Source organism: Camponotus floridanus, unplaced genomic scaffold, assembly GCF_003227725.1.
Source record: "Camponotus floridanus strain SB8 unplaced genomic scaffold, Cflo_v7.5 scaffold7, whole genome shotgun sequence".
Lineage (NCBI taxonomy): Eukaryota > Metazoa > Arthropoda > Insecta > Hymenoptera > Formicidae > Camponotus > Camponotus floridanus.
In genome coordinates this window covers 3,502,101-3,621,199 of record NW_020229838.1, presented here as the reverse complement: position 1 = coordinate 3,621,199, position 119,099 = coordinate 3,502,101, and the positions used below count along the sequence as shown (strand labels likewise).

Here is a 119,099-nt window from a genome sequence, read left to right as displayed (position 1 = left end):
TAGATTTGGTTACTTACAAAAAGCAGAGTGGATGAAAGATTTTTTGACGCTGAAAATGAATCTGGCTGCAAAATTTCTCCAGCTCATCAGGTTTTTGAGTAATTTGTGGTTAAATAGTCCGAAAATGGCTAATTCGGCAAATTTCATGAATTTATTAAAATGAATTTGAAAATGGATTTAAAAGGTGAAGACTAATATTATATGATACTATTGGTAGAAATATTTCAAAAATTAGGTTCTTCCGTAATAAATTCATAAAATTTACCGAAATTGTCATTTTTGGACTATTTAACTATAAATTGAAAACCTGATGTGCTGGGGAAATTCTGTGGCCAGATTCATTTTCAATGTCAAAAAATATATCAGATTTACCTACTCTGTTTTTCGTAACTTTCGCAGACCTGTGTTATAATTGTTTGTAAGTGTATCGACAGCTTTCCCTTTTCTTATTAATTTTATACTCGAATTCTACTATCAGATTATGCCAAATTTCCGAATGATGGAATTATTTATAGTTCAAGTTCAACATGAATTATTGGATTTCAATACTTATATGGATATAAATTCTGAGATAGAAAAGGAAAACTATTTTGAAAATTATACAAATATACACATTTTTCTTTCCTATAATAAAGGTATGTACATATACATTGATTATAAACAAATTTATTCGTAATTCGCAATTTATTTATTTATTATTATTTTGTTATAATATTTTAATTAATTTTAATTTATTCTTGCTATGATAAAAAAAATGTTTAAACTTAAAACTAATTTCTGTATACTGTTTTTAATTATAACTGCATGTTTAATTACAACTACAAAAAATATATAAAGAAATGAATATTATTGATTTCATATAATGATAAAATTTTTATTAAATTTAAATATATTTATTCAAGAGTAGATTTATCCTTTGATAGATATTAAAATAATTGTAAGTATTGGGTTCTCACAGAAACTAGGCTTTATTTTTCAAATATGTAAATAGTTCATTAATGTCAATACTATTGAATTGTTTTATTAAACGTTAGTTGTCCTCATTTGAAGTTCGCTTCCATTATATAGTCTCTTTATATCAGAGTAGTTGTAGCATTTTGATTGATAAGAATAGATTCAACATTGTTTCTCGAGCGATGAAAATAAGATTCTCTTGTTATGATCATGATATTTACATGACACGTATATTACATACGTCAGGTATGTCGACGGCACCATCAGTCTATAATAATCTGCTGAAGCGGTAAGATCTCGATTGAATATTACATTTGTAATTAAATCTGTGGCTGGTTCAACAAATAAGGTAAAAAACATTAACTAAATACAATATAAAATACTCATCTTTTTTTCTTTTTTGAACATATGCATACATGAATGTGTGAATAGAAAAACAGTCAACTATATTGTTTTTTAAAAAAGACATTTCTCTTCAATTTTCAAATAAATATAATTCTTTATTGCAATATTTTTCATCTTCTGCATATATTGTGATTAAACGAAGAGACTTAGACATGTATTGTAATAGCATAATTTTATTTCCTTGACATATAAAAAATATAAAATCCAGACAATTTTGTTGGCGTTACAAAATTCCTAAGACATTTTTTTTATAATAAATGCTTAAAATCAATATTTTCGAACGTTAGATAAATAGAATATACATTAAGTTGAATATATAACTCGAACATATAAGAAAAACATGCAATATATATAAGTTAATATTTTGCCCGAATACATTTGCATGCCATAGAAAGTGCTAACAAAGTTTATATTATTATTTCCATGTTTAATCCGAATAGTTATGTCAATAAAACTTTTAATAAATTTAATTCCGGCTGGACATTTATTGTTCGTTTATCCTTTGTTCAATTTTAATACATCACTCTCTTAAGGATGAAAAGACAAAACATTTTGAAAATAACATGTTAGTAAACATACAAACATATTACGTATAGAACTTAATTATTATGAAATGCAAAACAAAAATATGTAAGATAAAACCCTAAAAATAATTGAACTTGAGAGAAATAAAAATTATGTTTATTGTTTTCCTTTTTTCCGACTTCTCATTACATAAGAATATATAAAATATATTCTTTGAGCTTGAACATAAGGATACATGTTTTTCATATATCCTTATGTTTAAGCTCAAAGAATATATTTTATATATCGTTTTAATAAATTTTCTATTTTTAAATTTTATTACATTGATATTTTTATTTAGCATTATGTTTGCACATGTTATGTTACTAATAATGAAAACGTTTTTATGTAGGAATCCAAAAGAAACTTAACATGACATTATTAAAATTATTATTAAGTATTAGTATAATATACATTGCTACAATGGCAACAGAGAATTCCGATGAAAAATCGAATGTTGTGAGGCATAATGTATCAACTACATATACAAACTACATTTTATCAGACAATAATATACTACCGTTGCATTATGACATAAAGCTAGAATTCCTCTACTTTAATTTCTACGGTACATGTGTAATAACTATTTATATTCTTTATGCAACACAATACATAAATGTTCATGTACCGGATTCGATAAAAATATTAAGATCGGAATTAATTAGAAATGACAATGGAATGCATTATACAATAATATCAACAAATTATGATAAAGACAATATTATCGTGTTCAATTTCAAGAATGTCCTATTGCCTGGAATGTACAATCTATCTATAATTTATACCATTAAAATGAGTATAATAGGAAAGTCTTTCGGAACTTTGTACATAAACGAAGATGGATATAAAGAGTAAGTAGAAGAATAAATTAAAATATCAGTAACTCTCTGTATTTGTGTATTTTACGCTTACAATTGCCCAAAATTAGTCATTATTTAAAGCATATTGTTAAATTATGGCAGGTGGTTGTTCATAATAGATACCCAATCAAGAAAACAGCAAATAATTCCGTTTTTGAACGAGCCAAAATTAAAAATTATTTTTGATATTACCACAGTGCATCATTCATTATGGAAAGTTTTGTCGAATATGCCAATACAAGAAACTGAATTTAATCCATACAATGATGAATGGATACATTTATACAAGAATGTTTTGATTTCTATAGATAATATAATATTTGTGGTGACTGATTTTTATCAGCTCAATTCGACTGAAACCATTAGCATGTGGTGTAGACCGCAATTAATACCGCATGCAAAATTTGCGCTAAATGTTATTAAAAATGTTACTATGTACTTGAAAAATTACTGGATTAATTCGAAAAGATTAATTGAGTGGACCCTTGTTTCATCTGAGAGCAAAGTGGATCATGTCGCAATCCCAAATGTACAAGATGAAAGCAAACAGACTTTAGGATTCATCTTTCATAGGTAATACTTATAACTAAAAATAGATATATATTCTATAATAAGTTAGCATTTAATTCAAAAATTATATTAATATTTTTCAAATATTTATACAATATACATATTAATATAATGATTTTTAGAGAAGCAGATATCATTTACAATGAAGAATTAGATTATATCGGACGCAAAACGATAATAGCACCCTTAGTTGCACGTAATATAATACAAAAATATATTGGCAATCTGTTGAATTCATTTTATTGGTTTGAACTATGGTTAAATGAAGGCTTTATTATATTTCTCCAAACATATATCATCGATGAGGTAATTTTATCTTTAATTCTATTTAAATATGTAGTTAAATTAATTAATAGTACAACAACGTGTACAGAAAATTCTTAAATATTTGTAAATTCCTTTTTGATATTTTTTCAATCAAAAATCTTGTTAACGCGAGTCTTATTTCAGTTTTTTAAATTCTTATCTATTTTTCAAATCCATTTAGAAAAATTTAATAAAAATATGACATGCACTTTAAATTTAAAATTATTGACATAAATTTGAATTTCACGATAAAAGGACCACGAATGATAGTGCATCACACGCCTGGATAAAACATGACGTTAATAGTTATTAGTAATTGATAAAGTCTTTTAATCCTTAATTGATAAAATTATTAAAGAAAAATTTGCGTTAATAATTTAATTAACTTAAAATCATTCTACAAAATCTTATAAATATATTTTTTATGTAATTATAACAACATTAAATTTTTTAAACCATGACACATATTAAATATAGAAACACATTTGCTTAGTTTCAAACTTTATGTCTGTATTTTATGTATGTACTTTATGAATGTACAAAATATTACAAATTATGTTTAACAGCAGCAATTAGATTATAATTGTTTATATATATATATATATATATATATATATATATATATATATATATATGTCAACAGCTTTCTTTTTCTCGATTAATTTTATACTCAAATTTTATTTTTAGATTGTGCCAGATTTCCGAATGATGGATTTATTTATAGTTCAAATTCAACATGAATTACTTGATCTCAACACTTATGTCGATATAAATTCTGTTGTAGAATATGATAACTATCCTGAAAATTATATGTGCACTTTTCTTTCCCATATCAAAGGTATGTATCAATTGTAATATATAACATTATGTAAATAAATAAATAAGCTATAATTCTCCCAAAAATCAATATTATAGAGGAACCAAAAAAATTATAGATATAAACAAATTTATTTGTATTTCGCAGTTCATTTGTTTATTATTATTTTGTTATAATATTTTATAACAAATTAATTCTTGCTGTGTAAGAAAAAGATATCAAAAACCTAAGACTAATACATATTGTTTCTGTATATTGTTTCTAATTATAACTGCACATGTTTAATTACAACTACAAAAAATATGAAAAGACATAAATGTGATTTTTTATAAAGATCTAATTTATTAAATTTAAATATATTTAAGAAAAATATATTTTCGTTCTAGGTTCCATCATATGGCGTATGTTAGAACGAACATTGTCACCTAGTATATTTTTAAAAGGTATCAACGTATATTTCAACATTCAGTAAGTAGAATATATTATAATATTATAATGATATATGTATACACATATATACATCGTATATACATCGTAACAAAAGAGAAAATCAAAGTATATTATAGTACGTTTCCTTTCTTTTATTATTTAAAGGATATATGTATTTGAAGAGTCTCAGATTTACGCAGTTATTTTTATTTATGAGTGTTTTTCGAGTGAATTTCAACTCGAGTTGTTCTTAAGAAATATATATATATATGTATGTATATTTAAGTTATATTAAATATTTTATTTTAAGTTTATACATTAAATTATAAAAATATGTATTAAAATTAAAAATTTCTATATATCTCTATGTGAAATTTATATTATAACATTAAAATACGTAAATAAATTATGTAAATTGTGATTTTTTTTATAATGCTGATCAATTATAGACAATGTTTAATATTATTCACAATGTTAAATCTTATAGACTTGCTGAGCCCATGGAAACAACTTCCGATAATTTATGGAAGGCTATGCAAAGTGTTATAAATGAATTAGATTCCGAGTATCAGTTAAATGTAAAAAGCATGGTACATTCGTGGGCTATGCAGAGATGTTTTTCCGTATTGCAAGCGATGCGAAATAATTCAAGCAATTTTGTAACTATATCGGTACAATTTCCTAACAAATTGGACGAAAAACAATATTACATGTTCCCCGTGACTTATACTACGGAATCGAAGTCCAATTTTACCATAACTTGGTCAAATATTTGGTTAACACCATCGAATTCAGAAATTGAACTCTTTGTTGAGAAAGATCAATGGATCATTTTAAACTTACAACAAATTGGTAAAAATTGAATAATAACTTATATTTTTATTTACTATTTATTATACTACATATATAATTTTAATATTGTGATTACAGTCAAACCAATTTAAGTTTAAACAAAATTTCTTGCACACTAAAGTATTTCAAAATTATTGAATTATTATATATAAGATTTTAATTATAAATAATAAAGAAACATACTCAAATATATAAATAACACAAGTTACTTCTACATATACTATACAAATATTGAAATGTCATCTATTGTATATTTAATCTCGAAATATTTTTAACATTTCAAAATATATTTTATCATAAATAAAAAATTATAATAACCGACAAAAACAATTTGTTTTATAATAGGATACTATCGTGTCAATTATGATACCGAAAATTGGCAAAAAATTGCGCGATACTTAAATTCTGAAAAATATAAAAATATACATGTTCTCAATCGAGCGCAAATTATCGATGATGCATTCCATTTTGTGATAGAGAGGAAACTTAAATCCTCCGTGTTTTGGGAACTCGCTACTTATTTACAAAAAGAGACAGATTATATAGCATGGTATCCTATGCTCAAAGCTTTTGAATTTATGTCGAATATTTTCATACTCTTAAAATCTCATCCTCGATTAAAGGTAAAAAATAATAAATGTTATTAAAAAAATTTCTATTTATGCCAATGTATAATATATATTATAATCGTGATTTTATGTATATCATAATATTAAAAAATAATTCTTTAACATTAAAATAATTCTTTAAAAATTAGGTTCATACAGAGAAGTAAAAAAATAAACTTAATTATATATTTCTTCATTGTCAAAAGTAAAAAATTTTATGTTAAAAGACGATTTTTTACGACAATTATGTTTTTAAATTTAATAACTACATTTTTTAGATTTTGAACTTTTCGAATTACTATTTTCTTGTAATATTAGTACTATAGAATTTACATTATAAATGAAATAATTTATATTTAATTTTAGAAAATTATAGAATGCAATATTACAATTATTTTTTATTATATTAGTTTTATTCCGTTATAAAATTTGCAGCGATATTAAAATCTTTATAAAATATTTTGTAGAAATTTACTGTTTTAAATTTTATTACATTATATACAGTACATATTAAGTTTGTAAATATCTGTTTTATAAAAAATAAAAATTTACAAATTTGAAATTTTTTAAATCGATATTGTGTAATATGCAATATTTAAATTCAAGCAATTCAAAAAAACGAATCTTATAGCCAATTTATCAATCGTCAAATCAATGTATACAGAGCGATATATACATATTAATAATGCATACAAATTGCATTAAATGATATAAAGTGATATAAAATGATATGAAATATATATTATTCAAATACATGAAATATTTGGATATTGTAGTAGTTCATGCTAAAATTTTATGTATTTATATTAAAATAAAATTTTATGTATTTATATTAAAATAAAATTTTCTGCAAAAATACATACATATACACTTGCACATACATTATATATAGCCGTTCTTGTAAATTATATAGCCGTTCTTGTAAATTATATGAAAGAGTTAAATAAAAAAATGCTTTTTATCGAACTATAGGTAATGCTAAAATCGCTCGAATTAACGTGGAATCTGTTCATCGAAAAGAGCAATGATGATCACATTAAATATTTAAAACAAGAGCTCACAAAGTGGAAATGTATTATAGATGATATCCCATGCAGAACAAAAGCAAATCAACAATTGCAGTGGCATCTGACAAATAAAAAAAACAAGTATTTTTCTTATAATACAACTGACAAATAAAAAAACAAGTATTTTTCTTATAAAACAATAATTCTTCTTATAATACTTGATTATTTATCGAGATATTTTTTATATTGTACAAACATTTGAGAAATTAATTATCACTTACATCAAAAATATTTATATAACACTAGAACAGTTAGCACAATTTCGTTAGGTAATTTTTACTTCTTTTTTTTGTCATCTATAGACTTTTGCCTGGATGGAAGAGGTGGACATATTGTAATGGTTTGAAAACGGCAGATACTGATACATGGAATAAAGCTTTTAATGATAGCATAAAAGAAATTGATCATACAATTTCAGAATGTCTGGTTTACAAGGAAAATTATGAAACCATAATGGATTATATAAAGATAAAAGCACCAAATCTACGTAATCTACCTCAATCCAAATCGATAAAGCAAACTGAAACTTTAATTGCTAATATTTTTCTTTTCACTCTTGCCAAAAATACTAAGTATATGCTTAAGAACATATTAAATGACTTCAGACCAATTATATATTCTTACAAGTAATACGATATTATTTTATAAAAATATCTAAAAGTTTATTGTTCATGTTAATTATGAGTATACTGTTTTATTTTTAGGCGTATCGTAAGTAAGATTGTGGCATTAACTGTTATGATTAACAATATATATTCTCAAAGACAGTTGGGCGAGGTAATTTTACTATATCAAAGTTACATATTTATTTGTTAAATTTTTATTAGAAAATTTATTTTTTACTATGCATGTATATGTGTTTTAAGGTTGATAATATAAACTCATATGATAAGTAAAGGCAGCAAAAATGATCATTTTTTGACAATTAACTTATGTTTACGAATTCATAATTTCAACACAAGTCCAAAAATAATACTTTCACACAATCTAGCGCCTTGATAGAGATGATAAATCTCTGATAGAATCAATAAAAACATGATTGCCATGCATGCAACGGCAAATTAACTCTTTTTCAGCAACTGTTGTCATATTTATTGAAATAAAATAAAACAATAATTATAATAAAAATATAAGAAAAACATCTCTCTTGCACAAATCCTCTGCTGCTCAACCATCGTATAGGGAAAATAGCGAGCTAGCCCACGCAGTAGCGTTGAATAGGTTGTCTTCAACAAAGCTTTGGACTGAAAATATCATTTAGTTGCTATCGAGTTGAAACTATCAATTTGCAAACATGAATTTATTGTCAAAAAATATTCAATTTTAGTTCCTATACTTTAGAAATTAGTAACAATGACCACAAAAACACTTTGTATATACATATTATATATTTTATATACAGTCTATTATGTATTTTGTTCTATAATTCTGTTAATAAGATTTTAGCTATGTGATAATGCGACAATTACGAAATCATTTATTGATGACCATTGTTAAAATAATCTCTTTTAGGTAAAAACATTCACTAAAACAGAGATTGAAGAACCAATTCTTTCCGATGTTGAACGCAAGATAGAAAAACGTCAATTGGAGATCAAGAGACAGACAGAATTTCTGCATTCTTTGTACAACGATTAAAAATATAAAGATGTTTAACGCATCGTTTGACTATTGTCATCATAATAACAATGAGTCATCATAATAACATGCACTCCCCCCTTACTGCATTTATCAGTTACCCCTCTCAAAAGGCTCCGTCTATCTATTCAGATGTCAATGGTCGTCAGTTTATAATAGTCTTTTGAAGCGGTAAGATCGCTATTGAACGTTTATGTATTTAGAATTAAACTTATGTCTGGCTCAACAAATAGGGTAAGCCTTTAAATAAATCTACATAAACTACTTATATATATATCTCCTTTTTTTTGAACGTCTCCATATAAAGATATATTGAATACCAGTCAGCTATTTTGTTTCTTAAAAAAGACATTCCTGTTCAATTTTCAAAAGACATACTTTTATATTGCAATTATTACCTTTATTTTCTGTAAATAATGCAGCTAATAAGAAAATAGGAATATATTATAATAACATAATTTGGTCATATTTTGATATAGAAAAAATATAAAATCTAAGTATTTGTTCACGTTATAATATTATTATATGTGTTCACTTTTACGCCACAGCTGTAAAACTATCTGAAAAATATTTAACATTATCCTTATTATGTTTGTACAACATTTTTTTATAATGAATCAATATCCAGAATCAATATTCTCCTCCAACATTACGTTAAATAATAATCTTAAATTAAATATGTAACGAATGCGAATAAGGTACGAACAGTAGATTAATATTTTGTTCGAAAAAGTGCGTATGCCATGATATATTAATATCGTTTCTTTTAATATTTTTTCACCGAATTATTATATCAATTAATTTTTTGATACAAATTATTATATCAATTAAGTTTTAAATAAATTTGATACATGTTTATTATTCGTTCGTTTCTAATATCTCTCACTTAATTTCAATATCTCTCATTTAAGGTCAGGAGGGGCATATAAGCTTTGAAAGTAACACAATAGTAAACATACAACGTGTTAGTAAATATAAAATCCAGCTATTGAGAATATTCTCATACATTTTAATACTTTTATAAATTTAACATGTATATATAAGAAAAAAATTAAGAGATATAGAAATTAAAGGAAAGAAAGGAATTTTTAAAACTTGTTATTTATATAGAATGTCATAATATGAAAAGCACAGAAATATGTAATTGCATTAAAAGAAATCTTGTATTAGAAGATGAAACTGAATATAAGATAAATAAATAAAAATTATGTTTATTTTATTTGTCCTTTTCGAAATTATCTAAATATGTTCTTTATGTCTTCTGATATTCATTTTCAAGAAAAATATCTAATATAACATTTCGATAAGATTTTATAGTTACTTTTTATCAATGATTTCCTTCATTTATTAATAAATTGTATTGTTTAATCATTCTTTAAATTAATCATATTTTCTTATGAAAATTAAATTCTTTTAAGGCCTTTTTACACAAAAGTCGATTGAATTGCATATTCTTTATAAATACCTTGTTTCTAATAAAGAAATTGATTTTATAGATATTCAAATGAAATTTAACATGGCATTCTTAAAATTATTATTAAGTAGTAGTCTGATATACATTGCCATAATGGCAACAGCAATTTCTATTGATAAAATAACAGAAAACGTACAGCGCAACGCATTAATCAACAAACTATCAGATTATATACTGCCGTTACATTATAACATGAAGTTAGAATTGCTCGAGGAATATTTCATTGGCGAATACGTAATTACTATTTATATTATTCATGCAACACAAGAAATAAGTTTCCACATATTGCATCCAATCAGTATAACAAAGTATGAGTATATCAGATTGGAATTAAAGCAAAATGACAATAGAGTGCATTATGAAACAATGTCATCATGTTATACAGACAATATTGTTCAATCTTGTATCAAATATAAATTCGAAAATGTCTTGTTGCCTGGAATGTATAATCTAAATATAAATGTTAAAATTCCAATTAATATTATAAGAGACTCTTTCGGAACTTCGTATATAAACGATGATGGAAATAAAGAGTAAGTAGAAGAATATCTGAAATAACAAATTATATATTTATAAATTCTACGTTTACAATTTTAAAATTAATCATTATTTAAAGTAATATCATTAATATCATCAAAATATGGCAGGTGGTTAATTACAATAATAGATGCCCAAACGAAAAACTGGAAAATATTTCGGTTTTGGAATAAGCCAGAATTAAGAACTACTTTTGATATTTCCATAAAGCATCATCGAAGATACAAAGTTTTGTCGAATATGCAATATATAATGCAAGAATCTGAAACACTGGTAGACAATGCTATGGTATGGACATATTTTAACAATATTGATTCGATTTCCATAGATAATATAGCATTTGTGAAATCCGATTTCCATGAGACCGTATTGACTGAAACCGTTAGCATGTGGTGCAGACCAAACATGATATCGCATATGACATTTGCACTATATGTTGCTGAAAATATTACTATGTATTTGAAAAATTATTGGAATATTTCGGAGAGATTCCTTGTTTCATCCAAGAGCAAAGAATATTATTTCGTAATCCCTAATTTACAAAATGAAGTCAAACAGACTTTGGGATTCGTCTTTTATAGGTAATATATATAATTAAAGATAAATATATATTTTATAACATGTTAGTGTATTTAATTAAAAAATTATATTAATATTTTTCAAACACTTATATGTACATATTAATATAATGATTTTAGAGAAGCAGATATCACGTACAGTGATGAATTGGATACTACTGGACGCAAAATGATAATTGCATCCTTAATAGCGCGAGGGATAATACAAAAATATATTGACAATCTGTTGAATCCATCTTATTGGTTTCAACTATGGTTAAATGAAAGCTTTAATATATTTCTCCAAGCATATATTGTCGATAAGGTTGTTTTATTTCTAAGACATGAATACACAGATAAAACAATTAATAGTTTGCAATATAAAAAATTTTTGAATATTTATATAAATTTACCGTTTTTATACATATAAATATAGAAAAAAATGATTGTTTAAGTTCTTTATGTAATGATAATCCTATACAACTTTAATAAAAAGTAAAAAATGTACGTTTTTATATTTAAATTATTAAGAAAAAACTTACAAAGATTATATACATATATATATTTTTTTAACAAGCACATAAAGCCAATTTGTATACATAATTTGTTTTAATTTTTAATGAATTATAGATTAATTATGTTGAATTGCATTTAGGTTTTGCCTTATTCCGGGATGATGGATTTATTTGCAGTTCAAGTTCAACACGAATTATTCGATTTAAACACTCATATCGTAATAAATTCTGCTGTAGGATATAGTAGCTATCCGGAAAATTATTTATTTTCTTCTGTTTCGCATTTCAAAGGTATGTAAATAACACAGAATTAATAAATAATTAAATAAACTTTAAATATTACAATGTTAATTTCATGAAAAGTTAAAAATGTAAATTGTAAACATGTAATTTAATTGTAATTTAATTTTATCATTATTTTATTTTTATTACTACTATATTTTATTATATTCTTTATAATGACAGTATCAAAAAATACATAAAACTGAAAACTAACTTCTCTTTTTGTATAATTTTTGTACAATTACATAATAAAATAATTTTTTAAATTATAATTATAAATATATTTATCTACTACTGCAAAAAACTTAAAACTTTCAATTTTTTATGATGGCGTAATTTTTTTGTTATTTTTACATATACTTAATCATTCATTATATATTTGTTATAATTAGTTTTTTCATTGGAACCCCCATTTAACATTCTTTTAGCTTTTGTCATCTAAATTTGACTACAAAAACTTTGTTGTTCAATTGTAATTAGATATATTTACAAATATTTATTGTAAAAAATTAATTATAAATTTACAAAAAGTGATTTATTATATTTAAAATGCTTTTATCGGGCAATAAAAACATTTTAAATATATATAATTAAGTTTTTATTTCAATAATCATAGGCTCCATTATATGGCGGATGTTAGAACGAACCATGTCACCTGATAAATTTTCGAAAATAATCAACATATATTTAAACATTCGGTGAGTATAATATATTCTAATATAATAATAATATATATATATATATATATATATATATATATATATCACATACCTCAGCATGCGCATAGTATAAAACTAATAATAATAAAAAAAAGCTTTAATCTATGTAAATTAAAATCACTGTTTATATATATTAAAATTATATGGTGAAACTTAAATATCTCTATGTCTACGTTAGTTGTAACTTAAATTAAAATACAATGATAAATTAATTGTGATTTTTTTATAATGCTGATCAATTACATACAGTGTTTGATATTATTGCCACACTGTTAAATCTTATAGATATGCTAAGCCTGTGGAAAGAACTTCCGATAATTTATGGAAGGCTATGCAAAAGGTCATAGATGAATTAGATTCCGAGTATCAGTTTCACATAAAAAGCACGGTGCATTCATGGGCTATGCAAAGATGTTTCCCAGTGTTGGAGGTGATGCGAAATTATTCTAGGGATGTTGTAACTATATCGGTATTTTTTCACGATAAGTTGGATGAAAAACAATATTACATACCCGTGACTTATACTACGGAATCAAAGCCCAATTTTACCATAACTTGGTCAAATATTTCGTTAACACCATCGAATTCAAAATTTGAACTCTTTCTTGAGAAAGATCAATGGATAATTTTAAATTTACAACAAGCTGGTAAAAATTGAATAATACTTATACTACTTATATTATGAAACTTATATTTTTATTAATCTATTTATATTGTGTGTATAATTTCAATATCATGATTAAATGAATCAAAATTAATTTAACTTTAATCAAAATTTTTCGCACATTAAAGTTTTTTATAAATAATTATTGAATTATTACATATAAAGTTTTATTATTAAAAATGATAGAGAATTGTAACAAATTTATATATATATATATATATATATATATATATATATGTATATATATATATATATAAGTTACATGTAAATTGTTTTACATATATGTAATACAAATTACTTCAAAATATACTACGAAAATATTGTAATTTCATCAATTGTAATATAGTTGAGATTACTATTCCTTATTATTATACATATAACATATGTTATATTTTTGATACAGCTTTTGTGTTAAATAACAAAAATAGAAAATACACAATTCTCTAAATATATTTAATCTCGAGATATTTTTACATTTCGTAATATATTTTATCAATATAAATAAAAGATTATACTAACCGACAAAAACAATTTGTTTTATAATAGGATACTATCGTGTCAATTATGATACCGAGAATTGGCGAAAAATTGCGCGATACTTAAATTCTAAAGAATATAAAAATATACATGTTCTCAATCGAGCGCAAATCATCGATGATGCATTCCATTTTGCGATAGAGAAGAAACTTGAATCTCCCGTATTTTGGGAACTCGCTACTTATTTGCACAAAGAAAAAGATTATATAGCATGGTATCCTATGCTGAAAGCTTTGGAATTTATATCAAATACTTTCAGATTTTACGATTGTCTTTTTTCATGTCAGGTAAACACAATAATAAATTTTATCGAGGAATTTTCTATTAACCCAATACATAATACATACCATAATCGTGATTTCATATATTATAATAATAATTCTTGAATTAATTCGTGAAATAATTCTTTACTTAGGTTCATGTAGAAAATTAAACAAATAAATTTAATATAGTTCCTCCTGTGCCAAAAATCAAAAATTTAATTTCAAAAGATGCTTATGTATGTTTATAAATTTAATAACTAATTTTATAGATTTTACATGTTTGATTCTATGTTTCTGTAATATTAATATTGCAGAATACTATATATGTATCGTGTACATAATATAAATATTGTAGAATTTATATCATATAATAAATGATATAATTTATATTAAATTTTAAAAAATTATAGAATACAATTATAGAATAAATACCAATTATTTTCATTATTTTAATTTTCTTCTGTTATAAATTTTTGCAGCGAATATTAAAAACTTGAAAATATTTTGCATAAGCTATATTTTTAGTTATATTTTTAACTTTTTTTAAATTAAATAAAACACATTTTAATCCATTTAAGTGTCTATTTAAACATTTTGTTAATACTTGTTTATAAATAAAATTTATAAATTTGAAATTTTTAACTTCGGTATAATTTAAATATACATATAATGACATACAACATATTTAAAATAAAATAATTGAAAAAGAGATCGCGATTAAGCAATTTAATTGATTAAAATCAATGTATACAGAACGATATATACATGTAAATAATGCATCTATTTAGATGATGTAAACGTATAGAATTATTCAAATAAGAAATTGGTAAAATTAGATATTGTAATAATTCATGCTATAAAATTATATATATTTATTAAAATAAAATTATCTACTAAAAATATTTCTGCATATATATTATATCTATTCCTGTAAATATTATAAAAGAATTAAATAAAAAGATACCTTTTTTATCCAATTTTAGGAACTGTTATACCTGCTTGATTTAACATGGGATCTATTCCGCAAAGATATCAATGATGATCGTATTAAATGTTTAAAGGAAGAACTCGCAAAGTGGAAATGTATTATAGATGATGATATGTCGTGCAAAACATGGGCTAATAATCAGTTGCAATTGCATTTGAAAAATCCTCAAAAAAACAAGTAATTCTTCTTATAATATTTCCTTATAGGAATGTTATTAGTATATTATAGGAATTAAGTACATTATAGAAATATTTTATATACGTTTGAGAAATCAATTATTATTTATGTCAAAAATTATTTATGTAACTAAAGCAATTTATTTATTTCTGGATTGTCTTATGTAGAATTTTACCTGGATGGAAGAGGTGGACATATTGTAATGGTTTAAAAACGATAGATCGTGATCAATTTAATAAAATTAATCTTTTTAATGAAAATAAGAAAAAAATAGACCATACAATTTTAGAATGTCTTGCATACGTTGAAAATTCTGAAATTATAATCGATTATATATTGATAACATTACCAGGTATTTTGCAATTTTATCGGAACAATCCATCTTATCATAATCAATCGACAGAGCAAGTTGAAAGTTTAACTACTAACATTTTTCTTTTTACTGTTGCCAAAAATACTAAGCCTTTGCTTGAAGGTATATTAAAGAATTTCCAAAATATTAGATATTATTTCAGGTAATGACATTATTTAATAAAGGCATATTAGACATGGACATATGAAAATTTATTATGTTATGATAAACGTATATTGTTTTTGTTTTCATAGACAAGTTGATGATGTTGTGGCATTAATTGTTATAGTTAACAATGTGTATTCCGAGAAAGAGTTAGACCAGGTAAATTTTAATGAACCAAATCTCCATACACTTATGTTTTATTAAAATTTATTTTTCATTATAATTGCGGCATATTTTATATAATCTTCTATGATTCTATTTATAATGATACTCAGAATGTGTGAGAATGCGACAATTATTAAATACGAAATCTTTTATAATGGATTATGGATGATAATTATTAAAATAACTTTTAGATAAACAAAGTTATAAGCGAGAAAATCGAAACATCAATCAAAATTTCCGATGTTAAACGCAAGATAGATATACGAAGGTCACAGATCAAGAGACAAAACAAATACTTTCAGTTTTTATTCAGCCATTGAAAAACTAAATTTATAAAGCATCCAACTATTTAGAAATCAAAAATATAACATCTTTGTGATGCCGTTTAAAGTAATATTTACAAATTTATATATATATAATAAATCATTAATAAATATGAAATTACTAATAAATTGTTATATATAATTGTTAATAATTTTTTAATTGTTTTTAATATCATATTGGCCTTTTGTAATGATTTAATATTTATATAAATGTTAATTATGTTTAAATAATGCTGCGTACTAAGCGTATTTTTTTCAGATCCCCTTAAATTTTTTACTCTTAACGGAGATATATTTTTATATTTTAAAGAATAATTCAATATTAATAATAATTTAGAATAAAAATATACTGTCATATATTTTAATATGTTTTACGAAAGCGCGTTATTAATTTAAAATTTAAATTATATTATTCATAAATTATAAACATAACAACGTCTGATAGTTTCAAATACAAAAAAATTAAAACAATAAAGAATAAAAGCTATGTAATAAGCGATAATGACCACACATTAATTTTAAAACATTATATGTATTACCAAAATTATATTATTATTGTAATTTCTCTACTGAATTTTCGAATTCTATATATATGTACATGCAGTTGTACAACTAAGACTATGTATGTATAAATCATTAGTATAAAAAAATGTAGAGATTATAATAAAGTAATGTGACGTTATTTCATGCAAAAAGATCACTCAAAATAATTTAGATTTTAATATTTAATTAATATTTTAATATTTGAACAATACATAATAATGCATCGAAGTTGTGATGAAAATTTAAGTAACAAAGTAAATCTAAAACTAGCAATAAAGTAGATAAAAGGCTTTGTTCAGAATAATAATTATAATTTATATGTATAGAGAGCAGATTTATATGATTGTTATATAGTTTTATCATTTTGTATAGTTTATATAGTTATTATATTGTTTCATCATTTTATCAAAATTTACTTTGTATAAATAATAGCTAGGATATTTGAATAGCATGAATAACATTTAATTGAAAGAGATTTATTATAAAAATTAAAATTAAAATTTTTATTTCTTAAAATATTTAAAATGTTCAATTACATCTTCAAGTGATATTCATATTTTGCGATAATATTTAATTTTATTCGTCTATTTTTAGCACGTAATAATATATGTCGTGCAGCATTTATCACTTTGAAAATTTATTTGATACGCGAAAAAGGATTTTGTTAACATGTTGGAAAAAATTAAAGGCGACATTATAATAAGAAAGAAGATAATAGAATAGAAGAAAGAATAAGATTTTTCTCGCATTTTTTCTGATGGTACAGTTGGTGCGAAAAAGAAAACGAGGAACGGTCACTTTACGCTCTCACTCTTCATTCTATTTCCTCTAAGTTTCCTCCTCCAAAAGCATAAGATGGAGAAAACGTCTTATCTCACATATATCTATTTTCAGTCTTATCATCAGCTATCACTTTAGAGAGCTCAAATCTTTTATATAAGCCTGTGATTAATAATTAATATACACACACGCGCGCGCGCGCACACACACACACACACACACGCACACACACACACACACACGTATATATATAATTAGTTTTAATAAATACAAAGATCTTATGTGAAAAAATTAAGTGCAGTCGAAACCATATAGCAGTAATATATCAAAATATAATAATCATAATTAAATTTTTTATACTTATTTATTAAGTAAATAAAAAAAATTAAAAAATTTAGCAAAATATTATAGCTGATGATAATTGATTTCCGTACAAATTGCCATGATAAATAAAATTTTATGGGCTACAGGGAGATTTTTTTTGTAAGTAAAATCATGCAAAAATCTGATGATTAACAATTTTATTAATCCATATGGCACCAGAACGAAATTTGACTTTTAATTGAACATTTCATGAGTCGAATGATTAATAAAGTGTCGTTGAATTATTCGCGCTATACGATTTAATCTTAATATCACAAATGTTTACATCCGATACTTTTGAATTGACTCAAAAGCATTCTATTCGTGCTATAGCTGGATTACATACATCTTGTATGCACAGCATTAATCGAGCTTTCAGTCGTCTCCACCATAGAGAAACTTTGTAACTGACACAGTCAGTGAAATATAAACAAAAGAATAGCGATATAATCAGCGAAATCACGATGGCTTGCAGGATGGAAATCTCTTAATACTAATGCACGAAATTGGTTTACGCCATCTCCGTTTGTTTTGACTGTTTGTGTTAGATTTAGCATTTACATGACTATTGCATGTAGTTTTTCGATCCTCGCTAATACGATCCAGTTCTTGAAGTCTTCGTTCTTCTAAAAAAAAAAAGAGAGATTTTCGTTATACTTTCTACGATTCTATCACATTACACAAAAAAGAAGGATATTACAAGAACTACAATGAGGATTCTTTTGATTATATAATTCTGTATTATCAATATAATTTCACACAATGTTATAGCCCATTTAATATATAAGAAAAATGGCGTTAATAGACTTACCATTTAGCTGATGTTCTGTGTAATATACAGGATTGTCATCAATCCCATAGTGATATTCCATTAGATATGGCAAAACAGTCATACTATGACACTCGTTACTTTTAAGAGGAGGTATAGGTACTTCTTTTTGTATTTTAGGATGCTCGCATATGGTCCAAGCATGTCTTTTAACCTGTTGTAATGTAAATCTTTCGTCTGCATCTTTCTGCAACATTCCCTCTATAAGCGATTTTAAAGGTTCCTCTACTTCTTTGGGTATAGTATATTCGCCCCTTCCAATGTTTTCATATAATTTATATATATTATCTCCCTCAAAAGGATATAAACCCGTCGTTATATTATACCTATAAAATACAGATACGATATTTTTTCTTTTTTGCATTATATATACATTATTAACTAATACTATATAAATGTTACTTACAATGTAACTCCACTACTCCATATATCTACTTTAAAACCTGAGAAACTTTCGCAGCCATTTGCAATTTCTGGTGGCTGAAATGCTGGAGATCCCTGACCTATCGTACATGTATCGTCTTTGGAAAACATGTCTAATGCCTAGCACAATGGAGATGCGAAATCACAAATAGGAATGAAACACAATGGTTGTGAAATATATAACTGACATTTTTTAAATAGATATCGACTTTGTGTTCGCAGATACTTTTTCCTTATTAGAAACTTTTGCTTTTTTTTTTAATCGGCTTTTATAATTTATAATTGCATAAATTTGTAGTAGTAATGAAGTTATTATAGATGGTATTTGTACCTCTGCAACGCCAAAGTCACTAATCTTTAAGGTACCATCTAAGGTTAATAACAAGTTTCCAGGTTTTATATCTTTGTGAACTATTCCTTTACTGTAAAGATATTCTAAACCATCCAATAACTGACAGAAATAGTCGTGTGCCTGCCAAAGAGGAAGCTTCTTGGTTGGTGCACTTTCCAACATATCCTGTAAAGGATCTAATAAATAAAAATCTAATTGTCGTTAATTCATGCAAGCCATTGTTACAGACATTAAAAGCAAAAAATTCAATATGGCTTTATTATAGCTTCTCTTTTATCAGAAAAAAAATTTCGCGTGCGCGCGCGCGCACGTGCGACCACACAACACACACACACACACACACACACACACACACAATACATAGTTATTATAACGTAAAATATATCATACAAATAATATAAATTGTAAAGTACAATTATGAATTCTTTCCTTGTAACTTAATTCTTGAAACAGAATCATAAAATGTCTTATAATTAATCATGTTCGTCATTGTAAAATGATTACATAAATACAATAACCACAATTCCTCTATTATTTATATATTTCAATTTGTCAAAACATTATATAAACATTCTTTATATTATTTAGTAATTAATAAGTATTATGTTTAGAACATTCTTATTTCTATATATATATATATATATATATATATATATATATATATATATATATATATATTAAAAACAATTGAAATGTCAATACTAAAGATTCAATATCGAAATTCAACATTAATGTAAATAATGATGCATAAAAAATAAAAACTGAAAATAAATCAATAATCTAATCATTTATAATCCTTAATTGTATAATGTTAATTGAAACAAAATAAACAATTATGATATTCCACAGAAATGCAAAATCGCTATCATTTCCATTTCTTAAAATTGTTTAGCTTAATAATTTGTATATAATGTTTATACATATCTAATATTTAGAGATATAATGATAATGAAAAAGATACTTTTTAAAATTTACCTGTAATCCACATACGCAAAATTCCATAACTAGATACATTTTCTCTTTCTCGTCACTATATAAAACGTCTACGAGATTTATTACATTCTTGTGTCTTAATAGTCTTAACAATTTTATTTCTCTGTAAATAACAAAATATTAATTGATAACAAGCAAAAACAATAAAAAAGAAAAATAATTGCAACTGGCTGATTGCACTTGTGTGTCTAACGATAAAAGATTTTGATAAAAAACAATGCATACCAATGTAAGACTCATAGAAAGATACATTCGTTAAAAATACCTTTGAACATTCTGTTCACCATTCGGTATCCTACGAAGTTTTCGTTTCTTTAATATCTTGACCGCTCTTCGACAGAGTGTTTGCGAATCCAATACTTCTTTTACTTTTCCGTAACTACCTTCACCGAGAACGTCACCCATGACATATTTGCCGATAAATTTACACTTTTTCTTTTTCTCTTCATATATAATTTGAGCTGAATCAACTCTGTGAAAAAACATGTTAATCTCGTCCAAGTCATAATTAGGATCGTCATTGATCCACATGATCGGTTCGATATCACGCAGTAAATCATTTTCAATTTCTTCTTCGTCAGGATCACATATCGTTATTTTATTGTCCATTTTTTTGTAGTCTGTTAGAATTTATAAACTAAATTTATAAGAGATCATGCGAGTATAATTTAACCTAAAATACAACCGGCACGACCATTGTTGTGAACACTGGTGGAATTGGGATGTGGGATGACGTGAGAAGCACGATTATCACAGACTTGTAAGATTTATAGACGGTAAGTGAGCTTACAATATCATCTTTTGCGCACTAGACTGGAGAGTGCCTCGTTTGACCACGTTGCGATTGACCGCAGCCAATTATATCGACCTGTGCCTAGGGTAACCAATGAATTGGCCAATTGGCGACGTGGTCAATCGGGTGTCACCCACTAGACTGGCCAGAAAATTTTCCCCATGCGTATTCCTAGTTTACTAGCTTACATGAGATCTGTCACGAATATCTCATTGTGTACTACCAGAGAGAAACCTGAGAGCGGCCACCTCGCTTTAACGGGTATATTGTCCTAATGCGCTCCCTGACAAAGTGGACGTCAACTACATCCATTACAGTCGATAATAATACATGGTTCGTGTCTGAGCTATGGTTCGTGTCCAAGCTATGGAGTGACCCCAAAAGTGATACTCCCTCTATGGACATTCAAAACATGGACATGAACTACAAAGTCATCGTCCATGAATGTTCTCAGAGGGTAATATATAATTGCACAATTTCTGGTTTTGTTCCGTGCTATGTGCACGAAATGCCGGTAGCACCAGTGCTATATAACAATTAAATACTTATGTGTGTAAATTGATAATAAATAAATTATTCAATCGCGACAGATACTGTAATATTCAAAGATGAAATAAATATTTTTCAAAATAAATTGGTAAATAATACGGCTCTATGTATTTATCAACATGATAATTAAGTAAAGAGCATTAAGAGCCCACAAAACGCGGATGGCAATGCGTAAGTTATTTCGAACATTAATTGTTCGCGAAATTTTTTTTTTTTTTTTAAATGCGTTATTAGGAGAACATGATTTGTAAAGAGGTCATCAACGCATTATCGACCTCCTCGCAAAATATATTCTCCTGATAATATAAAATAATAAGAAACGAATTTTCGAAAATTTTCACGCTTGCGTTATTAGGAGAACATGATTTGTAAAGAGATCATCAACGCATCTTCGACCTCCTCGCAAAATATATTCTCCTGATAATATAAAATAATAAGAAACGAATTTTCGAAAATTTTCACGCTTGCGTTATTAGGAGAACATGATTTGTAAAGAGGTCATCAACGCATCTTCGACCTCCTCGCAAAATATATTCTCCTGACAATATAAAATAATAAGAAACGAATTTTCGAAAATTTTCACGCTTGCGTTATTAGGAGAACATGATTTGTAAAGAGGTCATCAACGCATCATCGACCTCCTCGCAAAATATATTCTCCTGATAATATCAAATAATAAGAAACGAATTTTCGAAAATTTTCACGCTTGCGTTATTAGGAGAACATGATTTGTAAAGAGGTCATCAACGCATCATCGACCTCTTCGCACAATATATTCTCGTGATCATATAAATTATAAGAAACGAATTTTCGAAAATTTTCGCGCTTGCGTTATTAGGAGAACATGATTTGTAAAGAGGTCATCAACGCATCATCGACCCTCTCGCACAATATATTCTCCTGATAATATAAAATAATAAGAAACGAATTTTCGAAAATTTTCACGCTTGCGTTATTAGGAGAACATGATTTGTAAAGAGGTCATCAACGCATCATCGACCTCTTCGCACAATATATTCTCCTGATAATATAAATTATAAGAAACGAATTTTCGAAAATTTTCGCGCTTGCGTTATTAAGAGAACATGATTTGTAAAGAAATCATCAACGCATCATCGACCTCCTCGCAAAATATATTCTCCTGATAATATAAATTATAAGAAACGAATTTTCGAAAATTTTCACGCTTGCGTTATTAGGAGAACATGATTTGTAAAAAGGTCATCAACGCATCATCGACCTCCTCGCAAAATATATTCTCCTGATAATATAAATAATAAGAAACGAATTTTCGGAAATTTTCACGCTTGCGTTATTAGGAGAACATGATTTGTAAAGAGGTCATCAACGCATCATCGACCTCCTCGCAAAATATATTCTCCTGATAATATAAAATAATAAGAAACGAATTTTCTAAAATTTTCGCCCTTGCGTTATTAGGAGAACATGATTTGTAAAGAGGTCATCAACGCATCATCGACCTCCTCGCAAAATATATTCTCCTGATAATATAAATTATAAGAAACGAATTTTCGAAAATTTTTGCGTTTGCGTTATTAGGAGAACATGATTTGTAAAGAGATCATCAACGCATCATCGACCTTCTCGCAACAATATATTCTCCTGATAATATAAATTATAAGAAACGAATTTTCGAAAATTTTGGCGCTTGCGTTATTAGGAAAACATGATTTGTAAAGAGGTCATAAACGCATCATCGACCTCCTCGCAAAATATATGCTCCTGATAATATAAAATAATAAGAAACGAATTTTCGAAAATTTTCACGTTTGCGTTATTAGGAGAACATGATTTGTAAAGAGGTGATCAACGCATCATCGACCTCCTCGCAAAATATATTCTCCTGATAATATAAATTATAAGAAACAAATTTTCGAAAATTTTCACGTTTGCGTTATTAGGAGAACATGATTTGTAAAGAGGTCATCAACGCATCATCGACCTCCTCGCAAAATATATTCTCCTGATAATATAAAATAATAAGAAATGAATTTTCGAAAATTTTCACGCTTGCGTTATTAGGAGAACATGATTTGTAAAGAGGTCATCAACGCATCATCGACCTCCTCGCAAAATATATTCTCCTGATAATATAAATTATAAGAAACGAATTTTCGAAAATTTTCGCGCTTGCGTTAATAGGAGAACATGATTTGTAAAGAGGTCATCAACGCATCATCGACCTCCTCGCAAAATATATTCTCCTGATAATAAAAATTATAAGAAACGAATTTTCGAAAATTTTCACGCTTGCGTTATTAGGAGAACATGATTTGTAAAAAAGTCATCAACGCATCATCGACCTCCTCGCAAAATATATTCTCCTGATAATATAAAATAATAAGAAACGAATTTTCGAAAATTTTCACGCTTGCGTTATTAGGAGAACATGATTTGTAAAGAGGTCATCAACGATCTCTTTACAAATCATGTTCTCCTAATAACGCAAACGCCAAAATTTTCGAAAATTCGTTTCTTATAATTTTTATTATCAGGAGAATATATTTTGCGAGGAGGTCGATGATGCGTTGATGACCTCTTTACAAATCATGTTCTCCTATTAACGCAAGCGCGAAAATTTTCGAAAATTCGTTTCTTATTATTTTATATTATCAGGAGAATATATTTTGCGAGGAGGTCGATGATGCGTTGATGACCTCTTTACAAATCATGTTCTCCTAATAACGCAAGCGTGAAAATTTTCGAAAATTCGTTTCTTATTATTTTATATTATCAGGAGAATATATTTTGCGAGGAGGTCGAAGATGCGTTGATGACCTCTTTACAAATCATGTTCTCCTAATAACGCAAGCGTGAAAATTTTCGAAAATTCGTTTCTTATTATTTTATATTATCAGGAGAATATATTTTGCGAGGAGGTCGAAGATGCGTTGATGATCTCTTTACAAATCATGTTCTCCTAATAACGCAAGCGTGAAAATTTTCGAAAATTCGTTTCTTATTATTTTATATTATCAGGAGAATATATTTTGCGAGGAGGTCGATAATGCGTTGATGACCTCTTTACAAATCATGTTCTCCTAATAACGCATTAAAAAAAAAAAAAAAAAAAAAAATTTTACGAACAATTAATGTTCGAAATAATTTACGCATTGCCATCCGCGTTTTGTGGGCTCTTAATGCTCTTTACTTAATTATCATGTTGATAAATACATAGAGCCGTATTATTTACCAATTTATTTTGAAAAATATTTATTTCATCTTTGAATATTACAGTATCTGTCGCTATTGAATAATTTATTTATTATCAATTTACACACATAAGTATTTAATTGTTATATAGCACTGGTGCTACCGGCATTTCGTGCACATAGCACGGAACAAAACCAGAAATTGTGCAATTATATATTATCCTCTGAGAACATTCATGGACGATGACTTTGTAGTTCATGTCCATGTTTTGAATGTCCATAGAGGGAGTATCACTTTTGGGGTCACTCCATGGTTTGGACATGAACCATAGCTCAGACACGAACCATGTATTATTATCGACTGTAATGGATGTAGTTGACGTCCACTTTGTCAGGGAGCGCATTAGGACAATATACCCGTTAAAGCGAGGTGGCCGCTTTCAGGTTTCTCTCTGGTACTACGATCTTTATGATGTTTTCGAAGGGTGGGATTCGATTGACCACGTCGTCAATTGGCCAATTCAAAATAAGTCTCTCTGATTGGTTAATCGTTGCTGGTTACTCTAGGCACAGGTCGATATAATTGGCTGTGGTCAATCGGGACGTAGTCAAAAGGAATGCTTCCGTTTTCGAATGGTCGAGTTTGGCCCGACCTGGGATAATTTACGTCATTAACCAATCATGTCATATAATTCGACGTTGATTGGTCGGACCTGAAAGTAGAAATCAATCGCCGCATTCAGCGGACTTAGCTAAGTAACAATCGAACATGATTGGTTTTTACTTTCAGATCTGACCAATCAGTGTCGAATTACATCGGAAAATCTAGTAATGTTGCTCTGTTGAGTCCGTTGAATGCGGCCAATCATGTTCGATTGCTACTTAGCGGTTGAGTCGCTGAATGCGGCCATTGCACGCTGCATGTGCTTTTGATGTATTTCATGTATTTCTTCCACTGCACAGCAATTGTGGAGTACTATTGAGAAAAAAATAATCAGGTGAGTATCCTTTTATCAGTATCGAAGATAAACTAAGCTAACTAATTTTACAATACAAGTTTTATTAATATACAATAATATATTAATAATATATATAAATATATATATATAAATATAAATATAAATATATAAATAATATATTAATATACAATACTAATAAAAGATTTAATTATATTAATTATTAGGATACTGCAATGAAGCAAGAAACGCATCGAGCAGGTTCATTTAAACAGTCTAATAAACAACACAAGACTGGAAGACATCGCAGTAAAAGCGCTATCATTAACGAGCATAAAGGTTAAATTAAGAAATTTTGTAATATAAACATAATAATTATAACTGTAATTTATTTAATTAACAAGTGCCGAGATTTTCTTTTAAATGCGATAAATAATTGGTAATTCCCACATAGCATCTATGTTCAAAAGACATTTGTAGGATATCCTAAAGATGTCTTCAGGATACCTTCTGGACATCTTTTGGATATCCATGCTATGTGGATTGTGAAGGAGAGTGGTGTAAACAATTATATATATAAATAATTATATATTGGTGTCGTAAATAGAACATATTTCTACTTAATTTCTAAAATGTTTATCTTCTCTCTACAGGTAAACAAAATGTCATCAAAATGTCGATTAAACATCTTAAGAGAAGTCTTCAGAGGGATGCACGTAGAAACCAATTGTCGCAAATTAGAAAGAAGAAACGTGAGGAAGTACTAACACAAAAGAGAAATCTTGGCGGTTTCCTTTCTGCGCCTGTCCTCATTTGTATTATACCTTTACAAAATGATATAAATATTCAGAATATTGTCTCTATTATAACTAGTATAGATGATACTGCTACTGTTACTACCAGTCCTTGTGGGATTCTACATATAAGGTATGAAACAAAATTGTATATTATTATTATAAAACAAATTGTAAACTTGATATTTATATTAATTTCTTAATACATATCTATACAGTATACCAAGGATTAAACAGCGGTTTTCCATCATTGTACCACCAATAGGTAATGTTGTAGCAACATTAGATGCAGCCAAAGCTGCTAATACAATACTTTTTATCACTTCCGTCGCATGTCAGACAAATAGTGATACTGAAAAAGAAATTATAGATGATTGGGGCAAGAACATAATTGTGTCTTGCCTTGCTCAAGGTTTACCTACTACCATATTTGCAGTACACAATATTCAAAGACTTCACATTAAAGTAAGTAATATTTGTATTTCTAGAGAGAAAAAGTACACAGAAGAAATAATTAATTTTACTTATTGTATTTTGTAAATTTTGCACTATATTGTTAATTGTACACTATATTACTACATAAGAATCTCATTAATTATTACATTGTATATATTACATCTCATTAAATATTACATATGTGTAAACAATAGAAACGTCAGGAATATAAACAATCTGTTCAACGTGTTATTTCTAAATGGCTTCCTGATGAGAAAGTACTTGAATTAGACACTGTGGACGATTGCTTGAATATGTTACGTCGTGCTGGATCACAAAAACAAAGAAATGTATTTTACAAAAATATAAGGCCGTATCTTTTAGCTGAAGAAATTTCCTTTGAATGTAATGAAGTATGTTGGATTTTCTAAATATTATATTTTACATCATATGTTTGTATATATACATACACACACACACACAAAGACAATTTAACAAGTACAAGTTTTTATTTATTCAGGATTCACTCGATTTTGGAACTCTTTCGGTTACTGGTTATGTGCGAGGAGAAACACCACTGTCTGTTAATAATTTAGTTCACATACCAGGCTTTGGTGACTTTCAAATGTCGTGCATCAAAGCACCTGAAGATCCATATGAAATTACATACGCTAATCGCAAGAAACGTTCTCATGATGACGAGATGAAAGCAAAAAAAAACGAAACTGTAATTTTATATACCGCAGATCTTGAAAGACAGGTTATATATATTTTATGTTGTTAATCACACTAACAAATTATTATAAATAACAAGCAATTATGTCGGACTTATTGTTGCCAGAATTATTATTAATTTTATACTTTTATATAATTTTAAATAATAATAATGACAAAATAATACCAATGTATATTGGATTTAGAATTTATCAAAATTTATAGAAAACTCTCGAAAGTGAATATATTCCTGATCCAATGGACGCTGAACAAACATGGCCTACAGAAGAGGAATTGGCTGAAGCAGCAGCTAATAGAAAGAAAAAAATTGTAAAAGTTGTACCGAAAGGAACTTCTGAATATCAAGCTGCATGGATACCAGACGAAGATGGAGGTATTGCACATTCTTTTAATTTTTCTTCATCTCTTTATTTCTAAGTAAAAGAAAAAAGAAATATTTTAATCGCATTTAATTCATTTCATCCTTTTATTTTATTTTTATTTTTTAGAAAGTCTCAGTGTATATTCAGAGGAATCAGAAGACAATATGTCTGTGGATGATGCAAAATCTGAAACAGACAGCAATAAAGATTTGGAAGATGATGAAGAATATGAAACTATTACGATATCAGAAGCGGCAGTAGATGAAGCGCATTACGATCGAGATATCAATATGTTTGAAGAGAAACAAGCCATAGAAAAGTTTAAAGGTAATATAATCATATATTCGTAATGTATATATGTGTATATATATATATATATATATATATATATATATATATATATAGTCTACTTTGATAATAATTCCATAAATCACATACAGAAGCAAAATTGGACGCACAATTTCCGGATGAAGTGGATACACCCCAAGATACATTAGCTAAAACAAGATTCCAGAAATACCGAGGTCTCGAATCTTTTCGTACTAGTCCATGGGATCCAAAGGAAAATCTTCCCATCGATTATTCTCGAATAATTGAATTTGCAGACTATGATCGTAGACGAAAGCGTATTTATAAAGAGTGCGAAGATATCGAAGATGCTGTATTGGTAATATGTGTGAAAATTTTCACTAGATATACACATATAAATCTTATTAAATATATATATATATATATATATATATATATATATTTATTTATTTATTTATTACTTGTTATTTTTTTATATAATATACGTATATAAACATGATTTCAGCCAGGAAGATATGTAACACTTGATATTATTCACGTTAGTAGAGAAATTTTTAAGACATTTGCTACAGTAACGAATCAACCATTAATAGTGGTTGGTCTGCTTCCATATGAACATAAAATGTCTTTATTGAATGTTGTATTGAAACATTCAAATAATTATACGCTACCGATCAAATCGAAGGAAAGATTGGTATTTCAATGCGGATTTAGACGATTTACAGCATGTCCAATATTCAGTCAACATACAAATGGCAATAAGCATAAAGTGAGTCAGCACAATCTTTCTATTTACAATAATTGTTTGTTCTATACAATAAACAAAAACATAATGTGCATAAGAATTTATAATTAATAATAATAAATGTTTTGTTTAGTATGAAAGATACTTTCATCCAGATAATACTGTCGTGGCGAGTATGTATGCACCAGTTACTTTTTCACCATGTCCAGTTCTTTGTTACATTGAAAATCAAAGTGGAGAACTTGTATGTATTCATTTTATATTAATGTTATTATAATAATTATTACAGAAAGAATTAATAATTAATATTTTCGTTTTAAAAAATTTAGAAGATAATATTGATTTCAGAAATTAATCGCAACCGGAAATGTGTTATCTTGTAATCCCAATAGAATTGTCTTGAAACGAGTCGTTCTAAGTGGTCACCCTTATAAAATAAACAAAAGATCAGTGGTTGTGCGTTTCATGTTTTTTAATCGCGAGGATATCGAATGGTTCAAGCCTGTTCAATTAAGAACAAAATACGGACGCAGAGGCCATATAAAAGAATGTCTTGGTAATTAATTGCTTATTTTCAATCAATTACACTTTTCTTTCGTTTACTATCTATCATATATCTGTATTTGATTTTCAGTCCCTAATATATTTATGATTTTGTCATATATAGGTACACATGGACATATGAAATGTATCTTTAATGGCCAGCTAAAATCTCAAGATACAATTTTAATGAATCTTTACAAACGAGTATTTCCAAAGTGGACTTACGAACCTTTATTATTAACACAATTGGCTTGCCATCAACCTGAAGTCATGCAGACAGAATAATCTTTATTCGTAGAATTAAGATATATCTAACTATATATATGTATATATAGTTAATAAGAAAATATATTTATGTTTATTTCAAGATTTATCCGTACAAAAGATTTATTAAAAAAACATAATCTTGCTCTCAATAAGCATGAAGAAAGAAATCGATAAGGCATTATCAAGGGAAAAAAAATTGTCTAAAATAATGTATAAAATAATATTTTAATATTATGCTCAGTTTACTTATATAAAATATAAACATGATTTTATGTATACAACTTTAAAATGTAGAAATATACATTCCTGATGTTTCTTACGTACACTGTGCGACAACGATTCGTTCCGCGGTCCCTCTCGCGAGGCAAGGGGAGCGTAGCCTCTAACCAATCAGCCATTGCCACGCTGCCAGCTGATTGGTCACTTCTACGCTCCCCTTGCCCCGCGAGAGAGTGACCAAGGAACGAATCGTTGTCGCGCAGTGTACATTCGGCAAATTTGTAATAAAATTACCGCGACAATAGTATTATACCAACACGATTTTTTTGGGGGGGGTACAGTAAATAACTAGATATGCATTTCTAATCTACTGTATACAGGATTGGTTGATTCAATGAAGAATCTCAAAACACCAATCGCTGAGTACGAGAGCATCCACGTTGCGATTAGCCACAGCCAATTATATCGATTTGTGCCTAGGGTAATCAGCAACGATTGACCAATCAGAGAGTTCTCTTTTGAATCAGCCAATTGGCGACGCGATCAATTGGATGCCACTCGCCGAGTACCTGTCAATCGAGAAGCTCCCGAAAAATCACATCGTGTGCTAGAAGCTTAATATAAGTTTTCCATGGTTTTGACGCAAAGTTCTTTTGTCTACGATTTGTTTGAACTTCTTGCAAAATTCTCGAGTCGTATTATTTTTCGTTACAGCGTGATTTTATTGTCCTGTAGCGGACGAGAATAAGAGTGAAGATTTCTTGCTCAAGCGTAAAAGCAAAACGCAAGGAGTTCTAACCAAACGAATTGTAATCGAACTTGTTATCAATCGATGTGAATCTTACCATGACTCACGCGACGTATTGTTATTAAAATCATTTCTGTTTTCTGTATTCGAAATGTATCGTAAAAACAGCAGATAATATTTGAAAATTATAACCATTTCGCAAACCTCGAATAGACAATAATGGCAAAAATGACGATGGAAATATGGAAGTATATCTTAGTACTTATTATCGTAAATTCAGGTAAAATTCATGTTTTGTACATAATAGATTTAGTCCCGACATTATTAAAAATAATCATTAATTAAGAATCACTAATTATCAATTTACAGTGGCCACCGAGAGAATAAAGGATATGATTTACATGCCTTTAGAAGGTGTAGCTGCTTGTTTCCGAAGACACAATGGCACGCATCAGTTTGGATGCTCTTGTAAGGATCGATTTCATCTTCTTAATTTTTTTCGATAATCTGCATCTTTGCAGGCTATTTTATCCCACTTTTTGACAATTACAATATTTCATGTATTTACAGCCAGTAGATCAGGAAGTGTAGGTGTCGTGCATCTAATTGAGGGGGATGGCGATATTACTTGGATAGAAAGAAACGCCACTGCTGGTCCATACACTGTAGTCCTTCCATTTGATATGTTTACTAGAAATACACTTATAAGACTTCGAAATACAAATAACATAAATGGAGTGCTATTAACGAGAAATATTAGTCTTGAACGTCCATCAAGTTATTCACCTGAAGACACATGTCCGAACCGATATTCTGGTTATAAAAAATGTAACAAAATGAAGCCATGGAATCCCTTTGGATCTGCGTTACTCTTGGAAGACTGGTCATTTCCCATGTTTTATACAGAGGTTAGATTTATTAGATCATATCTAATAAAATTTACTGTACAAGTTTCATATATGTAGAAGACTTGTTTAATATTAAAAACATTGTGTTCTTTTCAGAATCAAACTGTTTTGGAGGCCATAAAGTCTTGTTTTCAGAGGCATAACGCTCACGATCTCGAGACACAGTATCAGAGATCTCTTTGTGCGATAGAAATGAAATCATTCATGTATGCTGCTGTTAATTCGGAATCTTGTATAAAACGTACCGATTTCAACTTAAATTTTAATCCGACTCAATTTTGCGATCCACTCGGAGACAGAAATATACATTGGCCTTTAGCGCCTCTCAATGAGGATAGTAATTCGATAATTATGGTGACGGCACGATTAGACGCATCATCATTATTCGATGGTATATCACCTGGTGCGGGTAATGTTGTAACAGGACTTGTGACATTGATTGCTACTGCATATTACTTGAATCATTTAAACGCCACTGTCGATAGTATGTATTGATCTTCCCTATGAAATTTTTAAAAAGAATCTTTGATTGCAATAGACACATACAATATATGTATATATTCATTCCTGTTATATCTAGAGACAAACGTGGTATTTTCATTGCTGAATGGAGAGGCATTTGATTATATAGGCTCTAGTCGTATGGTTTATGATTTGAAGCACAACAATTTTAATGCTCTCGGTGGGATCAATTTAAACATCGATCACATCAAGAGCGTGATTGAGTTTGGTCAATTAGGCAGAGGAAAAATATTTCTTCACAGCAATGGTGAAGATGATATAATAAATCGTTTACAGAATGCATTGAAGGTGTCGAACAATAGTGTTCTACATGATAGTGTTCCACCTACATCTGTACAAAGTTTCCTAGAAGCAAATCCAAATCTAACGACCGTCGTTATAAGCAATCACGGACTCCAGTTTAAAAATCAATATTACAACGGCATCTTGGATGATGTGGAGAGTCTCGGATTTAATAGGTATTAGTATAACTCATATTTGAAATTATATCTAGCATAGTTCATTTGTTTTGTATTATTGAAATTTTCATCATGTATCATGTTTTAGAAACGATACTAGCACGCTTGCATCAGATTTAGCGAATATTGCTCTTCAGGTCGCTAATGAACTTTACCAGATGGTGACGGGTGAGCAGGATCCGCAGCTCGCTTATCCATCGTTATCCGATGTAAAAGATCTTATCTCGGAAATGCTATATTGCTACTTAGAGAGTGCCAAATGTACTCTGTTTCGTGAATCTTCGGCGCCCAATGTTAAATTGATTAATCATGTCCTGCCGTTATATGTCGGTGTGCATAGAGCGCCCAATCTCGCAACAAGTTTAACAGGTCAGCTTTTGGCTTATCTAACTGGCGAGAAACTCTTCGAGATGAATGAAACAATGTGCCACGAGAATCGTCTCGCTTGGATGGGTGGAGCCAATTTTTCAGGATTATGTATAAATTCGACCGTCAATTATAGCGCAGCTGTAAGTCCTGCGTTTATCATCGATGGTAGGTTACTGATACTCGCAATGGATATGTCCATTGACAAACTTTCTTGATGTATTCTCTGTTGTAGGATATGACATGAAGTCGGGAGTCTATTCGACTTGGACAGAATCTATATGGCAAACGTTAAGCGTTAGAATGTTTCTAAAGCCGTCAGCAGCGACAGAACGCTTCAGTATGATTTTGGGTAGCTTAATCGCCGGTATCTCGTTTGTATTAGTGTGGTTTATCAATAATCGAGCTGATGTTTTATTTAATTCAAGGTTAATATTATATTTAAATAGATTTAAGAATTAAATAGATCATATAACACTGACGACATTCTGCTTCAGGAGAACCGTTGATTGCTAGGGATACGCCGCGGACCACATATCAATGACCAGGTTAGATAATTATCGTCAAGATCCTGATGTTCCAATAACTAGCCTTTAATCTTATGTGTGGTGCGCCCTCGGACGATTATTTTCTAATTCAATTATTTACAAATATGTTACACTGTCATCTCATTATCATTATGATTATTTTTATCGTCCTCATCGTTTCATATGTATTGCGTTCAATCGAAGAAAATATTATCGATTGATACGTCCTTAATATTCCCAAAATGTAAGTAACCAGACATATCTTTCGTTCTCTCTGCAATTCTCTTTTATTATGTATGATATGGTTCCATCCATATTGTAAATTAAATGCATTTAAATTACAAAATTATATATATATATATATATGAAAAAGAGATATGTAAAGAGAAAATAAGATCGAGATACAAGGCTCGATATATTCGACAGCTTTGTGTATTTGTATATATATACATATAAATATTTATTAAATCACTGCACTGATCATTTTAAAAACTCCTATTTCCTCATCAGTCATATTGAATTATAATGTAAAAAGCGAAAAATTATATAAAATTGTGTTTTAGCGAAATATATCAAAATAAATTCATGTTTTTTCATCAATCATATTCAACAATATGAATTGATAAAAAAACGAACAAACTATTTTGTTATTTTACATTAATAAATATACAAATTTCACTCCATATATTTCTTATATTTCCAGCAAAAGTAGAGTGACAAAATAAAGATTCAATATTATTTATTAATTTACGATTCACGATGAAAAGAATTTCTTTGATATATTTTACAAAAATTTATATATTTTCTATACATATGCGCATGCAAATAATGATGTAAGAAAAAATTTATTTATTTCCATGTACTTCGTAAGAAGAATCCACATGATTTTTTGCTTCTGTGAGATTACAAGTGACAATGATACCAGCATAAATCTATTCTTAATAACAACATAAATTTGTTATTCATGTAAAAAAAGTTGAGATTATTAAGTCGTATAATGTATATATATTTATCTTTCTCTTTTTTCACCAAGTTTAGATTTAGATTTAATGTTTTTAAGATAATAACAAAATGTACATATTCTTTTTATTTGACACGAGTATTAATTTGTTCCGAGTTTCATATTTTTAATAACTTTCACTTTATATATACAACTCTTTATTAAAATTCTTTATTAATGGAATGGAAACATGTAGAAATATATCAATAGTATTAATAAAAAGTATCTTATATACATGTTGCGGTAAGAATAAAAAGGAAATAATGCAAGCGTGATGGCGTTTATTATCGATAAACAACTTATTTAACAGGGCTTTGATGTACATGGGAAAGAAGTATTTAATTTATATATCTATGCTTTTCCTTTTTTTAGTATACATGTAAGTGTATAAGATGTTTCTCATTTACGACTTGAAACTTGGACAAAGTTAGAAATGGGCCATGCCGTTCTTGGAAATGATTAAATCAAAGATTTTGAAAAGTATACATAATCTTCTTAATCATAATTCTCTTTCTTTTTTGATTCTTAATAGGCTTCATGTCTATAAACTGAATATTTGCTTTATTGATCTTCTGGATCTTATTTTAAGACGCAGTCTTACATTTCGGACACATACATAGAATGAAAACGTGTGCACGATTCAAATGACATTTTCGTTTCGTACTGTCAGACAAACGTAGAAAGAGATTCAGAATATGGAGTTCCAAGGAATAAAAATGTGAAAATTCGAGTTTTACAATACACGAAGATATATATATATAATTATGAAATCCATGTGTCATTACATAATTATATTATGCGCATACAAATATTTTAATAACAAGTGACGTGCCATTTGCATGTTAATTGCACATGTAATTTCACAAAGATTCGTTCATAAATTTCGATGAAAGGTTCGTAATGATCATCACAATTCGTTAACTATTTAATAAACACGGTTTAATAAGTTATTTGTTATTTTGCGTGCCCATTCCTACCTTTATGTGTCCTCCCTTTTTTTTCTTTAATCTAGTTTTCGATAGATAATTTTCGCACCGACGTTTTAATGCGGCAAAAGTGTTTACGTTTTCTACCGTATAAAGTATCCATATGCACGCGCGTTACAATAGTATTTTTATTATATATACGGAGAAACATCCGCATAAAAACAAAGAAACGAAAAGTATTTAAAATGGAAATATGCCGATAACGCATATTTTAAATGCCACGCGTTCCGCGATTTTTCGTGCATATGGATGGAAAATCATTTCTACAACGCACGTCCCGACATACGTTCAACCTCTCCTCGGTAAAATTGTTTACGCTCTTTCTTCATTTCTACTTATTTTTTTTTTTTTAGTATACAAGGATGAAGTAGGAGGCTGGGCACCGCCCACCGAATTATCACAGTCGTCTGGTGCCGCAGCACATACGTATACGTGGTTCAGCCTTACAACCTACCTCTTAATTTATAACGTTATCTTAGAAATTTTATTTATCTCTCGGATACAGTATAGTCCCGTACGACGAGAGAGAGGCGGCGGTTTTGTCAAAGCAATAATATTTGCTAGGAGAATCATTTCTCTTTCATCTTCATTTTTGGGTCGCGTATATTATTGCTTATTACAAACAGTCCGATTGAGCATGGTACGCAGATCCCTTTGAGATTCTTCGCGTTTCTCCCTCGAATTTCTTTTCTTTTTTTTTTTTTTTTCAAAATCGAAAGTCAAAATTGAATTTATTTTGATATTTTTTTCCCCACAGTTTTAAACTTGATCGTATTGCGACCGATTATTTCTTACTTTTAAGCGGACTGATGTCGTAACTATATCGTACACACGGAGCTATACTGTCAGCTGTCTGCAATTGATGATATCGTTTTACTCGAGTTGTACCGCGTATATTTTCAAGTACATCGCACGATTATGACATTATAATCCATCGAAGCGATTGAAGCAAAGTTTGTGTTGCGAAAAATCGATATGCTAAAAAAAGAACGATAAAAACTACAGAGTTCGCTCTCGATTTCGGGCAAGTCGCGAGCTACTATAAATGGAAGCACTCTGTCAATTGGCTATGTACATCGGGAGACTCAATATGTAAGAGGAGAATAACGCGGGTACAGGAGAGAAATAATATTTGGCTATAGGCTTAAGGCAACCGTACACTTTACCACTGCACAGGCTGCGGCATATGGTACATTTTCCTCGTATGATCGAGTGACTAGTGTCGTTTCGCTTATCAAGGACTAACCCGAGTGAGGAAAACGACGATGTATTGGCAGAGCTGAGGTGAGTTAAGCCAAAACGAGAAATTCTTCGCGATCTGTATTAATGTTCACATTAAGAGGAAGATAATTACATCTTTTTAACTGGAACTGTATAGACTTGGAACAGTTAATTTTCGCTACGTTATTTTACGTCCCGAAAACTAACAGGATAAAATGGCTTGAACCACTTATGTAAAAATCTCGATGGACGGATCGCGTGAAAACGATAGATCGGGAAAGCATAAATGTACATGCTATATGTGTATCGGGAAGTATGTACATACGAATATATATTTCAGAGAGAACAGCCATAGTTGGGAGTTCGATATCAAAAGTTGCTGAACTCGAAGGAAGGAAGCTCGAAATAAACGAGCATTAAAATACAATACGTGAAGGAAGAAGAATTTCTGCCGTCGATAGTAAAACGTAATGATCACATGTAGACAGCTAGTGTATATAAACATTAATATTATTCTAAAAAAAGATGGCGTAAATGTATGTCGTCGGATATATCCATTTTTTTTTTTAGTAACAAGAAAAGTATTAACTTCTCTTTTACATACTCGGTAATATTTGTTCTTTGTTTCATCTTTCTCTCTATTTCACACAACAGTTCCGCATGTAATATGTACAATAGTATCATGTAACGTGCAATATACGCGCGCTCAGGGACGACACTTAGATTTTAAAAATATATAATTGTCATATATTTAATGTAGTATTATATATCATCATTGCGTTGTGTGTTGTGTTGCTGTTTTTATTGTTATTACTATTATTATTATTATCATTATTTTATAATTATAGTTATAATTATTATCATTATCAATAGCGTAATAATTATTATCATTATTAGTTATATTTTATTTGTATTATATTATTATTATTATTATTATTATTATTTTATTATTATTATTATTATTATTATTATTATTATTATTATTATCATGGAGGGACAGCGCTTTGCTATGCCACGACACTGCAGAGCTGAACAAAGACTAAACGCGGAAGTTACCACGCTCTTTAATGGCACGAAAAATACAATTAATATTGAATAATTACAATACTATGAACTATGCCTCCATCTAATTTGAAAATTAAGTAAGTATTCTTTTATTCTCTTAAACGTGATGCATCTAATCAAATGATTTGTATAATTATTTATCAACGATTCACTGTTTTATCGATCGCGTATATCTTTCATTAAATTATAAAGATTAATAGATTTCTGTCTTTTAAAAAGCTTAGACAAATTATAATTGCAAGAGAAAAATATATGCGGATATCGGATATTTTGTTGCAACGCAAAAATGGCAATTATTGTAGTAGGAGCAGTACGAGTATTGGCAATAACAGTAATAGCAGTAGCATTAGTGGTAGCGGAAGCGCGATAGTGTTAGTAAGAGTAATAATAGTAAAAGTCACATAGTATAGTAATAGTAGTAATAGCAATAATGGAAGGAATAGCAATAGTAGTAGTAATACTATTACTAATAATAGCAGTATAGTAATAATAGCAATAGTATAGTAGCAGCAGTAGTAGTAGTAATAGTAATATATAGTAATTGAATAATGGAAAAGTATTAATTGTAACAATATTAATAATAATGTAATAATATTGTTGATGAAGCTAACAGAAGATAAAGATTTGATTTTGTCTGCTTCGTTTTATTACTTCTAATAAAGTTGTGTGCACGCATATGATGAAAAACTGACGATAATTATTGATGCAGAGTGTTTACGACAACTAATCGGATCTCTGATCGGACTAAGCAGCGGTACTCAGCGATAGACTTCCTAAATTTCTCTAGACTAATCCGGATTAATGATGTGTCTCTGGAATAATCGAATTAGATTAACAATCATCGAAAGAAATTGCGGTCAAGCTGATCGAAAAAATGGTGACAAAAACATCATAAAAAAATATAGAAGAATATACTTTATTAATTATCTTCTATGTATGTTTTCTAAATAAAAAAAGTCTAAGTAATATTGTAACGAATAAAAATTTCACATATTACATATTTAATTGATAAACTTTCAAAAATTAATAATTACAAGATAAATAAGAAATTCATGGTAAAATTTGATTATTATTGCTACGTACAAACATTTTGTTATTTAGAGTATTATTTTGCAAATTAATATTGTTTAATATATTAATAATTAAAATAAAGTGAGGTTTAGAGTTATTCTTATTTTATAGAAAACATCTTATTCCAGTAAAATACATTTGTTTATTAATACATATTTGATAAATAAATATATATTAATTAAAAGAATAATAAAGTACCTTCTATATTTTCTTATGATGTTTTTCGATCAGCTTGACCGCAATTTCTTTCGATGACTGTTAATCTAATTCGATTACTCCAGAGACACATCATTGATCCGGATTAGTCTAGGGAAATTTAGGAAGTCTATCACTGAGTACCACTGCTCAGTCCGATCAGAGATCTGATTAGTGTCGTAAACACCCACAATTAATGTATTATGTTAAAATATAAAAAAAAAATTTACATGATATAATTCATCAATAGTATATGTATGAAATGAAAATGTATATATAAAAAAAAAGATGAATAATCACCAAGCAAAATCTATGTTCCACAAATTTTTGTCTATGAATCGTTAATATGATTACATTTAACTAAACATATCTTTTTAATTACATTTTTTGTAAATGTCATAAATAATATTATCACTGGGGGACGTACGTTATAAGAGAAAATAATGAAATTAATAAAAGAATTTGATTCGAGAGAAAGCTCAGATTTATCTTTATTATTCGCGCTTATTCGCTCGAAAATTTCATCAAAAAATAAATAACATTTCTTGTAGTTTAATGCAAACGTATATTTTCCTTTAAATTAGATGTATTTAAGTATAAGCTGCTCTTTGTAGTACCTATTCAATCTCAGTCCTCGTCTCTCATATTATACATGATGAAGTTAATTCTCACCACAATATGAACCGAGATTAAAAATGTAATCGTTTATGAACCAAGTCATAAAAGAAAAGCTAATAGCTTGTAGATGAATAGTCAGTGGCAAATAATCAGAGAGCGTGATAACCTCTATCCACGTATTCTTAACTTTCGCAAGATTAATTACGTATTTGACAGTTAAAGCGATATCTATACCCGAATACCTTAATACTGTAATGAGCAACTGGATTTGAAGGTACCGTAAAGAGGTTGACGTTTCGGTGATCGACAGAGGTCAGTGAAGATCATCTTCATCGCTATCGTTTCCGTCTTTCGATCTAGCGGCACCTCCCTCACCATCGCTAGAACCCGAATCACTTGCCGAGTCTTCGGACTGCCAGCCTGTTTGTTGTTGTTGAGTCGCTTGTTGTTGTGCAGCGTGTTTTGAAACTTTGTGACGTTTTCCAGCGCGCGATGCCGCATCTGCGCCCGCGCCGTCTAGCATGGGTTGCAAAATCCGTCGACGAGCGTTGATAAACCAGTTATTCACTTGTAGCAGCGTTAAATTCGTCTGGCTGGCGATTTGACGCTTTTCATCTTCGGTTGGGTAAGGATGCTGCGAAATAAATATGCGTGTGTCGTAAGAATGTAATTGAACGCGCCGAGATTGTACGGCTATTCTGCACACAATGGCAAATTATCAGGTACTTACTACTAAGTGCTGAAAGAGCCACGTTCGCATAATACTAGTAGCATGTTTAGGCAAAACACCACGCTTCTGACGTCCCTTTCTAGCGCTACTGTGATTACTTCTATGATTCCCAGCGTGATTCGAGGCCGCGTTGCTGGCAGCTTCCTCCTCGTCCTCACTCGCCACCGGAGAAGGCGAGCCTGCAACAGTAATGTCTAACCACGACCGACGTGTTTGATATACTCGTCATTTACAGCGTGATAATATAATACAACAATTTGATACCGATTGGGACTAACTTTTTTTTCGCGCGCGCGCATGTATACAAATGAGAGAAACACATTATAATCCTAACCAAAATACTTTTCGTCATTAGCGACATCCGCGTTTTCCCGTTCTCGCAACGCAATTAGGCCCCAGTATCCAGCCTCTTCCAAATATATTCTGTTGGAGATAGTTCGTAGATACTCGTTACTGTCATCTATAATAAATTTTAACCAGATTTGTTATAGAAGAGATACAAGTTGTCTACTTATCCCAGGAAGAGAAAAGAGAGAAAAGGAGAGGAGAGGAGAAGAGCGAAGAGAAGAGGAGAAAGAGAGCATATCGCGACCTTGCTTTGGCCAGAGCAGTCATTATATTCGATCGGCGAGCGGTGGACAAGCTTCTGGCGGATCGGACTCACCTTGGCCGAGATACATGTCGTTAACCGGGGCGCATCCGTGCGCCCCGATCTGCGAGAGAGGCGTGCTTCCGTGCACCGCGGACGGTGAGAGTGGATCGTCGCGGTCTTGGCTAGCGGATTTGCCCGAGTTGCGCTGGATGGCGGAAGACGACGATCGGACCGGTTGATTATCGTGATTATCGCTCTCTTCTCGCGGATTCGCGCCGTCGTTGTCCGCCAGTCCGGAGTCCCCTCGGCTCACTCTGAATCCGTTAGCTCCCGACTCAACATCATTGCCTGTAGATGACAGCACCTGGCAAATATATGTCTCAACTAGCCGTCAGAGAGCAGGGATGGGAATTCTGTAATCATCTCAAGAGATGTACGCTCGTGGCGTGGTGTAAAATGGTTATGTAATAAAATTGGCAAAGATTCGCCGAGAGGCGAATATCATAATTTCCCATTGCCATTCCCGGGCGTACATCCCTTCGACTATAAGGATATCTACGTTGGTAAGGGGAGTAGACAGACCGGGGGGCGTATATCGGACAAACGTCTAACCTGCAACGGGCTGCTGCCATTGCTGCCACTCGACGGACCCATATCGTGCCCATGGTGGCTGTAATCGCTGCGTAACAGGTTCTCGCTCTGCATCTTGCCCTTCAGGCATGTAATGTACCTGTTGCAAAAGTCCTTGCACAGCTCCTGCACCTTCTCCAATTCCAGGAGGTGGATGCGCAGCACCTGTATCGCCTTGATCATCTGCAATGTTCGAAGGGAGGAACGAGAGTTCCGATTTTCATTAATCGATGCCGATCGTCTTTTCGCCCACGCCTCATCTGTTCTTCGAGTCGCGATCTCAATTCTACTATAAATGCGTATCGAATACGAGAGACTACACAGAAAAAAAGTAAGTGTCAAATCAAAACATATATACTTGAATTAAAGCGTTTATTGTTTCGCAATAATTTATAATCTTCTTCGAAGAATTTAATAATTTTAAATTTCAACAATATTATAGTCTTATTTTAATATTGTAATTGTCACCTCAAGAATATCTAATTATTTAATTCCACTTTAAGAAAATTATAATCTTTGAAAAGTTATCTTCTATCCAACATTGTTTCCTTTCCATTCGAGAAAATTAAATCTTAAATCATAAGAATATATTTTTCTCGATCGAACTATATAAAATGGACTTCGTCTAAGCAAACAATTATATTTTTCTTTAATTAACGCAATATAATCTCATTTCAAGATTTCCATGTGGAAACTAAATATATTTTCAAAACAAGAATGTCCTCTTTTTCTGTGCGTAGAGAGATTAAGGAGCAGGGAAAAGCATTTCCAGTCTTACCAAACCGTCAATCTCGGGGTCATTGATCAGGAAGGGCTTTCGGTCTCTTTCTTGGTGCTGGACGAAAGCCTGTATATCCATGTTGAAGCTTTCGGACGTGGAGTTGTCCGAGCTCTGGGTCGCCTGTTCGCATCTTTCGAAGAGTAACGCCAGCAGCGGGAAGAGCGGATGCTTGTACACGGCCCTCTTGTCGGCCTCGAACTGGGCCTGATCTTGATGAGTCGTATAGTCGGCGACCCCACTCGCAGGGTCCTGATCGTATCCGGGAGTCACCATCGCTAGCGCAACGGCGGTGTTACCCTCTTGCATCCTGTCGCACGTTTTCGCGGATTCGTCACTCTTCTAATCGACATCGATCTTGTCGTCGTCTCTCCTTTTAAGCGTGCTCTTACCTATCATTCCCCCTTGGCAATCTTCATTCTCGTTCCCAGATTTCCGCCGACTCGACTTTATTTAAACTCGCGTCAAGCCCGTTTAATCCGAGACGATGCTCGAGCTGAGAAAAGAAAATAATCGCGATATAAATATCGACTTTTTCCTTTTCTTTTTTTCATCTTTATCGTATTATTTTATTATTTATTATTGGGTTATTTTATTATTTATTATCATGTTATTTTATTATTTATTATTCAATCGTTTTACCAACGTATCTTTGCGATACGAAGCATCGACGCGTGATTGAGAAAAAAAGAAGGAAAATTAAAGGGAAAGAGAAAAAGAGACAGAGCGAAAAAGACAAAGATCGATGAAAAAAAAGGTAAAGGACGAGAAAAAAATACCCCTCCTGCCGCGCCGCGCGAACAATCGAACGATGCGGCACCGCATTTAAATGTCATCATTAGACAGCATCGGCGCCATCGGCGTTAGGGGCCTCCATCGATTTCGGACGACATATCTCTCTTTCGACGTGAATAAATCAAGTTTCCCGGAAAAAACAGGACTAAATTTTCGGAAAAACGCCGCGGCATTTTTCCCGTGACCAGAGCAAAGTATATTTTCCCCGATGAAAATATTATATAAATGAAAAAGGTAATAAAATATTCGAAAATTCGACGAAAAAAAAATGAAAAAATCTTGTAAGAATATTTCTCGAGAGAAAGAGAGAGAGAGAGAGAGAGATATCGTTACTCGTCATTCTCGAGAGAATCGAGAGGTAGACTTTGGAGCGTGCTTCAATCTTATCGTGAGCTTATCAAAAAAAAAAAGGAAAAAAAAAGAAAAAACCAGTTTCTATTACGCGGTTTCGATTCACGCAAGGAGGATTGACGCGGAGCACGTGTCTATTGTCGACAGAGATCGGCGGAGGAGAGGCGGCAGGGCAGGAGGCCCGGCACCGTGTTTACTACCTGTCCATCATCGACTGAGGCCTAACCTCTCCTCCGTCGAGTTGCGCGCGATCTACGCAACTCGACGACCCGCGCACAAGCGGGCGAAAAAGAGTCGTATAGTTAAAACACACGCCCTACGGATGCTACACTCGCGGAAGCAGAGACCTCCTCTCCTCTCCTCTCCTCTCCTCTCCTCTCCTCTCCTCTCCTCTCCTCTCCTCTCCTCTCCTCTCCTCTTCTCTCCTCTCCTCGGCCTGCCTCGCCTCGCCTCGCCTCTCTTCCCAACTTGTCATTTCTCGTTCGATAACTAATAAGGATAATGCCTCTTTCTCTCTCTCGTCGCGAGAAGAGCTTGAACGATGTTTGTCGGTCAAGTCATTTAGGCGTAATCAATGAACATAAAAAGCGTCTAGAGCCGTCAGCTGACCGCAGTTCGTATCGAAATATTCCATCTATGTCTATCTGTATTTAGTAAACAAAATCGCTCGGGAACTCTAGACCGCGTTTTTCCTACAAAAATGTCGAGCGACACGAAGGCCGATTAAATCCGGAGCGATACCTTGGACGTACATATGTACACATTCGTGTTTATGTACGCTCGCCCGCTTGGAAATTTGGACCCGAAAATTTTTCACCGCGCGTCGAGTCTCTCCTTTTCCGCTGTCCGAGAGACCCGGGGGCAAGAGTTCACGATTTCGATACAAACATCGTTCGTCGAAGACGCTATCTTTTAACGATAAATCTCTCTCGGACATAAAACTAGGTATAATCTCCGAGCAAACTCCCGGGTATCTTCCCGGCAACGTGCATCCGCGACGAGATCTCCGGAGGACGAGGGGGCGAGAAGGTTCGCGTGCACGCGTTCAAGATCCCCTCGAAAAAAATGGGCGTTCACTTGGGCCGCACGCGGAAAGGGGGTAGGAGAGACTCTCGCCGAGAACGAACGACGAGGGGGCGAACCTAACCTCGCGGGCGAAACAAGAGCGACTCGCCGACTCTTCTCGGGACTCGGGACTCGTCCAACGGGATCGGTAAATACCGCGGTACTTATCTTACCGTGACAGGTCGCGAGGGCTCCACCGCTGATCGCCGACCCTCTCGGCGCGATAAGCTCGCTCGCTCGCGCGCGCGCGTCCGCCTTCGCCTCACCTCGTTTCACTTTAGCGCGTTTGACTTTACGCGACGATGCGATGCGATACGATATCGAACCGTCGACTCTCGCTCGGAACGTCTCCTCTACGCGCTACACGTGCCCGGGGACGAGGCCCGCGTCCCGTGCCTGGGGTCGACTCGCCGGTCGACTTCGCACGCCGGTCTCGTTCGCGGAAGCCCGCGAATGTTTACCACGCTCACTCTCGACGTTCACGTACACGATAAATTCGAGTAACCGGACATTTTTCAACCGCGCGACCGTCCACCCCGTCCGCCTCCTTCCACCGTCTCGTCTTTTGTGACGTCACCGATTCAATACTTTTCACGAAGGTTTCTCGCCGCCGCGCCGCCGCGGCGCTCTCCGGAGCTGCCGCCTGTCGCGCGACAGATGGCGCCACGCGCGCTTGCGCATTCCTGCGTCGTACGCGTCGCGTGCACCGTTCGCTTCGCTCTGATGGATCGCGTTATTTTCACGTTTTTATACCCCATATTTTGTTCGATTTTATATATTTCTTTTCCGTGTATATAACTAGAAGATCTATGATGAAGAGAGAGAGAGAGACTCGACATGTTTACATTTGAGAATTTCGAATAGGGTTAGATATTAGGTTAGATATATGAGATATATATTTATGCAGGTATGTGTATTGGAGAATAAAATAAATAAAATTGGCGTTTTACTAAGGATATCAAAGTTATAAATAATAATGATTTTTCTTGTTTCTCTCTCTGAAAATATTAATAAAGTGCGCGATATAAATGTAATAAGAAATGTTTATTATTCGTTATATAACATTATATAACGTTATATAACATTTTTGAAAAGAAAAAATCGAGATGAGAGAAAACATTATTTTATTATTATTAAAGCATAAAATTGTCATTCTATCAACAGAAATTGATACTTTATATTAAACATATTATTTTATATTCGATTTTATATATTTCTTTTCCGTGTATACAACTAGTAAAAGATATCTACGACGAAAAGAGAGAGACTCGACATGTTTACGTTTGCGAATTTCGAATAGGATTAGATATATGAGTTATATATATTTATGCAGGTATGTGTATTAGAGAATAAAATAAATAAAATTGGCGTTTTACTAAGGATATCAAAGCTATAAATAATAATGATTTTTCTTCTCTCAATAATAATGATATTTTTCTCTCTGAAAATATTAATAAAGTGCGCGAAATAAATGTAATAAGAAATTACACGTTTATTATTTGTTATATAACATTTTTGAGAAGAAAAAATTGAGATGAAAAAAAACATTATTTTATCATTATTAAAGCGTAAAATTGTCATTCTATCAACAAAAATTGATACTTTATATAAACATGTTATATTATTTTATGAAAAAAAAGAAAAATAATTATCAAACCACTGCTATCAAACAATTATACAAAAACGATAGATAATTTTTTTGTAGTAAGATATATAAGCTTTGAAAATTTCGATTCTTGAGGTTTATCTTTCCTAAAGAAAGAAAAAGAGAAGAAACTTCATATGTTTTATATACATTTTATATTTTTTTTCATACAATTTTCGATGATCACGCGATAACAAAAGCGTCGGTTTCCAGTTTCACAAAGATGCCAAAGATGTAGCCACTTTGACATGGAAGCGCTCATTCTTCGATAGCGATCGATCATCCCGCATTTTCAACAGTCTACGATTTCAACTGACGATTAGAGGAATAAAGGATTATTTTGAAAAGTACATTTGTACTTCCCCACTAGATGTTTCGCCGATTCTTCATTCTTTACTCGTCGGACATTTAAGAAAAATTTTTTATCTCATTACATTTATCGATATGTAAATAATAGTGAGTATCTACAGATTTAAGAAACATCTAGCGATTTTAAATTTAAATCGATAACGTGATTCGCGCTAAATCGTAAAGAAATAAAATCACCGTTTTATGACTCGTATTATTATCGGAAAGAGATCTGTTCCTCGCTTCTCCCTCACCTGCATCGAGCGATGAGTAATTACAAGCATTATCTTATCGCTACACTTTGTTATCGTACGTAAAGTCGCGTTGATACGCTCGGGCCATTTTCAGTTAACGTCAAGAAAGAGTTTACACTTGTCATTCTTCCTAAGGATGGATCTCCGAATATCGATTCTTCTGCTCGCGCTGCTTCTTCTGGCAGAATGCGAGGATACTACTGTAAAAGACACGACTGTAGATTCGAATGAGATTACGATTGAAAATTCGACGCTGGAGTCCTCGATCTTATGCAGCGTGTGCTCTTGTACAGGTAGTCGAAACGTTGAGACTCTATTCAAGAAATCCTCGTGTGACGTTTAATAAAATAATATTCCATTATTCGCGCTCCAGATAAAAAGTGGATGAGAAAATTGCTTCGACTCGCGTCTCGCGGTGCTAAGAAAATTAATAGTTTTATAAATATTAATAGTTATATAATTGTGTAAAAAACGATGCATGTTTAGATGGCTATGTAAACTGCAGTAACAAAGGCTTGGAAAATCACTTTGAGGATAGACAATGGTTGAACGTAACGGCTAAAGAGATTTCGTTCGAGCACAATCGCTTGGTACACATCACGCCTTTCCCAAAGATAATCGTCGGCAAGATAATTTTGCGGAAAAATCAAATCTCTACGATCGATCGACACGCCTTTAAGGAACTCGTTAATCTCACCGAATTGGACTTGAGTAATAACCAGATCACGTCGCAACAGTTACGGCCGCATATTTTCGAGGTAACGAGAGATAATGCTTCAAATTACAGTACATCAATACTAATCCAGAAAGAGACAAACATAGTTCCTCTAATTATGATTCATCGATTAGCAAGAAATACTTTGAAACATCTCAAATCTTTAATCGTAAATTTGATACCGCTCACGGAAATATAATTAATTTTATATTGTTTCGTGAATAGGGGAGTGAAACCTCCTTTCTTTTTTTTCGATTACATTTTAAAAATATATCATCAAGCATGAATCATTTATTCAGAAAATAAGCTTGAAGCTTTGCTCGCATTCGATTTAACTTGATAAAGTAAATTCACGCGAAATTTATAGAATATCAAAAATTCTAAATTCTTCAGATAATGTAAGATAATAACTTTTAGATTTTTAAACTCGATAGATAAAGTAGTAATATATATGTTACAAAAGTTTTCAATAGAAATAAAAGATCGCTAAAAATGTTGCAATTATATTTATATTACAATAAATTATATAATCATTTTATTAATTGAAAAATTACACGAGAGATTCCTGGCCCTTTTTATTCAATTATTTTCTGTTTTTTCCATCCGTTTTATACCCGTTTATTCACGAGATTATTATTTTCATTTTAGGGTCATTTCAAACCAGAAGCGTACGAGCCCTTACCGTTGAAAATATTGAACCTATCTAATAACATACTCCACTCGTTACATCAGAGTATATTCGAGCATATCGCCGACCTCGAGGTGTTGAATCTCTCCGGGAATCCTTTTGGCGTACTCGACTATCCTACATCTATAGCTATCAGTAGTTTATCGTATTTACGAGAATTGGATATCAGTTATTGCATGTTAAAAGAACTACCAAATCTTCAATTCCACAATGCCAAGTAAGAAATGCGAAGACGCGCAGTTTCATTATGCCATAGTGTCTATGCCAATAGTTGTTTTTTTTATTTTGTAAAATCAGTGTCTTTAAAATTGAATATTTCTCAAAATTGTACCATTCTTTCTTATTCGTAGATATTTAAAGAGATTAAACTTGGCCGGCAATGAATTCACAGTTGTGCCCAGGTCATTAGAAGAGGCCGAAGTCTTAGAGTATCTAAGTTTGGACAACAATCCGATAGGCGTTATCGATGGCGCAAACGCTTTTCCCAACTTGACGAAACTGCGAGAGCTCAGTCTACGCGATATGTCAAGTTTAACGATGATTGGAAATGACGGCTTATCGAAGTTAATCGGCCTGGAGGATCTCCGCGTGAAAAACTGCAAGAAATTGGAAGTGATCGAGGAATACGCGATCGCGATCACGGTATATCGAAAATAATTAGTAGTGATTCGGCGCTATTTCTGCAACAGATTAATAATGCGAGGATTATCTGCAATTTCATAGACAAAGAACGGAATGTTCTGGCCTCCGTTGAAGAAACTCGATCTATCGTCTAACGCGCTACGATACTTGCCGATGTTATTTCTCGACAGATGGGATAGACTCGAAGAATTACATCTATTGCACAACCGTTGGAGCTGTGATTGCCAGAATCAATATCTGGTAAGTCTCAATGAAATCATGAAAAAAAAATTTTTTTTTTTTTAAAGAAACGCACGCCGTTAAATAGAAAATTAATCAAAAAAATAAGCAATTATTAAATATTATTGATTAAAAACATAAACACGATTAATGCCAAGTACTTGATTGTGAGCATCAAATGAATGTATAATTAATTCTAAGCGAAAGAGAAATCGACAAGGAAAGTGTCCTTATCATTGCTGGGTGACAAATTAATTTTTGCATGAAATTTGGTGACTAAGACGAATCTCTCTCGCCCATAGATTGGGACCATATTGCCGGAATACGCAGCGAATCGGAAGGCGACGGCCGAAGTCGGCCAACTCACCTGTTCTGCGCCGCCGGAACACGCAGGTAAGAAGCTCGCATCCCTGGCCGAACGACACCTACGCTGCTTGGATTTGTACGACGCGCGACCGGAGAAGGATGCCGCGGTACTCGTAGGGATGCTGATCGGTTTGTTGATCGCGATTCCGGTCGGGATGACGCTCTTCGCCTTCTGGCGACGCGGCCTCTTCTTTTGCGGTTCGCAGAGTCCCGCCAGTTTCTCCCGCGCATTTTACAAGCGCGCGTCCAACGACGATGATATTTGATAAGCCGACATATTTTTTTAACACTTAGTAAGTTAAAGATAGGTAAGAACAAACCTGTTTGCTATATTATTTTTTAAACATTAAGAGATGCAAAACGATTTACATTCATCATCAAACAGCAGCGAAATTTGTAATATATATGACACATGTATAATGCATCGAATACTTCTAGTCTAATCTAAGATAGTTTTTTCAAGTATCTTTTATATATATATATTTCATTCAACTATAAATTTCTCTCAATGACATTGTCGAAAGAGCGAATATATACACACGTATTTTCAGTTTTAATGAACGTACTACTGAAACGCGAGTTTACTACGGTCTTATATAATAAACAACATGAAAATCATCAATGCGTATCGCTCTTTTCCGTCTAACGAGTCCCCGGAGGATCCACGAGAGCTAGGCAGAAGGACGTGTCTCGAGTCTCCGTTGAAACTTTGGACGCGATGGATTTTGGGCTTTACAAGCGAGCTGGCCGGAGGGCGGCTCTGCCACAGTAGTATAGATGCGCGGAAGAGAGGAGAGGAGGAGGGGAGAGCAACGGGATGAGGGCGAGGTGACGCGACGCCGAGCGGACGGATGGACACGCGCCGGTAACGCAATTACCGCGACGTTAATTTACTCAATAATCGCAGGAGCAACCCCGTCTAAATGTCGACACGCGTCCCTCGAACCCTAATCATACCCCGGCTCTCGTCGTCGTCGGGATAGCACGACGGTTGTGTCGGAGATTCGGAGAGTGCCCGATCGAGATTAACGCGACCGCTAAAATATAGACGTTCCCCTCTTTCTCTCCTTTTGCATTTTTTTCTCTCAGTTTTTCATTTTTTTTTTTTTCCTTAATATTTTTACGTTATGTTTATCGCATATGTTTATGGCCAGACGACAATTGAATAGAACGCATGCCATCATCTCTATTAATATGCATTGTTTGTACGCGTTGTTTATCGTCTACTATGGAGATGATGCAGGTTGTACCGCCATTTGGAGAGAGCGCGTCGTATATACATGATCCGATAAGTAATTTAATCCAGCGCTTCTCCCTGCTCGTCCAAGATTCGATATCAATATCGACCAAAGGATTTGGCCATGTTCGACGATGCGACGCAATGCACGATAACGAGACAATATCGGGGAGATTGGAGGGCGCATTCGACAACATTTTCACCAACCGAGAGCGAATAAAAAGAACCCGAAACACTCTCAGAAATTGTGTAACTTTGTCTATCGTAGCATGTACAAAGAAACGGAAACAGAGGTGATCCTCTTCGACATGTACGAGCGAGAGTCGTCGCGTCGCGTCACGAAACGTACAACGGACGGCCGCACCATCGGAGAGGCGAGTGGATGGCTTTCGGGGAACGTACACTCTTACGCGTACTCTTGCATTATTATCTACGTGTTGGGATGAACGATAGAATGGAGAGAGAATCGCGCGGATACAGAACGATTCGCATCTCCTCCTGCTCCTCCTCCTCCTCCGTAGTCTCTTCCTGTCGTCGCGGGGACGTACAACATCGGATTCATGAATACCCCGGAGCTCGTGTCCATGGAAACGCGCGGCCAAATCCCGCCCCGGGTGCCGCGCGGAGCCAACCCGGAGCGACGACGAGCGTCGCGACGCCGACCAATGCGGGGACGCCAGGCCTCGGATAGACTCGAAACCTTCACCCTCTTCCTCGGCGGAAGGGACGGGAGGGACGATGATCGCGCACCGGGGGTTGAAATCGCACCGCGAGCGCACCGATACGCGACCCTTAACGTTGTCGGCGAACGACAGTGAACGGGCTGGTGCGTCTCTCGCGATTCGTGCTTTGATCCCACGGCGATCAATTCGACCTCGGGATGTTCGCGAGATGAACGCCGCCTAAATTAGCCAACTAGGCTGAGGGGTGCGCGCGTGCATCATACGACGTGCTCGCAAAGAGAGTGACTGGTTTCAAAAGTGACACATTCCTCCTCCGTAAATTTCTTAGATTGACTCGCGATAGATGCGAGGAACCGCGCATCGTCTCGTAATGATTTTACCTTTAGGTGGTGCGTAGATTTCGCTTTGTTTGCAAGACCGCGGCGAGGATGTAACCGCGAAACGTCCGCCCTAATCGCGTACAGAGTTGCGTACAGAGCACGAGAAAGGGAAGATGCAGTCTTCCACCTGTCAGCAGCAACAAGCACAACCAGGTCAGAACGGAACCTCCGCCAGCAGGACGTCGTTCCTCATCGAGGATATCCTTAATCGCGGCACCGTCACCCCGCATCATCCGCATCATCATCAGTTGCACCATCAGCATCTAACGTCGACCTCCGCACACGGGCATCATCAGTATCAGCAATTTGCCAGTCTGCTACCCGGTTATCCCGCGGCGCCGCCCGCCGCCGCGGCCTTCTTCCTCGCTTCACCGCTCTTCGGTAGCACCGGCATGGGGGTCGGCATGGTACCTGGGGTCGGCGAGTTGGCGGCCTTGAAGCATTGTCGACGACGAAAGGCTCGAACCGTGAGTACATTTTCTTCGTCGATTCGATTCCTCGCAGAGTCTCTTTTTGGGTCAATTTAGGGCGACTTTAAAGTCAGTTGTTGGCTCTGAAGCGAAGGTGTGAATCGTTATTATATACATTGATTTTGCGTGAATTTGTACATTATTTTGCATTTATCTCACTGTCTCAACTGCATCGAGATGAGAAACAATAGCTTCTTTAAAATTTCAGGTATTCAGCGACCAACAACTGGCAGGTTTGGAAGCCAGATTCGAGGTGCAGAGATACCTGAGTACGCCCGAGAGGGTAGAACTCGCGGCCGCCCTACATCTGTCTGAAACTCAGGTGAAAACGTGGTTCCAGAATCGACGGATGAAACATAAGAAGCAATTGAGGAAACAAAACATAAGCAGCGGGAGCAATTCCAATTCGGGACAACAATCGATATCCGTTACGTCGCCCGCTGGTAAGTCCATTCTTTCCCCCTCGATCAAGCTCGATCAAGCTTTGCGAAAGGTGTTATTCGACTCCCAGCGAAAAATGGAATCAGATGATGAAATTAATAACGGAAGCATGCAGCGATTCCGGCGAACAAGATGTAACTTCGAATAAGCTCGAAGCGCGAGGCTCTCATGAAACGATCTCAAGAAACATCGCGATCATCGGCATCTGCGCAACTTTCATAATTTAATCGTCGCTAAATTAAATCTGCGCGTATCGACCTTTCGGCAAACAGCTGCGAGCGATACATTTCCGCGGGGGTCAATTGACTTGGATTAACGACACCATGTCCTAGATATGATGCGCGGATTCATGAATGGCTCGACCGCCCATGATAAAAAGCAATACGTAAACGTTATACATTATACGTTGATGCTTAGTCTTTTACGAGTTCCGCTATGAGATTCGCGTGAAACGCGCATGTAATCCTCGTAATATCGTAATATCGGTGTATTAATAGCGATAGTAATAGCGGCAGCCATGTACCAGGAGAGGAGGGGAGAGGGCCATGTATATACATATATATATGTAACTCGAAATGTTAAACAAACTACGGATCGAGTCGATACGCAGACGCGGCGGCATCGGGGATTAATAGACCATAGTTATCGGTTAATCTGGTCCCGGGGACCGGCCGCGCGTTATAACGGTCGGTTGTCGTTAAATACTTCCCCGTTGTCACGCTAATGGGGCGGATATCTGCATATAACGCAACCAAAATACCGCTGACAATAAATTACGCAAGTTCTGGCTTAACTAACCAGACCGTAACCGTGGTTACGTCGCGAGGAACTATAATCATTAACCGTATATCTGCGTAATAATGCGTGTCGCATTCCGGGGATATTACCGTAATCGCTCGTCCGGCATGACGTCCACGCATCGCAAATGTTACAAACTAGCCGGGGAGAGTTTCTGCTTCCCGAGTTCCTGTTGTGACAATTATTTAATATGCACGTATATATATTTTGTTTTCCCTTTACCTTTATGGAATATAAAAGTGATGGTCTAACGAGACCGCGCACGAGATACCATTTCGAGCGATTTAAATAGTTTGACCCGCGCGTAGCATTCTGCGCGCTATATAAAGTTGTTCGTCTCGGTAGACAAGATGGCTCCGTTCTCCTCCGGCAAGGGGTGGGCTAACCGAGTTACATAGACGTCTCCTTGGCAGCGACCAAGAAGGAGAGATATCGTGGAGAAAGAGGGGTGGCGCGGAGTACAAGTGCACGTAGAAGACCGCCTCGGCGTCTTTAGACCGGGCCGGGGGCTATGTAAGGAACCCCGGGAGAGATTCGTTCCCTCCTTCGGCGACGTTCTCTCTTTCGCTTCCCGTCTCCTTCCGCTCTCTTCCTACACCCCCGTCTTGGAGAAAATTGCTCAATTACCCGCTAAGTGCTCGGTCAGATCTCTATATTCTCGATTGTTCGCCGTTAAGGGCTATCGGTAGTCCATAGGCGATGACGTAGGCGCGGATCCGATTTTCATTCGAATTTCGGGGGAAGGAGAACGACCATCGTCCCGCTAAAAGAGATAATCGCAAAGAGACATTAATTATACATATATAAATGCATTTGTATATTTTCTTTCTCTCGTACAATTTTTATTATCCATATTTACAGGAAAATGGCAAAAAAAATTAGATAATTAGAATGAAAAATAAATAATTGGATTCCAGATTGATTTTCTTTAGAAAAAATAAAGCTTGGAGAAATAAAAAAAGTTCCATATATAATCATATATATATTTTTTATAAATAATTACTATAAATATATTTATATATATTATTAAATACGTAATACTTAATATAATACATTATATAATATAAATATATAATACACAGGAAAAAAAACATGCATGGAGATATTTAATACATATTTATACTAGATTATACATGGAACTTTTTTTTCCGAGTCTGTAAACGAATGGGAAATCTTGAGAAGCATGATGGATAATGATTTGTGTCGACAGAACGTCCCGTAGATTTTTCTCTGAGCGGCGGGCGCGAGTCGCGCGCGAGCAGCGACGCGCCCGCGGATTCCGACGACGAGGACGACGACGAGATCGACGTGCTGGGCGACGAGACGCCGTCGCCGACCCCGACGCCGACAGCGACGCCGGCACCGACTCCGACCCCGGCATCGACGCCGACGTCGACGCGGAGCGGCGCTCCGTCCAGACGCTCGGGAACCCCGCCGAGGACCCACCACGCGGCGATTCATCCGCAGCATCCTCACCCGCATTCTCATTCGCACTCGCACCTGATCGGCCTCCATCACCAGCCGCATCATCAACACGGCAGCAGCCAGCATTCCGCCCAACGTCCGACGCATCGCTGAGACGCGTTCCGATCTCAAGACGTTCCCGCTCGTTTTTCTTACCCGGAATGATACGGCAACGCGTGGAGAAGAAACAGGGATGATCCCCGCACGTCCGAGATAACGTTTTTCGAATCTTACGAGCGGATTTATCGATTTATGAGCTAGAACTTGGTCGCGTAACACGGGCAAGGTCGTGGAATTCCGCAGGGATCGTCCGGCTCGAGATGAAAGAGATGAAAGCAATCGTCTTATGTCCTTGAGAGGTATTTATATACAGTCATTGAGATAATTGACGCAAATTCGACGGGATCGGAATTGTCGCCGGATGGAACTCAAGTCTTACCCCCCGGTGTTTTCCCGAAATCTACTTTTTATATAGCTAAAATACGATATCAAGAGAAATACGGTATTTGGTCTGTTGTTACCTTTTATAGTCAAGTGTATAAAAATAGGCCGTGGTTTTCGTTGAGAATTAAACTATATGCTCTATAACGCGATATGTGTGCGTTTGTTTTTCCTCGATCGTTTCTCCAGATGCAGTTTTTTTTTTTTTTTCTTTCAAGCAAATCTCTCGAGTGTCTCTTTCGAGTGTGGAGAAGAGATAATCGTCGCCTGATGATTTTCCTATTACAAGAGGGCAATTTACAAGCTCGACAACGAGATTCCCGGGACGTACATCGAAAGTATGTCGACATTGACATTTAATTTGCGTCCTGGATAGCAAACGATGCCCGGGGTCTCTACGTAATCGTTTTGTTAATCGTCGGCGCGACATTTCGGTGTCTCGTCGGGACATTTTCGCGAAAGTTAACGAGCCGATGAATAAGAGGAAGCAAGGGAGACCGAGAGTGTGAATTCTACTTGCCTCATTAGGGACAGTAATGTTGAAACTCGTTTGCCATAATTACAACGGCAACTGAAAACAATTAATGAATTTGACTATCGTGCCATATATAGCGTGTTTTTGAAAGATTTGGAGAGCTTTTTATATTAGCTTCGAGAGAGAAGAAATGAAAAAAAATTATATAAATGTGTCCGAAAAAGCTTCGATTCAGAGCTCTTTAAGATATAATGAATTTTCCAAACTGTACCTTTTATTAAAATAATTATTTTATTAAAATAAAATTATCGCAAATTTATTTTTTTATATAAATTTACGAAACAGTAATAAATTTCTGAGAATTTATCTTCCATTAAAATTAATTATCGCATATTTTATGTTAAATGAATTTTGCGCCAAAAAATTAAGTGTTCAAAGTGGAAATTGTTTAAAATATATATCCAATATGATTCGGGAAAATTCGCGTGTCAAATATGGGGGTAATGCGTACACACAAATTTCGAGCAAATTATGATGTTGGACAGTCCATTGTAAGACGCTTTGAGACGTGTATTGTTTCGGGAGACCATTTTGGACACTTGTTTTGGATCTAGCATAAAATTCATTAAAAATTTACGATAATTATTTCGATAACAGGTAAATTCTCGAAAAAAAATGTATCATCGATATCTTAAAAAGTCCTCTCGAAACGAAAGCTCTCTCGATTCCACACAAATAATCCGAATAATCGTACGAACAATCTTTATCCTCAAGATCAGCTGTCAGATCTTTCAGAGACGCCCCGCGTAATTTCACGCGATTACAATTACCGCGACGATAATAATAACGATCGCGCCCTGTTTTTGCTACCTGTTGCCGGGATATTAGATCAGAGAGCAGGTACACCTGTTAAGAAAAGATACGATATTGCAGAGAAGAGCGCGGATAGTAGGATTTTCCAACGAGCGCGCGCGCGGCATGTCTCGTTGTATAAGCGGCATAGGGGCACGTCGTGCTTCCAGTTGGGGTGAATCCTAATACCCAGATAATGGGAAGTAATTGCGAGGGATCAGAGCGAGCGAAGCTACTCTCTCGGCTGTCGGGGACAGCGGGATGCGTAGAGAGAGAGAGAGAAAGAGAGAGAGAGAGAGAGAGGGTGGCGCCGATGCCGCGCTTTCCTCCCCCGCCCCCTCCCCCAGCTATTCCACCCCTCATCGCGTTTCCCTTCTCGCGCGCGGGGAAGGGGGTGCGGAAAGAGGACGAGGAGGAGAGGATATCGTAATCGTGTTATCGGGACGAAATCACGGGCTACATTCTCGGATATACATCGGATATAGATGCGCGCATCGGAACCGTGGCCTCGACGATGACGACGATGACGACGACGATGCGCGAGATTCATGCTCGACGAGGGAGGGAGAACGAGTTTATATATCGACGTTCGTACACTGATATTTTCCGCGTGCTATGGAAGAAAAATGTATTTCTTTTTGGAATGCGATGCATCCGATCGGGTCGTCGCGATAAGCTCCGCCAAATAAAAATCGCGCACGCTCGCGGGCGAGGGGTACGGAGTCCGACCTTTGATGCGCGACAGGAAGATGCTATCGCGTAATTTGGAGAGGAAGAAAGGCGCCGACCGACCGTCCAGGTAAGCTTGTAAACTAATGAGATCACGGGGGCCATTTATGACGTTTATTAGATTCCGTTAAGACGTCTATTATTACGGTGCGTAAATAAAGGGGGAGAATTCGCGCGGCCGTCGTGGGGGACGGGAGCGGAATGTGGCGAAAATAATGAAATAAAGGACAATGAAGTGGCAGGTACAATGGCCAATATAGAGAGCGTGGAGGACGACAAGAGAGAGAAAGCGCGCCAGGAGAGCGAACAAGGCGCCGAGAGCCGGCGTACCGTATGTGTAACACGGTATATGGGATCCTACGCGTGGAAGGGGTTGGTGACACGCCGACAAGGGGGTACGGGCGCGCTTTAGTTCGGCGGGCTAAATGCAGTGGGCGTGTTCCCATTACTTTCATTATTTTCAGTCACCGGGGTTCGGCTATCGATGTAACCCGGAATGTAGCCTGTAGTGAATGTGTAACATATATATATATATATATATATACTATATATATGCAAGGGTACCTTTCCCCGTGGCACTTTTGATCGTTTGATCGATGCAAATCGATCGATCGATTTATCGAACGGCGTCGAGAGGGGAGGGGAGAGATATATCTCTGCATAAGATTAATTTAATCCGCTTCCAAGTGCGGGGGAAACGAATCGCGCAGGGCGCGCGAGGGTAAACTGTTAGCCTAACAAGCTGTCAAGACGTCGCCGCGTGTCAATCCGCGGCTCTCCAACGATCTCCCCGAGATAAAGCCGCCTAAAACCTTCAGCCTGGACGCGCGCGCGACGAGAGTTTTCACTCGTCGGCCGCGCGTTTGACTCTTCTTCTCTCTTTTTTTTCCCTCTTTTTTTTTTACGCGACGAAAAATTCCTGCTTAATTGCGAACTCGCGAAACGAAGATGAAACGGAGAGAAAAATACGCGCACGAGAGAGAGAGAGAGAGAGAGAGAAGGAAAGGGGGAGAGGATACGTTCGTTGCGGAGACAACGGCGGCGTTTTACTGCCCACGTGCCGTTTAACTCGATCATAGCGGCAATCTGGCCTCGTTTCAACCTCCGGTTACTACGACGCTTCCGCTAACAAATAACATTGTCGTCGACCCTGCGGGGGCGTTCTGATTCGATTTGCGCACCGTGAAAGCGCGCCCGTGGAAAGGAGCGAGCGTGAAACGCTCGGGAGGCGAGAAGAGGGCGAAAGCGAGGGGGATGAAAGCGCGCTCGTCGAGGAAAAAAATGCCGTTATCTCCGCTATTTCTTATCGGTGATTTTCAAACGCGTATCAGCTGATTGTCTCCAGATGACGTAGCGTGTAGCGATCGAGCTACTTGCGTAAAATAAATAAAGAGACGACGTCCCGGGCGTGTATCTTTCTCTTTCTCGTTACTTGCCGCGAGATCGCTATCTGCGCGGCGTGTTTAAAAATAATTGCCGCGGTAGATTCGACGATAGTCACGGAGTTGCCCTCACCTTAGGCGCTTCCTGGCCTCTCGAGTGGCTCTCGTTCTACGATATAAAGGCGAACTCGTTCCTCTTCCGCCATCGGTCGAGAGGTCCCCCCCAAGTCCACTCCATCACCGGCGTTTAAAGAAGTAAAGACTAAAGGTCCTTTACGTGTCGAGAGTCGAGCTTGTCGCGGGACTCGAGATGAACCGAGGGACTCGATGGGGGCGAACAGACCCCTGGCTTAACACCCAGTTCGAGAAAGAATAAAGAACACATGTTGTGATTACGCTGTAATTATTAGAGGAAAAGGTACCGAAACTTTTTAAATGATGGATCTCTATCTCGTAGTAATTAATTGTAAGTGCTGCGCTTTATCTCAGAGCAAGTTTCATCTCGCTTATTTTATTCATTGAAAGTTCATCGTTTATATAATTAAATTGATTAATTTTCTTCAAGATCGATGGTTTTTCCCTGTAATCTTCTTTGGCGAATTACAGAGTCTAATGACAGATAAACGAGGGAATTTTTAAATATTTTTTTCTTTAATTCGTCGATTCTGCAAACTAATTATCCACATTATTTTCGCTTAATTAAAAATCATATTTGCTCAAAGTTGAAAAGAATATCATCAAAACTGTGATACGACCCGACAGAAAGTAATCTTTAATACCTCTGTATGAATATAAAATTTTAGTTTAAACTTTTTTTTAAGAGCTGGATTTTTCCAAAAAATAATGTCAGTTTTAATATCTTTTCTATTTAATTTTTCTATTTCTATCTCTTTTCTTTTACGTTAGAATGTTATTAATTATACAATATTATTCGATATACAAGGTGATATATTTTTAAAGGATATTTTATAAAGGATATGTCCACGTAACATTTTTTTTTCTTCTCTTTCAATGTTTATAGCATTTATATTTATTTTACGTTTTTTTTTACAACTCTTGTATATATTATAATTATAATCGACAAACAGTGTAGTCTTTCTCATATAACGGAAACAATTATTACGATTATAACTAAAAGGGACAGAAATGCGCCCAGTCCGCGGGGAAGGTCTGAGCCGCCTACACTCAAAAACAAGATTACTATATTAGCCTTTAAATATTACAGAATTAGTCTTTGTGTATCGGTTTCTTTTTTTATAGAGAACTTTACTTGCAATGGCTTAGAACGTTTATATATCTCGTATCATTTCTCTCTCTCTCTCTCTCTCTCTCTCTTGTTTCGCGCCATCAATAATAGATCCTAACGAATCTCTACGACTACATTTCGCGAAAAAACCGCAAGAATCTCAACTTATTAAAAATACACATCGCTCGCGGATGTATTATTGTTGCGCGTCAATATTGTGCACACAAGTATATCTCTCCGTCGTTAGGTACCTTGTAAGGGGGTTTTGTAAGGGCGTTGTCTACGATACCTCTGTATAGAGTTAGGCCATTAAACTACATCCGGTAAAGGATATCCAGGAAAGAGAGACGCTATCGAAAAATCTCTAAGTATGTATATATATATATATTTTATGCATTAATAATTAAATGTCGGAAATATACGCGCTACTACGTATGTATGTGCTTGCATGCCGTTCTTAGGCATCGATCCCTCGCGACAAAAGTATACATTCGACCGAGAAACATTCAAGCCAAGCCGATATACACGAGCATGCATGGGAGGTGTCTCGAAATATAATCGGTTAGTTGATACATCTGGTTATCGCCGCTGAAAAACAAAATTAAAGGTACATCGAATAAAATCTCTCTCGGCGGGAACATCGTCGATATACACGAGAAAATTCACGATTTCAACAATATATATATGTATATATAACGGCGCTTTTTTTTTCTCTCTCTCTTCGTCATACGCTCGCAAGAAAATTTCAACATCCTCGCGCGAAGTAACAATTTCACGATTTATCTAATCTATCATAAATGCCACGAGTATCTGCGAGAGATCAGAGATTAGAATATGCGGTTTTGTTCGCAATACATCTCGGCAATAAGAGCAATAGAGCACGGCTGAAATCATACTCGAATAAAAATTGCTGCCCCAGTCTTATCAAAAGACGATTTTCTCAAACCGTCACCTAAAGAAACGCACTCGCGTAACGTCTTTATGTAAAAAAAAAAAAGAAAATATTTGTTCTCTTTTTAAGAAGGGCGGGGGGAGGAGAGGAGACAATTAAATCCGCCGGATTAAAGATAAATACAGCTGTAAAATGTAACTGAGCGTCGCGCGGCGTCACATTTTCGTCCGTAATAGCGGTAAGATGAATGATGAGGTAGCTAAACGCAAAACTACTTAGTGATTGAAACTTAATAATAATAAAAATAATAGTAATAATAAAACGCGAGGCCACATACAACGGCGCGCGATACGCTCTCTTTAGAATAAGCACTTATTTTTAAGAGAACTGCTTAGTCTCGATAGTAATCTTGATTTTAAGCAAGCCTTTCATCAATAAGCGCGCTTTCATTACACGAACATGTTGTACATATTAATTAACCGAGAAAAAAATATTAACATATTTAAAAAAAAAAAAAGAAAAAAAAACAGATATCACTATGGACCAGTCCATAATTAGGAGATAACATTGACGAATGAAACGTTCTATTTATATAAGCGTCGTAAGCGCGTAAATTCGTTTGAAATCTCATGTATGTACCAGAGATCTTCACGAATTTTCCCATCAATAATTATTCTCCGATGGAATAACACAATTACTTCGTAAATTATATGAAATAGATAACGTGAATTAAATTTTATATTCCATAAACTTTTCTTATAAAAAAAAAAAAAAACTGAAAGTTCTAAAAATATACTACTAACTAATTCTAGGAGATATACATTGTCCCTATTTTTTCTATAAAAAAATATACTTTTTGCTATATCTTTTCTGCAATATATAAAAGCAACAGGTGAGTCTAACATTCCGCATATTGACGTCATAAAAGCCTACGCAAAATTGTTGACTCTGGTACATACAGTAAGCAGTCCAATTATACGTTCGCTCTAGCATAACAGTACAAAGAATACAAGTAAATATAAAAAATCAAAGAGAATAATAATAATAATAATAATAATAATTACAGAGAACCGTTATTAAAACTTCTAACAATAATAAAGGTCAATATCTTTGAGTTTGTAATAAATTATCAGCTTTAAAAGCGTCCACACAATTCAGCTAACAAAGGCGAAGACGAGTCTCATGGATCCTCAAGTAACTTATATTTCATCATCCTCGTCGTAATTCACCGCCGATATATCATTCGCACCGATGAGATACAAGTGAAAGCGATTCGATTGGCTCGCGACGAAAGCGGAAACAACATTCGCATTCATGAGTAGTACAAATAAGTTTTAGCGTGAATCTTACATATTGGATATAAATTCAATAAAAATATACGAGTTGTGGAATTTTTAAGGTAAATACGCGAAATTATATCTCTATTATATATTATCGTTTAACTATATATTTGTTCGATGTTCCGTTCTAATTAGTTGCCCTGTATATTCGCTGCTTTGGAAAACAATTGATGCAACAATTCGGAGAAATATTGTAGAATTTGATCGCAGAGTTGAGTAATTCCAGTAGCCGTTCTCTATGTAATTTGCACTTTCCTAAAATGCAGGTAGATAATGAATATTGCATTTTTCTCACATATTAACTTTTTGCTCCGGAACTTATTTATACTACTTTAGAGAGCAAAATTGAAGAACTTTATCAATGAAGAGAAGGTCTCGAAGCTCTCTGTTTCAACCTGGTTAAAAGCGCCTGCTCGCTGTCGTCCTCTGCCGCCTTGGACGAAATCCCGCGGAAGCTCTCCGATCGATACTTATCCCTCAAGAACATCCTCCTCTCCTCTTTGTACTTTTCGATTCTCTCTCTGCATTGCGGGTCGCCCAGATCAAGGCCGCCGAGGTTCCTCAGTTGAATCTTCTCGGAGACGCTAACGCCGCTGCCGCTACCGCCGACATTGGGCGTGGAGCAATGCTGCGTGTCCTCGGATGTCTGCTTCACCGATAACGTCGGGATCTCTCCCGTCATCCGATGGAATTTGGCCTCGTCCAAGGATCGGCTCAGCGCCGCGCGGGTCGCTCTCGCGTGACGCGCCCGCAAACAGGGTGGCAGATGTTGCGACGGCTCCTCGGATTTGCCTCTCGCGCAGTCCAGTTCCTGCCTCATCCTTCTCTCCCTGACAATCTCACGGCCAATTTCCGAGTCGAAGCTCCTGCGATCTCTGGCAGTCTCGCTCTCGTACCTTCTTCTCGCGGATGCGTTTCCCAGCGCGGCGCTTCCGGATAATCTTTGCAGAGCTAGTTCCTGCAAAATGGCCGCGGTATCTCGTAAAACCACCGTGTCATCGGCGGTCGGTGACGTACTCGGAGTGTCCAATGTCCTTTCCATCAGTTCGGACGCGCCTTCCGGCGCGTGCGCGACCTCGCAGGGCTCGGCCGCGTTCTCCGAGGGGATTCTCATCTCGACGTTATCCTGCATTTGATTAGTCTGCAAATTGGCTACGCACTTGTGACCCTCGTCGCTACGTTTGGAAGAGCATTTACGTACTTGTTGCGTATTAGTCTGCTGTTTTTGTGTATTATTGTATCCGAAACTTTGGCACTTGTTTGACAGTTCGTTTGAACAGTGGTCGTTGTCACGATCGTCCTGTGTCATGGAAACCGTGTTCCTCTTCCGATCGTCCTCGGATTTATCCGGAAATTTTGGGCGATTTATGGCGTGTAGCGAATACTGTGCGCTTGTATCTCTCGATAGATGGTGATAGTTTTCAAAAGTTTCCGTCTCTCTAAGCGTTTCCTTTTCTTCGTCGCTCACATCGTTCCGATTCGTACCAAATACGTTCGCGTTATCAGCTTCGATGTAACACGCGCGAACCTGCTGTTGCTGCTCCCTCGCGTTAGACTCTTGATTCGAGTCAATGTCCGCCATCGTGCACGAGTAACGATTACCGTTCTCTCGATCACGCAATCGGGAATGGGAATCATCTGCGAGATTGCTCTCGTTTACGAGATCAAAACTCGTTTGCGGATCGTTTGCACAATCTTCCCGCTCATATTTGTGATTCTTCGTGTATTTTTTTGTATCTGCAACATCGAGTATCATCCTCTCGCTCTCTTGTACGACTGATGTATGACTTTCTGATTTCGTGTCATCAATTCCGATGCAGAATGTATCGGCGGTTGAGGTTAACGTAAGTTCCAACAATGTTTCGGAGTCGTTTTCCGGAGACGTCGTCGGGTTTGCGCCACCTTCCGAAAAGGGATCATTGGGACTAGTCGATTCGCTGATTGGCGTTGCGAGGGAACCGGTCGTTGTTCTTCCAATGATTACCCAGTCGCCAGAATCGTTGCTGTTGCTCGCCACGCGCGGATTTTCCGTATTGGTGAACGCTTTGTCAGAATTGTCACAGATTACAAATCCAGATTCTTGAAGTTCCTGCAGAGTTTGTTCGCACGACATCATAGAATCGAAATCAGTCGTATTGGACGATGACAATCTCGACAAATTGACTACAGCAGTAAGATTATCCGAGGAATCGGTAGTTTTGTCGCGTTCCTTTGTTGCGCTCGCTTTCTCGTCGTACGACTTGGATGATATTTTCACGGAATCAAGCGAACTCGATCCACCTGTCGCGTCCTTGCGAGATACAGTAACTCCGCTAGATTTCCTTTCTTCGCACAGAGAGGACAACCTGTTACATGGCGTCATCTCTATGGTGTTGTTAAAAATCGAAGCAACCGCACTTGACTGGTTCGCAGCTTGATTTTCAACATCCGAATGCGACATGGTTACGTTTCTATCACGCAATTCTATGCGCCCATCACTAGTCCTCTCGCATGATCTTAATCCTCTATTCTGGTCGTCTAGATTTATCGATAATCTATGGCTAGAGTCGGATAGTTTTTCTGAAGATGACACGCCAGCTTCCTTCAACTTATTCGCATTGCTGCTATCGCGCTCATCGCCGATCTCTAATGGCAGGGTGAAACTTCGAAAACTTATTCTAGGACTATTGGCTATTGGCGACGTAGAGTGAGATGTGCCCTGCAACGTAGCGGGTGTTAACGGTGTAGAGGCTTCCGAAAGTAACGGCAAATAACCTGGCGTTGGTAACGGAGATGGTGAATCGATGCTGTGTATATCTGCGTTCGTCGCTACCATAACCTGAAAGATTGAAGAGATTAGACATAATGCACATATTTTATATATATATAAGGTGTATCTTAAAAAGATCCCACTAAGCAAATAGCGTTATTCCTGATTAAAAACCGAGTCGAAAAGTCCTGAACCATTTTCTTCCATAATGCTTAATAAAGCAGTAATTAATGAGTAAAGTCGCGCCAATAAAAAGATAAACTTCCTCGTTATCAACATATGAAGATTTGGCTAAGCAAAAAAATAAACTGTTTTGTGTTAATTTTTAAACAATTCAGCTTTTCAGAAATCTTTTTAATACTTAAATCTGATTAATTATTTAATGAATCTTGGAAAAAAAATAATTCAGGACTTTTCGACTCAGGAATAACGCTATTTGCTTAGTGGGAGCCTTTTAAGATACACCCTGTATATAAATATAAGGTGATAATTACCTGATCGGGACTTTGGCTATCTATGAAACGCAACTCGACGTCACAGTGCAATCTTTCTTCCAAACGAGATCGTTTTCTCTTGGATCCGCCAGTAGGAGCGACGCACTGATTACTCTCGTTTCTTTGCCGACGCGGTGACGCCTCCACCGATGCCACTCCGCCACCTTCCTCTTCCGAAAGCATCCTCATTTCTCGCTCTTCTAAATCGAAATTGAGTTGTATCTCTGAGAGATCTAATGGTGAGGGCGCACTCGGCGCGTCCGCTAAATGATCAAAGTACGAATCATGTGAAACGGATCGACTGTGACCACAGGGTCTGGTAGGAGGCGGTCCCCCCAAGAGAGGACCCAAACCATCCTCTCCGTCCAAACTGTCGGCGCTCTTGACCGGTCTCAGCCGTCGCAGGGAATTTAAGGAACTTGGCACTGTTTCTACTTGTGGCGGCGTACCGATCTGTCTCGTTTTCCCCACAGCCCCTCTGCCGAACAATGCCCTCCAATTTAGCGAAGGTGAACGCTTTGAACCATTCCTCTTGCGAGGCAATTCTATGACCGTGTGATAGCGCAACGGTAAGCCGGCCGGTCCAGCTCCTACTTCTATATAATCGGGTTCACCTCTGAGGCTTCTATTGCGCGCTTCCTCCAAAGTGAGCAATCGCGCGGACGTGGTGATTGCCAATGACTTTGGTCTGCCGACAGGACCATCCCCGAATATGAGCTCCGCATAGCAGACTAGAAATTCCGTCACGACCGCCTGGACACCGACACCTTGAAGCGCCGCTACGCCACCCACTTCCAGTTCCTTGCATCTCAAAAGATTCGGTGCCCAAACAATGGCCACGTTGCGCGGCGTCATACCTGTTTCCGTGCCTCGCGCTGCTACTCTTACCAAATGACGCATGAGATATTCTAGTGTCCTGGGCGCATATACAAAAAAAATTAATTTTAAAATAAATTATACCATTTCTCCCACATCGACGAAATAGAAAAGCGTGACAAAGCGAGAAATGAAATAAATACCTGTAATGAGGTGGCGGTAACTTTCTAACTGCATCTCTCATACGTCTCAATCTTTCAGCGTCGCTGCTAGCTTGAACCGCGTTAACGAAAGTGGAGTAAAGCTGATAGGTGCACAGTGGATTTGGCAGCTCTCTGAAGTACATCTTTAACAACGATGCCACCGAATGAATATCTTGCAGAATACTCTCGTCGGAATGCAATGCCGGAACCCGATCTTCATCGAAAGCGTTCCGCAATTTTTGAATGTTGGACGTGACGCCGCTGAGACGATATATACCATCGACCAGACCATGTTTCTCTATAAATTCCGCGCAGCATGTCAAAACGGTAGGCACTACGAAAAATAAATAATCCCTTTCTCCTCTTCTTCATGACTGATGATATATATCTAAATAAAAAATGATCAACATTTTTATACCATCTTGACCAGAGTTTAGCAAATGTTCCCCCAAGTCACAACCGAATACACGCTCCCGCAGTATGCCCGATTGTTTCAATCTTCTCCTCGAGGGTCGATTCAATATGAAAGATCTGAAGAAGGCGATCAATTTGCCGTGTTTTCGCAGCACAGGCTTTACAGGTAATTTCGATCTGACTGTCGTGGAAACTGTCAGATGACGCGGTACCTTGTCACCGATTACGGCAACGCACTCGGCTGGAAAAAATCCAACCGCAAACCCATGCTTCCCGCGCCACCACGTACTTTCTCCCGCCGGAGGCATGTCTATGACGGATATCATATCGCCTACCTGTTTGTCACGTAAATTACGCTTCGATCAGTCATCGCCCAAGTAATGTATAGTTTGCATTTAACTACAAACGGTCTAAGCGAAAATGTTCTAGTTGAAGAAATTACCTGGAAGGAGATTTCATCTTGCGCCTGAGCGACGTAAGGCCTCACGGCGTATGCCGCGGCGACAGCCGGGGTATTTATAGGACAAGAATCCGACTCGGGTACCAGGATTCTTCTCCCTCGATTATCGAGTTGCAACCAATTCAACACTGGACCACAGTTTAGACCCTCGTGATTCAATTGCGAGAACCGGCTCAAGTAATCCTTCAGTATATCACAGGCATTTTTTGGCCGAACATCTGGAAGCTTCGTTAAGGAGGAGAATTTTCTATCGAATATGCAGCGATGCAGTTGTTTATCGAACATGACGAAGTTGTCGTAAGATCTCTGTAACGTCCAGCACGCGTCTCCGGACGTTATTCGAACGGCGTAACTCTCAGAATCGTTTGTGGGCCCTTCGTTGATGGATACCTGAAAGCCGAGTCGTATCTTGAATCACATTCCTCCGCGTATCTCGCGCATTTAGCATCTTACCTCCAAAGTGCCGAGCTCGACATGCTCGTAATGAAAGTGAGCGCACTCGTCGAGTTTTGGAAAGCGCGCGATACCACTCATATTGCTGCCAGAGCTAACAGGTGTGCTGAAATCGTCCGTCCGATTACCACCCAGACCCTGCAATTCCATTCGCAAAAATATGAGTTGACGTTGACATACCATCTTTGTAAGTTTATGATAGAGGATAACAAATTTAACGAGTCTATGCAATGCAATTATTTAAACAAAATGATATATATTGTGCACACAAATCTATCCAGCTGTGACTGAGTAAACTTTTATCAGGGAACATATGTCTTGCAATTTACCATTTTACGATTCATCTATGCTTGACTAACACAGCTACTTGGCATCATGAATTCTATCACAAACTTGTTCTACAATTACATAGAGATACTTTAGATAAAGTATTAGAAATTATTCAACCTTTGCTGCCTGAGACTCGATGTCTGTGAGCCGATGCGCACGGGGTCTCTCTTGCGTCGATGGTCCAGGCATGTTTTATAGCCTTTCTACGAACCAGGACGAGGAGGACAAGGATCCAGGCCTTTGACACGACTTGCCACACGTCACAGCAAGTCTTTACATCCCTCTCAATCGAGCCATTGCCTCTCTTGCAGTTTCTTTAAAAACAAACGTAACGTTATTATTTCATGAAAGACCTACAGAAGAGAGATCAGATGAAAGTATTTGATTCGCATCTCCCAAAGAATGACAGCTTTCAACGCTACATTAATTTCTGACGATACATTTCTTCTAAATAACAGATTATTATTATTATTAGGGTAAAAAGGCGATAAAAATTCCACGAGAAAGCAATAGCACACACTGATGTCTACAAGTGCATCTACAAACACGAATGTACGTTCGCGGCAGGAAACATCTGTTTTTCATGAATGAAACGAGATCCGGCTGCGACCCTTTTTTCTCCCTAATGACTCGCCAAACACATACCGCGTGTCGCGTAATCGCGCGACGAAGCCCGCAGAGAATAAAAATACGACGAAAAAATTCCAAGCGAAACACTTCAACTACGATTCCGTTTCGCGGACGAGAGCGAGATAAACAAACTCCATCGCTCCAACCCCCATCAGCTTCCGGACAACAATTTCACTGGAATATCGCTCGATATTTTAAGACGTAAAAACGTATCGAACGGAATCGCGTATTCGGGAAGGCGAGTCTATTGTATCGTGCGCGCGCCAAAGTGCCAATAACCCGAAAAGCACACACGTACACGCGCACACGTACAAGAAGGGTTAAGCTTTTAATATCCCGGGATCGAGGAAAGCCTCTCTCCCTCGGTTCTCGGCGTCAAACGGAGCCGTTACGGCCATATGTCGAGATTAGCGGCTCGCGAGAACCGCACCGTAATAAAGCCTAGCGGATCCGCGCGGGCACGCGACTCGAAACGGTATACGCCGCGTATATTTACATCGCGACGCGAGCGAAGCGAGGAGCGAAGGAAGGAGAGGCGATATCGGATCTCCCCGCGCACACACCGGCAAAAGTCCGCGAAGCCTCTCCTCTGCACGGGAGAACAGCTGGCTCTCCGCAACTTCCCCCTCTCCTCCTTCCCGTCCGCCACCCTGCGTGCGGACTAAATCCTCTCCACGGGGGAAATAACGGAGCTATTATGTCACGAGCGATCTCTCTCTCTCTCTCTCTCTCTCACTCTCTCTCTCCCGCTCTCCTTCTTTTTCTTCCAACACACCCAACGCCCGAACGAGGCTAGGACCCGGGGGGGGGGGGAGGAAGACGAGCCGGCGCGATCGCGACGCGACGCCAAGCGCCAAATTGATGCCACTCCACGAGCAGGGCCGCACTCTCGCTCGACAACTTTACCGACAGACTCGGAGGGAAAGAGAGAGAGAGAACCACGCGTCAAGATTCAAGATACCCACTCGAACGGCGCTCCCGATTTGAGAACCTCTGTCAGCCGGATGCTTCATCTCGGAGAGGAGCGTACGAGGGCCCGAGCCGCGTATCTATCCGTCTCCATTGGCCTGTCGCGTCTTCGCCACCTCTACCGAGGCGACATCGAGGAGACACGTCGAGAGACGTAGCCAAGCTGGGCTACCTCGTCGCGGTTGCTCGGCCGTTTCCACCGCGCCTCATCACCGTCAATCGCGTTCCCGACCTTCGCCGATCCTCGCCGGACTCTCCGCGACTCCGAGACGCTTCTTTCGTTGCACCGCCCACCCACCGACCTACGTATATCCACCTACCTACCTATCCTTACCTCGTCTATTTCTACCTATCCACCTACTCCTGACCTAGCATAAGCCTAACCCCCATCTGGCTCGGCGCGACCTAACCTGACGCGTCTGTCATAAATGTTGCCAACTATTCCCACAGCACTGAATATCGCGGCAATATTATTAATATCGTTGTAACAATATTGCCGCAACGTTGCGCGATTGACGCTTATTTCTTTATATTTTCGTTGGATTGCATTATTTATTTATTTATTATTTAAAGTAAGAAACGTTTGCTATAACGTCTCTCCTGATATGTTGCAATAGGGGAAACATATATCTATGTATATTTCAATATTCTCTATTAAAGCCCATCAGGGTCGGATTCAAAGGTGTGAGCTTCAGTTCCTGTTGCCCCCCCCTTCCCTCTAAATCGGCCGTGAAGCCCATACAGCACAGAATGTTGCAGCAATATTGCAATGTTATTGCAATGTTACAACAAAATAATATAAATAATAATAATATAATTAATAATAATAATAATAATAATAATATAATTAATAATATATATATTAATATTAATAATATATTGCTGCAATATTCCGTATGGAAGAGAAAGAATAAATAAAAAAATTAATTAATTTAGTTAATTTAGGGAATGTTTATTGGGTTTTGTCATCTCTCGATTCCTTCGTTTTCTTATTTTTCATCGATTTCCGTTGCTCTTGAGTAAATTGGCTAGGATGACACACGATCGACGACAAATTGGCTTCGAGAGCTGTTTGCGCGCCAAGGCTGTTGTCAACCTTCAACTCTTTGAAACATTCATCTCGAAATTCCTTGTTTACAGTGTGCTTGATGATTTTACTTAACGCGACGCTCAAGATTAAACAAGATTTCAAGTCTTTGTCAGGTTCGTCCATGATTCTTTCGATCTACGCCTCTGCGATGTGACTTTAGCCTGCGATGTCAAACTCGATTATGCATCAATGACATGACAAAGTAAGGATAAGTGCCAATGAATTAAAGATTTTTTTACAAACGCGAATTACTTTTAGATGAGCGATAAATGATGGAAATGTTATTTACCAGGAAATGAAGATAAGCAAACCACGCGTCAAGGAATATATTTTTGCATATTCATTATGTAAAGATATAAATAAATTTGTCGCCAGACGCGATATACGATTCGGCGGCTTATATATCGATACTCAGTGCGACTCGAGACCTGTCAAGTAGGGCGCCTGTCAAATCCCGACCTCTAGTCGCCGCATGGGATAACTACCCTAGCGCCTCGCCGAGTTTTCACGACACCTGTCTGACAGACACGTGCATCGCCAACCGATAAAAACGAGCGCAGAAATCACGCGACGACCGGAAGGTGCGAGAGGAAGAGGACACGAGAGCGGTGTCGACACACGCGTCAGATTTTCCAGTTTCTCCATAAAATACGTCAGTGGCAGAGATCGCGTGTGCGAGGGAAAAAAGGGGAGGGAGAAGAAAAAGGAATCGCGCGACCCGGGCCAGAAACGCCCGCGCGAGGAGAGATTTCGCGATTCGCGAAAGTAAAAGAAAACGAGATAAAATCAAGTTTGACGAGTACTCAAGACGGTGGTAAAATCGAGGCGGACTGACTTTTTCGCGGAGACCAGCGTGACAGCGAGCGACTCGAATGACAGAACACGAACGGAGCGACGAACCTAACCTCAAGCAGGTGCGGGCCATCCCGCCGCGCAAGATTCGTCACCGGTGAGTCTGCGTTGCGTTCGCGCGCGCGAGTAGCACGTGCTCGAGTAACGCGAGGAATTCCGGAGGTTCGTACTCCGGGATGACGGGGCAGAGATAATCGAGGGAGCGTGATTTCGCTCCGTTGAAATCGTCGGCGGGGCGCGCGCGCGCGCGCAGCAGATGATCGTGCCGCGTCGCGCGAGCCAATCGCCGTCGCCGACGCGTCGCCTGACACTCCGCTCGGCCAATCGCCGCCTCCCGTTCATTTTTTTTTTGACAGCCTCGCCTCGCGAAAATCTATATAAACACCGCGCCATCGTTTTCGAAATGTATACGTATATATTATACTTAGAAAAAGTCGTGGTAGCTGTATGATAGTCTTTAAGTGTATGATATATATGTACGCACGTGTCCTGAATATTTCTCGATAAGTAATTTTTCCCGAAAGGAAAACAGATTACCGAGCTGCTTCGGTTTTTTCCTTGAAAAAGATAAGGCGCGTTAGATTTAAGGATGCTTTGTATGTACAATCCCAGCAAAAAATAGCGGAAATCAATATTGACGAATATATACACTTTTGGTGTATTTTGAGTATGAAAAATGACGTGGAATATTATTTCTTAGCTACAGTGCAGAAATGTATTTTTTAATATTTATTGCGTTTTTCCTGAAATATTCTAAATTTTGTTAATCGAAATGATTAACTTTTGGCAGAGAATTTCGCCTTGTTTCAGATACATGGCTAATTTCATTGAATTATATTTAATATCTTTTTAACCAGTTAGTATTTGTTTAATATTATTTGACCAAATATTTGTTTAATATTTTTGACCAAATATTTTCTCTGTATCTAAATTACACTTTTGCAAATTTTAAACAAATTCTGAATATTATTTCCATGTGTTTTTGTCATTTGAATCAACGTGATTATACGTTTCCTATAAGAACACGTGTTAATTCGGTACAAATTAAAATCCTTATAACTTGTGAACGCTTTGAATCGATTAAAAATTGTCCTGAAGATTCTAAACATACGTAAAGACATTCTGTACAATTTTCATTAAATTCTCAATATTTTGAAAATAGATACGAAACATCCTTAATGTATTTCATTTATTCCTAATGTTATTCAAGCCTTAAACGAGACTTAATTATGTGTTTTTATTTCGAGAGAAGGATAAAGATGTATATGCAAGTATTTAAATCTCACTTGAAATAGTTTAGTACAACCTGATCTTAGGTAAACGATAATTTTCGCATAAAACGCAAGCACGAGAATTCTTGATTCTAATCGCGTTAATGAATATTCATTTTCTGCACAATGTACGTCTTCTGCTGACTTTGACTTTCATTTACATAAATATATTACTGAAATTCTCATTTTTCATTTATCACGTCCTCTGAATAAAGCGTTCTTTGAAAAATTCAAAACAACTTACGCGTCAACTTTGCTCGTCAAGCTGCATATTATATATCTTCCTCTATGTAAGAACGATTGCATTCGCAGTTCGTGAAAAAGTCCTTGAAATAAACATGAGACACGTTTGGAGACGCGCTTATACGTTGTAGGTAGAAGCGAGCATCGTTGATTGAGAGATTAGCGGATAAAATTTCAAGGAGATAAATGAAGAACATCATTTCTCGGAGAGATGATCGATCAATTCGGGAAGTCTTCTCGTAAGGTCGCCAAGATCGACCCGCTCAGTTCAAGATCGACCGGAGCGAAAGCGACAGCACGAAAGAGTCGCGTGTAGAGGAATCAATCGTCGTAAAATGACCTCGGGATCGTCGTGACACTGGAGACGATGTGACGCAACGACCCTTGAACCCACTTGAGCTCGGCTCGCGTCCACTCGTACGATATCGCGCCACTTGCTACAGTGGCTTTATTGCAAACGTGTATCAATTTCGACACTCCCGGCGAGTCGGTGCGAAACGCGCGATCCAGTCTTGGGCCTCCCTTAGTCCGGTGATTTTCTACCCAGGCGACTCGGCCAGGAGGAAGGAACCGCATCCGCGCTCCGTTCTTAGATGTCACTCGACGTAGGAGGAGAAGCGGCGTCGAGGCGAACAACGTAGGCTGTATGCTACGCCGTCTTCTGGGCTCCTTCTTTTTCGGTATTTCTCCAAATCTCTAATCTCCCTCATATAATTGGCATTTTTTTAATATCCCACGCATCGTGCGCGCGTCGTACACAAAAAAAAGAGAAGAGTCAAGTGAAAACTTGTATACTTAAACTAACGCGTTCATTGTTTCGTATATAGACAGTTTTTAATTTTCTTGGAAGAATTTAATAATTTTAAGTTTCAACAATATTATCAAATAAAACAGTATTAATTTATTTAATTCTATTTTAAGAAAATTATAATCTTTGATTTAAAAATGCTATTTTCTATCCAACATTGTTTCTTTTCCATTCAAGACAATTAAATCTCGTGATAATATATTTTTCTCGATTGGACTATACAAAATGGCTTCCTTCGAGTAAGCAATTATATTTTTCTTAAATTAACGCGATATAATCTTATGTCAAAATTTTCATGAAACTAAATATATATTTTCAAAACAGAGAATGTCCTTTTTTTCTGTGTACCTACGTGTATTCTCTCCTTCAACGAGTGATAGTCACGGTGTGTACGCGATACGCTTCTTCTTCTCTTTCCTCTTTCTTTCGCTTCCCAACTTGTTCAACTTGTATCCTTCTCTCCGAGAGGGAGACTATTTTGTCATCTCCAAAGCGACATGGCGAGTCTTCGCGAGTCGTTCGATCTCGAATCAAGGGCATATATGGCGATTATGTGTGTTGAAGGTAACACGGAGAGCGCGGAGGGAACGGAGTGCGATTCTTCGACGGGAGATTCCAGTCAGGAGATCATCGACTGTCTCGGTCCTTCCCCAGGGTTCGTTTGCGCGAGAGAGATGTCGGAGGCACCGGTGAGCTTTGTCGTCGGGGAGCCCGAGCTCGATCCCGATCCCGATCCTAGCGAGGTGCAGGAGATCGAGGATAGCTTCCCGAGCGAGGGGAGCGAAAGCGCCAATTCGCAGGTGCAAACCAATGTCACCCCAGGACTGCTAGAGCGCCGTAGGCGTCTCAGGTGATTGTGCTTCCGTCATAAAATAACGAGCGAATTCTCTGGAGGATAAGGATTCTCGTAAGGATTCTCTATCCATGCCACAAGAGACGTTAACTCGACAAGTCATCCTCGTCATCGTCGCCCCAGCGGATATACATTGTTTCCGCCATCTAGATAATTTAATATCGGGAAAATCTGAATCGCCGAAAATCCGCAAATTTGTGCGTCGCTTACGCAATTCATGAGCGCAAATACCGTTATATTTATGAATCGACGAGGCGAAGAAGGAACGTGAACGTGGACATTTTCTCTCTCCGGCACTGTGTGTCTTTTTCACCTCTGCGACCCCTTGATCCTGACTGCTTGAATATTCAGACAGACTTCACGTGATTATACGCGAGTCTATTTGGTGTTGAAAAAAAATACTTTTTTTCCTAAAGATTTATATAAGTATGCGGCATGTGCGCACGTTCTCTCAAGACCGTTATTATATTCGTATTTAAATAAATTTAAATAAAAATTAATATTCGAGTTTACTTTGACAGATTACACTCTGACTTCTTCGACTCGACCTTATGATTATTGGATCAAGAGACACCTCGAAACAGCTGATAACGCGCGAAGCAAAAGAAATTGATTTCTTTCCTTCTGTCATGCTTCTTGTTTCATATATATGCAAATTATGCAAGTCTATAAAATAAGGTAAATAGGACGCGATTTTTGATGTATGATGTACGTAATATGTACGTAAATCTTCGTTAGAGAAAGAGCGGAGAATAGTTTTAGAGAAAGCGAAAAAAATGTAGAGCCGAAAAATCAGGTCATCTCCCTTTTTATCCGAGAGATATCGCGAACGGAGAAAATATTACATAACATATTCGCATTTGCATTTACTCTACGAGTCTTCCTAGAGCAGAAAGCGTAACCGCGCATAGTTTACGAACTCGTAATCTTTATTTATTATCATTTTAGCATAAACACGTGACGGCCGTATGAAAGAGCAACGGAAAGAGAGTCCGACAAAAAAATTTAAGGCCTTCAACAATTTAATAATAACTGATTTATAATGTTTCAATAATTGATGACGATAGCTTTTTATTCCATGCAGACGCATGAACAAGCTTGATAAGCAAATTCTGAACATATAACATGTATCATATCAACGTGTTATGCAATTTTTTTATGCTGACGTGTATATATTTCGTGTAACGTATAAATTTACATCTAATGAAAATATTAAGATGAATTCGACAAAAAAAGTGTGCGAATATTTTTCGAAATATTATATAATATTTCAAAATTTTTCATTTTTTAGGATTAATTTAATGATTATGATAAATTAATTATTAGGCATATCAATTATTATAAATTAATACTTTTCTTATCTTATTCAAATATCTCGATAATTGCTCAATTTGAAAAAAAAAACTGGTTTGAAGAAATCAATTTTTTCATTTAAAATAAAGTTGTACCGACGTAGAAACTCTCAATTATCGCGATAAAAACATTTTATTCTTATTTGATCTTTCGAGTCGAAGAATTCCTCGTATTTCGATATTCAAGAATAAAGGAAGATATTTCATAACAAATTATATGTAATAAATAATCGAATAAATACTGCAAATACCGGGAGATTGTAACTGTCTCGTATTTAAAAAAAATCGAACTTGTCGGTTTTAAAATATATCGGACAAAATATATGTGCATGTATATTTTATCCTTTACGTCATGCGATGATTATAATTCTTTTATGAAGAAAAAAGAAGGAATATTTACAACCGGTTCACATCTTTTTATTTCAATGTGCTATTTAATAAAAAAAAATAATCATAAAGATCTCTAACATCACGTAAAAAGGTAGGGGAATTCGTTGTAAGCAAGGATAATAAATTGGATAGAAACTTGTACTCATCAGTGAACGCTCGCCTTTCTAACGAGACGGTCAACGACGGCTAAAACAAGTGTTACACGTTATTCGTCATCATTTTATCGTTCTTTTTATTCCTTCTTATTTTTCAACTACGTAAAAGACAAAATTTTGCGATTCAGTCGCGTAAAATCTACACTCTGTCTCGATGTAAAAATATTTTCCGTAGTTTCACGATAATGAAACGATAAAATAAATATCGCCGGGAGATTGTAGATGTCTCGTATTTAAGAAAAATCGAATCTGTCGGTTTAAAAATATTTAACAATAAATTACGTTTCGCTTATTTCATCATTCGATTTTCCTTGTTTAAATTTTGCTCGCTAATATTTTTTTACAATATTTTAGTTATGCAGCAGAAATGTTAATGACGAGTGGAGCGATAATATTTTACGATGACGTAAAGATATATACGTAAAAAAGTACGCGTGCAAAAAAAAAAATAAAATCGATATACGTAAAATTTGAGATAGTTTGTAAGATTATTTGTGTATCCCAAGGTTCCATTTATTACAATTTAGAAAAGAAGTATTAAAATAAAAAACAAAGTCAAGATGATCTCATGCTGATTTGATGATTGTGCATGAAACTGTTCGGTTTATCGTCCTGCATTTCGCGTGTTCATAATATCTGAATCAATTTTAAATCGGGAGTCATCGAGATGAAGCGGATGAAGAGATTTGTCTTGGCGCAAAATACGGAGAAGGATAAAAATTGGAAGAGCTCGGACAATTTGTTGATGCGTAAGACGAGCCTGCACGCAAAGAATGATGGACTCGATGTGGTAGAGAACACAGCGGACACGGAGAAAGTGAACCATCTACCAGCTTTAGAATCAACGTAATCATTTTTCACTTTGCGGATGTACATACAAACAGATGTCGCAAATCAACAAGCGAATCTCGAGAAGAGATTTTAATCGATGCTGTGAGGAAAATAATCGAATATCAGACAATCTATCGAATTGAGTAAAAGGAGAAAGACAAACAATCGGTCGACATACTTTATGCGATATACTTATGTATTCTTTTATGAAATATTCGTTCAAATGCGGAACGTGTATATAATGATACTTATTAATTTCGCGATAAAAAAAATATATATATATATATATATATATATATATATTTTCATTTAACTACACATAATATTCTATTCTTTATGCATCTATACATTTATATTTATTTTTCTTGAATAGGAAATGTATATATCTTAATAAATATTCTTTTTTCTGTATATGCATAAAATTCGAAAAAATTATGGAAAATATAAAATATATATTTAATTATATATACATATAAAAATTATATATTATATATAAAATATATATTTAAAATATATAATTTATATGTACATATAAAATTAAAAAATATGATAAATTATGATAAGATAAATTATAATATAATACATTTACTTATACATACTTATACATATATATATATGATTTGATAGGCCCAGCATGTCGCAGGGTACGGTGATGATTCAAACGCAAAATCGGCTTCAAGAAAAGGACTTCACTGTCGCGACTCCCGAAGAATTTGTCCATCGTTTCGGAGGCACCAGGGTTATCAACAAGGTAAAATGTAAACTCTAAATAATGCTCAGAGCGATCTAAAGCGCAAAGACAATTGTCGAGCATTGATACTGCAATCTTGGATCTTTACGGTTGAATTGTTTCTAGGTGCTGATCGCCAACAATGGTATCGCGGCGGTTAAATGCATGCGATCGATTCGACGCTGGTCGTACGAGATGTTTAAGAACGAGAGGGCTGTGCGTTTCGTGGTGATGGTCACGCCGGAAGATCTAAAGGCGAACGCGGAATACATCAAAATGGCAGATCAGTACGTGCCAGTACCGGGTGGGACCAACAACAACAATTACGCTAATGTGGAATTGATTGTCGATATCGCGACACGTACTCAGGTCCATGCAGTTTGGGCCGGATGGGGCCACGCTTCGGAAAATCCGAAACTTCCGGAATTGCTCCATAAAAATAACATCTGCTTTATTGGTATAAAAAAAAAGATATAACAAATTAGATTTTTCAATGAAAAAGAGAAATACGTCTTTCTCGCTTTCTCTTTGGCTGTACCGAATATTGTACTAAACATTATCGTTCCATGATACAAGTTTTTCCTGCGAAACTTTTTCAAAACACATTCGCGCAGTTTTATGTCGATGGACATTTATATTCTTTTACATTTCCTTGGCAGGACCGTCCGAGAGAGCCATGTGGGCTTTAGGTGACAAAATCGCATCCAGCATAGTCGCTCAAACTGCAGACGTGCCGACCCTTCCTTGGTCAGGATCGGAATTGACAGCGCATTACAGCGGGAAAAAGATTAAAATATCATCGGAACTTTTTAAAAAAGGATGCGTCGCCACTGTGGAAGAATGTCTGGCGGCAGCCAACAAGATCGGCTTTCCGATCATGGTGAAGGCGAGTGAGGGTGGTGGTGGTAAAGGAATCAGGAAAGTTGAAAACGCCGAGGAGTTACCCGCTTTATTCAGGTAAACGTCAAAATTGCCACAGAGATTTTTCCTTACATCCGTTTTCATTGCTTCTAATATTTAGACAAGTGCAGACTGAAATATCCGGCTCGCCGATATTTATTATGAAACTGGCCAAATGCGCTCGTCACTTGGAAGTGCAATTACTAGCTGATAATTATGGTAACGCGATATCGCTGTTTGGACGTGATTGCTCTATTCAAAGAAGACATCAAAAAATTATCGAGGAAGCGCCGGTCGTGATCGCCAAGTCGGAGGTTTTCGAAGAGATGGAAAAAGTAAATAAATAAATACCGTTAATGATATGATTAATTGATCGATTAATTGCGCTATTAATCTTCAAACTACTACGAACAGGCTGCTGTGAGATTAGCAAAAATGGTAGGATATGTCAGCGCGGGTACTGTGGAATATCTGTACGACACGGCCGGCAGATATTATTTCTTGGAATTGAATCCGCGTCTTCAAGTAGAACATCCTTGCACCGAAATGGTATCGGACGTGAACTTGCCAGCGGCTCAGTTACAAATAGCAATGGGTCTGCCGTTACACCACATCAAGGATATACGTCTCTTATATGGCGAAAATCCCTGGGGCGACAATCCGATCGACTTTGATCAGCCGCGTCATAAGCCTCAACCATGGGGCCACGTTATCGCAGCTAGAATCACTAGTGAAAATCCTGATGAAGGTAAGATCACTTCTCCTTTACGTATGAAAATACTATATTATATACTGATGACTAAATTACAACTTGGCTTGGATATTTTTAGGCTTTAAACCGAGTTCCGGTACGGTGCAGGAGTTGAATTTTCGATCATCGAAAAACGTATGGGGTTACTTTTCAGTCGGTGCTTCGGGAGGACTCCACGAGTTCGCTGACTCACAATTCGGTCATTGCTTCTCGTGGGGCGAAGACCGCAATCAGGCTAGAGAAAATTTAGTTGTGGCCCTGAAAGAATTAAGTATCAGGGGTGACTTTAGAACCACGGTCGAGTATCTCATCACTCTTCTGGAAACGGAATCCTTTCAACAGAATAACATAGATACCGCTTGGCTCGATTTGTTGATCGCGGAACGTATTCGCAGTGATAAGCCGGATGTTTTACTGGCTGTCACCTGCGGAGCGCTTCATATCGCCGATAGAATAATCACGGCCGGTTTCACCGGATTTCAGACAGCTTTGGAAAAGGGCCAAATACAGGCTAGCAATGATTTAAACAACGTTGTCGACGTAAGTTTCCTGCTCGATGTTGATCATGTAATATGCAACAATCATTTTTTCGAAAGTGATGCGTTATATAATGTACTTTCAAATATTTCATTTACTTTATGTTGCAGGTAGAGCTTATCAATGATGGATACAAGTATAAAGTACAAGCTGCTAAATCCGGTCCCAATAACTATTTTCTTGTGATGAACGGTTCTTACAAAGAGGTGGATATTCATCGTATGTCGGACGGAGGTTTACTGCTTTCATTGGACGGTGCGAGTTTTACGACTTACATGCGAGAGGAAGTGGATCGTTATAGGATCATGTTGGGAAATCAAACATGCATCTTTGAAAAAGACAACGACCCATCCTTACTAAGATCGCCATCGGCTGGCAAGCTAATAAATTTTTTGATCGATGATGGCGGTCATGTGGGCGCCGGTCAGGCGTACGCTGAAATCGAAGTAATGAAAATGGTCATGACCGTTACTGCCAGCGAAGCGGGTAGCGTCTTTTACGTGAAAAGACCTGGCGCAATACTGGAAGCCGGAACCCTGATCGCGCATCTCGAATTGGACGATCCATCACTGGTAACAAAAGCGCAAGATTATACGGGACAGTTCACAACGGCAGCGGTGCTCGCCGTACCGGAGAAATTGAACCATCTCCACGCCAAGTATCGAAATGCTTTGGAAAATACATTAGCGGGATACTGTCTGCCGGATCCGTATCATTTGCCACGTTTGCGAGAGCTAATCGAGAAATTCATGTGCTCGTTACGCGATCCCAACTTACCGTTATTGGAATTGCAAGAAGTGATCGCGACGATATCCGGCAGAATTCCCATCTCTGTGGAGAAAAAAATTCGCAAATTGATGTCGTTATACGAACGAAATATCACATCGATCTTAGCCCAATTTCCTAGTCAACAGATTGCCGCTGTGATAGACGGACACGCGGCGACTCTATCCAAAAGAGCCGAACGCGATGTATTCTTCTTGACGACCCAAGCCATCGTGCAATTGGTACAAAGATATCGAAATGGTATACGTGGTCGAATGAAGACGGCCGTGCACGAACTACTGCGACAGTATTACATGGTCGAGAGTCAGTTTCAACAAGGTCATTATGACAAGTGCGTTTCCGCACTAATAGAGAAATACAAGGACGATGTAGCGACCGTCACTGGTATGATTTTCAGTCATAATCAAGTAACAAAAAAGAATGTCTTGGTGACTATGTTGATCGATCATTTGTGGGCCAACGAACCCGGTCTTACCGATGAGCTTTCAAACACATTGACTGAATTGACCAGTCTAAATCGCACGGAACACAGTCGCGTCGCGCTGAGAGCCAGACAAGTGTTGATCGCCGCCCATCAACCCGCCTACGAACTCAGACACAATCAAATGGAGTCGATATTTCTCTCGGCAGTGGATATGTACGGGCATGACTTCCATCCGGAGAACTTGCAGAAACTCATTCTCTCGGAAACATCCATCTTTGACATTCTTCACGACTTTTTCTATCATACTAATCGCGCGGTGTGCAATGCCGCCTTAGAAGTTTATGTGCGACGAGCTTATGTTAGTTACGATCTTACATGTTTGCAACATTTGGAATTATCCGGAGAGATTCCGCTAGTATATTTCCAGTTCGTTTTGCCTACCAATCATCCAAATCGTCAGAATCAATCTTTGGTGGATTATAGATCCGGCGCGATGGTGGCTTTCCAAGATCTCGAGCAATTCAGCCAATACGCGGATGAGGTCTTGGATTTGTTGGAAGACTTATCGAGCCCTACACCGGTAATGTCCGCTAAATTGTTGGAGGCGGTGGACGCTGCCGGCAGCGAATCGCGGCACAGCACATCTATCAACGTGTCCTTGAGCGTGGCGGCGGATGGAATAACCGCGTCGACAGCGACGACGACCAACGATAAATCCATCGAACCGATTCATATATTGAGTATCGCGGTCAAGGAAAGCGGCACCGAGGATGACGCTACTATGGCCCGAATGTTTGGAGATTGGTGCGCCAACAACAAAGAAGAATTGATATCCCGCGGCATCCGTAGAGTGACGTTCGCCGCACTCAAAAAGAGACAGTTCCCCAAATTCTTCACTTTCCGTCAACGGGAAGGGTTCGTCGAGGACAGGATCTATCGGCATCTCGAGCCAGGTTGCGCCTTCCAATTGGAATTGAATCGTATGCGAACATACGATCTCGAGGCGCTTCCGACATCGAATCAGAAGATGCATTTGTATCTCGGCCAAGCCAAGGTCGCCAAAGGCCAGCAAGTTACCGATTATCGTTTCTTCATTCGCTCGATTATACGGCACTCCGATCTTATCACGAAAGAAGCCAGCTTCGATTATCTTCACAACGAGGGCGAACGCGTTCTGCTCGAGGCTATGGACGAATTGGAAGTTGCGTTCTCGCATCCTCTCGCGAAACGTACCGAGTGTAATCACATCTTCTTGAATTTCGTCCCCACAGTCATTATGGACCCGAATAGAATAGAGGAGAGTGTAACTAGCATGGTATTGCGATATGGGCCAAGATTATGGAAGCTGCATGTGCGACAAGCGGAGATCAAAATGACCATACGACCCGCGCCGGGGAAACCAACTTCCAACCTACGCCTCTGTATCGCTAACGACAGCGGATATAGCATTGATTTGCATCTCTACACGGAGGCCACCGATCCCAAGACGGGTATCATTCGTTTCGAGTCTTATCCACCCACAATGGTGAATGCAGCGAATTGGAGACCAGGTCCTATGCATGGATTACCAATCTCCACACCATATCTAACCAAAGATTATCTCCAGGCAAAGAAGTTCCAGGCGCAGAGCGCCGGTACCACTTACGTTTATGATTTACCAGACATGTTTCGACAGCAAACCGAGAAATTATGGCAGAAATACGTAGAAGAGAAATCACTGATCGATGATCAGAATCCGATTGCGATTCCTAATCCGGTGATAGACGTCGTGGAGTTGGTGCTAGACGGAGAACAATTAGTAGAGCAGAAACGATTGCCGGGCGAAAACGATGTTGGCATGATCGCGTGGCGGTTGACCCTGTACACCCCGGAATGTCCGTTCGGTCGGGACATTATACTTATCGCCAATGATATCACGTATATGATCGGCTCTTTCGGAATACGTGAAGATTTACTGTTTTGCAGAGCCTCTGAGAGAGCGAGACAGCTCGGATGTCCACGGATATATTTCGGAGCCAATTCCGGCGCCCGTATTGGTATGGCTGAAGAAGTGAAAGCTCTCTTCAGAATCGCGTGGGAAGACGAGAACGAACCGGAGAAGGGTTTCAAATATATATATCTCACGCCGGATGATTACGCACGCTTGGCATCTCTTAATTCGGTGAAGGCCTCGCTGATCGAAGATCCCGCAGGCGAGAGTCGTTACAGGATCACGGACATTATCGGCAAGGATGACGGAATAGGAGTAGAGAATCTTAAGCACGCCGGTCTGATCGCGGGTGAAACGTCGCGAGCCTACAACGACATAATTACAATCTCTATAGTGTCGTGTCGCGCGATCGGTATCGGCGCTTATGTGGTACGTCTGGGCCATAGAGTGATACAGATCGAGAACTCGCATATTATTCTGACTGGTTATCGAGCGTTGAATACCGTATTGGGTCGCGAGGTTTATGCCAGCAACAATCAGCTGGGCGGCACGCAGATTATGCACAACAATGGGGTGTCTCACGCGACCGATGCTCGTGACTTGGACGGAGTGGCGACTGCCTTGAAGTGGCTCACTTACTTCCCCAAAAGCAAGGGTGCCCCGTTACCGATAATGTTGCCCATCACAGACCCGATCGAGCGAGAAATCGCTTACATGCCCACGAAAACGGCCTACGATCCGAGATGGATGTTAGAAGGTAGATACTGCACCGAATCGAATGCTTGGGAAAGTGGCTTTTTCGACCGAGGCTCCTGGCACGTGAGTGTTTTTTTTTCTCTATCTCGCATTTTTCATCAAAATTTCGTATCATTAATACGCTTTTGTCTTTTACGAGTAGGAAATAATGAGGCCTTGGGCGCAAACGGTAGTGACCGGACGAGCCAGACTCGGTGGTATACCTTGTGGCATTATTGCCGTCGAAACGAGGACCGTCGAACTGCATTTGCCAGCCGATCCCGCCAATTTGGATTCCGAAGCTAAGACTATATCTCAAGCGGGACAGGTTTGGTTCCCGGACAGCGCGTACAAAACTGCACAGGCTATCCAAGATTTCGGAAAGGAGGAACTGCCGCTCTTTATCTTTGCTAATTGGAGAGGCTTCTCCGGAGGGATGAAGGGTGAGCTTTCGATCGCCATTCTATTAATCCTTATCAGTCTCTCGCATCATCATTCTCTCATTCTGTTTTATAGATATGTACGAGCAAATTGTCAAATTTGGCGCGTACATCGTCGACGGGCTACGGCAATATTGCAAGCCGATATTCGTTTATATCCCGCCGAATGGAGAACTTAGAGGTGGCGCTTGGGCTGTCGTGGACCCTACAATAAATCCTCGTTGCATGGAGATGTTTGCCGATAATACCAGTAGAGGTGGCATCTTGGAACCCGAGGGGATTGTAGAAATTAAATTTCGAAACAAGGACATTGTGAAAACTATGCATAGAGTCGATCCTGGTATACATAAGCTAAAGGTAAATACAATGATTTCGCGTGAAGTCAATTCGTCTATGTAACATGTATGTATCTTTTTAGGAGAAATTGTCAACCGTAAATACGACGGAGGAACGACTTGAGCTAGAAACACAGATTCGTAAACGTGAGAAAATGTTGGAACCAATGTATCGTCAAGTAGCCATTTATTTCGCCGATTTGCATGATACGCCGGAGAGAATGTTAGAAAAAAACACGATTCAAGAGATAATACCATGGAAAATGGCGCGACGATTATTTTACTGGCGACTACGACGTAGGCTTCTGGAAGAGGAAATTAAAAACGAGATCTTATCGACGCAGCCGAGTCTCGATGTCAGACAGGTGGGAGCAATGTTGCGACGTTGGTTTATCGAGGATAAGGGAACAACGGAATCATACTTGTGGGATCAAGATGAGGCTGCGACCTATTGGTTAGAGGCACAATGTAAAACGGATGATAGTGTCGTGTCGCGTAATATAACGTGCGTAAAGAGAGATGCGGTGGTGACGCGTATCAAGGAGGCTCTGGACACTTGTCCGGAGATTAGACTAGACGCAGTTTTGGAAATTGCCCACAGATTGCAACCGAATGAACGAGCGGAATTGCAGAGAACTTTATCGCAATTGGAGACAACGGGGCAAGAGCATCAAGACACGAATGTTTTGTCCTGAGCGTTTTTCGCGTGTAAGCATACTTGCACGCTTCGTTCATTCCAGTTGATTAAATGCTCGTCAATAGTACAATTTATTGTCAAAGACGTATAATTATTCATATTAATTTTCACAAATACTCTCTCTACTATCGAGGGTTAATTAAGTTAGGATATACTTTAAATAGATATGTTTCAAAGATTTCGATAAACTTCCATTTCTATTATAGATCGAAGAACCTCTATAGTTTTAGTCCCTTGATAAGGGTTAAAAGGTTTGAGAAGTATTCGAAAAAATATCAAGATAGCATCAGATTAGTTTGTTGAACAATTTTACTCGTAATTTTCAATACAGAATGTTCGATATATACATATGTTCTTGAAAATGAATATTTTAAGAAATAGAAAAAAGCGTGTCACTGCCATTCTGTGACAAGTCTATGGATTATATTTGCATCGCAATTTGATGAGATTCGAAATTCTTAAAATATCGCATGTTGCTTTAATTATTTCTTTATCGCAACTTTTAAACTTTTTAGAAACATTCTCTAATCTGTCACAAGTCTAGAAATATATACAAATTTATTATATAATAAGTTATTAGAATCCACACACTCAATATATTATTTATTTATAACGACATTTTATTTATAACATTATATATATTACGGTATCTTAACACGTAATACTCTTTAATTTTCAATTCCCTGATAACATTTTGATGATAAGACACTACTTTTCTTAATTTGATATTCTACATTTACATACATGGAAGAACATGCGTTACTAAAAAGTACTGCATTTTGTATATAATTACATCCATGTGCACGAACTCATACATACAAATACACACACATACACATATATTTTTCAAAAGAAACGCGATTATATCTTACAAACAATATACTTATGTTGTTTCATAATATGTACCACAAGAGCGCATAATATAACATTAATATTTTTTTTCGCGCGAAAGATGTATATAGTTTTTTTTTTTAAATTCAACCATATCTCTTAAAAAAATGTCATCAAAGAATTTCAATTTTAAAACTTGTTATATACTTTAGTTATAACTAGGAAAACTTATATATAATTTCATATCCATTTATATAAGTTACATTTACATAAGTTACTTCCGAAGTTACTTCACGATGCGCGATCCTTTCGTGCAGACAATAATAGCGCGTTTCTATCACAAGAGAGAAAGTTTTTTATATGCTTTATACAATTTTTGGTAATATTATCCAAGTAAACTATACATTGTATATATTTGATCAGCTTTGTAAAAAGAAGTTGTATAAAATACATATAATTTAAATTCATATAAAAGAGAGATCTTCAAAAAACAGGTATTTGGCTACGATGTACATCTGTTAAATCGTCGTCCAAAGTAAGTAATACCATGAAGGAAAAAAACATTGCTAATGCTGAAAGAAAGTGCCAGATATCGTGAGAATCGAAAAAATTCAATAATTCGCACGGTTTATTATATAAACGGGATTGTGCTGGGGTAAGAGCCCAGGATATAGTCTTATTCACGAAAAAGTACAGAGCTGCTCCCCAAAATAGCATGGACAAGACAATGTACATCCCAGGCGTAAGAAGAATCCGTTCTCTATGGCAGAGCTGAAAAGATTTTCGTAATAAATGGGCATTAAAAGATTCTGATTTTCCATACGAGATCGCGAAAAAAGTAGAGAAAGAGCGAGGAAAATGTACATACCTTCATTACTATGTAAAAAAAGGTGTATAAAATCAAATTAGACATTAGTATAGCTAGTAAAAACGTTGCGAAATTTCCCTCGTGATACATATTTCCGAATACCGCGAGTCCCACGTTGCATAAATTCGCTAACACGAGCATTATAAATCTGGCGGGATAGAGCGGCCGGAGTAAATGCCATATACCGCAACGTGCGTCATGTTTGAATGTCTACGGAATAGAGTGTCTTGCAGCGGTTACAGAATATTAAAGAAAAAGGGAGAGAGAAAGAGACATACTTGTATTACTCTGTTAAAAACGCCTCTGTTGAATTTGCATCGTCCCATGTAATATATCTGTACAGTTAGAATAAAGCATATGAGTAAATGCAAGATGCTGAATATCACCCAGAAATACGTGGAACCATTTAAAACTCCGATTAATCCTATGAATATTATAAGCGCCAAAATCCCAAATGTCACCGGTGCCCTGGCATTTATATCAGGATGACGATTCTGATAGATCTTAAGCATGCAAAGCACCGCTATTATGTACATAAAACTAGTATCTGTAAAACATAATAATATCAATATCGATAAATATATATAGCAAATAAGAGACGATAAAAAAATATATATATACTTTACTCAGTCGCTACTTACCAAATTGAAAATTACTACGACTAGGGCACACGTGATAACTCGCCGACAATATGCCTTCCATTATCAATGCCGTACCCATTGCATAAAACAGACCATAATGCTGCGGTATGCCATAACATTTCGTCATATCCGCATCCGACATGCGTTCTCGAGAATAAGTTAGAAATATAAATAGTAAACCCAGAAGAAAATACCCAAAATTTGAGAATACATGATTGAAATCGGATAACAGACCCAGCGGATGGGCACATAGAAAATTATAGTAACACATATCTTGATTGCCGGTCGTGTGAAGCACACGCTGATATGTTATTGCCAATTGGACAACTGGCAACGTGTAGAATACTGCCACAGTTATCAAATAATACAGATATAAGCGAGATTTGTGCCGCAATATCCGCGGTTCTTTGCGAGCGAGATCGCAAACTGAGAGAACAATCTTTGTTCGTATTACATCCTTGTCAAAGAGAGCATCTTCCATTAGATCTATGTCATCCTCATCTAGGGATGAATCTTCCTCCACAGAGTCCCATTGCTTAGATGTGACCTGTGATGAAATGTTTTCATAATCACATTTAAATTATTACGAATATATGTAAAAATATACATATGTCTATTATTTAAAAATATACATATGTCTATTATTTTTTTCATAGTTTAAGTTTCCTTGACATTAATTACCTCTCTTGTCATTGAGGGACTCGGTACATAATCGTTGATATCCTGGTTTTGTTCATTTATTGACTCTTGTATAAGCTCTCTGCTCTTTCTAATATTGAACATTATCACAGCCGTTATGTAAAAGATACAAAAACACAATGCAATCGCTCCTGCTGATGCCGTTGCAACGATATAATCTTGTTTGCTGATGGTAGGATTTATAATTAATGTAACGTTTTTCGTACGAAGAGGACTACTCTCGGATATCCCATTACACTCTGTGTCTTCTCCTTTGACGACAAGCACGACGAAGAATCCCGAAGGATAAGCCTCTCTCTGTAGCAAATATATTCGATGTTACATCGGGAATATACAAATAAATGCCCATAAAAAAAATCACTAAGTAAGTATAATCTTACATATTACTCACTGGTACTGTAATACCTCCTCTTCTGCTTACGGTCTGCCAATGTCCAGAAAGTTCAATATTTCGCTCTAAATCAAACACGGGACACTACGAGAGAAAGAAGAGAAATGGAAATTTATCATTTCATTATTTTCAACAAAAGTATCATTTACAACTCACCGATGTATTTTGTATAGACACAGTCATGCAGATATCATTATCCGATTCGACGCGAACAATAACGGAAGAATTAGCTTGTTTCGAGATGTAACCATAATATATGGGCTCAGATGGAGAGATTTCTACTACCTTCTTATTTCCTGGACTGTAAAAAAAGAAATGTTATTGTATAAAGAATTTGCAGACAAACATACAATTCTTTGCAATATTTCTCAAGCAATCTGATTTATACATACCTTAAATAAAAGTCCTCTACTTTCACTACACTAAGATTAAAGAAGACATTTTCATGACTGGCTGTAGAGATAGCAACATTGATATATTCCTCTTCATCCTTTGGTGCGTATCGATAGTATTTCGTTGAGCATAAGATTCGACTAGTCTTATTATATACTACAGAATCTGCACCATTGACTAGTAAGGGTATCTGCCAAGATAGGATACCTATCGTTTGACGCACTATTACTGTCAATGGCAAATTGTGCGTCGCGTTACTTTCTATCTCTATCTTTGCAGTTTCCAGAGATATCTAAAAGCATGTGTCATTTATAGTTTTAACAATAAATTGATGAAATAGATAATTATGCGATCGAGAGACGATTTCATTCGAAAATTACATTAGCGGCAGGATACAAAAACACATATTCAACAGTAGCATTTGTTGTTCTTTGATAACTTCGTTCGTATTTAGCCTGGATGACAATCGGGGAAAATGCTGAAGAGGACAATATCGAAGTCGCAGCATCGAAAAGCAGCAACATAGTAATCAATCCCAAGGTATTTCGCATCTCCATTGAATTCACTGGTAAAAAAAAGGAAATTACAATCATTTGAAGAATTCATTCAATAAAAGAGTACATTTGTGTCTTTATACCATGTGATATCATTCAATGTTATAATAGATAGATCGAGATAAGATAAATCGTCGAATAAGCGACAGAAGATTACCATTGATCGTTTTTTCCATTTCGACGTAAAACAATTTTTCTTAAGACGTAATAAAAATTTTGCTTCGCTCGCGTGTATGATTTTACATGTCCCTTATTATTTGTGTCGGCTGTTGGATGATTGGTTATCTCATTTTAAAACACTTCAATTACGCGCTGGAGGAGAGTGATCCTAAGCTCTGCAAATGCAGTGATTTTACTTTGCTCTTCGCAAATCAATTTTCCTTTTGTCAGGAACTCGAAACACTCCAGCTTGTTTGTCAACTGCATTTGATTGAATCATCTCACCGCTGTGACATTCGTATTATGTATTACGTATGACATATGCACTGGTGCAGAAAGTTCAGTTGTAAAGAACAGACTCTAATGTTGCTCTCACATGACAAACGAGGCGTTTGGCCTCCAATCGGGCTAAGGAAACTTCGTCCTAAATATTCTGATTGGTGAGAAAAAATAAATGATATAAAATATAATAAATACGTAACAAATAAATGTAGATAAAAAATAAGGAAATAGATATATTTAAAAAACATGTATAAACAAATAATCAATATATTGATTATTTGTTTATACATTTTTTTAAAATATGTCTATTTCCTCATTTTTTATCTAAATTAATTCGTTATATATTTATTGTATTTTACATTATATTTACTTTTATATTTATTTATTCATTATATTTATTTTTTTATTACGTTACGAACGCTTCGATTGACCAATCAGAATATTTAGGACGATATATTTAATGTATAAAAGGATTCTCTTTTCCGAAATACATTTTCTGGAATATACGAGAAATTATCCGACCGAGAGAGCCAATCGGAGCGCGGCTCGAGCCTGCGCGAAGGATGTTTAAGCGCATCTCACAGGACATCCGCTCGCAGCAGCTGCTGCTGATTGAACGCGAGGTAAATAATAGCGGAACCATGTTTTGTTATTACGTGTGGATAATGGTTATTTGTATCTTGGCACGCGTACGAGATATCGGTACTGTTTGAAGGAAGCAAGGAAAAAAAAAAGGAAGAGGTCCGTTGCATCTCGCGGATGCGAAGCGAATCCGTCTGCGATTGCATCGCGAACAGACGCGAAGTATCTCGCCGCGAGAAGTAGATAGCGATACATGTATATATATAAATATACGTACATATATATTTATATATATACATATATGCACACATATATATCTTTCCACTGTACCGCGAATTCTTGGACGTTACGAAACTATCTCGCGCCACGGGCAGCCAGCAGCTTTCCCATCGCAAATGGGAAAGATGAACCAGAGATTTATCAGACGGCACAGACGATAGTCGGGGAGTTATTTTTGATTGACGCCTCTCCCGTCACCACGACGTCTTTCCGTGATGTGAAAGTGGATCGACGTATGTACGTGGTGCTCGCCCACCGTACGTGCGTGCGATTCGTTTAACTTGTGCCTGATAAAGAGTCGCTCCGAGTTTTCCTATTCATCATGGTGCACGGTGCCATACCGAGCTCATACAAATACAACTTTTGGGCGGAGAGGCCCGGGGATGAGCCCTTGGTGGTGGAACTCACGTGCCTCATGCCAAACGGTGTTGTCATACCGTTTGAGATCAATCGCAATATTACCTTGGACCAGATCAAGGAGGTAAGCGTCTTGTTGAGTGTACGTACAATGCAGACATCTCTTCTGTCATTGCGCGATTTCGTCTTTTCCCTTTAATTCGCCTCAAATGTATATATATTCTCGTACTCTGATTGCATTGCGTAGCGCAAAAACGCCTACAGTACCTAAAAATAAAGAATAAAACTAGATTCTAGCATCTTGGAACATGTATGTATTTAGTCGAATGGAAAAATTTATTTCAAGATGTAATTATAATAGCCTGTGTTATTATTAGTTTGAGAAAATATTAATATATATGAGAAGAACGTATACGTATGTTGTACTTATTTGAATGCAACTGCTGGGCAAGTACACATGTATACAAGGGAAAAACATATTATGCGTGTTCAATGCGAGAGAGTCGAAACATTAAAATGATCAACATGATGCACAAAAATATGTTTCAAACATTTGACAGGATCTGTGGGATGAGGCTAGTAAGTACCCTCTTCATGGAACGTTGAAGGATGCACCGTCCTATGTATTTTCGTGCATCAATTCAAATGCAGAGATAGAAGAATTGCGAGATGAAACGAGACGTCTCTGTGATATAAAGCCGTTTTGTTCGGTGTTAAGAGTTATAGAACGTGAAGGTAAAGGCGATAGGAATTTAGATTCACAAATTGGTGTCTTAATCGGTAAAGGTCTGCATGAGTTTGCTGCCCTGAAAAATTCCGAGGTCAATGACTTTAGATGGAAAATGCGTCTCTTGGGGGATGACGTAGCTTTAGGTAGACAAAAGAAAAGCTGGACGGAAAAGGTGCATTATCAGTTTCCATCGAGAGTAGCAGCGCCGACTGTACCTAAAAATATTGAAATTCGTTTGAAGGACGGAAATATCGTTTTAGTTACTAAGTTCGAAAACTCAGAGGTAAGATCAAATAATTTCCACATTTTCTTTCGCTCTTCTCCAACATATCTTGCTAAAATGGCAAATTATATTATTCCAGACAGCATTTACCTTTCAAATAGCACATACCACTACGCCACCTGAATTGCTCGAGATAATCTTGAACAAGAGAGCAAACACTCTCAATACTCGGGGTGAACAACCAAACGACTTTACGCTTAAGATTTGCGGACAGGAGGAGTACTTGATCGGCGACAATATTCCGCTCATACAGTTTAACTATATTCAAGATTGCCTAGCAAAAGACATTGTACCGACGCTAGTTACGCTCAGCAAACAGAGCGTACCTGTGGACCAAGATAATGCAATCGACAATCCGGAAATGGACACGTTGCAGCGTACGAAACCCTCGTCTTCCACGTTAACGTTGCGCAAAAAGGGCAAGCATATTTCGGCGTGGAAACTCGAGGAGCCATTCGTTTTCACTGTGAATAAAATTTCCCGACTTAATTGCGACGCCGCTCAACGTACTGTAGAGGTATATTACAATCTATTTAAAAATTTTTTTTAAGAAACAAATCCATCAAAAACTATCGTATGAGTCTGATTCTTTGTTTTATACATAGATTGGACTGCAAGCTGGACTTTTTCACGGTGGAAAATCGCTCTGCGAAAGTCAAAAAACCAAAGAAATTATTGTAAATTCCGATGGTAGTTGCGAATGGGAAGAAAGTCTCAAGTTTGACATCAAAGTCAGAGATATACCGCGAATGGCACGGCTGTGTTTTGTATTGTATGAAATCAGCAAGACTGCAAAAGGCTTGAAGAGCAGAAAACTGGTCAGGGATTCGAAACAGGAGTTCTTTATAAATCCTTTATGTTGGGCAAATACAACGATATATGATTTTAAATCCCAGTTGAAAACCGGTGCTATGACATTGTATACATGGACTTATGCGGAAGATATACAAAACGACGATTTACTTCATCCTCTTGGAACAGTGGTCTCGAATCCTCATATAGACAGGGCAGCTGCTCTCATGTTAACGTTTCCAAAGTAACTACATATTTTGTAATTTACATAATGTGAGAAATAGTATTTGTGTTATGTATCTATTTTATCTAATTACTATTTCAGTTATGGAAAGGATCAATGCGTTCTTTATCCTACACCTGAAAAAATGGTCGAATACGCCCAAACATTGCGAGAACAATCAAACGAACGTCCGGTTAAAGACGAATTGAATCAAGAATCTGATGTTAGTCAACAATTGGAACAATTAAGATTATTAGCTGACCGGGATCCATTGCACGAATTACACGAGCAAGAAAAGAAGACAATGTGGATGTTGAGGCATCATTGTCTTCGTGAAATTCCAACGCTTTTAGCTAAATTATTACAATGTGTAGAATGGAATGATCATAGGTTAGATATTGATTAATATTAATTGAATGCCTATGAACGATATACATGAATCGAAAATTGCGAATATTTGCAGGGAAGTCGCGGAAGCTACGGCACTTATACAACAATGGCCAAAATTGCCGGCGGAGAAGGCTTTGGAATTATTAGATTATGCTTATGCGGATCAAAACGTTCGAAATTTTGCAGTCCATTGTTTAAAGGACGTCACCGATGATGATCTCAGTCTTTATTTGCTGCAGCTCGCTCAAGCTTTAAAACATGAAAATTATCTGGCGTGCCCTTTGACGGAATTTCTATTGAAACGGGCACTGAATAATCGAAGAATAGGACACTATTTATTTTGGCATCTCAGGTTAGTTGCAGTTTCATATGCACTATTCAGATTTATCTATATATTCTCGTCTCTTATTTGCTCAATTTATAAAAATTAGGTCAGAGATGCAAGTCGGTTCGGTGTCAGTTCGTTTCGGTCTTATATTAGAAGCGTACTGTAGAGGAAGCCAACAGCATATGCGATCGTTATTCAAGCAGCTCAAGTGCTTGGATAAATTGAGAAGCGTTTCGGAACAAGTAAAACAAAAAAAAGATCGTAAAACGGCCCTCCAGGGCTTTCAGGATTTTATTCAGGAACCGCACTGCCAAGAGGCGATATCCAATGTTTTTAATCCTCTCGATCCACGTTTCAGGTGGAATCGCATCAAGTGAGCTGTTTTTAAAACTTATGAAAATGCAAGTCCCACTTTAAATCTTCTTGATTGCTTTTCTCTCTTTGTTCTAGAATTGAAAAGTGTCGGGTGATGGACAGTAAGATGCGACCACTCTGGCTAGTTTTCGAAAATAGCGATCCTTTCGGTGAAGATATTTACTTAATCCTCAAACATGGAGATGACTTGAGACAAGACATGTTGACACTTCAAATGCTACGTATTATGGATAAGCTCTGGAAAAAGGAGGGCTTGGATTTGCGTATGAATCCGTATGGTTGCATATCCACAGAGAATAGAGTCGGAATGATAGAAGTAGTGTTGAATGCAGAAACGATCGCGAATATCCAGAAAGAAAAAGGCACGTTTTCTGCGACAGCAGCCTTCAGGTGAGTAAAACCCGCAGACACATCATGCGGCGTCGGAAATACGAACGACAAAAATTCTTTTTTTGCTTTTTTTTTATAGGAGAGGTTCTTTGTTAGCTTGGCTAAAGGACCACAATCATACGGAAACGGCATTGAACAAAGCGATCGAGGAATTTACCTTGAGTTGTGCAGGTTACTGCGTCGCGACTTACGTTCTTGGAATAGCCGATAGACATTCTGACAATATAATGGTCAAGAAGACTGGACAGTTGTTTCACGTCGATTTCGGTCATATCTTGGGTCACTTTAAAGAGAAGTTTGGATTCAGACGCGAACGCGTGCCCTTTGTTTTAACCAACGACTTTGTACACGTTATAAATAAGGGCCAAACGAAAAAGGGTCACGCCGCCGAATTTCAAAGATTTCAGAGTTATTGCGAGCAAGCTTTTTTGATATTGCGTCAACACGGGGGTCTTATATTGTCCCTATTCGCTATGATGATATCTACTGGATTGCCTGAACTCTCATCGGAGAAAGATCTGAATTATCTTAGAGATACTTTGGTAAGTATGGTCGCCAAGATACAATCGTTAATATACTACAACAATAAAGACGATACATTTAAATGATATCTACATTTAAATATTTTTCTAGGTCCTGGAAATGTCCGAAAACGAAGCACAAAAGCACTTTAGGAGTAAATTCGATGAGGCTCTTTGCAATTCGTGGAAAACGTCGTTAAATTGGGCGTCGCATAATATGTCTAAGAATAATAAGACTACGTGAAGGACGACAATCGCACTTTGCGCGATAAGTCTTGAAAACTTAAGAATGCAATTACGACATCATTGAATAGTGCGCGTTATCAATGTTAAGATGTACATTCTGACACATTTGTACGTCGTGATTGATTGCCTGTCTGGGACACTACTTGTGAACTAGTAAAGACTGTCGTTTCCATAACTCCAATACTGTCGTTAGGATTAAAAAATTGACGATCGTAACCAGTATACAATTGAGACTGTTTAAAATCGATTGTTGCTGCTGCTAGCGTCAGTGAACGTCGTACTATCCGAAAATTGTCTCTCCAGACTCGAAAATATGTTAGGCTCGTACATTTTTTCAGAGCCTTATTACTCTACGCAGCATGAACAGTCGGTGCCGTATATATATGCCTATGTTCGGTATAGTAAAATACGTTCTTCAATGACGGACGTACGGTACATATCACTGAACAGAATACTTTTTAAGTTTCGCTCAGCTAAAGTCTAGTTTAAGTTTCCGTCGAGCGATCTTAAATTTGAAGTCGTGTAAAATTAGAAACTGATTTTATTTCATTAAAAAATTGGATATTGCATCCAAAATACTTATAGTGAAACGCCAAGAGATCTATGTGATGGTTGATACACGAATTATTTACTTGTAACGAAATAAATCATAAAAGTCTTACATTATTTTCGTCAACGATAGAGATATGCCGATTTTAATTATAACAAAAATGTGTGACAAAATAAAGACTTTCGTTTTGTCAAATGTGATACAGAAAAATGCAACACGCGTCGCAACGTTTTTTATAATTCGAAAAGAAGCTTGGTGATTGTTTCAATAATGGACGATACGGTTTCTTCCGCATCGTCCATTGGCAATGACAGTGTGTGATAACCCAAAGCAATATCTATTTTGCGAAACTGTGACCGGACGAAGCAGTATCGATGAAAATATCATGATTAATCTCGGGCAATCATAATCTTGATCCTGGGATAATCTATTTCTTCTTTGAATATCAATTAAGCGCGAAATTAACTGCAGTGATTTGCGTAACTGCCGACTGAAAATATTCTTTTCCGTGTCGAAGATTAATTTTTTATTCGAGAGCAAGAAGAAATGATATTTCATGTCGATGACAAGTGAAATCTTTCCTATTATTATATCATGCGTGTGATATCGTGTTTGAGATACATGCATATATAGATACATGAAAACACGAAACCACACTACATATACATATAAAATTTTGATAAATATACCGCAATCCACACATATAGCGATGTAATTGAATCAGTAAGGCCACATTCATACTTCAGCGCTGTCCTACATAATAGATTGCTACGCTTTCATGAAAAAAATAGCTCTAAAACGACGACGCCACCGTACCGCGCGCTCTTCTCTCCCACAAACACATAATGTAAGATAAGATAATGATCTCTAATACACTCTAGGAAAGAAACAATGTTGCAGACTGCGTCAAACAATGTCGCATATCCATATTATCATCATCAACATCATCCTCATTCTCTTAACTAATACATTATTTAAATTGTTTAAAGTAATTCTTTATATACAGGGTGTCAGAGCAATCTGTTCCCAAAAAAAGCTTACCTCGAGAGCTTTTCAAAATATTATAATAAAGTATTTTTTCATCGAGTACTTTTAGAATTATAAGGCTTGAAATCATTTCTTAATTTTTACATAAACCATAAAATATCTAGTAAAATATTCATTTTTCGATTATCTTGCCTTAATACTTTTATGTATAAAGTAATGAGAGGAATCAATTGGTGTAAAGAAAACACATAATTGTCTCGAAAAAAAAAATATTTAATTATTAATTTCAAATTACATATTTTTTCCTTGAAACAATTATGTGTTTTCTTTACACCAATTGATTCCTCTCATTATTTTGTACGTAAATATGTTAAGATAAGATGATCGAAAAATGAATATTTTACTAAATATATATATATTTTATGGTTTATGTAAAATTAAGAGATTATATCAAGCTTCATAACTAGAAAACTAGTAGTAAGTAAAAAGTAGTAGTAGTAGTACTCGATGAAAAAATACTTTATTATAGTGTTTTGAAAAGCTGTCGAGGTAAGCTACAAGAGACTTTTTTGGGGGGAAGAGATTGCCCTGACACCCTACACACACGCATAATATACATATAGCGTTAGATATATTTACGTGTGTACATCTTGAAATCCCTCGATCGAGTTTGATTTCGATACCGCGTGCTCTTAATTTTTATGGAAGAATTTGTCCGAAAATAAGCCCGACTAGAGGGACTGTAAAAAGAGAGATAGGGTGACTGTGCACGCGATGGAAACCGACGGAGAGGGGCGTTCCTCACGACCGATTCGCGCGCGATATATATTGTCGTTCTCGCGTAGTACACGCAGGTGGTGCGTACACGCATCCGCGATACCGCGAGAAAAAGAAGACGGGCTCTCTCGTTCTTCTGGTAGCTCTACACCGGACTGTCTCGTGCGCGGTTTTCCAACACACACGCGACCACATTTCACTCTCGCAATTTTTTTCTTTTTCATCGTCTCGCAACGATATTGGAATATTGTAATTTTGTACAATGTACGCATAGAGAGAGATCTGTATATATTGATCGGTGTCTACTGTAAATAAAACCGATTTCGAAACCGTTGCGTTCTTTCCATTACAAAAATTATCATAAGTTACATCACGCGAGTATAAACATGTTCTACTACTATCTGTAATTAATATCCCGTCGTACAATTTTTTTTTCTTAATCGAGTGTACTTGTCAGTGGGAAGAGAGAAAAGAGAAAGATTAAGCAAGCATAGTCATCCAAAAAAATGACTGCTACCGAGGAAACGGAGCCGTTGATATCCACGACACCGACGACTTCCGCCGGTAAAAGTCAAAGGGTCACTTATCATGCAATCTCCTTTGTAAGTAGGATTAGCAGAATATGATCCAATTATTTATTTTATAAATGCAAACGACAAATTAATTAAATCGAAATCATTTTCAGTTGGATTGTTTTCCGTTCGGTTCTTCGAGCTTATCTTTTATCTTTACATATCTCATTTTCATGCACATGCATCGTGTAATGTCATTTTTAAACCCCAGCATCGACGACATTTACGTCTTAATATGGCTTCGTGCCTCCGATTCTACCGAGAACGACTGCGTGTCAAAATTATAATTCGAGCAAAATCGATCAATTTAATCGCAAATTAACCGACTAAATATCAGACTTTTGTATAAAATCAATTTATTAATTCTTTCTTTATCTCTAACAAATATATCATCGAAAGAAATCAAATTTTAGAGAGAGAAAGAGAATAATCAATGATAAAGAATTACTCGAAAAATGATTTGGATAAATGAAGAAAAAATGTCATGTTTCTTATGCAATTATGCGCAAAAATTTTATATTTTATATATTTAACATATATATTTATAATTTTTAATTCGAAGCTTTTTTTATTACATTTCGAAAGATGTTAAAAATTTAAAATATACAATAAAAAATGAGTTTCGAAAGTTTTTATCAGAAAAAAATCTCAAAATTAGTGAAAGAAATATTAAAAAAACATAGTAGATTGAAACAATTTAAGCAATGAAACGTAATTAGTTTTTACTAATCCATGCTTTTGCATGGATTTTTACGTTATTATTTACATTAAAATATGTAGAAAGAAAATAGAAGCTCTATTGTTACAGGAAATAAACGAAAGGGATAGATTGCACGACGGAAGCCCCGAGAATTCCTTTAGTCTAAAACCGATTTCGAATGCGCCGACAGGCGTGAATTTTAACAGCGAAATCTCCACCGACAGAATCACGTACACGTGGAACGACGTAAATGTCTATTATAGCACGAAAACCGACAGGATCTGGGATCGATTGATGTTCAGACCTAGTAGGTCCATCGCCCAAAAGCACATATTAAAGGATGGTAAAAAGAACGACTCTTCTTCTATATTCGCGACAGTTTCCCAGTAAAAAAAGTCCATATGTAATCATATATAAATGTATATGAATAAGTCCATACATGTTTTCTTTCTCTTATATTATACTCTATCTGTTTATAAAAAAAGGAATAATTAAAAAATAATTTTTGCATTGTTTCTCTTAAAGTTTACAATTAAATATTCTACATATAATTACGTATAGAATATTATAATTTAGTCGCAACATTTCAATTGTTCTAAACAAATTAAGCGAAAATTATTCTTTTAATTATTTTTCAATCATTCTTATATATATCATTATGTGTGTGTATGGAATTATACGTATATAATTTATATATAGAATATTATATAATTTAATCGCAAATTTTATTTTTATTATTTATTTTATTATTATTAAATTTTATTTTTATTATTATTCTAATTATATTTTCTGTAGAAATTGACAAAAAATATATAAAGGAGAGGAAAAAATTCTATATATTCTATAATTATATATATTTAATCAAATATATATATTTATGTATGATTATCCCATATAGACTATTTTTAGACTTGTAAAATATATATGTATGTGTACATACGGAGTTCTTCCATATTTCAGAAAATAAATCGGCATTCTTTTTAGTGTGCGGAGTGGCCTATCCTGGCGAATTACTCGTAATCATGGGCGCATCAGGTGCAGGCAAAACGACCTTACTAAACGCATTGACGTTTCGCACGACACGCGGAGTGTCCGCGTCCGGTTTAATGGCCGCCAACGGTCGGAGGACATCGCCGGACGTCCTCACCTCGAGGATGGCTTATGTACAGCAAGATGATTTATTTATTGGCACATTGACAGTGACAGAACACTTGATGTTTCAGGCGACGGTGCGGATGGATCGGCACATACCTCGTCACCAGAGGATCAAGCGGGTCAATGAGGTCATCGACGAGGTAATGTGATGCAGGAATCCTGCAGCAGGATGCTCATATACATATAGTCCATTTTCCTCTTCACGATTATACATTTTATACATTAAAAATTTATTTAAAAAATTATATATATTTTAATAAAGTATATTATTTATAGTATAATATAATATATATTATATTATATTTTGTTTAATATACCTTATATATTATATTATACATACTATTATATTATAAAATTAATTATTAATAAAAATTAATAGATTTTATAAAAATATTTAAACATTAAAAATTTAAAATATTTAAAACTTATTAAAAATTAACTTTATTATAAGATAAGTCTTTTAATTAATTCAGTATCAATTATTATAAATACTTGGAATAAGTACCGTCAATTTTCAATGTTTCTTTCATAAGCAGCTCGCCCTTTCGAAATGTCGAAACACCACGATAGGGATACCCGGTAAACTAAAGGGTCTTTCGGGCGGTGAAATGAAGAGATTATCCTTCGCTTCCGAAGTATTGACCGATCCGCCGCTTATGTTTTGCGACGAGCCGACATCCGGCTTAGATTCCTTCATGGCTCATCAAGTTGTTTCTATCTTGAAGGCTTTGGCGGGTGAGTGAGCCGCGATAAGAGCTGCGAGCTCGTTATATCTCGCGGTATAAAGACATAATAAACAAATTCCAACAGCAAATGGTAAAACGATTGTCGTCACTTTACATCAACCTTCGTCGGAGCTGTTCGCTCTATTTGATAAAATTCTGTTGATGGCCGAAGGAAGAGTCGCCTTCATGGGTACCACCGCGCAAGCTTGTTCCTTCTTCAAGACGTAAGCTTAAATGTAAAGTAAATAAAACTATCAGATTTGTATTTTTAAAAATGAAAGCTCATCCGTTACGATGTATAATATCTCCCAGGCTTGGCGCAACTTGTCCCAACAACTACAACCCTGCCGATTACTTCGTGCAAATGTTGGCCGTGATACCGGGACGCGAGTTGGCCTGCAGACACGCGATCAAAACGACGTGCGATACCTTCCGGAATAGCGAATATGGCAGAAAGGTCGTCACAGAAGCAGAAACAGTCCATGGCGAATTCGAGAGTTCCCTCAAGTATTACACCAAAGATCCCGGTCGCTCGCCTTACAAGGCGAGCTGGTGCGAGCAGTTTCGCGCAGTCCTATGGCGATCCTGGTTGTCAGTGATCAAGGAACCGATCCTCATCAAAGTTCGCCTCCTACAGACTATCGTGCGTTTTTCTCCCGTACAAGCACAAAAATTGACGGCATAACTCTCTTAAATAGAATCAATATATTGCCATTATAGTAGAGCAGAGGCTTTAATTATAATTATAATAGTAGTGAAATCTTACTGACAAGAATCAAATATTAATAGTTGCCGATTTTTCGGAGAAATTTTATTAACATAATCAGTGAAACAGAGGAATTTTTTCACTAAAGATCAATCATATTAATCAGTGATATTTTTATCGAACAATGTAAGAGAGTATCACCTCGTATCACCTCGTTCTTTCAGTCTTTATGTGAAATGATGAAAAATACTTTTTCTTCGCTCTATTTATAAAATTAAAAATGACAAATTATATCAACAGATTTCACGAAAATTAAAAAGGAAATTTCAATTTTTTGCCACAGATGATCTCGCTATTGATCGGTGTCACTTACTTCGGCCAGCATATCGATCTGGACGGCGTGATGAACATTAACGGCGCTCTGTTCGTTTTCCTTAACTGCATGACTTTTCAGAACGTCTTCGCAGTTATTAATGTGAGATTTTGAGATATAAGTCAAATTTACAATTTTTATATCAGTCAGAGAGATGCTTAATAAAGATCCAATAAGATCGAAAATCTGTATCCACAGGTATTTTGCGCCGAATTACCGATATTTCTTCGCGAACACAGAAATGGCATGTATCGCACCGACGTTTATTTTATCTGCAAAACGCTGGCGGAAGCGCCAATATTCCTAGCGATACCGCTGATGTTTACCATCATCGTTTATCCCATGATCGGTCTTTATCCCGACGTGAGGCATTTCTGTATCACCGCTTCCGTATTAACTCTTGTGGCCAACGTGTCGACTTCGTTCGGTAAAAAAAGTCCATATATAATCAAATATAATTATAATAAATCAAATATAATAAATATAAAATATGTTTTCTTTTTCTTATATAAGCTCTGTACAGGAAAAATAATAAGAATTATTTTTCACATTCTTTTTTTTAGAAAAAGTAAAATATTTTTAAACTTCTCCAAATATCAATGTTTGTAAAAAAAATATATAAAAATTATTCTTCTACATAATTATTTTTAATTATTCTTATATTTATCTCATATATTTTATATATAATTATATTTATTTGATTATATATAGACTTTTTTTTATCTAAACAAGATAGCTTTAAACGGTCTCGCGTCTTCGCGCTCAATCTCTTCATTTTATTCCCAGGCTACCTGATATCCTGCATCAGCAACAACGTGACTACAGCTCTCTCCGTTGGTCCTCCGGTAATAATACCATTCTTGTTGTTTGGCGGCTTCTTTCTAAATACGGCGTGAGTATCGGCGAGAATTATTTCCGACATTATACTAATATTTAAGATACAACTGATTGACATATTCGTATGACAGATCCGTGCCGTCCTATTTTCTCTGGTTCTCGTATCTGTCCTGGTACCGTTACGGCAACGAGGCTCTTTTGGTCAACCAGTGGTCAGACATCGACTCTATAGCGTGCATCACAAACAACATCACGTGTCCGAAATCGGGACGCACCGTTCTCCAAACTTATAATTTCAGGGAGGAGGACTTCTCGATGGACATTCTCTGCTTGTTCGCGCTTATCGTGGCATTCCGTCTCCTGGCGTTTTTCGCCCTATTGTCAAAAACTCGTCGTTCGAAATAATGTATATCATTATTGTCCTGTGGAACGAACAGTTTTGCTCTTATTGCGCTTGTAATATACTTTTATAATAAGTATTTTTAATAAAATTCGAATGTTTATTATCAAAACCCTTTCATTGTCAAAAAATATTCGAAATAAAAGAGAACGAGTCGGTTTTTTTAAGTTTACAAATATGAGAGCCATTAAACATTTTTTTCACGAGTCTCATTCAGGCTATCGATGTCGACACACGCCGACCGCAAAAAGACGACGTAATAGGAACTGGAAGAAATGCATCTCCCTCGATTGCAGCTACCATATGTGTTGGCGTTTCCTGTATCGGGGTTGACCACTCTTTCGTTCGCGTCTAGATACTATTACAAACCGGTTGCTATGTACACCGTGCGATCGCGTGTTCGAAGGAAAGATATATAGGACGTAGAAGACAACATTGGGAGACCTTTGAGAGAACGCATCGTAAAAAAACCTGATGCATTCATATGTTTGCCGATCTTGCGATATTGTTCGCGGTCTACTGATTACGCCGAGATTGTCATTCAGATGGAAATAGGCAACACGATACGAAGGATACGCAGTTGTTGGCTCAACTATAACGCCAATCGTTGAAAACAATGCGTAACAATTCCAATAGAGGATTGGCCACGTTCAATTACGTGTAGGGTTTCGATTACAGTAAAGCCTGAGTCACGAACGAAGGGGACAATTTCCGGAAGCCTCGGGGTAGATGTCCTACGCGAATAAGCTATATTGATTTGCAAGAGTCGTCGGTGTCAGATTACACCGGTCATTAACCTGTCTCAATTTCAATATCGATTAGGAAAACTTGATGTTATAATTTTGCGTTCCAAAAAAATTTAATAGAGAAAGGATATAGTTTGTTAAAGTTGAATCTAATTGATACGTTTAAAGTGTTATATTTAAGGAAAAATAACATATATTTTTTTTTTATAAATTCTAGACGAATTTTCAATATTGATAACTATTGATCGCATCGATGATATTCAACTAGAAAGAAAGTTAAAGAAGGGAAGCGAAGTGCATCAAGTGCATCGAGTGGTGGTAGCAAATATGACGCGAAACCTGCAAGTCTCGCTTGCTTTTAGTTGCCAATCTCCGTCTCGTGTCTCGTTGTCGGTTTCCCGTCCTTCGCATTACTCGTCAAAGTTTTCAAGATCAGTGCATCAAATAACTCTGTGTGTATCGCATAACTATTTCGATCAATTTGTTCTTATAATTGTCGGGATATAGTTGATACCTGTACCATATTCGCATATTGTGAAAATATTTAAAAAAATAAGCAATAGAAAGATAGAGAGAGAGAGAGAGAGAGAGAGAGAAAAAATGGTGAAGTAATTGATGAATTTTTTGACGAAGTAATTGATGAATTTTTTAAATAAAAACGATAAATTTATTCATAAATTTTATGGTATACCAATTTCTTTTAACGAATTAATTATAAAATCTTCAATTAATTTGGCCAGATAATATATCAATTACAATATCTGTTTTAATCTTTTTAATAAAACAGTTAAAAATATTTGACATATCATCTGATCGATTTAATTAAACACTTATTCATTGAAAAAATCATCATACCAAATAAATTTATCGCTTATTTGGATCGAAAAAATGGTCATCATTTCTTCTTCACTATTTTCCTTAAAATGATTTTTTTCTAAAAAAGATAAGAGAGAAAAAAAGAAATGTTAATATTTCTTTCTCTTTCTTTGCGTGCAAGAGATACTCAGACAGGAAAATTATCTTTTTAAAAAAATTATTTATCATTTCCAACTATGTTTTCTTCGTCTCTCTCTTTTTCTCTCATATCAAGAGCAACGTAGGAAAGGTGCAAAATGCTTTCTTGGCAAAATTTGTCCGTTTACGCGATGGATCGAAACCGACACACCGTAAGCAAGCAGCTCATCAATAACGGTAATTCAACACACGTGTATTAGATGAAATAAGAACAGCATGATATGATTTGATTATCATCCTCTTTTTCAGTCCGAGGTGTCGTACGACCCGGCGAGCTAACCGCGATTTTAGGTGGCAGGTAAATTATTTACAGTCATCAACGTAATTGTGATCAACTGGCGTATCGTTCCTAATTGAAATCCTCTCTCCTTCTCTTCATAACGCAGCGGTGCTGGAAAGAGCTCGTTGATGACGGCGCTGGCATTTCGCACAGAATGTAAGTATTTATTTAAATTATTTTTATTTAAATTATTTTCTCTCTTTAAAAGAATCTCATAGGATTTTATATTTTAATAATATATTGAAAGCATTCTTAGAAATTCTTCAAATCAAATATCAAGTTAAAATTGTTTAAATATTCTCCGAATATTTTTAATATTATTAAATATTATTAAATTTTAATAATATTTTTAATTCGTCTCTTGCTTGCAAATTGACAGCCGACATTGTCGTGCACGGCGATATTCGCGTCGACGGTGCATTGGCTACCTCGTCATACATGAGACATCACAGTGGCTTTATGCATCAGGAAGACATGTTTATCGACACAATGACGGTGCTCGAGCACATTTGGTTTATGGTAAGCTTCAGTTTTTTCCTTTTTCCCTCAAGCGTCTCACATTTTCAACATGTATCTCTTCATCAGGCTAGAATGAAACTAGACGGAAGAATCCACGTGTCTAGCATTCGGCTAAAGATCGATCGTTTGCTGAGGGACGTGGGTCTAAAGGAGAGACGCGATGTTCGCATCGGCGGCGGTGATGATGGCAAAGTCCTCTCGGGTGGAGAAAGGAAGAGACTGGCTTTCGCTACTGAAGTACATACATTTCTACGCGTATTTATCGCCATCTAATCGAATTTTGTACAAAATCTCTCCTCGCAGTTGTTGACGGACCCTGAAGTACTGTTCCTGGATGAACCGACGACGGGACAGGACGCGCATTCGGCCGGCGTCCTCGTCTCGCACATGGTGTCCTTCGCATCGAGAAATCGCACGATCCTATGCACCATTCATCAACCAAGTTCCGTTATCTTTGATAGCTTTCATCGTATAATCCTTCTAGCCGGCGGTAGAGTGGCATTCGCTGGTACCGCCACGCAAGCGATACGATTTTTCTCCAGGTATATCCTCTCTTGAATCAGTGAAAGTAGTCACTGATTGAAGCAAGAGTAAAAAGTACTCATACTTTGCTTCTCTGTCTTATGCTTCATTGATTAACAGCAAGATTTCATTAAAAAATCAGCTAGTACTATCAATTGATTCTTCTGAATGAGATTTCACGGTTGAAAAAATATAAAATTTAAAATTTATAAAAAAATTAAAATTTATAAAATATAAAATTAAAATTAAAATTTATAAAATATAAAATTTAAAATTTATATAAAAATTTAAAAATATAAAAATGTAAAAATATAAAATATAAAGAAATGATGATGACTATCTGTGCTTTCTCCTTTTTTTTTTTAATCTGAATTAGAGAGATGCTGTCTTAGAAAATTAAAATAAAACATTGTCATTGCTATTCGTAGCCAAGGCTACGAGTGTCCGTACAATTATAACCCGGCCGATTTCCTGGTAGCAACTTTAGCGATCGCTTCCGGCGACGCGGACGGTAGCGGAAGAATCGCGCAGAAGATTTGCGACGCGTATCTCACGAGCGAAGCGTGCAACGAGATCGACGTTACGCTGCAACAGAAAATTGATAACATTCGATTGCGACACGTTGTAAGCAAACTAATTAAGAAAATAATTTATAGTAATTTAAAAAAAAATAATTAAAAAGATTTTATTATACCTTATTTCTTTGTTTTAGGTCAAGGGAAATACTTGTGAATTACGCTCCTTGTAAGTACCTTTTTTCGCAAAAAAAATATATATCAAAAATTATATTGAAAATCTCAAGGATGACTTGATGATTTAATTGCGTTCTTTTCATTTAATTCGTATAAACGCAATTTATTGCAGTAAAGAGCCGCACTGCTGGCTTCGACTTTATTGGCTAATTCATCGCGGATTTCTGCAAGTTCTGCGGGATCCTTCGGTACAATTTATTAGGATATTGCAGAAGATCGTAAGTAATCGCAAAAATATTTTAGATTAGTATTTAATAATAAAATTATAATTTTTATAATTATTAAAACTATATGTACGTATGTGTGTGTGTAATTTTTTTCTAAAATACTGCTCTATATAAAGTGTCCGAGAACCATCGAAAGTCTTTTTAATAAAAAAATCTCAAATTCTCTGGCCAATTTCTCTTAAGCAAAAATGTCGATAATTTCTTACATATTAGTTAGTTGATTAAAAAAAGAGCTTTTTTGTAAACTAAACTTTCTGCAACTAATAAAATGCATTCTTCAGTTAATTTCTGATTGAGTTTACTTAATAAAATTTTAATATAAGATTTAATTAGATTTACAAAAATATGATAGTAAAAATTAGAAACTTATAAAAATGATGATGTTGCTCGATATTTTAGCTACGAAAAAGTCTAAATTAGCCAAAGAAATTTGTTATTACGAAAATATCTGTTGATTTTGAAACACTATATATATCCATAATTAATTAAAAAATATATACATATAATTAAAATCCATTATAAAATCCTAATCTAAAATACGTACAAGAGAAGCTTTACTGTGGCCTAAAAAAAATTAACGACGAGTCGCATAATTGATTGCAGAGCGTCGCGACGGTCGCCGGTCTGTGCTTTGTCGGTGCCATTAACCTCGATCAATTGGGCATCCAAGCTGTGGAGGGTGTCATATTTCTCCTGGTAAGCGAGAACACGTTCTTTCCCATGTACGCGACCTTGGCGTTGATTCCGCAGGATTTGCCGCTTCTGTTTCGCGAGTACAAGGCGGGCATGTATCCCGTTCATCTTTACTACGCGGCGCGAATGATGTCGCTGGTGAGATCATCATCATCATCATCATCATCATCCGTTATTTTCCCCGAAAATCGTGCGCATTACGCATTTTGAAATTTTCAGATACCGGGCCTGCTGGTGGAGCCGATGCTATTCGCCGCGATTATCTACTGGATCGCAGGATTACGACCTACGATGGACGCTTTCGGCTCGACTATCCTGATAGTTGTACTCACGATGAACGTATCCACCGCTTGCGGTAAGCAAAGATGACATTAGCTGATCGTTCTAATCTAATCTAGATTTATTCATGAAACTTTTTGTTTTTCTTAGGATGCTTCTTCTCGGCCGTCTACAAAAGCATGCCACTGGCAATGGCATATCTGGTACCTTTCGATTACATTTTCATGCTAACCATGGGTCCTTTTATTAAACTTAGGTATTTATCATCATTAGATAAAATTATAACATATTTCCGTTATAATAAAATATTTAATATATTTCTGTCAATTTTTAAAGAAGTTATTAAAAAGAAGATGAATGTTTAGAGAAAGGAGATGAAACTCTTTTTTTCCTAAACGAGAAAAATTTATTAATTAAATCAACAATTTTATCACGATTTTAATTATAATTTCATTTTCAATTATTTTGACAAATTATTGCACAATCCTAAGTAGCTTCTCTCTTCTTATTCCGCGATTTATATCATATATCATTATATTTTATATCATAGAATCTTTCCTTTAATCGTTCTCTTTATTCGATAATTGACAGCTCATTGCCCGTATATATACGATGGGTAAGATATTTCTCCTGGTTGCTGCACTCGACGGAAACTCTCACTATTGTCCAATGGGAAGGCGTGCACAACATATGTAAGTTACATCGGGCATTACAACATGTATATATATTTTCTTATGAGATGTATAAAAATCTGCTGTAAACAGCTTGCGAAACGGTCGAACTACCCTGTCTCACCGAAGGAACCGAGGTGCTGGATCGCTACGATTTCAACGAGCACAACTTTTGGCCCGACATCATCCTTATGGCTGTCATTTACATCGTCTTCCATCTGTTGGCTTACATCTTTCTATGGAAGCGGTGCAGATCGAGATAAATGGAATTTATTAATGACTCTTTGACATAAAAATACAAACAGTTACTCTTTTATGAATATTCCAAAAATATAAACTTCAGAAACAAATACTTTAATTTAATGAATTACTATTATGTTAATTATGTTAATTATTATTATGTAATCATTATACGTATACTTTCGATAACTTTTCGTGTAATTTACATAAGAATTTATAATCGTAAATACAATTTCATATAATATAATTATAGTTATAATTGTATTGTATTTTACGATTAAAATATCAATGTTAGATTATAATTAAAATACAATTGTAACTATTTATAATTTAGAATTTACAAATTTATGATGCTATTAATAATAATACTCAAATAATAATATTCGATTTATTGAAATATTTAATAACATAGATATAATAATTTGATACTGATAGCATTAACATTTGGATTTAATATTATATTTGATTTAATACACAAATACCTTTAAGATTTAAAATAAAATATAACATGTTAAGATTTCTTAACGTTAATAATTATGCAAATTCTTTAATATTTCTGAAGATAATTTTAATAATTTAAATTTCACTTTTAAAACATTTTTATTTTTAAAACATGTTATATTTATTTTTACAATGTTTTTAAAAATAAATTCAACTTAATGAAAATAATTTTAATTTACCCTTAGGATTATTGGAATATTAAAAGAAAGAATGAATCTTCCTTAATAGTCCTAACAACCCTATTATTAAAGAATTCTAATAATTTTAATAGCACTAACAATCCTATTATTACAAAATTCTAATGATCTTAAGAGCCCTAACAACCCTAATATTAATAGAAGAATTTTAATGATTTTACTTAATAACCTTAACAACCCTACTTCCTGATTAACTAAAATTATTCGAGATTTGAGGAACCTATCTCTAATCATCACCTCACCTAATCATGTATATATTTTAGTCACGTGCCTTAACCGCGTGCCCTAATCGCGTGCCCTAACCGCGTGTCCTAACAGCGTGCCCCAACCGCGTACCCTAACCGTACTTTTCAGGCCAGTTGAATCTACCTTTCGTTGATCCTGGCCACTTTCTTTCTCGATCTCTGATCAGAGATCGAAGAAGGAGATAATTACTCCTTCTTTTGCCGGATAATTATCGGCAAAAGAGCGTGAAATATTTATGCTCATTTTGTAACGATCGTATTCGATTTCACGATCGTTCGTTAAATATAATATAACTTTATTTTAACTAAAATAAAGCCAAATTACTACAAATTTCTATAAATTATATTTTATAATAAAATATAAAATTAATGTGTTTATTAATCATATTACAAATTATTTAATTAATAATTATTTGACTTTATATTAAGTTAAAATAAAGTTTAAAAACAATATCTACAAATAAATTCTATGATAGATGAGCTATGAGCAATTAGAAAATAAGTGCGTATTATAAGAATAAATTAACATCAAAAATTGATAAAATTGATAATTATTAATGGGTGTCCTTTATTTAATAAATTAGAAAAAATCTTTAAAAAAATCTTTTCTTGATCTCTTTTTTTTTAATTAATATTTCAATATATTTTTGCAATAGATACAAAGCATAAGTCAAAAGAACTTTGTAAACTATTTAATTAAATTAATTTAATTTAATTATTTAATTTAATTTATTTAATTTAATCCATCCTAGCTCATCCATTTTAAGGCAACGGATTTATCTACAATCTACAATCTACATCTACATCTACATCTACATCTGTAATCTCTACGAATCCGTTACCTTAAAGTTAAATAAACGTTTTTTTCACTCACCGGCACTGATGCGCAACAGCGGAGTTGTTGTTATCGAAGCTAGTTGTCTGCAACATGCAAATATAAAATTCATTTATAATAATGTTCACAAAATGCAATTAATATTTTAACAAATTTTTATTGCGCGGAATTTTATATCCGATGTGTAAAATAATAAGCAGAGATAACACGTGTGGAAAATTTTTATAAAATTTTAAATAACTGTTTTTTTAAGAAAGTTTTTTAAAAAGTTTTATATAACTTTTATAAAAATCTTTCTCTCTAATTTTCTCTTTAATTCATTTAAATAAGATCGAATTATTATGCGTACGATTTATAACAATTGATATACAAATAATAAATATTCACCATCAGGTTGCTCCGCCGATGCAAGATGCCTCTCCCAGGCCTCCTCCTCCTCTCATGTTGTTGGCGCGCGATTTTTTCAACGGCACTCCCGCACTCACGAGCGATATTTTTATATCGCTATTTTCGTTATTTTACGCGCGATACTAAACGGCACTCCCGCACTACTTCGGTATTCGGATTAAAAATTTGGTCGCGCGATGTATATATTTAATATATATATATATACTTTCAACGACACTCCCGGTTTCGGTACGAGCGAAAATCTCATTTCATTTACGAGACTTAACTTTGAGCCAACAGGTCGGGAGTGCAACGATACAACGAGCAAAGATTAGGCCCGAACCGGAAAGAAGACGAAACGATTGAGGAATAGAGGAAAATAAAGTTCACCAGCTCTTTTTCGCGCATAATTATCCTATCTCGTATCGAACCTGGACCCGCTAAGCATGATTTCAGGTGCTTCGCCCGGAACACGAAGTTTCCCGCAATGCAGGATATGGCTACACCAGGCTGGTAGACGGCAAAAGAAGAGGATACCCACATTTTTTAAATGCTAACATTCAGCAATTTAAAAAATGGGGAGGCAACCCCTTTTACCGAGCGAAAATCATGCTTAGGGGAATCCACTCGACTCCTCGACAGGGTTAACACACGCAGTGCGTGTGGCTGTAGGGTAGACGAGCAAAGAGAAGGGACCCATTGACGACCATTCCGAGCAATCGATCGAGTTCTAACTATTTCGGGCCGAATCATTTGACGAAGTACGAAGCACGAAGCGCGAGTGTACGTTGCATAACAACGTGTGCAAACTCGAAACATCCCAGTTAGTTGGCATCGGAAGTAGAGACTCGTGACAATAAATGAAATTGAGATTTTATATGAAAAAGTCCAAAATTTCCGCGGAAACGCGACGACGCGAGAATACTACAACGCGAAAACGCGGTAACGAAACGCTTGCCGTCCGCGGCACGTTGACGGCACCGACGACGCGAAAGGGTACTTAGCTTCCCTTTCAAGCACCTTAAGATTTATCATAAATAGAAAAATTTAAGATAAATCTCAAGACACCATCCAAGTACTAAGCCCTCCCACCGCGACAAGGTGTACCCCATGGGAGGGTTTATATTATATATAATTTTTTTTTATATATAATATAATATAATATAATAATTGTAATTAATAAGCTCTCTATAAAAAATAATTAAATGGAGTGAGAGTAAAAGCTCTCAAATCCTTTACTCTCACTCCATTTAATAATATAATATATAATATATAATATAATATATATATAATTTGGAATTTATTTTAAAATATACTATATAAATTTAAATTTACATAATAAGATTTCGATTAAATTGTGTATTTAATTAACAAAAATTGAAAAAATTTGAAGCATTGGTTGAAATATATTTAATTCTAATATTATATTCTAATATTATAAAGAAATATTATAATAAGCATCGATGATCGAAATATCAAAACATAATCTCTTATACTCTTTTATGCATAATCTGTTTCAATTTTTAATCGCAGTAATGAATGATTGCGATTCGATAAAAATTTATCGTTGCATTACAGTTTCATGTCGTTAATTAATTTTTAATTAATTAACATTTATTAATATTCATAGCAAATTATGTTTCAAGACTAATCATAATCGTGTTTAACAAGAAAAATTATAATATACGAAGCGTTTCTCACCACAACTTTATTACTCGAGAGTCACTGTGCGAATGATGACAAAGCGGTAACGTATAGAGCGCTACTGTTTATATTTTATATTGCCAAAGTCGAACGCCGTGTTATCGATAATTTGCTGAAATATTTTATAAATTGTAAAATATACATTAACGCAGAATCTTAAGTTAATGAAGTATTTTAATTTATTGATTAAAATTGATTATTTATTAAACAATTTATCACGGAGCCTTTCGTTATGTTAATTATTTGTATCTATAATTCGATTGTTTTACTTCGCGTTCTCTCACATCGTAAATTATATTTAGATTATCAAGTAAAACGATAAAGTAACACGGATGAAATATATTTGTGATTCTAAATATTAAAATAATAATTATTATCCGTAAAAATCGCAATTATCGAAGTGATTATTTAATATTTTGGATCCCTATAATTTAATCGATTCTCGATTAAATTGTATATTGTTTAATTAATAAGGATTGAGAAAATTTAAAGCATTGATCGAAATATAGTTAATTCTATTGTTAAAGAAATATTATAAGCATCAATGATGGATATCATAACATAACTAATTCTTTTATCCTCTTTATGTATTCCCTGTTTCAATTCTTAATCGCAATAATGAATGATTGCGATTCGATAAAGTTTTATTGTTGCGATACAGTTTCATGTCGTTAATTAATTTTTAATTAATTAATTTTGTTAATATTTGTAGCAAATTATGTTCCGATACTATTCGTAATCGTGTTTAGTAAAAAAATTACAGTATACGAAACGTTTCTCACCACACTTTATTACTCGCGAGTCGCTATGCGAATGATGACAAAGCGGTAACGTATAGGGCGCTACTGTTTATATTGCCAAAGTCGAACGCCGTGTTATCGATAATTTGCTGAAATATTTTATAAATTGTAAAATATACATTAACGCAGAATCTTAAGTTAATGAAGTATTTTAATTTATTGATTAAAATTGATTATTTATTAAACAATTTATCACGGAGCCTTTCGTTATGTTAATTATTTGTATCTATAATTCGATTGTTTTACTTCGCGTTCTCTCATATCGTAAATTATATTTAGATTATCAAGTAAAACGATAAAGTAACACGGATGAAATATATTTGTGATTCTAAATATTAAAATAATAATTATTATCCGTAAAAATCGCAATTATCGAAGTGATTATTTAATATTTTGGATCCCTATAATTTAATCGATTCTCGATTAAATTGTATATTGTTTAATTAATAAGGATTGAGAAAATTTAAAGCATTGATCGAAATATAGTTAATTCTATTGTTAAAGAAATATTATAAGCATCAATGATGGATATCATAACATAACTAATTCTTTTATCCTCTTTATGTATTCCCTGTTTCAATTCTTAATCGCAATAATGAATGATTGCGATTCGATAAAGTTTTATTGTTGCGATACAGTTTCATGTCGTTAATTAATTTTTAATTAATTAATTTTGTTAATATTTGTAGCAAATTATGTTCCGATACTATTCGTAATCGTGTTTAGTAAAAAAATTACAGTATACGAAACGTTTCTCACCACTGCTTTATTACTCCAGAGTCACCGTGCGAATGATGACAAAGTGGTAACGTATAGAGCGCTACTGTTTATAATTTATATTGCCAAAGTCGAACGCCGTGTTTTCGATAATTCGCTGCTGAAATATTTTATATATTATAAAATATACATTAACGCGGAATATTAAATTATGGAAGTATTTTAATTTATTGATTAAAATTTATTATTTATTAAACAATTTATCGCGAATCTTTTCGTTATGTTAATTATTTGCATCTATAATTCGATTGTCTTACTTCGTGTTCTCTCACAATCCAAATTATATTTAGATTGTCAAGATAAAGTGACACGGATGAAATATATTTGTGACTCTAAGTATTAAAATAATAATTATTGTCCGTGAAGATCGCAATCATCAAAGTGATTATTTAATATCTTGGATTCCTATCATTTAATCGATTCTCGATTAAATTGTATATTGTTTAATTAACAAGGAGAAAATTTAAAGCATTGATCGAAATATATTTAATTCTAATATTGTTAAAGAAATAATATAATAAGTATCGATGATCGGAAGATTATATTTAATTCTCTTATCCGCTTTTATATATCCCCTTTCAATTTTTAATCGTGGTAGTAAATGATTACGATTCGATAAATATTTATCGTTGTGATACAGTGTTTCATGTCGTTAATTAATTTTTGTTAATATTTATAGCAAATTATATTTCGATACTAATCATAATCGTGTTTAGTAAAAAAATTACAGTATACGAAGCGTCCCTTACCACTACTTTGTTACTCGAGAGCCACCGTGCGAATAATGACAAAGCGGTAACGTATAGCGCGCTACTGTTTATATTTCATATTGCCAAAGTCGAACGCCGCGTTATCGATAATTACGTGACATTTATTATTAATAATAGATATGCAACAATAGAATTTAATAAGTTTTATATAATGTAAATAATCGTGAAAGAAGAAAAAGAATCATTAATAAAATTATTGATCGTTTCTTCGACTGTAAAAGAAAGTATTTGGATTACTGGCGCATTTTGTGTAAATTATCGAAGGAAATATTCAAAATGAATAGAATAAACTTCGAAATCAACAATTAAATTACTAAATAAATTGCGATTTAAAATTCGCGAGAAAACGCGACGAATAAATAATTCGACAATAATCGGAATATTCGATTGCAGATGCGCGAGTTAATAATAAATTTATAAAAGATTAATATGTGTATAACACTTATCATATTACAAGTTATTTCATTATAATAATTAATCATTTGGCTTTACATTAAGTTTAAAAACAATATCTACAACAAATTCTATAATGGACGAGCTATAAGAAATTTAAGATAAGTGAATAGATAAATACGTTTTATAAGAATAAATTAGCATCAAATGTAATTGATACAATTTTTAATGTTCTTTTCAATAAATTAGATAAAATTACAAGAATGATCTTTTCTCGATCTTCTTTCTTTATGATTAATATACTGTAATATTTTCGCGATGGCTGCAATACATTTCAAACGAATTTATTAAAAGTTATTTAATCTATCCTAGCTCATCCATTTTAAGGCAACAGATATATTTACAATCTCTACCGTTACCTTAAAATTAAATAAAAGTTTTTATCACTCACCATGGCATTGATGTGCAGCAGCGGAGTTATCATTATCCGTTATTATGTTGTCGTTAAAACTATTTCTGAAACATACAAATATAAAATTCATTTATAACAAGGTTGCGGAATTTCATATCCGGTGTGTAAAATAATAAGCAGATATAAACACGTATGGGAAGATTTTATAAATTTTAAAATTATTTTTTAAATAGAAATTTTCATATTTATAAAAATCTCTCTCTAATTTTCTCTTTAATTCCTTTAAATTATAAGAACGAATTATTCTGCGTACGATTTATAACAATTGATATACCAATCGATTCGATATTTTCTATGATATATTCTACGATATATTCTATTCTATATATCGATATGTTCGGTTCTTTATGTCAGACATCGAAGTTTTATTTTTTTTTTTTATCAAAACATCTCATTGTAATAAAGCGTCGTCTACAATGAGATTTTTAAAGTATAGATAAAGATTTAATCTGTAGAATATAATCTCAAAATTGTTAATATCATCTTATATTAAACTTATATTAAACTTTTTTATAGTGATTGTTCAAAGAAATTCATAAAAATGCAAATTGTAATTTCACAAACCAAATATTTGCTTTCATTTACAATTCCTCCTTAAAAAACACTCTTTTTGAAAAATAGTCGATTCATCGATACTTTTTGTTAATAATCGATTAATCAACATCGATATATTCAAAAATCGATTAATTTAGCATCGATTTTTTTTCGTACATCGCCCTAGCGAGCAATCATTCTTGGTTGCGCAGTTCGTCAAACAGTAGCGTAATGCTTAGCGCCTATTAGATGGTGCAATATACCCAACACGATTGATATCACGGAACCTTTTGTTATGCTAATGATTTGAATTTATTCGCTTGTTTTACCGCACTTTTCCGAAGTCAAATTTTATATTTATTTTTGCATTTTAAAAGGTTGATTTAGAGTGAACTAAATAAATGATGTTGAGAAAAAGAAAAAGAAGACACATAAATAAATAAATAAATAATAGCGTGAAAAGAGAGAACATACTAATATTTTTATATAATAAATTATTATTAATTAAATTATTTATATTTTTATTATATTAT

The 119,099-nt window shown here is 35.3% G+C and overlaps 14 protein-coding genes and 1 long non-coding RNA gene across 23 annotated transcripts; 11 read left to right on the top strand and 4 right to left on the bottom strand.

Moving 5' to 3' along the window:
* The first annotated feature begins 2,583 nt into the window (after window positions 1-2,583).
* Window positions 2,584-8,335, top strand: LOC105253098 (aminopeptidase N-like). Its single transcript, XM_025413772.1, has 11 exons — window positions 2,584-2,774; window positions 2,886-3,356; window positions 3,476-3,659; window positions 4,347-4,497; window positions 4,863-4,944; window positions 5,393-5,757; window positions 6,103-6,380; window positions 7,338-7,513; window positions 7,735-8,058; window positions 8,137-8,209; window positions 8,299-8,335. Exons 1-11 carry the CDS (start codon window positions 2,602-2,604, stop codon window positions 8,326-8,328), a joined length of 2,307 nt encoding a protein of 768 aa, XP_025269557.1. The 5' UTR covers window positions 2,584-2,601; the 3' UTR covers window positions 8,329-8,335.
* Window positions 8,336-9,098: 763 nt separating this feature from the next.
* LOC105253146 (aminopeptidase N-like) lies at window positions 9,099-16,843 on the top strand. Its single transcript, XM_025413771.1, has 12 exons — window positions 9,099-9,304; window positions 10,567-11,077; window positions 11,192-11,662; window positions 11,780-11,963; window positions 12,294-12,444; window positions 13,052-13,133; window positions 13,440-13,801; window positions 14,365-14,642; window positions 15,602-15,783; window positions 15,951-16,298; window positions 16,390-16,459; window positions 16,657-16,843. Exons 2-12 carry the CDS (start codon window positions 10,575-10,577, stop codon window positions 16,783-16,785), a joined length of 2,760 nt encoding a protein of 919 aa, XP_025269556.1. The 5' UTR covers window positions 9,099-9,304; window positions 10,567-10,574; the 3' UTR covers window positions 16,786-16,843.
* A 1,774-nt stretch (window positions 16,844-18,617) lies between these two features.
* LOC105253099 (serine/threonine-protein kinase STK11) lies at window positions 18,618-21,948 on the bottom strand. 2 transcript variants are annotated; one of them, XM_011260896.3, is made up of 6 exons: window positions 21,337-21,948; window positions 21,054-21,174; window positions 20,058-20,243; window positions 19,710-19,846; window positions 19,286-19,629; window positions 18,618-19,097 (listed from the first exon to the last, which is right to left on the bottom strand). In XM_011260896.3, the coding sequence occupies exons 1-6, from the start codon at window positions 21,678-21,680 to the stop codon at window positions 18,934-18,936; spliced, it is 1,296 nt and encodes a 431-aa protein (XP_011259198.1). In that variant the 5' UTR covers window positions 21,681-21,948; the 3' UTR covers window positions 18,618-18,933. The 2 variants fall into 2 exon arrangements, with proteins under 2 accessions (XP_011259198.1, XP_011259197.1); XM_011260895.3 differs by having other exon boundaries at window positions 18,618-19,100; window positions 21,337-21,916.
* Window positions 21,949-26,485: 4,537 nt separating this feature from the next.
* Window positions 26,486-30,789, top strand: LOC105253147 (pre-rRNA-processing protein TSR1 homolog). Its single transcript, XM_025413750.1, has 13 exons — window positions 26,486-26,584; window positions 26,770-26,881; window positions 27,196-27,469; window positions 27,555-27,801; window positions 27,987-28,184; window positions 28,292-28,531; window positions 28,711-28,879; window positions 28,995-29,195; window positions 29,309-29,535; window positions 29,683-29,946; window positions 30,056-30,166; window positions 30,271-30,478; window positions 30,590-30,789. The coding sequence occupies exons 2-13, from the start codon at window positions 26,779-26,781 to the stop codon at window positions 30,748-30,750; spliced, it is 2,403 nt and encodes an 800-aa protein (XP_025269535.1). The 5' UTR covers window positions 26,486-26,584; window positions 26,770-26,778; the 3' UTR covers window positions 30,751-30,789.
* A 742-nt stretch (window positions 30,790-31,531) lies between these two features.
* On the top strand, window positions 31,532-36,973 carry LOC105253100 (nicastrin). Of its 2 annotated transcripts, XM_011260897.3 has the most exons (9): window positions 31,532-31,979; window positions 32,069-32,167; window positions 32,270-32,607; window positions 32,704-33,091; window positions 33,188-33,587; window positions 33,676-34,121; window positions 34,189-34,381; window positions 34,451-34,501; window positions 36,820-36,973. In XM_011260897.3, the coding sequence occupies exons 1-8, from the start codon at window positions 31,919-31,921 to the stop codon at window positions 34,467-34,469; spliced, it is 1,944 nt and encodes a 647-aa protein (XP_011259199.1). In that variant the 5' UTR covers window positions 31,532-31,918; the 3' UTR covers window positions 34,470-34,501; window positions 36,820-36,973. The 2 variants fall into 2 exon arrangements, with proteins under 2 accessions (XP_011259199.1, XP_025269436.1); XM_025413651.1 differs by lacking the exon at window positions 36,820-36,973 and having other exon boundaries at window positions 34,451-34,801.
* Window positions 36,974-37,529: 556 nt separating this feature from the next.
* On the top strand, window positions 37,530-38,256 carry LOC112639496. The gene is made up of 2 exons (XR_003123543.1): window positions 37,530-37,750; window positions 38,028-38,256. It is a non-coding gene; the product is annotated as an uncharacterized LOC112639496 (long non-coding RNA).
* Window positions 38,257-40,544: 2,288 nt separating this feature from the next.
* Window positions 40,545-46,158, bottom strand: LOC105253101 (homeobox protein PKNOX2). 2 transcript variants are annotated; one of them, XM_011260899.3, is made up of 7 exons: window positions 45,751-46,158; window positions 43,759-43,862; window positions 43,367-43,676; window positions 42,571-42,771; window positions 42,031-42,322; window positions 41,367-41,560; window positions 40,545-41,270 (listed from the first exon to the last, which is right to left on the bottom strand). In XM_011260899.3, the coding sequence occupies exons 3-7, from the start codon at window positions 43,673-43,675 to the stop codon at window positions 40,950-40,952; spliced, it is 1,317 nt and encodes a 438-aa protein (XP_011259201.1). In that variant the 5' UTR covers window position 43,676; window positions 43,759-43,862; window positions 45,751-46,158; the 3' UTR covers window positions 40,545-40,949. The 2 variants fall into 2 exon arrangements, with proteins under 2 accessions (XP_011259201.1, XP_011259200.1); XM_011260898.3 differs by having other exon boundaries at window positions 43,367-43,862.
* Window positions 46,159-47,885: 1,727 nt separating this feature from the next.
* LOC105253102 (slit homolog 1 protein) lies at window positions 47,886-50,899 on the top strand. The gene is made up of 6 exons (XM_011260900.3): window positions 47,886-48,117; window positions 48,311-48,582; window positions 49,188-49,444; window positions 49,578-49,869; window positions 49,951-50,109; window positions 50,391-50,899. The coding sequence occupies exons 1-6, from the start codon at window positions 47,961-47,963 to the stop codon at window positions 50,718-50,720; spliced, it is 1,467 nt and encodes a 488-aa protein (XP_011259202.1). The 5' UTR covers window positions 47,886-47,960; the 3' UTR covers window positions 50,721-50,899.
* A 651-nt stretch (window positions 50,900-51,550) lies between these two features.
* LOC105253104 (brain-specific homeobox protein homolog) lies at window positions 51,551-56,665 on the top strand. Its single transcript, XM_011260901.3, has 3 exons — window positions 51,551-53,221; window positions 53,433-53,667; window positions 55,674-56,665. Exons 1-3 carry the CDS (start codon window positions 52,868-52,870, stop codon window positions 56,039-56,041), a joined length of 957 nt encoding a protein of 318 aa, XP_011259203.1. The 5' UTR covers window positions 51,551-52,867; the 3' UTR covers window positions 56,042-56,665.
* A 4,382-nt stretch (window positions 56,666-61,047) lies between these two features.
* Window positions 61,048-71,117, bottom strand: LOC105253105 (rho GTPase-activating protein 32). Its single transcript, XM_011260902.3, has 8 exons — window positions 70,799-71,117; window positions 69,321-69,517; window positions 68,874-69,011; window positions 68,403-68,810; window positions 67,965-68,295; window positions 67,547-67,880; window positions 66,528-67,443; window positions 61,048-66,102 (listed from the first exon to the last, which is right to left on the bottom strand). The coding sequence occupies exons 2-8, from the start codon at window positions 69,390-69,392 to the stop codon at window positions 63,643-63,645; spliced, it is 4,659 nt and encodes a 1,552-aa protein (XP_011259204.1). The 5' UTR covers window positions 69,393-69,517; window positions 70,799-71,117; the 3' UTR covers window positions 61,048-63,642.
* A 1,442-nt stretch (window positions 71,118-72,559) lies between these two features.
* Window positions 72,560-87,243, top strand: LOC105253107 (acetyl-CoA carboxylase). Of its 5 annotated transcripts, none has more exons than XM_011260909.3 (13): window positions 72,560-72,841; window positions 74,806-74,938; window positions 75,631-75,916; window positions 79,275-79,398; window positions 79,504-79,834; window positions 80,037-80,334; window positions 80,399-80,612; window positions 80,692-81,025; window positions 81,108-81,568; window positions 81,676-85,524; window positions 85,604-85,883; window positions 85,957-86,237; window positions 86,299-87,243. In XM_011260909.3, the coding sequence occupies exons 2-13, from the start codon at window positions 74,905-74,907 to the stop codon at window positions 86,908-86,910; spliced, it is 7,104 nt and encodes a 2,367-aa protein (XP_011259211.1). In that variant the 5' UTR covers window positions 72,560-72,841; window positions 74,806-74,904; the 3' UTR covers window positions 86,911-87,243. The 5 variants fall into 5 exon arrangements, with proteins under 5 accessions (XP_011259211.1, XP_011259210.1, XP_011259214.1 ...); XM_011260908.3 differs by having other exon boundaries at window positions 74,390-74,938; XM_011260911.3 differs by lacking the exon at window positions 74,806-74,938 and having other exon boundaries at window positions 72,731-72,841.
* Window positions 87,244-87,592: 349 nt separating this feature from the next.
* Window positions 87,593-91,769, bottom strand: LOC105253106 (SID1 transmembrane family member 1). Its single transcript, XM_011260907.3, has 10 exons — window positions 91,447-91,769; window positions 91,116-91,300; window positions 90,735-91,027; window positions 90,499-90,643; window positions 90,343-90,426; window positions 89,934-90,248; window positions 89,253-89,799; window positions 88,890-89,158; window positions 88,612-88,821; window positions 87,593-88,514 (listed from the first exon to the last, which is right to left on the bottom strand). The coding sequence occupies exons 1-10, from the start codon at window positions 91,463-91,465 to the stop codon at window positions 88,227-88,229; spliced, it is 2,355 nt and encodes a 784-aa protein (XP_011259209.1). The 5' UTR covers window positions 91,466-91,769; the 3' UTR covers window positions 87,593-88,226.
* A 553-nt stretch (window positions 91,770-92,322) lies between these two features.
* LOC105253109 (phosphatidylinositol 4,5-bisphosphate 3-kinase catalytic subunit delta isoform) lies at window positions 92,323-98,400 on the top strand. Its single transcript, XM_011260914.3, has 10 exons — window positions 92,323-93,072; window positions 93,509-93,961; window positions 94,041-94,478; window positions 94,567-94,997; window positions 95,079-95,366; window positions 95,440-95,718; window positions 95,798-96,067; window positions 96,145-96,459; window positions 96,539-97,001; window positions 97,093-98,400. The coding sequence occupies exons 1-10, from the start codon at window positions 92,914-92,916 to the stop codon at window positions 97,222-97,224; spliced, it is 3,228 nt and encodes a 1,075-aa protein (XP_011259216.1). The 5' UTR covers window positions 92,323-92,913; the 3' UTR covers window positions 97,225-98,400.
* Window positions 98,401-99,156: 756 nt separating this feature from the next.
* LOC105253110 (protein white) lies at window positions 99,157-105,059 on the top strand. Of its 2 annotated transcripts, none has more exons than XM_011260915.2 (10): window positions 99,157-100,142; window positions 100,921-101,155; window positions 101,797-102,107; window positions 102,504-102,702; window positions 102,778-102,916; window positions 103,005-103,335; window positions 103,742-103,873; window positions 103,970-104,198; window positions 104,558-104,663; window positions 104,740-105,059. In XM_011260915.2, the coding sequence occupies exons 1-10, from the start codon at window positions 100,047-100,049 to the stop codon at window positions 105,011-105,013; spliced, it is 2,052 nt and encodes a 683-aa protein (XP_011259217.1). In that variant the 5' UTR covers window positions 99,157-100,046; the 3' UTR covers window positions 105,014-105,059. The 2 variants fall into 2 exon arrangements, with proteins under 2 accessions (XP_011259217.1, XP_025269536.1); XM_025413751.1 differs by having other exon boundaries at window positions 102,501-102,702.
* Window positions 105,060-106,117: 1,058 nt separating this feature from the next.
* LOC105253111 (protein scarlet) lies at window positions 106,118-111,033 on the top strand. The gene is made up of 15 exons (XM_011260916.2): window positions 106,118-106,206; window positions 106,845-106,945; window positions 107,018-107,066; window positions 107,155-107,204; window positions 107,428-107,567; window positions 107,634-107,804; window positions 107,871-108,109; window positions 108,518-108,713; window positions 108,802-108,833; window positions 108,954-109,059; window positions 109,672-109,899; window positions 109,981-110,116; window positions 110,191-110,296; window positions 110,632-110,732; window positions 110,805-111,033. Exons 2-15 carry the CDS (start codon window positions 106,867-106,869, stop codon window positions 110,972-110,974), a joined length of 1,803 nt encoding a protein of 600 aa, XP_011259218.1. The 5' UTR covers window positions 106,118-106,206; window positions 106,845-106,866; the 3' UTR covers window positions 110,975-111,033.
* Window positions 111,034-119,099: the final 8,066 nt, after the last annotated feature.

What these genes read in the sequence shown, in the direction of transcription:
- LOC105253104 (XM_011260901.3), top strand. Translation starts at nt 52,868, where the DNA reads ATGCAGTCTTCCACCTGTCAGCAGCAACAAGCACAACCAGGTCAGAAC. An exon ending in GACGACGAAAGGCTCGAACC is followed by an intron (nt 53,222 to 53,432) that starts GTGAGTACATTT and finishes TTAAAATTTCAG; the next exon opens with GTATTCAGCGACCAACAACT. An exon ending in ATCCGTTACGTCGCCCGCTG is followed by an intron (nt 53,668 to 55,673) that starts GTAAGTCCATTC and finishes TTGTGTCGACAG; the next exon opens with AACGTCCCGTAGATTTTTCT.
- LOC105253110 (XM_025413751.1), top strand. Translation starts at nt 100,047, where the DNA reads ATGACTGCTACCGAGGAAACGGAGCCGTTGATATCCACGACACCGACG. An exon ending in CTTATCATGCAATCTCCTTT is followed by an intron (nt 100,143 to 100,920) that starts GTAAGTAGGATT and finishes CTATTGTTACAG; the next exon opens with GAAATAAACGAAAGGGATAG. An exon ending in TATCTTGAAGGCTTTGGCGG is followed by an intron (nt 102,703 to 102,777) that starts GTGAGTGAGCCG and finishes AAATTCCAACAG; the next exon opens with CAAATGGTAAAACGATTGTC.
- LOC105253105 (XM_011260902.3), bottom strand. Translation starts at nt 69,392, where the DNA reads ATGCCTGGACCATCGACGCAAGAGAGACCCCGTGCGCATCGGCTCACA. An exon ending in TCGAGCTCGGCACTTTGGAG is followed by an intron (nt 68,811 to 68,873) that starts GTAAGATGCTAA and finishes CTCGGCTTTCAG; the next exon opens with GTATCCATCAACGAAGGGCC. An exon ending in TTACCGCCACCTCATTACAG is followed by an intron (nt 67,444 to 67,546) that starts GTATTTATTTCA and finishes ATATGCGCCCAG; the next exon opens with GACACTAGAATATCTCATGC.
- LOC105253098 (XM_025413772.1), top strand. Translation starts at nt 2,602, where the DNA reads ATGCATTATACAATAATATCAACAAATTATGATAAAGACAATATTATC. An exon ending in AACGTATATTTCAACATTCA is followed by an intron (nt 4,945 to 5,392) that starts GTAAGTAGAATA and finishes TAAATCTTATAG; the next exon opens with ACTTGCTGAGCCCATGGAAA. An exon ending in AATCTCATCCTCGATTAAAG is followed by an intron (nt 6,381 to 7,337) that starts GTAAAAAATAAT and finishes ATCGAACTATAG; the next exon opens with GTAATGCTAAAATCGCTCGA.
- LOC105253146 (XM_025413771.1), top strand. Translation starts at nt 10,575, where the DNA reads ATGAAATTTAACATGGCATTCTTAAAATTATTATTAAGTAGTAGTCTG. An exon ending in TTCTGTTTCGCATTTCAAAG is followed by an intron (nt 12,445 to 13,051) that starts GTATGTAAATAA and finishes CAATAATCATAG; the next exon opens with GCTCCATTATATGGCGGATG. An exon ending in CCGAGAAAGAGTTAGACCAG is followed by an intron (nt 16,460 to 16,656) that starts GTAAATTTTAAT and finishes AATAACTTTTAG; the next exon opens with ATAAACAAAGTTATAAGCGA.
- LOC105253102 (XM_011260900.3), top strand. Translation starts at nt 47,961, where the DNA reads ATGGATCTCCGAATATCGATTCTTCTGCTCGCGCTGCTTCTTCTGGCA. An exon ending in CAGCGTGTGCTCTTGTACAG is followed by an intron (nt 48,118 to 48,310) that starts GTAGTCGAAACG and finishes ATGCATGTTTAG; the next exon opens with ATGGCTATGTAAACTGCAGT. An exon ending in TACGGCCGCATATTTTCGAG is followed by an intron (nt 48,583 to 49,187) that starts GTAACGAGAGAT and finishes TTTTCATTTTAG; the next exon opens with GGTCATTTCAAACCAGAAGC.
- LOC105253107 (XM_011260909.3), top strand. Translation starts at nt 74,905, where the DNA reads ATGCTACGCCGTCTTCTGGGCTCCTTCTTTTTCG. An exon ending in AAATAACATCTGCTTTATTG is followed by an intron (nt 79,835 to 80,036) that starts GTATAAAAAAAA and finishes TTTCCTTGGCAG; the next exon opens with GACCGTCCGAGAGAGCCATG. An exon ending in ATTTAAACAACGTTGTCGAC is followed by an intron (nt 81,569 to 81,675) that starts GTAAGTTTCCTG and finishes TTTATGTTGCAG; the next exon opens with GTAGAGCTTATCAATGATGG.
- LOC105253106 (XM_011260907.3), bottom strand. An exon ending in GTAGAGGACTTTTATTTAAG is followed by an intron (nt 90,644 to 90,734) that starts GTATGTATAAAT and finishes CTTTTTTTACAG; the next exon opens with TCCAGGAAATAAGAAGGTAG. An exon ending in TCGTAGTAATTTTCAATTTG is followed by an intron (nt 89,159 to 89,252) that starts GTAAGTAGCGAC and finishes TATGTTTTACAG; the next exon opens with ATACTAGTTTTATGTACATA.
- LOC105253099 (XM_011260895.3), bottom strand. Translation starts at nt 21,680, where the DNA reads ATGGACAATAAAATAACGATATGTGATCCTGACGAAGAAGAAATTGAA. An exon ending in GGTGAACAGAATGTTCAAAG is followed by an intron (nt 21,175 to 21,336) that starts GTATTTTTAACG and finishes TGTTATTTACAG; the next exon opens with AGAAATAAAATTGTTAAGAC. An exon ending in GTGACTTTGGCGTTGCAGAG is followed by an intron (nt 19,847 to 20,057) that starts GTACAAATACCA and finishes CCATTGTGCTAG; the next exon opens with GCATTAGACATGTTTTCCAA.
- LOC105253109 (XM_011260914.3), top strand. Translation starts at nt 92,914, where the DNA reads ATGGTGCACGGTGCCATACCGAGCTCATACAAATACAACTTTTGGGCG. An exon ending in GTAGAATGGAATGATCATAG is followed by an intron (nt 95,367 to 95,439) that starts GTTAGATATTGA and finishes GAATATTTGCAG; the next exon opens with GGAAGTCGCGGAAGCTACGG. An exon ending in ATTATCTTAGAGATACTTTG is followed by an intron (nt 97,002 to 97,092) that starts GTAAGTATGGTC and finishes ATATTTTTCTAG; the next exon opens with GTCCTGGAAATGTCCGAAAA.
- LOC105253101 (XM_011260898.3), bottom strand. Translation starts at nt 43,675, where the DNA reads ATGCAAGAGGGTAACACCGCCGTTGCGCTAGCGATGGTGACTCCCGGA. An exon ending in ATGGCAGCAGCCCGTTGCAG is followed by an intron (nt 42,323 to 42,570) that starts GTTAGACGTTTG and finishes TATATTTGCCAG; the next exon opens with GTGCTGTCATCTACAGGCAA. An exon ending in CGACATGTATCTCGGCCAAG is followed by an intron (nt 41,561 to 42,030) that starts GTGAGTCCGATC and finishes GGTCGTGGTTAG; the next exon opens with ACATTACTGTTGCAGGCTCG.
- LOC105253147 (XM_025413750.1), top strand. Translation starts at nt 26,779, where the DNA reads ATGAAGCAAGAAACGCATCGAGCAGGTTCATTTAAACAGTCTAATAAA. An exon ending in TATCATTAACGAGCATAAAG is followed by an intron (nt 26,882 to 27,195) that starts GTTAAATTAAGA and finishes TTCTCTCTACAG; the next exon opens with GTAAACAAAATGTCATCAAA. An exon ending in CAAATGGCAATAAGCATAAA is followed by an intron (nt 29,947 to 30,055) that starts GTGAGTCAGCAC and finishes TGTTTTGTTTAG; the next exon opens with TATGAAAGATACTTTCATCC.
- LOC105253100 (XM_011260897.3), top strand. Translation starts at nt 31,919, where the DNA reads ATGGCAAAAATGACGATGGAAATATGGAAGTATATCTTAGTACTTATT. An exon ending in TTCCCATGTTTTATACAGAG is followed by an intron (nt 32,608 to 32,703) that starts GTTAGATTTATT and finishes TGTTCTTTTCAG; the next exon opens with AATCAAACTGTTTTGGAGGC. An exon ending in TTTAAACGCCACTGTCGATA is followed by an intron (nt 33,092 to 33,187) that starts GTATGTATTGAT and finishes TGTTATATCTAG; the next exon opens with AGACAAACGTGGTATTTTCA.
- LOC105253111 (XM_011260916.2), top strand. Translation starts at nt 106,867, where the DNA reads ATGCTTTCTTGGCAAAATTTGTCCGTTTACGCGATGGATCGAAACCGA. An exon ending in CAAGCAGCTCATCAATAACG is followed by an intron (nt 106,946 to 107,017) that starts GTAATTCAACAC and finishes CCTCTTTTTCAG; the next exon opens with TCCGAGGTGTCGTACGACCC. An exon ending in CGGCGCGAATGATGTCGCTG is followed by an intron (nt 109,900 to 109,980) that starts GTGAGATCATCA and finishes TGAAATTTTCAG; the next exon opens with ATACCGGGCCTGCTGGTGGA.